The sequence below is a fragment of the Zingiber officinale genome, chromosome 9B (assembly GCF_018446385.1).
Source record: "Zingiber officinale cultivar Zhangliang chromosome 9B, Zo_v1.1, whole genome shotgun sequence".
NCBI classification, from domain to species: domain Eukaryota; kingdom Viridiplantae; phylum Streptophyta; class Magnoliopsida; order Zingiberales; family Zingiberaceae; genus Zingiber; species Zingiber officinale.
The window spans coordinates 15067020-15198681 of NC_056003.1; the positions used below are offsets into that span (position 1 = coordinate 15067020).

Below are 131662 nucleotides of genomic sequence, written 5' to 3' on the forward strand. Positions count from 1 at the left end.
TTAACCTGATATTTATATGATTACATTATGAGTACTTAGTAGTTTTGGAACTAAAAAATTATCAACTAAAACCAGTCTTGATGAGAAACTTACAATGCTCCAATTTCAGGATGGTTCTTTACCTGTTGAGTGCCACATCAATTGTTTATTTCATTCATATTCTACTAGTTCTTGTGGTGATTCTTCAGCCATTAAATGGTAAAATTCATCCTACATCCAAGTAAACATGCATATATAAACCTCTACATGACCATTTTGAACAGTAATTGGCACCCATAATGAACCATCATTTCAAAAACAGATTGTTGCTTGCTAACTAATTATCCTTGAATGATATGAAGCATGAAAGATTGGACTCCATTAACATTTCTACTTATTTGCACACATCTACCACTGAATTAATATCATGGGCATCAAAGTCTGCTAAGTATAAAATAAACATTGAATGATAGGAAAACAGGATATAACATGGTGTCAAGAAATCAAACACTTGCAATACTTAATGGAATAACATATTAATATATGATAAGAATATTGTATTATGGGCTTAATGCTTCTCTGCTGAGATGATAAAAGAATTACTTAAAATCCCAGGATATATGTAGTTGCAAAAAAGAACCTATCTGGTTGGTATTGTTGCAGTAAGAACCTAAAAGTTACAGAGCATGAGAATAATATAAGGCTGCACTTAAAAAAAATATTATATTGATTGACATAGAGATGCAAATGTTTATCAGGAAGGTAATGGTGACTAAAAGGTTTAATTAGTGATCAGAAGTCAAATAAAGAGCACAGACCTCTTTTTTTCTTCTTTAGATAGATTTAAAAAAGCATGTTTCTTACCTGTTGCACAAAGAAGACAACCTCCCAAGGACATCCATGCTTGACTCGGATTTCTCTAAAAATAAAATAGTAAATATAAACTGGGTCAAATGCTTTCAGCATGCCAAATCCATACTAACAAAGATTGAAGATGCCAATCATTGCAAGTGAGCAAAACCAAATGAATAATGCAGGACCCACTGCAAGTCCTACTTTGCTAGTGTTAAATCTCTGAATGCTAAACAGGACAATAAGAGATGCAATTGAAGTCATCATCACTTCTTCTGCCAAAAGAATTTGATTGTTTAAATAAATTTACAGAAAATTATCAATGGAAAGCCAATGAACATAAACATGAACCAAATACAAAATCATAAGCACCAGCTTGTCCTTCGAAATTAATGAGTACAGAATATCAGAAAAATTCAATGACCAAGTGATAAAAGCTTTTTGATAGCATTTTCTAGACTTGGACTAGAAATGAAAAATTGAGCTCCAAGTTGCTAGGCTACTAGTTAAGCCACATGTCTAGTAAACATGTTAATTATATGTGATATTGGGGAAATAATAAAGTGAAAAAAATTGACATGGGTTACAAGTCATCTAAATGCTAACGAAGTTATTGATCCATGGTATGACCGATTCAACCAATGTCAAGCAGAGTGTTTTTCAACTGAATTCAATCTATCAGATTGATTCCTTCCTTCTTAGTTTGATTGTCTGATTGTACTTAGTCTTCTTTACCTATACATATTCCCAAAGAAATAAATGATTGAAAGAATTACAGTTTGATACTTAAATTGGTTATTATCATTAGCTTTACTTGGAGTGCATAAACATGCAAAAGGGCCACATTGCAAGTGTGAGTACAAACTACAAGTCTACTAAGATCAAGCATGCCAGCAAACATGACTACATCGCAATGTTGAACAACAGTTAAGTCAAGCTCTGAATGGGATTGATGACTCAAAAGAGCTCAGTATAATCAACTACTGATGATTGGCATGAACATCACTAAGGTATTTCCTAATTTAAAATCAATAACCAGTAACCATGGATATCACTTTCTAGTTTCTACAGAATTCTGCTAGGATATTAAGGAACCTATAAATATTTAGCAGAATAATATATATTATAACATACAACTTCCAAAGTGTATAAGAACAGATAATCACTCCTTTTATATGAATTTTATCTTAGCATTTAGTTTTCAACATATTTCCAATGATAATTAACAAGGCTACTACTTGTCCAATGTCAATCAACTATCCCAGAAATTTCAAAAATTCTTTCTCGATGAACTTGAGAGTTGATACTTCATTGAATTGTTATTTGAAGAATAGTTTTGGATTCATTTTGTCATATATCACTGCAATATTAAGAAAGTATTTGTTTCACATTTGTCTCTATTTCTCCAAAACTACTTCAAATTTAACTTGCAAATTGAAATAGTACCTCGTAAATCTCAATTAGATTGAAAAAACCACGACATGATATAACAAACAAAGCACTGTGAACTACAAGAGAAATGACTCTCTTAATTAAAAATATACCTTAATTAACTTGTGGCAATACCAATAAGTGTGCTTTCCCTCATTGTGTTTATAGGAATACAAAGTAGAAGTAACATTCTGCAAAATGGCTAGCATTGCAAGTGTTTCAGACACCAGTAATAGTAGCAACCACAAAATAAATTCAAAGAAAGGTTAAATAAAGAAAATGGCATTTGAGAGGCCAGTGGGACATAAGCATGTTACCAGCCACAATCTCCACACACTATGTATAGTACGGATAACTAGGAATAGCATGAATAACTGGCTAAATTATTGCTGTGTATTCATACCAATCAAAGGAAATGTGGGAAATTTAAAATCAGATACTTGTAATGTAGTAATCTTCGTGTTTCACAAGTTGATTGAAAACTTTTGATATTTGTCTATGAGAAAAATAAAATCCGCTACCAATCTAAAGAGAGGTAAATACAGATATACAGACATTAGACATATGATAAAATAAACTTAGATTATCAATTCTCCTTATCATTACGTTAGAGATATTATATGTCCATGAAGTAAGGAAGAGCCCATGAGATACCACGCATGGGATGAAATACCAAACCCAACGACCGACACGATTCCAAGATTAGCTGTCTCCTTCCGGGCAGGGAGCAATTTACACGTGAGTCCGCTTAGCACTCGACTGTTGTCGTGTCAAGTTTCTATGCGAGAGAGAATTACTATGCGTAAGGCAACCAAAACACGGGATGCACACTGATGACGTAGTTTCACATTAAAATTTCTTTTTTATTCATATTATTTCAATCAGAATAAATACTATATTAACACTTCTCAAATTTTAAAATAAAGCATAATATCATTATTGTTTTACCTCATTTAAGAACAATACGACTAGTACAGGTTGTTACAGAAATTTAGTTTCAGTTGACTGACTGCTAAATCCTTAACAGGGCAATCAAGTGATGGCATCCAACTTGAACACCTAATCTCTTTAATCAAGTCTCTTTCATTTGAGTCACCACTTATCTGTGACATATGGCCAAGAATCAGTGGAAACAGAGCAATTAATTACACATTTTTGGGTGGCACGTCAAAGAAGGAATTGCCTATAGATTAAGAACAGGCTCTTGATGTTGTAGCTAGAGCCAAAAAGACAGTAGTGAAATGGCATCCCAAACTCACAACTGGTTTCTCTTTCTCCTCTGCATGATAACTCTTCAGTGCTATCAGATCTTCTCCACTGTAGCTACACCCGATGCCAAAGTGAGATTCTTTTTTTTTTTTCTTTGTTAGTTTTCACTGATCGGAGTTCACAGCTCTTGGTGGTTTTTCAGCTGTATATTGTATACATGGGGGAGAGGAAGCACGACAACCCAGAGGATGTCACCGCCTCACACCATGGCCTGCTCACTTCTCTCTTTGGAAGGTGCTAAACTCGGAGGCTCAGACAGGCCGTTTCTGCACTTTGTTCATATCCTGATCTTGCAATTGAATAATAGAAATTAAATTGAGATTATAAATTGAACTGATTGTTATCTTCTGCAACAGGAAGGAGGATGCCCTGGCTTCGTTGGTGTACAGTTACAAGCATGGTTTTGCAGCCATGATCACGGAAGAGCAAGCTGAAGAATTAGCAGGTTGAATTGACTTCTAGTTTTCTGAATCAAATTAAACAGGAGAAAATGTTTTTTTTTTTTGGTTTTTTGGTTTCTGGTGAAGTGAAATGAGGAAATTGGTAATGCAGAGTCGCCTGACGTTGTGAGTGTAGAGCTAAGTAGAAACTATGAGTTGCAAATAACACGGAGTTGGGATTTGCTGGGACTTCTATGATCATCCAACGAAACTCCTTGAGAAGAGTAACTATGGAGATGGGATCATCATAGGAATCGTTGATACAGATCTCTTCGTTTCCAATTTTTGGTAGAAAGACCAAATGCGATAATGATAGTGACGCTGGGTGAATCTTTAGAGCAGGGATCTGGCCGGAATCCAAGAGCTTCACGATGACGGCTACGGACCGATCCCGTCACGGTGGAAAGGCGTGTGCCAGGTCGGCGAGGCCTTCGGACCTTCCAACTGCAGCCGCAAGATCATCGGCGCCCGACTACACCGCTGGCATCGACGCCGACGACGTCAAGGAGGACTTCCTCTCTCCGCGCGACTTCTTCGGCCACGGCACTTACACCGCCTCCATCGCCGTCGGCTCAGTCGTGCCCGGCGCCAGCTTCCACGGCCTGGCCACAGGGGCCGCGCGCGGCGGCGCTCCCCGCACCCGCCTCGCGGTGTACAAGGTCATCTGGTCGAGCAGCGAAGGGCCCGTGGCTACCAGCGCCGGCGTGCTCGCGGCCATCGATGACGCAATCCACGATGGCGTGGACGTGCTCTCACTGTCGCTGGTGGTGCCGCACGACGACTCCTTCGGCGCGCTGCACGCGGTGGCAAAGGGGGTGACGGTGGTGTACGCGGGCGGGAATAGCGGGCCCACTCCGCAGTCCATCGTCAACACCGCGCCCTGGGTCATCACGGTGGCCGCCAGCACGATCGATCGTTCGTTTCCGACAGTGATCAGGCTCGGAAACAATCGAACTTTCATTGTACGGATTCAATTTAGACTCTTACTTAACGTAATTGCCAAAACACTAATAAATCAGGAAATCCATTGCCATGTCTACTTGCAGGGCCAGTCAATCTTCTACAACCGGACCTATCAATCACGCAACAAATTCCGGCCTCTCCACGATGGCGGAAGGTATTACATATGAACTCTAACACCATCGATCTCTGCCATTGCATTCTAATGTATGCTCTGCCTCTGCAGTTGTACACAGGAATCCCTGAATGGAACAGACATAAGCAGATCGATCGTGCTTTGCAATTCGAATAACTCAATCTCACCTGTATTTTCCTTCATCGAGGCATTGTCCAACGTCTTGAATGCCGGGGGAAAGGGGCTCATTTTTGCACAGTTCACGACTAATATCCTGGATATCACTTACCAATGCACGGGGGTCATCTGTGTTCTTGTAGACTTCGACGTCGCAAACCGGATCAGCAACTACGCAGCCGCAAAAAGGCAAGTTTTTTCAGCATCAATATCTTTGTATCCAGCTCTAACACGTCGACACTGTCGAATTAAGCAGTTCGCCTGAAGTTGCAGTGGAGCTGACACACAGTGTGGTAGGAGAAGGAGTTCTGTCTCCAAAAGTAGCATGGTTCTCTTCGAGAGGGCCAGCTGTGCCTTTCCCTGGAGTGCTCAAGGTCAGAAACAAGTTTTTAAAAACAAAGGAATTCTTGTTACAACGATCAACACCGCGGTATTGATCTTTGAAACAGCCGGATGTTGCTGCACCTGGCGTGAGCATCTTGGGAGCAGAGAGGGACAGCTACGTTTTGGGCTCAGGAACATCGGCAGCCTGTCCACACGTATCAGGAGTGGTCGCCTTGCTCAAGTCCCTCCATCCTGACTGGTCTCACGCTGCGATCAAATCAGCACTGGTCACAACAGGTAACTGATCATCAAACTCTCCTTGCAATCTTTTGTTCGGTGTGCGAACTCTGCACAAACTGTTAGCACGGTAAGTAACTTGGCTCTGTTGCTGCGCACAGCGTCGAACATCAATGCCTACGGCATGCCGATACAAGCAGAATCGACCCCACGAAAAATTGCAGACCCTTTCGACTTGGGAGGTGGTCAGATCGATCCTAACAGGGCCTCCGATCCTGGCCTGGTCTACGACATCGATCCACGGGAGTACTTCGAGTTCTTCAACTGCACTGCAGGGCGGTTTAGCGTCTGTGCTCAAGCACGGGATCAGCAGCCTGTGTACAACCTGAACCTTCCTGCCATCTCCGTCCCTGATCTGATGACCAGAAAAACAGTTTGGAGGAGGGTCACTAACGTGGGAGAGGTGGACGCCGTCTACAAAGCGCTCGTCGAATCGCCGCCGGGCGTTCGTGTGGACGTGCAGCCGCCGGTCCTCGTGTTCAACGCCACTGCCAAGGTGCACGACTTCAAGGTGTCGTTCAAGGCGGCTCACAAGCTGCAGGGAGATTACGTGTTTGGAAGCTTGACTTGGTCTGATGGTGGGGACCATGTTGTGAGGATGCCGATCGCAGCTCGCGTTGTGATTCAGGATTTCTACGCTGATGTTGAGTGAGAGAATTCAGACACGAACAGCAACAACATGATCTTTCGTCGTGCATATGTTTTGTTTTTGGCTCGATACGGAGAATAAGCATGGTTTGATTTATTGTATCGCATTATTTCGTGTTAGACCTATCTGATTCACACGTGTCACACGAAATGATAAAGAAAAAAAAATTACTTTTAGAAGAGACAAACGAGACGAACACGAAATATATATATATATATATATATATATATATAATTTAATATCGCACAGGGCGGAGAATTATTTGGGAATTCCAGCTGCGAAATTCTTGGAGACAAAACGTTGATGACTAAATTTAATATTTAATTTAATAAAATTTATATTTATTTATTTAATTTTAATATATATAGAATTAATTAACTAAATAAGATTGAATAGTTCATTAAATTAAATTAAATTAAATATATATATATATATATATATATATATATATATATATATATATATATATATAAAAGGTTTGTACTTATTCACGAATAATATTCATCAATCATATTGATTAATAGAATTTTTTTTAATATATTAAATAAATAATAAAATAAAATAAATAAATTTAAATTATTAAACTCAATAATCAATCAAACAATTAAAAATTTTAAATAATTAAATAATTTTGAATTGAAAATTCGATAACACCTAAATGAACCAATCTTAAATTAAATTTGAATAAAACTCAAGTCAAATTTAATTAAGAATTCGATAACATCTTAATGAATCAACTCACGTTAAATTTTAAAAAAACTCAAGTTCATTAAAAAAAAAAAAAAAAAAAAAAACCTTGAACAATCATTAAAAACACTTATTTCATTTTAAGCTCGACTTGTTTACTGTTAACTGCGTCGGCACCAAAATCCTGTAGCCTTAATCCATCCGTGGCCGTCCCGCCACCGCGAGGCGTCGGTGCCGGTGCTGACCAGATAACGGATCATCTGCGACGATTTGTTTAGGTGGGAACGTACCTGAGACCCCGTACTGGATCACGTAATCGGCCTTGACTTCTCGTACGGATCAAAATTCAAAACAGAAAAGTCAAACTCCACCTCTATAAATCGTCTCTTCTCAGCTTCAATTCCCCTCTCCACCTTCTCGTTCTATCACACCCGGAGAAGAAGAAAAAAGATCCAGTTTTTTTTTCCTTCTTTGAAATGGGGAATTGTATGGAGCTGCAGAAGCAGGCGGTGTGGGTGGACGAGAAGGGGTTGCAGAGGAGGAGGAAGGTGAGGTACGGTGAGAAGGAGGAGGAGGCGAGGGGAACTGGTTCGAGGACGATGGTGACGATCAAGGTCAAGACGAGCAAGAAGAAGCTGGAGAAGCTCCTGCGGCAGGTCGACGGCGATCTGGAGGGGCTCCGGCAACTGCTGACGTTGTGGGAGGGACAGCATGAGAAGGAGGAGGAGGAGAAGGTGGTGATCAGGCATTGGACGCCGGAGTTGCAGAGCATACCGGAGCTGCCTGAGTGAACTTCATATATAGATATTGATATCGATCGATCTGTTAGCACGTGAAAATATATTTATATAGAAATATAAAAATATTTTTTTAATGTTTCTTTTATATTTTTGTAGGGGGCAAAATACAATTATACAACTATATATAGCAACGGATATTCCTATGAATACTTGTGTTTTGCCTTATTGATAAAATAAAAATCCATGAAGCCCCTTATTGTCCAAAAATAAAAATATATATAAGATCGGATTTGCTAACCTAATTCAAATCAAAGAGGAGGAAGGTAGAGTAGGAACATCAAGTAGTATGATTCTATCATGAAATATCTTGTATCTCCGATATAAAGTGTCATTAAAATACATATATAATTAAAGGAGCATAAGGTTTTGTTAAGAATTAGTTGTTGTATCATATGTTTGAATCATTGTTCTTAAACTTCTTTCTTGATATCAAAACTTTTGAAATGTATTTCAAACAACAAGTTTAGCAAATCAAAAATAATGATTAGTTCATTTTTATTTTTACTAACTTAAATGAAAACTAAGATGAGAGGCCATAAATGCTGAGTCAGAGAGCCCAAACTGAGCTACCATCCAACCAATCTGCCATTAAGTAGGATATAACAGAAGACCACAATTGTATGGACTGAAGTTATACAATTCAATGCACTGTCCCACATACCATTCATTTTATATTTAATCTGTCATATATATATAATTGATCTAAACTATATTTGAATAACCAATTAGATGAGTCAACAATACTAAAGCACTATAAAGCGCATCAAATACAATTTCTAAACAAGAAATAATATATTTATCTGTATGCTAAAATTAATGTTGGATTTATCATCCATACTTAAATCCCACATACCATACCATGCCAGTTTGCAAATAGCTAGAATGATGTGTTCTTGGTGGACAATTCCAGAGAGGATTGATTTGGTAGTCAACAACAAGGTGACCACAGGAAGCCATGTTCAAGGCATATGTTCTTAAAAGAGCTGATAAAGGAAGATAAATGAACTTAAATTCCTGATTGAATGAATTGTGAACACAGCTAAGGGCTGCTATGTGCATCTCTCTATATGAGCCCTTGTTGCTGCTTATGCAACTCTTAAGCCACACTGAGATGCATCTCTTTGAGAATCCCCTTTCCTACTCACGAATTGAGAAGGAAGATCCTGAAGACGTGCGGCATCTGAAAGCTAGATTTCTGATCTACAAGATACTGAAAGAAGCTGACGAGAGGAGCCGAAGGAGACCACCATGTGCTTCCAAGCTCAGAGCTTGCAGGTTGAGGAGGTCAAAGATTGGCATCAAGCTGAAGAGGCTCAGAGTTGCTGTGTTAAGGCAGGTTATGGAACAAATTAGGCATCTAAAGCTCTTGCTGGTCACCAAATGTTGATTAGAGATGAGAGATCCTCTGCTCTAGATAAAATGTCTGTTTCTGATTTTTGATATTAAATTTCCCTTGTTTCGCTCATTCTATAAGATCAATCTCTATTGCTCCATGTAGAACATGAACTGAACTAAGCATCCAGCTACTACTCTTTTGTGATGACACAAACTGCAAAACCATGATCTGTTGCAAGAAAAATCACAGAAAGGCACAATATATAACCGTGTTATCATAGAGATAACGCAAACTAAGTCTATAAAGATTGTAACCATAACACATTTGAGGATTATCAAACAAAACGACAAGCAAAAACAAGGAAAAAAACATATACTCACATAACATATAGAAGTTGGAATTTGGTGCGCCAAAGCCTTTAAGGACAAGAAGCTAAAACCAACATGAAATTTGGAGTCTGCAAATAACATGAAAACCATCCTATGTCGTCTTCACCAGTGGCATAGAATAGAACACGATTACATAAGAGAATTGATTTTCTTCTATGATGCAGGAATTATTCTCAAGTTTGCAAACGACCCATAATGACCTAGGGAATTAGACATTAAGTTATTACAGCTTGAAAATAGTATCACAAAATATAATTGAATAGTTCCTAAATTGAAACTATTTATTTGTGTTGATCTCTGCGGGAGTTTTTGTTGTCATTTGGTCAACAGCATGCACAGTGCTCTGAAGCTCCTCCCATATAGCTTTGTATACCATTCTCTGCCTGTTCACGGATGATTGTCCTTCAAATGCTTTGGAGACTACATCGATGCTTACATGTCGGCCATCTCCATATGCATCTTTAACGATGACAGCATCCGCGTTAAGTTGCTCCTTAATCTTCTTCTCCATGGCTTGTATCATAGGGGAGTCGATTGAGCCGGAATCAGACACCTCTGTGGCCCTTACACTGCAGAAACCCCTCTTGCGGAGACTGCCATATGGTAAGTAATCACTGGATGGGGGCACAAAAGAGATCCTTCTACAAAGCTCAACTGAGGGGTTAGTCAGAAGGGATGACCTGTGCGTTGTTCCATGATAGGTGGGAATAGTTGCTGAGGGCAGTAGTGGTGTTTTTAGTGCTGAAACAGGAGGGACATGATTGAGAGTGGCAGCAGAAATGCGTCGGAGGAAGATTGAGGCAAGCGAGAATGAGGATGAGGACATTGCGACCACCATGGTTTGACCAGCTCTCTTATTTCCAATACCTCTTACCCAACCCTGCATACAACACGAGTTAAACACAACCAAGAATGGTCCAATAATAGTATAAGAATCATCAAAAAGATTAAAACAAAATTTTTTTTGACAATTTCTGACATCATTTGATACAAAACGTAATGATAACAAGGACAACTAAGGTTTGTTATCAGTTCATACTAAATAATTTCAAAATGGATCTTGATTCCCAATTGTAACCGAACAAAATAAATTTAAGGGATTATCTGGATAGCATTGAGTTTAGGATAAAATCAAGTTACAGTTTGTACTAAGACTTGAACTAAAATTATGCCTAGGTTTCATTTGGTTTTAATAATTTATTTCATGCAGAAGAACTTTTTTCTTGGAAAAAAGGATGGATAATTCAAGTAGCATACACTTCATAATACACAAGAATTTCCTTTTGCATAGCCCTAAACCATAAAAGATGTGACAACTGAAATATGTCCATATTCATTTGGCTCATAATCAACATATAGACCGTGACAATGTGCATTTGTTAATCTTCAACAATTATGTGGTGTTTTAAGATTGTCACATGCTTGAAAAATACATACTGCCACTCCAAAAGATTGGAAGACTTGCAGTCTTGCCGTTCAAAATATTGGAAGAAGCAAATCTACCATTTTGTCTTAGGACTTACCGAAGGAAGTGCCTCAGTGAAGCAAAAGAGATTAAAACATTAAAAAACTAAGTCCAGCTTGCTTGACTGGTAGCTAAACATACATAAATGATGACTAATTATACAACTCAATTACTTAAGAGTTGATAAATTGAGAGAGATCACTTACATTATCAACCAGTCTACTATTAAATTTTTATAGCTCTCAAGAGACAGATCCATTGAGATAAAAAAGGCCCTTTTATCTAAAAGCATCCAAACAAGATCCCTATGTATAACCCCACCCAATCCATTCAAAATGGCAAACTTTAAATAAGGATATATTGAAATCATGCTAATGGTTTCATCAAAATTAATATTAGAGGTTGATATCTTTAACCCAGGTCATTTCTACCCAATCCATATCAAGATAAAGTATAAAAGTTTAATATGTTAAACTTTAAACCAAGTGGACCGCCACAAAGTGAATATATTAGTGGCTAATGATGTTAATTAAGAACCATCAATACATTTCTGCTGCAAGAGAAACTACTGAGCCACCCAAAAGAGTCCTTCAATTTGAGCACATCCAAACGGTTCTATCTCACCTTATGGAAGGGATCAGCTCCCTTATAAAAGAGAGTTTTATCATCACAATGTTATCCTCATGAAAGGTTACCCAATAATAATAATAACTAAGTTTTATCCTACTAGGTGGGGTCAACTATATAAATCTTTCTATATCATTGGTTCTATCCCCTATTTATATAATCATGTGTATTTAAATAAATTTTATTTTATTTTATCGCTGTTAATCAAGTCTTTTTTGGTCTTCCGCTTTCTTGTTTAATGTGCATATTTGTCATAGTTTCACATTACCTAACTGAAATATTTATTAGTCTTCTAAGTCCATCTCTGTACCATCTTAACGTGTCTTTTGGATGTTTCTCTCAATAGATGCAACTCTGACTTTCCTTTTAATGTTCTCATTTCTTATTTGTCCATCCTCGTATGCCCGTGCATTCGCCTTAACATTCTCATCTACGCAATTCTCATCTTCTACTATGCTCGAGTCATAACCCAATATTCAACTTCATATAGCACAGCAAGTCTAATTGTTTTTTTATAGAACTTCCTTTAAGTTTTAAAGGTATTTTACGATCATAAAGAATACTCTCTTCTATTTCAACCATTTTGCTTGTATTTTATGTAAGAAAGATTACCCATCTCTCTCATGAAAGGTTACTCATCTTTAGAAAAAAAAACACTATATAAATATTAAGTAAACAACCTTGCCTCAGAATATAAGTTAATTAACTGCAGAACAATATAAGAAAACAGAGAAACACTTCTCATAATCTGTGTAGACCAAGATGCTTGAAGTTTACCAGCTATTAATTTCTGCAGTGCTCTGAGTTTATCCAACTAATTTTTGAGAGTTAGCTACTAGTTCGCTTACATACCATCTGTTGTCTTCAAAATCAAATTTTAAAAAATTTCTGTTTTCAGTTTGCAAGTTTGTAATTTTCAGAAAACAAAATCAATTTTAAGTATTTATATATTTTTTTTAACAACCCAAAATGGTTTTAAAAAAAAAAACTAAAACAAACAAGCCTCAACGCAATCGTTCCAAAACATTTCTGCAGTTGCGCAACCTAGCTTATTCCATCAAAATTACGTATATAGAGACGCCCCCATAATCACCTTTTTCTTTTCAAAAATAGGAAGAATCCTAACAACAATCCCAACTCCCAAGTTCTGCCTCCACAAGCAGTCTTTTTATGTGAGCCACAGGAAAAAAAGGCGAAAGGGAGACTCCATTTACAACAAATCAGTATCGACAATTTAACCCGAGAAAGTCTAGGTCTCGATAAAATATTTAGCAACAAATTCGCGATCGACTTACCTTTAATCCGAGGCCAAAGAGAAGATCTAGGATGCCTCAGAGTTCACAGGAAGGAACCGTTTTGAGAATCTGGAAACCCTAGATTCTCAACGGGATCGAACGGATGGAGAAGACGAATCGGAAGCACCTTGCCTTCGGCGTTCGCGTACGACGGTGTTGATTCTGTCGTCGGAAGCGGAAGGGCACAGCAAGTCATGCGGCTCATCCTATCGAAAACAAATTGACCTATATAACCTTCGCCTTTTATAAATTTACTAAACTACCACTCGTGGAGTAAAAAAAACAAAAAAAATGTTTTGTCTTCCGCTTGAACGCCTGGATTATTAAAAAACAAAAAAAATGAAAAAGGTGGATTTTGTCTTCGAATTAATCTCTGAATTATTAAAAAAAAAATTGGATTTTTTTGGCTATTGCCTAAAATCACTTCTAAATCTTATTATTTTCTTAAAGAGATGTAGATTTTTAAAATAATTTATAAAAATTATACTTTTGATATTTTATTAAATTTTAATTAGAATTTTATGGAATTATGTTTTTTAAGAATTATATAATCTTTTGACTAAAAATTATATAATTTCTAGCAATATAATTATTGTTTATTTGTTTAATTTTTTATGGAGATAATTTTATCATTATTATCATTTGTCCAATTGCCAATCAAACATTTACCCACAGACTTACCTCTCCAAGTTAAAGATGGACCCACTGGATATGATACAGCATTCGGGTAGGTAAGCGAACGAGTAATATGTGGGATCCCCAATCTCGACGATAGTTATCACGACTCGATCTCCTTTTTTTCCCCTCTTCCTCCTTCCCGATCTCGATCGCTCCTTCGATCTTCTCGTGAGGGTTTCTGTCGGACCGTAGCGGACATGGCGAGGATGATCACGCTGAGGAGCTCGGACGGCGAGGTGTTCGAGGTGGAGGAGGCGGTGGCGATGGAGTCGCAGACCATCAAGCATATGATCGAGGACGACTGCGCCGACAACGGCATCCCCCTCCCCAACGTCTCCTGCAGGATCCTCGCCAAGGTAGTTGAGTACTGCAAGAAGCACGTCGACGCCGCCGCTTCCAAGTCGTCATCCGAGGACGCCGCCGGATCTGGGATCTCCGATGAGGACCTCAAGTCCTGGGATGCCGAATTCGTCAAAGTCGACCAGGCCACCCTATTCGATCTGATATTGGTGGGATCTCTCGGCTTCTTTCATGATTCTTCGTAGAGTGAATATGTCTGACAATTCTTACGTCAAAGTTCAATTAGATAGTGACTAGGACCATAGGTCTTATTCCCAACAAATTGATCAAAATTGGTCAAGTTTGTGTTCTATATGTCTTGGGAATTCGTAAAACTCAAGGATTCCAGAATATGATGCCGAGTATGTCCATACTCTCGGTTCGAAGTATATGCAATGGAATTCCAAGTCTAATTTTCCCACTTGAATCCCAACATAGAATTCTTAGGAATTTTTTCAATATGGGGATTGATTTGCTCAGTTTAGATAAGTGAAGCATATCAATCAATGTGTCCTTCCTTTTCATTTGGTACATCTTTCTCTCAAAATTTCAGCTCATTACTAAAGGTATTTTCACAGTGTGTCGATCTCCTATGCAATCAGATGGGATATATGTCAATATTGGCTTTTGCTGATACTCAATTGGTTCCTGGTTGTCAACCTTTGCCTATCAACAATCACCCCTCATTATTAGTTTACCTAATTACTCCCGGTTCCACTGCGACCCTTCTAATCCAGATGTCTTTGCCTCAAAAGTTCAGTTGGCTGCTGAATGTATTATCATAGCATATGCATTATCATTTTCCATCTAACCATGTATTTTCTGAGACCATTTTATGCAGATGTCAGATCTGTTACAGTGGTACCAGTGATCAATGAATTTGGTGCTGTTATAAATAAAATTATTATTGTATTACCATGATTGCTTATCTAGCATCATTTGCTTCAGGTTTAAAATATTCATGTTAGTTCATTCTTTCCTACTCAGATGTTCTGTTCTTTGTTTTATCGCCATGAATATGTTAATTGGTAGACAAATATGGGCTAGTGAAGTGCAGATAAGTAAGAAGATATTATTCAGAGAATTGTGACAATTTGTTTCTCATCTTTTCCTTTCGGTCTTATATTATCTTGCTTCAACTGGCCATGCATGTCCATTGGACTATCATAACATATACATAGAAACATGACGACTTAGATTCAGATGGGACCACCATGACACTTGGGAAATGTAACCCAAGTTACTGACAGACATCTTGATCACTTGGTTATGTTGCATCTGGGTCCAACGTTGGTACTACATTGACAAATTGTGAATCTCTTTACTTAATCGATCTGCCTTATTATAAAATTTCTTTATTTTTTTATCATGTCCATTTCAAATGTTTATCATTGTATCGGAGCTATACCTCGAACTAAAATTAAAGTGTTCAAGTATGTCACCATTACGTTAGAAAATGCTTGATGTTGATTTCAGCTGTGTTTATAAAATTATTGAACAGCTAAATAAGTGCCCAGAAAGGAACTGCTTATTCTCAACGCCTAATTTACTGGACCTTTTTTAATCCCTTTCAGTTTTCAGGTTAATTGCTCTTTAAATTTGTTCTTCGTCTTGAAACTTTTATTCCATTGTTTCATCTTTGTAATTTGATGCCATTTGTACTAATAAAGCTAATAGTAGATAGCTATTGCAACCTTACTTTTACAATGTTAACAATTTGCTCTCATGAATTCAGGCAGCAAACTATCTGAACATCAAAGGGCTGCTGGATCTGACATGCCAAACCGTGGCTGACATGATCAAGGGGAAGACACCTGAAGAGATCCGCAAGACCTTCAACATCAAGAACGATTTCACGCCCGAGGAAGAGGAGGAGGTGCGGCGGGAGAACCAGTGGGCATTCGAATGAATTTTGAGAAGGTCGGTCCCGTTCGAAGCGTTTAGTTTCTGCCGTTTATCTAAGTTGGTATTTTATGAGTGTTCAATCATATTGGGGGGAGTTATCTGCTACTATCAATGTTTCTTCTGTTAACCGTGGATAATTTATAGCTTTATATTTCGTATGTCGTTTAACGATTGCACCATCTGACTTGTGAAAAAAGATGTAATTTGGTGGCATCAGTATGTGTTCGATCTTATTTCCTTTCCATAGATTCTCCTGAAATGTTTTTGCTTTCCTTTTTCAAGGCGATGCAAATTCCTGGCAAAATTAAGTCTAATAAAATTTTAAAAAGGGAAAAAAAATTATTTGATTTTAGTTTGTTTTAATAAAAATAAAATAAAGTTTAGTATTTATATATATATATATATATACACACTCAAAGTGCCCAGATTTCTATTCCAATATATATATTCGAATCGAACGTATAAATATTTTGTTTTCTCCACGTTGATACTAATTTTTTTATAAAAATAATATTCACAAACATAATTCTAATTTTCATGATTAAAAATTTAAATATTTTGTTTTCTCCACGTTAATACTGATTTTTTTATAAAAATAATATTCACAAACATAATCTCTAATTTAAAACGAGCAAAAATTTTGGGTCTGTCAGACAATCACAAAAAAAAAGTTTAGTATTTATATATATACACACTTTGTATTCCTATATATATATTCGAATCGAACGTATAAATATTTTATTTTCTCCACGTTGATACTAATTTTTTTATAAAAATAATATTCACAAACATAATTCTAATTTTCATGATTAAAAATTTAAATATTTTGTTTTCTCCACGTTGATACTGATTTTTTTATAAAAATAATATTCACAAACATAATCTCTAATTTAAAACGAGCAAAAATTTTGGGTCTGTCAGACAATCACAAAAAAAAAGTTTAGTATTTATATATATACACACTTTGTATTCCTATATATATATTCGAATCGAACGTATAAATATTTTATTTTCTCCACGTTGATACTAATTTTTTTATAAAAATAATATTCACAAACATAATTCTAATTTTCATGATTAAAAATTTAAATATTTTGTTTTCTCCACGTTGATACTGATTTTTTTTATAAAAATAATATTCACAAACATAATCTCTAATTTAAAACGAGCAAAAATTTTGGGTCTGTCAGACAATCTCAAGACCACCCCACCAGATCCAGATCTGGTGAGAACAATCCTCCACAGCAACCGGTTACATGGAAACCTTAGCTGTTCAAGTAAGGTCGTGCCTAGTGCAGCAAGTTAGCGATTAATATGGCCTCAAAAACTAATGTAAATAAGCGATGTGGGACTAAAGTTCCCTAGCAACTCCATGCATCATTCATCGTCCAATTAAAATTTGGAGTACTTTATGTTGCCCAAGAGATACTGGCAATTAATAAATAATGAGAAATTTACAGTTAGTTCAAACATTTACAAAATATCATTCTCTATTTACTATTCGAGTATTTAAACAATAAAATAAAAAACACTAAAAGGCATCTGATTAATAAACTCATGAAAGGTATTTTAAAATTTCCTGTGCTGATTTAATTCATCTGAAAACTCACAAAATATTTCATATCAGTGTTCAATAAATCAAATCCATGCTACATCTATAAAGCAACAATAGACAATTAATTACACATCTTCTTCCATCAGTGCACAGCTTCTTTATTCTTCCTGTCAGCCACCACCATGAACATATTCTGTCAAATTAGAGAGCACTAGTTGCCACAATTGAATACACATTCCGGTTCCTTGCTGCTCGCCATTCAGTGCAGGTTTCCATCAGCAGTGTTGTGCTTTGGAATTTTGATCTCCAGGAGGGTGTCATCAACAATGTGCGCCTCTGTCTTCTTCCAGTTTGCGGTGGTCGGTGGCTCGAGTCGCCGGACGAATCCATGCTCCCACCAGCAGCCTAACTTCCAGTCCCTTGCCTCGGATTCCTTGCCCCTCCATAGCCCACTGATCTCGATCACCTTCGTGCTTTGCCCACACACTTCTGCATCACATTTCCTCACGCCAACTGTAGAATGAAACTCAGTCATTGTTTGCAAGCATTGTCTATGTATAGATAAGTTGGAGTATTGATTTCGTATGACCAAAACCGTTCTAGCACGTACGCAACAGCGATACAAATCCAAAACTGAGACAATACAATTTAGTCGCACTGAGTGATACTAATTGGAATTCATATCATGGTGCATGTCTCATGTCTTAATCTTGGCTCCTTTAAATACAAATTAAATAAAACAAAACTTGAGCCGACCTTTATTCTCAAATGCTTGACCTATTCTTGGTCCTATACAATCAAATCTTTAGTATGATACCAGCACAAAGTGTATCAAGAAGACCAAGAACAAGGCCTAAGAGTTTTGCTTTCTGTAATTAAACAGAAACTCATAAGATATGCTATGTATTGATCCAAGACTTCGAATAGATTAAAGCTAATCAGCTGCTGAAAATAGATGCAAGTTTTCAACTTGTACGGACATTATTGAATGGATCAGCATCAACTGATGAAACCAAGCAGCACATGGATCAGAAAGAAACAAAGCAAGATTTCTATTTTTATATGGATAGAATCACAAGTGAGATTTGATTAAGAATCGTCTTTGCTAAACTGAACATGCTACTTCCATCCTTAATATCATTCGTAATGTGAACGAGGTATTTACTTCCATACCTATTTCATATTTGGTGGCAACTCTTTCGTTCATGATGAAACCTGATGAGATAGCAATTCTGGAGTTTGATTGCAACTTGGAAACTACCTAAATTATCATTCCCACTCAAGCTTTGCTACCCATTTCTTGTATCAAACCTAGGAATTACTATTATGCTTTCAATCTGCAGCTAGCCTTTTGTTCTTCCCACTAGGAACCCTAACGAATTTCCAGTACCTGGCAGTTCCGCTTTGAGGGCGTACTCGGAGTCGGTCTCGAACCAATCGACGCCGGTCTTGGTCTCTTGGACGCGTTCCTCAACCCTGCGAGCAGCGCGTCGGCCTCGAACTCCCACAGAGGGAAGGCGTCACCGGGGTCGAAGAACTTCCCGAACAGCAGCGGACTGAAAAGGGACCCTTCGCCGAACACCCGGCGGGCGGCGGCGCCGCCGTGGGCGACGAACGAGTCGAAGGCGTCCTCCTCTAGGGAGACTCGCCACTTCTGCGAGCTCCCGTCGCCGGTGCGGACTTCGATCGCCCTCCGGCTAGGCATCTGCGATCGGAGACGGTGATCGATTTCGAGAGAGGACGGTCGCTGGGAATTCGGCCTTTTATAAAGTTTGAGGGTGGCTTTTGGAAAAAAAAAAAAAAAAAAAGGTATGGTCTTGGCGTTGTGGGAATATTTAAAGGTGTTTACTTCCGTGGATCTTTCTATCATTGGGTGTCGCTGCCTGTAATACTCCGCTATGCTGCCTGTAATAGTTATACCAAATGCAGAGATAAATGTCAGTATCAAGCACTAATCTTTGTAGGTCATTTAGCAGATTCAGGCTCCAAGTGAATCATATCATGACAGAAATCAAATTGCAGATATGATTTATAAGTCACTGCATATTCTGGTCATTTAGCATATGATTACAAATGAACCAAGAAAAAGTTCTTTTAAGAACTGTGTTTGTATTCAGAGATCAACTCAGTGCTCTTACAGAATCTCAACACAATGTTAATTCCGAAAACAAAAACACTTCTTCGTTACATCATCGCGTTATATTTATGCCTATCACAATCCAGTAAATTATGTCACTAATATATTGTTTGATAGGTAAACCAATAACTTCAAATCACGAGTTCAAATTATCTTTGAGATTAAATTTGAAATATCACTGATTTCTGTCTGCATTTAGACACAAATGGCAGCTACAAACATGAGTGTTAGCTAATCTGCATGGATTAAGGGCACTACATCCACTATTACAAGGGGAAAAAAACTCTTGCCTTCAAAATGAAAGGATTTGGAACTCTTTTTTTCAAATAAAAAAAAGTATATATGTATCTCATCCGCTGGGCCTGCTATTTGTGATGGAGAACATGGAACCACAAGCTTGTGATCAATTCTGAAGACTTCATGAAATGCCCTCAAAGAACAAGAGGAAGCACCGTTGGTACTTCTTCACCAACCACAATGATCTGCAGTGGAAAGCAGATCATCTATGAAGATTTTGAACTATGTATGCGATCGAAGAGACAGACGTTGTTGAAGCGACCAACCAACTGCGAAAATATCCAACAATACTTGTTATCAATACTCTTGCACGCAACATGAAGCGATACGTGTTTTATTGCAGAGTTGCTAAATAATTTTCTTCGGCTCAAAAAACTTAAAAGGAAAAACAGAGGATCTTGTGTGCAATTTACCTCAAGTAGGTTATGTAAACCTGAGTTTCTTTATTCCCTAACTCAGGCTGAAGAAGAGCAGCAGCAACTAAAAGCAACTGGAAGACTGTGTTCACCTGCACAATCCACTCATTAAATGATGATGTATTTCCATGTAGAAGAAGGATGCAACAGTGTCAGAAAAGAAAGCATAGCGTTCAAAGAGATGAGCATCAAGAACACAAAACTATACCTTGCTTATTAAGAGAGGCTCTACCTTGTGCCTATGCATTTCATCAAGATTTACAAACTGAGACCAACTCTTCCACTGCAAACAGAATCATAGGAGGATTCAATCAGTTCATCAGACTCGTTCAAGATTTTCAAATTGCACACAATGTACCCTTACCTCCCATCCCAAACTTGCAGCTCTTTTATAAAATGCACCACCAATAAGACCTACATCTCTTGCAACGATCAAGGCCACAAGCATAGCTGGAATTGTAACAGACAAATTCAGGTAGTTGCCATGTTTTTGTCTGAAATACAATTTTGGAAAACAACACTAGCAATCTAAAATAAAGCACGATTTATTAATTACTTAATTAGAAAAGGTAGGAAAACAGGTATGTAGCATTGACTCAGTTTAGGTGTGAGATAATCCACTTGGAAGGTAGTTGAATGACTCACGATTTAGTAGATCCTTTTTTAACATAGCCAATCCAACACAGACAATTAAAACCTGCACTGGCAAAACCGGAGTACAATATCATATTAAGAATACACACAGCACAATTGGTTATCAACCATAAGTTTCATCCAAAAAAATTAAACCTTGTCAGCTAGTGGATCAAGGTAGGAACCAAAGACTGAATGAATACCCATCTTTCTTGCAAGGAAACCATCCAACTATAACACAAAGTAAGAACAACTGAGACCAAATGAATCAGAATTGAAAACAAAATAAATATTATGTCAATAATCAACATAATGTTCAATTGCTCACCCAATCAGTTGCTCCAGAGACAACCAATGCACCGAAAGCAGGAAGATACCACTCATTTATAATCATCCTACATCAAATACTTTGATGAGATATTCAGGAAGTATTATCTTAAGCAATTATTTCAGCAATTCATGTTAATATTTAACCAATTTAATCAATATAACAAACATTCAGAGAGGTTTAAGTGAATTTATTCTATATATTAGACACATCAAGATGAACGATAAAAGGTGACACGTGTATTTTTTTTCCACAATGGGGATACACACTATTGTAATAATGACAAGTGCAGCAAGCAATGGTACCATTCAATTTTACTTATGAAACATAAGATCATTTCACAAAAGTCAAGTAAAGAAACACTTTTTTCTTCATGGAATGGAACAGATCCAATTGCACGCATATATCAGTAAGCTTTTCCATAAGACCATAACCTAGCATTCTTTTTATCACACATAATTGATTTTTCAGTTTCATGTTTCAGGAACCATGTGAAGGTTGGGTACTTAACTAAAGATTGGATAGCTAGTATTTCCAGTGAATAAAAGGGAGATTCTCCTTTTTTCAGTTTTTTGATAAATGGCTCAGTGATTAACAACACTTCAAGAACCATCCAGGGAAGTTGCTAATGAAATTAAATACTAATGTTAAATGTCACTTCTCTAACAAAACAATGAACTAAGGAAATATAAATATCCGCAGCTACTTCCACAAAATTTCTCTTGAATGACAGCATACCCTTAAGTCCAAAGACAAACAAATCCAAGCACAGAGTATGAATCGAAGTATTTTTCTTCTGTATAGTACTAACTGCGAGAGATTAACTTCCTGAAATAACCTACATACAAACCAACTTACCATCCGATTATAGGACCCGACACCATCCTGCTGATCGAGACCAAATTAGGCAAATTTAAGAGCTTCTCATCAATCCTTTCAGAGCCGACCTCCTTGGATTCCTCTCTCCATTGAATTTCATTCCTTACAATTCCCCTCTCGACCTCTCCCATCGATATCAATCTTAACTCGACCGGAAAGCTCCGAACTTGAAGCAGATCCTTCGGAAAGATCGCATCTTTACCGCGCAGATACAAAGGAGTTGCCGACTGCAAGAGCTTCCATGGGGGCGAAGAGAGGAAAAGGGGGCCGGAGAAGGGGGTCCATCGAAAGGGAGGGCACAAGATCGGAGCAGGCGAACGGTTGAGCGGGAGAACGAAGGCGAAAGGATTGGAGGCGACGGTGGAGTGAGATAGAGGGAGAGGGGAGAAGGAAACGAGGGGAGAAAGAGAAGATGGAGTGCGGCATGAAAGGTGAGATCGAGAGCCATGGTTCCGGAGAAGGGATCGAATTAGGGTTCTGAAGATTGCCATGGGAGAGCATCGAAGGAGAAGCTCGGTCGCTGAGGGTTTTGCCGTTGACTCGCTGACCCAAACGGCCAAAAGTATCGTATATTAATTTTGGTGAAAAATATTTTTCAAGTTTGGTAAGCCTAAACAATCTATCTATCATGTGTCTTAATTCATCCAATTCTCTCAATTCAACTTAACTCAATCGTCTTGCTCGACAAGTTTAACCAGCTCAAATGATCTACTCACTCATATCAGCCCCCTTGTTATTGTGCCGAATGCCGATGGTCAATGACGGCTTGGGCTAAAAAGAATTTAACGAAAAATTAAAAATTAAAAATAGAATCCAGCGGAATTTAATTTGAAATTTTAAGACCGATATAATAAATAATACATACAAAAAAATTAAAAATGATCTTCGGACAGCCCGGGCTAAAGCCTAGGTACACACTTATTTATAGTTTTGTCCATGCCGGTGACGATCAAGGGATTCTTTTCAACATCATCTATCTAAACTATCTAAACTTTCGGCTCGACTAATGCTAAAGTAGATTTATGAAAATTTTTTACTGATTATTACGATAAATCAAGAAAGTATATGTAAAGAATCATTCTAACTGCCAATATTTTTAAGTCCACTATTTATTAAAAAAAATCTTTCATACTATATCGTAATTAAACCTTGAACTCTAAAAGTTTAATTTATTATTAGAGGGTCTAACTACGACACCTGTGAATACATGGCAAATGGGAAAGGGTTCGTTAGAAGAGTCGAAGACCATTCCTTTAGTATCATAAGTGTTCTTTGGACTTTCCCAATGTTTAATCTTGGCAAAGATTTAGATATTTTATAGAGAACCAGTAATTAACAAGAACTTGTAGATTTGACACCTAATGATATTCCTCTAAATGTCGCGAAGAAATGAAAATGGTAGATAGCCAAGGGTCTTAAGTATTTGCACGAGGTAGCGATCATAGTATTCGACTTGAATATTCAATTAAATAATATATATAGAGAGAATATTAATTATAATATATTTTTATTAAATGATAATAATCGAATAAAAAGAAAATTATAAATATAAAAGATATTAACGATCATCTTGACTTGCTCTGGATCTTCCTAGAAGTATTTATATTCGGTCATCTTGACCTGTTCCGGGTCCTCGCGAGCATTCGGTCACCCTGACCTACTCCGGACCTCCCTATAAGTATCTGGTCACCTTGACCAGCTTCAAGGTTATTCCGTAAGCATCTGGTCAACCCGACCTATCTCGGGCCCACCCTTAACTTCATTCAAGGCTACCTCACATTGGGTCTGATCTGGATCATAACTCTGATACTATTTGTTGTGTCATAACGATGTTTACATATTTCCACAATGACATCATATTATCCACTTTAAGCTTAAACCCTTATGACTTTGCTCTTGGGTTATGTTCAAAAGGTCTTATACTAATAGAGATATCATACCTCCTTTTAAACCCAAGATTTTACCAGGGCCAACCCTAGATTTCAAAACGTCAGGTGTAAAAAAAAACTCTTTGTGTTTATATAAAAATAAAGTCAATACTATAAAAATAATTTTTTTAACGTAATAAGAATTTTACCATAATAAAAAAATCAAACAAACTAATTGAGTAATTTAAAATCATTTTTCAATTAATCATGTACCAAGCTAACTTAACATAGATTAAATAGAAAACTCTATCTAAATTAAAGTCTCGAAAGTCTAAGCACTTATGTTAGTGGGCATTGATGGTGATACAACAATGCAATGAGGAAGACATTGGAAAAAAAAATAGAGAGAGAAAAGATATGATCGAATACTTTTTCATGAATATTTTTCTATTTTATTATTGACATTTTTTTAAAAAAAATCTATAATAATTAATTATAAATCTTTTTAAATCAATTTTTTATTCAATAGATATTAATTTTTTTTTTTACTAATAGAAGTGATGGGTCCTGTCTCCTGTGCATCGGCCCCATCTTACCACCCTAGGGCCGGTTATGATTTTATTTAATTTTTTTAATATGAGATTTTTGATTAAATCGTAATATATATTCATCGGATATTCTATATTCAATGGATATAAAAATGAAGAATATAAAATCTGACACAAATCCGATATATTCTCATCCTTATACCACACATTAATGAGTCATCGAGATCTCAAGGCGTTGAATGCGTCTGATTTTGGTGTTACAAAAGGCCGGTCTGACAAGAAACGGGAGCAAGGACGGAGCCCGTATATGTTTACTCGGGCGGTAACTGGGGGCCCAACGGGAGGTTATTTTAATTTTAATTGTCCATAAATTTTGAACTCCCAAATTAAAAAGAAAAGGCTTTTAATCCTAGATCCATTCTGATGCCATTTTTTGCCTGTGCATATTACAATCGCCATTGGACAAGAGTCATGCCTCCGCTAGGGTGAGGTTGTGTTCTTAGAGCTCATCACCAGAAGAAAAGTCATTAATATCACCCATAATTTGTAGGATCATTATCTGGATCGATTCGGAGTTACAAGATCGGATCAGTAGGTTTCGATAGTAGAATCCTACAATTCTATTAAATTTTTTTAAAAATTTAAAATTAAATATTATTACAATTGGACGTGAATAATAATTAAAAATGACATTTATATATAAAAAAATTAATAATTTTACATATACCACAGTTGACATTCACATCACATATTATGTCAACATCACATATTATATTATTATCGGTACAAATTTAAATTAACTAATAATATAGTACAATAACATGTAATAATATTTATATTTTTATATAGGATCTGAATGCTAACGATTTTACTTTGACTTTCCTGTAAAAGATTATTTCAAGCCATCCCAGAGTAATTTGGCACTTTTGAATAGTAAGATTCTATAATCCTACAAATCAGATCATAATTTTATAAGATAATATCATGAAAAATTTTCTACTAATTATTAAGATAAATCAGAAAGTACACGACGGTCAACCTAAAAATTCGACATCTTTTAATTGCATTCCTAATTTAGATGAAATTTTTTTACAAATACGTCATATCTGAGAGTTCGAACTATAGATATCTGAGTAATAATTTGAATATTTTATCACGGTACTATAAGTAACTGAGATTATTATTTTTTCAATATATGATCGAATTTACCTAATACACTGGTTAATTCATCTAATTCACTTTATTATATTGTATGAATTTTTAACTTTTCAGGATTGAGATGCGATATATATATATATATATATATATATATATTTTAACTTTTTAAGTTGGACTGATAGGATTAACTCATATGAGATATTATTATTTGAAAAACAAATAGATCATGTTAACATATGTCAATAATATCCATATGGGGCTATTAGTGTAGCCCTATATAAATTTCTTATCTGATTTTAAGATAGATAAAATTTTTTTTATAAATATATCATAGTTGAGAATTAAATCATGAATATCTAAATGAATTGACATCCTTCCACGACATATTCCTACGACAAAGATTGCTTACTTTGATTTGCCCCGTTAAGTAGAGCAAATTAGATCATCCTCCAATCACAAAAAAATATATGTCAACCCATTTAAACTTGTGAAATTGCATATTCATTTTTACAAAATCTAAAATCACATATATCCACAAACACAAAGATAAAGAGCTTTAAAGGACAAGCTTTTAAGCATAAAGATCAATTAATTCCCTCAAGACTTCTCAACCAAAATCGTCAACACTTTACAACTCATCTTCAAATTATCCGGACTTTATCCACAAACATATCCAGATATATCCATCAGAAACAACATTAATGAAAACCACAAGCCAAAAAGAAGAAGCATTCAATGAAATCTCATTCAACTTCTACCTTTTGTTTCACCCAACCTCATTCAACTTTTCATGATCTTGATATCAATCTGCGGCCTTCGCTTTCAGCATTCAATACGCGAGGAAAGTCAGGAAAAGCCTCTGATCTTGCCCACAAACATGGAAATGGCAATGAGAACAAATGGAAGTGGAAGCCATTGAGGATCAAGCCACAATAACTTCACAGTTTGCATGCGTTCCTCTTTGCTGCTGAGGAAAGTTGCTTTCCAGTTAGCAACATGTCATTTTCAGAAGAAAAAAAGAACATATCATTTTCAGATACTTCATTTGAAAAGGTTTTAAGGACAGGCTCTGTGCTTCGACTCACTTGTTATATTAGAGCCTCATAATTGTGATCATTTAGCAGCAAGCAGAAACAGGATTAACAGACGGAATCTTCAGTATTAAGGGATTAATAGAGGGTGGCCATGTTGTGCAGAGCATGTGGCAATAAATACTCAATTGAAATTAGATCAAAATAATTGATCTGGTCTGAAAACTGTAGAGATGGCGCGCTGAGCACGGTGGATCGGTGGTTGACTGAGAGAAGACTTCCTTACTCCACGGAGAGGTTCCCTTTTGATCCTGCGCACACAAAGACGAGCCAACAAAGCGTCAGTGCCTAAAAACCAGGGGAGAATCCCTGACAAAGGCTCTCCGACGCTCAAGTACTCAGTACCAGTCCGGACGGGGTGGATGAAAAACAACAGTAAAGAATGTGCGTGAGAGAATAAACTTCAGCTGTTCAGAGAACATATCTTGCGCACAGAGAGGACGTTATATACCACCTCTCATAACTTCCGTAATCATGAGGTGACTAGTGATGTTAGAGTTTGTTGGGATATTGGAGAGTGTATAACCTAGATAATGTGCCATAATTGTCCAAGAAATCTTCCATTTACCCATATATATAACTCTTTTGTCATTTATAGCTTATGTCATTGTTGAGGTCATTAAAAGAATATGCTGTTATAAGTGGTCAGCTGACGAGAGACATAATAATTCTTGAAGAAGGTTCCAGCAGAATATTGGTGGTTGTTATTCTGACAAGTTGTTAAGATTCTCTGCTCATATTATTGACTGGCTATATCTTGGTCAGCCTATAAGGTCGGTCGTCTCTATTAAGCTGCTCAGTTATGTCTGTATAGTCTGCTCAGTTATGTATTTTGTTGCGTATATCTCGGTCGTCCTATAAAATCAGTCGCCTTTATATCTATCCTTATATCACTACTCAATTACATTCTGTATAATATTGGGGACTCGTTCAGAAAATAATATGATGCCTTAAGTGCCCTAGGGCCCGGTCAACCTTTTGGTTGGCTGGGCATGCAGAGAGATTTATGAGAATTGGGGAAGCTGTCCCTATTTATGATTGGTCAATTATGATATGGGTCGGACATCTTTTCAGTCGGGCATGCTATCTTTTTAGTTCAAGAGTAAAGCATTAAACCCCTTATGTTCGATCGGTGTAAGGGTCGGTCAGCTTTCTCTCGCCTGGCTTGCAACCAGGTCGGGCTGGACCTGAAAAGCCTTAGCGTTGGGCACACAATCAAGCCAGGTGGGGGAATGCTCTCTTCCCTTGACTTTGATCGCCACATCGCCTTGATCTTGACTACCACATCATCTTCTGGGTTCGCTTGTTACAACCCGTTTCAGTAATGTTATTCAAAGCCAAACCTAATCTGAATATGATACAATAACTAATATAATTTATATGAACCTAATATGCATATGATCCTGTCTGAAAGCTAGAGAGTTGACGCGTTGGGCAAGTGGTTGCAAGGTTGACTGAACGAAGACTTTAGATTGAAGCAGGGACTGTGAACGAGGTCGAAAATCCTTCCTTCACACACTCGAGAGAGTAGACAAATGTCAGTGCCAAAAATTAGGGAAGAGGTCCTTGCCGAAGGCCCTCCGATGCTCAAGTTAGTGTAATGCCCCGAGCGGAAAATTAAACAGTAGATGCGTAACAGAGTGTGTAGTAAAAATATATTTTCCAACGTACCTTGCCATCGAAGAGGGCCCCCTTTATATATTACCTTTAATAACCTCCATAATCATTAGGTGACAGAGAATGTCGAGTGTTAGAAGCTATCAAGTAAGGGAATATGTATTCTGGGAGGCATATTGTCATTGTCCAAGGAATCTTTCATTACCCGTGTGCACTCTTTTTGTAATTTACGTCATTAATGAGGCAATTGAAGAAATATATTGTCATAAAGTGTCAGCTAATGAAAAACGTAGAGTCACCTTTGAGGAATATTCTATTGAATGCTCATGTAATAACAAAAGAATATTCTTTGACAAGCGATGATTATTCTCTAACAGACCGTTGAAATTCTTTGGCAATGTGGTCCCCTGAAGATATCATGACCAGATATTTATCCGACCGAGTATAGGGCATTCAACCCTTAAGACGACCGCTCGGATATACGTTGTGTAATGCTAAAGATCTGATTATGAAGTAATGGGAAGTCGAGTCCCCTAAGTCCGGACGGTTCTTAAGATCGACCGGTCATATACATGGATACTTATTTCTTAAGAATGGGGAGCTGAGCCCCGAGAGGTCCGACTGGAACTTTCCGTCGATTGTCCTTGTACTGGGAGGTTTGTCCCTGAAGTGATATCTAAACTCTGGAAATTCGGTCGGGTTTCTTCTGAGATTTGCTTTGTATGTTTACGGAGCGAAGATAAGGATACTGAGCTTATAACTCTAGTCAGTTGTATATCAGGCTGTCCACATACAGAAGGACGGGAGAATGAACAGTGAAGGTTCATATGTTTAACCGATTATCAGATCAACCCACTGTATACTAGGGACCCAGAGCATGACTAGGTCCTCGGGTCCTGTTCGAATATTATTCCCGAGTGGCCTTGTGGTCAGTCGAGACTCTCTTGAATGGAGGGGTGATGGCTGATCGGGTATATATTGGGTGTCTTACTATAGGCGGGAAGCACCAGACTCCTTTGGTCTGACCGACCTCTTGGCCGACTGTCCTTGTACGGAGGCCTTAGCACGGGGCGAGGAACCAAGCTTTGTTGTGAGTGACCCCTGATTGTCACGTTCTCTTGACTTTGAATGTCACGTCATACCTAGGTCCGTTCGTAACAACCCGTATCAACATACACGGTTTTTGGATGTCAGTTGCCATCCCTACCTACCTAGTGTGTTAGTATGGATGCTTTGAACTCTGAAGTAAACAGGTGCTAACTTTATTAAACTAGGAAAACACCAACAAACCTTACTCAGGATAGAATCGAAATGCACGTCATGAATTGACAAGCAATTCAATTCAGGAGAGTCTTGCAAGGTTAAAATTACCTTCATGTAGCAAACCCCCTCCAAGAAAACAGTCTCAAAGTAATGTTTGCAAGGAAGGTTTTGAATGAAACTTTGAAGTTGTACAAGAACTAACATCATTCAACTAGAAAAGAGCTAACAGACCTCACTCTATATAGAATCCAAATTAACGTCATGCATTGACAAGCTAGCCAATTCAGGTCAATCTTGCAATGTTAAAATTACCTTTATTTTCAAAATCCTCTAAGAAAGCATTGTTCTAAGAGCAGTGTTAGTTGGGATAGTTTAGGGTCTTTAGACTCTTATCATAACTAGCATTCTTCAACAAGAAAGCGCTAAGAATTCCTGTCATGAATTTGACATGCAAACCAATTCAATTGAGTCTTGCCATGTTAAACTTCCCACCCCACTGAATAGGAAGCAAATAGCTGTCCTCCGGCAAACAGAGGTCACAAATTGGCATCAGTTGTCCATTATACATTCGAAATGCAAAAATAACTTATCACTTGATGCTTAAGATCAACTAAGAATGTTGAGAGATCGAATGACATACAAACAACTCGAAGAATGCAGTAAAAACCAAAGCTTTATTGAGTTTCATAGTTCTTCCATCATTAAAAACTATATAACTTCTAACAATAAGAAACCTTAAATGATATTACAGACTGATTTTTAAAAATTATACTAATAAACCATTACAAGCATTATCCTGTGAAGCTGATGCTTATAACTCGGGTCATGCTTTAGCGTGGAGATCAGCCGATCCAACATGATCGCCACGGACATGGATGTCCTCATCAGCAATGAACTTGCCCCAGAACCAGTGGGCCTTCCACACCGAGATCATCTCTTCGATGGGGACATTCTTGGTCTCGGGAAGGAAGAGGGCGATGAAGATGGTCATGATAAGCACCCATCCAGCAAAGAAGTAGAAGAGGCCAAACTTCATGTGGCAGAGCATTGTGAGAAATACTTGAGCTATGATGAAGGTGAAGAACATGTTGACGGAAACATTGATACTCTGCCCGGCCGACCTGATCTCCAGAGGAAATATCTCACTGGGTACCAACCAACCAAGGGGACCCCATGACCATGCAAATCCAGCAACATAGACACATATAAAGAACAACACTACATAACCATAGCCCTTTGGAATCTGCCCCTGGCCACTGGTACCAAATTTGATCGCAATCAAGGTTCCCACAATTGCCTGCATCAAAGAGTTTAAGGACAACCAATGATTCCATTATTGCTGTTTGGTATTACTTTAAAACAACCATATATTAAGCGATTGAAGTTAAGTTCGTAGGTAGGGATCGATGTCATGGATAAATTTGACAAAGATAAAAATCTTACCTGAGTGGATGGATCAAGATTCAAGTTGAAATACAATGGAAGTGTGAACAACTAAAGAAACAAAGATGGTTATACCTGAGAAATAAGCATCTGAGTTCCGCCTTGCAAGAACAGCTTCCTTCTGCCGAGCTTGTCAACGGTGAAGATGGAGACAAAGGTGGCGACGACGTTGACCACGCCAGTGATAACAGCGGACATGAGGGAAGCATCGTCTCCGAATCCAATGGTCTTAAAGAGCACAGGAGCGTAGAACATGATAACGTTGATACCAGTGAGCTGCTGGAAAAACGGGATGAGGATGGTCATGGTAAGCTGCGGGCGGTACTTGCGCTTGAGAATGTTCTTCCAGGGGTGCTTCACCATCTTCGACTCCTCGCTGGCGGTAACCAGATCACTGAACTCCTCGTAAACATCGTCAGTGCCACGAACGCGACGGAGCATCTCCTTGGCGGCCTCAGGGTGACCACGCTCGATGAGGGAGTTGGGGGTGTCGGGGAGGAAGAGAGACCCGATCGTGATGATAGATGCAGGGACGGCGGCAAGGGCGAGGCTGACACGCCATCCCCAGCCGCCCTCAATCTTAGCGGTGCCGTAATTGATGACGTTGGCGGCAAAGATGCCGATCGTGATCATGAGCTGGAATCCGATGTTGAGCATTCCACGGAGGCGCGCCGGTGCCATCTCCGAAAGGTACAGTGGAACAGACTGCCATTTACACAAAGAAAACATAAAAGATGATCGCAATTTATTATAGCAACCAAGAATCAAAAGAATATAAAAGGCAACTTTTTTCATAATCTTTGTCATGAAGAAAATTAAATTACTAAATAGAAATTGGATGGATAATATTCCTGATACGGCATGAAAAGTAACAAAAAAAAAATTGCAATGTTTAGGAAATTTATTTGTTATTCCAAAAACAATTTAATCGATTGCAACCTGATTGGCGAAGCCGATACCGATGCCGAGGAAGATTCGGCCGAAGATGAGCATTGAAACGTTTATGGCAGCGCCATTGAGGGCAGAGCCGATGAGGAAAATAAGCCCTCCGCCGAGCATCGACCATTTTCGACCGAATACCCTAGTCACCACCGAGGCGAAGAAGGAGGACACCAGCGCCGCCAGGTACAGCGACGACGTGAAGATGGTCAGCAACGGGCTATCGAACGTGCAGTACTGGTTCGTGCTCTTGTTCGCCTTCTCCTTGCTGAGCACTTCCGGGAAGAACTTCGTCAGAAACGAGTCCATCGACGTCACTCCGCCTACATCCAAAAACCAAATCCCTCAATCAGATCCAGACAAAAAAAAACTCAATAGGCAACAAAATCACACAAATCGAAGGATTCACGTCACCAGAGATGCCGATGTCGTATCCGAAGATGAGACCTCCAGTAGCGGCGACGACGCAGGTCAATAGAACGAAAAGCGTGAGCTTCCCAGGGTATTCCTTCCCTTCCCCGCCAGCAACGACCGCCCCGCCCGCCATTGTTACCTCAGATCGAACTCCACCAACTAACCTAATCCCTAAAACCCTGAAACAGAGAGAACGCAGAGAAAGCGATGAGGAAGCGAGGAAGAAGAGAGCGATGAGCAATGCAAGAGCGAGGAGACAACGCAGACAGAGGAGCTCTTTATATAGCAAAAGGGCGGAAAACACGATACGGGTTTCTACCTGATATATCGGCTTTCAAGCGTTTCGGGTTTCGGCGCTACCGCGAACCGACACATACCGCGGGATCTATATTAAGAATGAAATCAAATTTACGATTCCATGCATGTTTCTCAGAGATTAATTTCCAAAACTGCAAGTTAAAAAAGTCAATTAATCCAAAATAATAATTATTCTTCTTCAAATCAAAGATACTTTACTATTTAAAACCGACAATTAAGGTCCAATCGGACCCTTAAGTCGGGACATGGTTTGACTAATTATCTAAATTTCAAACAACGGCTCTTTTGGAAATTTATTTCACGCACTAAGCTTCAATTATTTATCAGATAAGGTAATTCTCTTTATATTAGCGTTGAAATTGAAAAAAATTTATAGATTCTAAAATTGTTTTTAGTGCTTTGTAATTTTGGAAATTAAATAATTGGGTGGGGGAATAGTGGATAAGGATAAATTTATGAGGTGGGCTTTTATATATAAGGAAATAAATTTGAATCCTAAAATAATTCCTAACTTTATCCTTGGTCAATAAAAGCATAGAGCTTTCCAAAAAACGTCCCTAATTTTCATCTTTAATAGGAGATTAAAATGGGTAATTAATAACTTATTGCTATTTATTCTTCTCTATTCTAAAAGGCACACATATTTCCATTTTTTTAATATATATAGGGGACAAGTATATGAACGGATAAGACTTACTTAAAAAGTATGAGTCTTTATCTCCCTCTTTGCAAGCTCAGGCTCAAGCAAAGTTGTGAGCAAGTAGATAGATTTAGTGGTCGATCGGCAAGCAAGTAGGGCGAAAGAGGCTCGAGATGCTTGTGAGCAAAGAAGACGAAGAGTGGGACAATGATAGTTTTTTTTTTTTTTTTTTTTTTTTTCATTTTTTTTAATTTCTTGCCTCTCCTTTTTATGGGAGAGTAAACAATGTGTTCAAATGAATAAAGTTTGTTCAAATTATAAATTCAGAAAATTCTCATAGAAATGCAATTTGAGGTCAAATTTGCAGTTTTCATCCAAATCAATTTGCCCAGATAGATAAGCCTTTGATCACTCCCCTCAGCTTTATTTAGCTAGATTAACCCTTACTTCTACTAATTGAACTGACTAAATCAATTAAATCCACTTGGCCTTCTCAGCCTAAAGTAAGCTGTAAGATGGCCAGTTATGGCGGAGCAAGTTGATCCGTGATCCATTAAAAATCATCATCTAGCAGGGTAGGATGAACTACCAATCATTCTAATAGACCGGGAAATCTTTAACTCAGCATAATCCAAGATGGAGTGTGAATTAAACGACTAGCTAATAAAAAGAAAAAAAATTCAATAGTTAATTTAATTTAATCATTTCATAAATAAATAATTCTAAAAAAAATCTTCAATAAAATTTTTAATTCTTAATTTCAGACTTATATATATTAGCCTGAATAATTGACCTAAAAAAATTCACAAATTTCAATATATAATCTACAGTTAAATTTTGATTTTTTTTTTTTTCAACAGACGGACCAATCTGAGCCCGCTAGGGCCCGTTCGCTTAGACCTGAATCGGTATACATTGATAATTGATTTGTTTAGGTCCGTATTTAAATAAATTAATAAAATTTTAATTTAACTTATTTAAATTATTCCACCCAATCAAATCTCTGATATCCCTTCGGCCCAACTCAGCATTTGTCTCGATTTATTTACTTAGTCCGGTCGATCAAACTAAATCACCTAATCCAATCAATCTGCTCAGCTCGGCTAACTCAACCATACTCCATTGGACTGACTAACCTTTCTAATGTGACTCCTAACTTGACTAAATTGGTTAAATAGTTTGGTCTAATTAGGCCCTAACTCATGGTTCGATTAATGGGTAACCTCAATTGCCCTCACACAATACTACAATGATAGGACGTCAATAGTAGAATGATAGGACGCCTTCTCATCTGAAGAGGGGGTTAATTTGAGTAGTGTGAGACAAAATTACTATCATAGGGTAATGATTTAGAATTAAAAAAAAAAAAAAAAAAATCCTCTCCGCACTAGATAACTATAACTTCTTAATTTATCTCTTCATAAATGGTTATGAGATCGAGTGTATAAGACTGTTGGGATGACAAATTACATCTTTTTGCTACCAATGATAGGGGGCCTTCTCAATTTTTCAAATATCTCATAATCAGTGATAGTTTCAACAAATTTAATGGATATAATTTTTTTTAATAAATCGTCAACTTAAGAACGTTGAACTGGATCGTTCGTTATGAATTTTTTTTTAATTTTATTTTGATGAAATGAAAATATTTTACTGGACTGAACTAGTCATCTCAGAATTAATTGACATAAATTAAATATTTAATATCAACTAAAAACACGAAAACTCAATCTGATAGGCCCGACTAACCAAATAAATTGAGCCGTCTTCCTAAATATCTGACAAAAGATGATTTTATTCGTCCCAAATAATCTTATGTCATCCGCTTATGAAGTTATGGGCCGAGCTATACCCGTGGGGAACAAAGTGAAGGGAGAAAATAACTCACTCTATGCAAATTAAATTTTCTCAAAAATTTATATTAAAAAAAAAAGAAACTTCGTGTTGAAACAAACAATCTGTTGACGTTGAATTTCGTTCCGAAGAATATTTATAGCTTCAAGCAATAAGGTAGCGCTGAATATTTACTATAATACTTTCTATAAATAACCCTCACCATGTTTTTATCATCATATCCATATCAACAAAAAAGATATATTTTATTTTTTATTTTGTTCAAATATTAGAATTTCTAAATTCTTATTATTTTACTGCATGGTTATTAATATCATTGAGTTGTCTAATAAAATAATAATGCAGTAAATAATTTATATAATCATCGGTCTACTTTTCATAAAAAAAAGGAACATTGCATATTATTTAATTGGGGTAAGGTGAAAATTTTAAAAACGCTAGGAGTAATTTGGAGGCGGAATTATGTGCAATTTAAGAATTATAAGGGTACTCATGTTAAATACAAGGATGCTATAGCCTATATGAAAAATAAAAGGATGTAATTTTTAGTTTAATTAATTCTAATTCTAATTAAGCCTGATAATTTTCAGTAATTAAAGAGTTAGACATTGTTTACTACAAAGGATGAAAAAATCTTTAAAATGTTAAGAATATTTTTAAAAAGATGGAAAATACAGGGGGTGAAAGGCAATTTTCTCCAACCAAACTAGGTTTATTTACAGCCTCCGCTCACCGAATTCACGTAGTATTTTACGTTACATGTCTCAATCCACATCTCCCTCTTCCTGCGCCTCCTCGATCGCTCCCGCGTCTACCCTTCGATCGAAGTCGCCCACTCTCTCCTTCGCCGCTCTACTGGCTTCCGATTCGAGGAGTCGTGGCTCCGGATTGCGAGCTCAAGAGTAGGGTTTGGGATTTTCAATCTACATGCCCATTTCCTCGTCTCCATGTCTGCGCCTGTTTCTAATTCGGCGTCCGCGGCGGCGCCACCAGCGACCAAGATCTGCTTCAACTCCCAGTGCAAGGAAATCGTAGCGGATCACCAGCCGCCGAGGAAGAAGGGGTGGCGCCTCCGCTCCGGAGAGATCGCGGAGCTTTGCGGCCGCTGCTCGTACTGCCCTTCCCTTCTCTCTTGCTTGGTTCCCCAATCCTTAAGCTTCCTTGCACTAGTTTACCCCATTTTTTTATTAAAAAAAGTATTGTCTCCGTGTTAGCATAAATGGGTCGTTTTTTCATTCGAATTTGGGCGTTGAGGTGATCGGATTTGGTTTTACAGCGAGCGATTGAGGCAGCTTCTGTTGTTCTCTCTAACGAATCTTCTATCCTTCCGTTCGGTCTATGTGATTCACGCTTGCTGAATGTGAGTTCTACTACTGCGACCGTGCGAATTACATGTTTGACTTTATTTTTTTAAATGCTTTTTTTTATGTTTAATACCGCATGAATTATCGTGGATAAAGATCTAAACGGATGCCTTTTTCTTCTTGGGATGAGTCATACATGATGTATATATATATATAGAAAAGAGTTCAATGTTTCTAATTTACTCTCCGATTAATTCGCCCCCGTATATTGAATCATATCTATTTGCTACTGTAGAAGTGCATTTGAGCAAGGTACTTTCTGCGAGACGTTTCATTCTGGTGTTACTGGTTGGAGAAACTGTGAGACATGCCGCAAGGTTAGAGAGGAACTCTGTTTTGATTCTAACTAGTTTTATTACCATGCTACTCATCTGTTCACATGAATGCAAAATCGCCCTTTGTGGCTGTGTTGTATACCTTATTAATTGTCCTATTTGCAGCGGTTGCATTGCGGGTGTATAGTGTCAGCTCAAACTTATATTTATCTTGACGCTGGAGGAGTTGAGTGCATTGCATGCGCCAGTAAATCTCTTCCAAAGGTGAGCGGCAGAACTCACCCTCACTCTGTCAATGTCATGCAATACTTTCTCAGTTTGACCATCCTATTCTTCGACTAACAGCAGTATTAAATTAGTTGAGTGCATGACAGCATATCGTGGATTTAAACCTTCTTAGTCTTTATCTACAAATTATATTGTTTGGAACTTTTGTTGGTATAATTTTTTATTAGACATTATAATGGTATAGGAGCATGTAACGAAATTGAGAATTAGTGCGATTAACTGGGACACTCTGTAATGGTGTAATTGCTTCTGTCTGTTTTCACTTTAAAAGTGTAAGCCTTGAGATATATTTGTTAATTTGGTTAAATTGGTGTCATGTGATTCTATTCTATGTGCAGGTTAGGATTTCATTCAGTTGTATTTAACTGAACCAAATTTGAGCTATTAACACTGTACTTTTATTTATTTATATTATGCTGATGTTTGTTCTAATTCCCTACCATGATAGCTGCAAATATCGGTATCCATTAACAATTGTTTTAGATACATCACACTTTTGTCCACCTATTTGACTCCTTGATTTTCTTGCTACTAATATGTTTCTAGACACCAAATCAAATGTCTTCTCCTTCTATGCTTATGCAACATGTATCTGAAAGGAGAGATTCATCTGCTAAACCCTGGAAATCGGTTACCACTCCATTTTCTGGGCAATGGCGTCAAGCTCCACATATGTGGAATATGACAAATATGCAGTCTGATTTGCAACAAAGACTATCATATGAGTTTGACAGGCCTTGTAGCATTGAAAGGTTGACACCAGGGAGGCGACACTATATATCAGCACATGAAAAAAACTTTGAGCCTGAGAGAGTAATTTCTGGCAGCGTTAACAACATTTCACAAGATAGATACGCTCATGGGAACACAGGTTTGTACTCATTTCCTTCTTACAGCAAATACTAGAGTAAGCAATCTTAATATTTGTCAAACTCATGTCTTCTTGTAGGAGAAAATGATCCAAATTCTACAAGGAAACTGGTATCTATGGACCCTTCAACCAGTTCTGGATTTAAAATTGAAACAAAACCAAACCCATCTTCCAATTTGCATCCACTACCAATCAATTTGCAAACATCACCTGTCGCAAAAGAAGACTCATCTCTTGTTGTTGGACTACCTGTTCCCTTTTCATCATCACATGGAGCAAAAGGTCCAATTACTCTTCCAGCAAATCAGCCACTAACTCAAGTAACTTCTCCATTATCAAGCCAGCTGTGCCCTCCGCATATCACTGAAGCTGGATTGCAAGTTCAAATGCGCAATGGAAGAACTAAAGGTGATGCCTTTCCACGAACACAATTACTTCCTCGATATTGGCCTACGATAACAGATCAAGATCTACAACAAATATCTGGAAGGTATCCTTCCATTTCTTTTATTCTTTGTTTGAAAGTTTTGGTTGCATTGTTCTTCTTACCTCGATTTTCCCATTTATGACGTTCCTCCCTTCCCATAACTTTTACTGGAAGTATTACTTGACTATTGCAAGTTCACAAACCACCATCACTCCCTTGTTTGAGAAGATGCTAACTGCTAGTGATGTTGCCCGGATTGGACGGCTTGTGTTACCCAAGAAATGTGCAGAGGTGACTCCTTCAGCTTTTAAATATTTAGTTTAGAAACTTCTGCAACACTATCCCTAAATTTTATGAATTAAGTATTCCTCCTTGTACTTCTAAAGTTAATATTTGGCAAGAATGATTGATTTTTAAATGAAGGGTGAGATTGATTAAATCTGATAAGGATAGAGGAATGTGATTCTCACCAAGTGATTAAATTATCTATCCATATTGTTCACATGTTATCCACCTATTAATTGTCTTGGGATTGGATTATGTATATCCGAGTTACTGATCCATCAAATAGTTTGATTTACAAATTGTGCTCCATTGCTCTTTTGAAGTTAAGTGATTATACATTTTGAGGAACTTTTGGATGATAGTAATTCTATGCCGGCTTCAACTTTGCATGGATTATACTGCATCTCTAGTCAACTCGTTGAGACTTACTACCTTGGTACTTGCAACTTAAATGCATTTGTAAAAAATGTTTCTTGTATGTCAACTATTTCATTCACATGAAGATTCTCATTTAGAGTACTATTTATATGTCTATCGTTCTGTGAGAGTCTTCTTATGGGTGATGTTTTTGCACAGGTATACTTCCCTACAATTTCTCAGCCTGAAGGACTTCCATTAAAAGTTCAGGATACAAGTGGAAGGAATTGGACATTCCAATTTCGATTTTGGCCTAACAACAACAGCAGGATGTATGTATTGGAAGGGGTTACTCCGTGTATTCAGGCAATGCAACTGCAAGCAGGTGACACAGGTATTGTTCAAGCTAAATTGCATGTTGACCAATCTTTTCTTTGCAAAACTTGCTAATAGATGTTTCCAAAAACTCTTCTCGATAATCAGTGTCATTCTTTAAAATCAATGGATATACATATTTCTTTATTTGTCCTTTCCATTTGCCACGGGAATTTAATTCATTAGTTTAATTAACAGCTTTTACCACTAGTCATAAACAATTCTGACAGAGATATCAAGTAACAATTTGGAAGTTGTTTCTCTAAATGGTTTTAGTTTTTAGTTATATTGTTATTTTGCACTTCTAATATGAAGGCTGTGCTGGTTATACATACAAGTGTAATTTTACAATTACATGTAGGGACATCTTTTCTGTGCGTTTGAAACTAAATGTGTTTCTGCAGTTACATTTAGTAGGATAGATCCAGAAGGAAAGCTTGTCATGGGATTTAGAAAGGCTTCTAGCAACTCTAATGAACAGGTTGGTTAGTCAAATATTGTCATTTCTTAAACATATTTGCTTGGCAAGGATTATCTAGGTTACAAAATGGAGAAATCCTGTGTTCTTGATGTATAAATATGTATAGAAATTACCGATGTCTTCTATGCTCATAGAACCTTTCATTTAAATGTTTTGTCAATGCCTCAATTTGAATGATTTACATCTTGAAATCTTAATTCAGACTTTGTAAACTGCAGGATCCTAAAACACACAATTCTGGCAATGATTTGTCATCACCACCAGAAGGTAATGAGAAAAATGTTGTTTTCCCTCTAGATGTTTTTCAAATATAAAGTATCATATGATTGTTCGATTTGGTCAATGCAACAGATCAGTCTACCTGGCCTATACAAAAGGATGTGTCTATTTCCAGGTCACTTCCTGTTCCTAGCAAAAGGAAAGCCAAAACACTTGGCTCAAAGAATAAACGCCTTAGAATCGAAAATGAGGAATCCATGGATTTGAAACTAACATGGGAAGAGGCTCAAAAATTGCTCCATCCACCTCCAAATTCTTCTCCTAGCATTGTTGTTATTGAAGGCCATGAGTTCGAGGAATATGAGGTGAACAACTTAACGTATCCACCATGTTATAATTGCAATGCTGATATTTAACTTTTAAATCCTGTCATGAGGTTCACCATATTAGATTTTGAGGTTTTTATTCCCTGTCCCATTCTTTGGCTTCCTTGTTCATTTTACACGTTTAGTCATTTGTAACAATTTTTCCGTATGTCCACATTTATAATAGTCATGTAGTGAGTATCCATTGGGTGCATCTTTACCTGCTTAAGTGAGCCATTATCCAATCAGTGAAGTTTGTGTTCTTTAGCACTGTTTTGACGTGGCTCAAGTGCTACAGAATACAGATAGTTTTAGTTAGATCACATGGATATTTCTCTTTTCCTAATTAATTCACCTTCTATCCAGTAAAACATAACTAACCTAGTCCAATCATTAAGTGCCTGGCTCTGTCAGTTATGTCAGACATCTAACAGTCCGAGAAACAATATTATTAGATACATAAATGACCAATAAATGACCAATAAGTAATAAAACAGTAGAGCATTTATCAAAATACAATTAAACTAACCTAGTTTTCCCTCTTTCAGTTTCATCATTCACTCCTCCATTATACTAACTATGAGACTGAATTTAGCTTTTAATTTGCTATTTCAAAGGGGCTACTTTAATTACTCTCTTTCAGTGTTCGTTCTGATGCTTTTATTCATGACCTATTATATTATTTTCTGAAGCATTTTTGTTCCTTTTTATATGTTGTATCCTTTCCTTGATTTGATGGTATGAACATGTACTTAGACGATCAATAAATGCTCCAGTTAGGCGATGTGAAACTATGATAAATATGCACATCAAACAAGGAAGAGGAAGAAAAAAAAAAACTTAGTTAAGAACAATAACACTAGATAAAATTTATTTAAGTATAGATGATGATATAGTAGGGGATAGAGCCTAATGACATAGAAGAATCTATATAGCCGAGCACACATAGTGGGATAAGATTTGGTTGTTATATCTTTTCCTTGTTTTGAGTTTTGGTATTTCATCACATTATATACTGTTGGCAATGTGAAATTATGATAAATACACATATCAAACCATGAAAAGGAAGAGCAACAATAAAACAAGATAAAATTTATTTAAGTACAGATGATGATATAGTAGGGGATAGAACCCAATGACATAAAAAGATTCATCTAGCTGACCCCACCTAGTGGGATAAGGTTTGGTTGGTGTTGTTATATCCTTTCCTTGTTTTGAGTTTTGGTATATCATCACCTATTCAGTATGCAATTCCATCTTCATGCTTTGCAGATGTACTAATTCTTGTGCAGGGCAAAATAAAAACTCAATTCTTTGGCAATTATAGCAATTATTTTTTGGTTTAAACTCATTGTGCAATTTCTGCTATAGCTTGATTACATTTACACTGATTTAATCTTAATACAGTACATTAACTAATTTATTAGCTCAACCTTCCATCGCATTTCTTTTCGAAGATAGTTCTGACAAATGTAAAGCATTTTGTTTTTCCCCTCTTTTTAAGACCGCACTCCGCTTTTGTCGTGCTGAACTTAGACCTTCTTTAAACTTTTTGTCCTTGTTTACTATTTTGCATGAAACTATTTTTTTTTTGTCTTGGACAGGAAGCACCTATACTCGGGAAGATGCCATACTTGACCTCAAATCAAGCTGGGTATTCTTTCTAGCACATTTTCCTCATTTTATACATAATGGTCATAAGTGGCTTTTAACATACCCTCAAACTGAGTGAATATGTTATAAGTTCAAAGTTTGTTGAAAAATAGTCTATATAAGAACTGAAACCCACTTGATGAATTGCTAATTGATTATTTGGATTAACAAAAGCCATGCAAATATGTTTGTCCCAAGCTTTTAAGAAATTGCCAACTCATGGGAAGCGGCGACCTAGTAGTTTAGTTCTCCGATTGAGTATTTGAATTGACAAAAGATCTGTAAACAAACTTGTTCAACAGTGGCTGATACTAGCACTTTGTTCAAACCTAATCTGCTATTGCCAGAACAAATAGCAGATATTATATGGATCGGTTTGAAATTTGTCATTAGAATTCATGTTCCAGAATTTGTCTAAGCATAATTAATTAGCAACGTACTTTTGTTGATTCACCAGAAGGTTATGCACGTCAACTATTGTTCAATCCTCTTTAATTCATAACTTATATCTTCCAATGTGTGCAGGTCAGCTTGCATTGCTGCTCAAGAATCAGGTGCGTCAAAATAATAATATCTTTTTCGACAGGAAGGTTGCACCTTCCAATTTGTCATCGTTAGATTTTTCATGCACATTAAAGAATATATTCTACTAATTATTGTTAAGGTGTGTTTTGGTGCTGAGGTATGTAAGGCTAATTCTGTTTAACATTTCTATAAGATAGTTCAATGTGTAGCAGGTGGTTCCAAGAGGGGCAAGGCAAAGGCACAGAAGGACAATGTCGAAGTGTCTGATCGTCTTGCTGCACTTGCGAGTCTTGCTATTGGCGAAAACCTTCCAGCATCCCAACCAACGACTAAGCATCCTCGGCACAAGCCTGGCTGTTCATGCATTGTTTGTATACAGCCTCCTAGCGGTAAGGGCCCCAAGCACAAGCCAGAGTGCAATTGCAACGTCTGCCTCACCGTGAGACGCAGGTTCAAAACGCTGCGCGAGAAGCGTCAGTCTGAAAAGGAACTTGAGATTTCAGAGAAGCAACCACCATCAACCATCCCACCATCCAATGTTTTACCAGAAGCAAGGACTAATGATCCACGATCAACTGGTGCAAACCCAAGTGATGAGATTCCCTCTCTGAAAGGAACCACAAATGTCGATACAGAAACATCCGCATCGCCACCTCTCAAGATCGCCCAGATTGACTTGAACATCCAGCCGGAGCGGGAGGAAGAACCATCAACACTACAGCAAACTGTGACACTGGTACCCTACTGAGACTTACGGGAAGTAACATGGTGGTGAGACGATGCCAAACCAAAGTGAGATTGCCATAGCCAAGTAGGCAATTTCATGGTCAACATCAACCTCTCACAGTTTGCTTGCTGGTTTGCAAACTGATGTGCAGTGCTCAGGCAAGTTACATTAACGTATACATCAACCTCCTTTATTTAGTCTTTTTTCTTACATAACTAATTGGAAGGAGCTTCATACTGTTTTGTCCCGTGTAATCGTTAGCGAGTGTGGGAAGGTCCTTTCGTTTTAGTTTTTTTTCCGCGGTTGGATGTTTTGGAGGAAAAATTTCGTTAACTCCCTAGTCATTTCACAGTCGGCTATAAGATAATTTCGTGACTTCTTTCGCATATGCAAAGAGTGATGAAGTCAGCGTAATCTATGATGCGACACTTTCATTTTAGTTTTTCCAGCCTTTTTCTTGTTATTTGGTTGTGATTTCTACTGCAGAAGGAAATGAGATGAGGCCCATATAAGAAGAATAAAAGTTTTCTTATTATTTTTTTCAAAAAAAAAATCATATTAAATTCTTTAGAACATCAAAAGAAAGCATCCAAGCAAGTTAAAAAAAAAAACTTGTCTATATAATTTTATATATTCACAATATAATTCGATTAGTTGTATTATTCACAAATAAAATAATCAAGCACAGCCGCGATTGATCATGTCAACGTACTGCTGCATCGATCGCTGGTGCTGAAGCCGCATCTCGTCGTTGAACTTCTTGATGAACGCCTCCACCCGCCGGTTGAGCTCCTCCTTCTCCAGCCACGAATCCCTCCGCAGCTCGGTCGCCGCCTGCAGAGATTTTATCTCCGACGACGCCTTCTCGGTCGTCGCCGCCTGCACGTTGTCGTCGTCGCGGGCGGTCCTCCGTGATCCGCCGCGGCCCTCCATGATCGCCAGCCAAATCGACTCCAGAGAGTCCGCCGGCGGCAGCCTCGGCTTCCGTCTCTTCCTCCGCGCCGCCTTATCTGTACACTAGATAATTACGTACGATTGTGCCGCTGATGGGTGTTGGAAAAGAAAAATAATAAATAATGAATTACAAATGTTGGATTTGGATTTGCCGTTCCTCAGGTAGCCGAACGGGATCACAACCGGCAACTCCTCCGGCGATCCCATCGGCAACCTCTCCTCCTCCACCGAGTCCGCGTCCTTCCCCGCCCACGCGACCTCCTTCATCTCCTCCCCGCTCCACTCCACCGCCGCCCACCACGCATGCTCTGTCCCAGAATCCGATTTAAGGCTTGGGTCCGTCTCCACCAGTTCCGCCTCCTCCGAAAGCTCCTCCGGCGATCCCGTCGGCAGCTCCGTCAACCCGCTCAATCTCTCCGCCTCCCACGCGACCTCCTTCATCTCCTCCCCGCTCCACTCCGCCGCCCCCCGCGCGTGCTCTGTCCCAAAATCCGCCGCAGGATCCGACGGCAGCCGCATGAACAAGTCCAACGCCGCGATGGACAGGATGATGGCGTTGAGAAGGACGTAGATGTAGGGCGGCGTGAACCAGCCGGCCAGCCGTTCACCCACCTCGGTCGCCATCAGTCGTCGTCGTATGGAAGACAGTCCTCCATCTCCAAGTTGCACCGCTGCCGTCGCCACCACGGCGGCTGAGGCGGCCAGCGCCACCTTGAGACGCAGCATATCCACTCTCTAATCAATATCTAGATTATTTAATTCTTAATTACGACTCCTCCTCTTACTCTACTCTATTTAATTTATAGGTGGCAACACACGAGAATTGAAGAAGATTAAATAATGGATAGTAATCTCAGATTGATTTGAATCCATTAAGATTTACCATATCTGATATTATAATCACACGAATCACTAGCAAAATATAATATTTCCAAATTATTGTTATTATTATTATGTTCTTTCTTTCTTCATCCTTCCTCACTCTGTTTCTATCAGGAACTTGGCCATGCAGCGTAGGTGACGCCATGATCACCGTTGGCCACCTTTCGTCGCCGCCGTCGTTATCTGATGGATATTAATATTTATCTTCGTCGTTGCCGACTAACACTCTTTGTTTTTATACTTGCTTTCTACAATTAATTGAAGTAATTAATCGCAACTAATAAAAATAGGTCAAAAATAAACTATACAACAGAATAATTATATTTTGTTGATTTACAATTTCTTTTTTTCTTTTTCGATATTAGGTCCCTGGTTCGCCTACTAAAATATTTGTCAGTAATTTATCGATTTATAATTCATTTAGTTTCATGTTGCATTATTTATAATTTTAGTAAATTATACGCTAAATTAGTCCCATCCAAAATAAGGAAATTAGATTTTAAGGTATGAATAGTAATTTAACTTATTTAAATTTATTATCCTTTTATTCTCATGCTACATTTTAAATTTTAGGAAATAAATTTAAAAACAACCCAAATTATTAGAATTATCAAAATAAATTTTTAATTAAAAAAAAATCAAACTTACACTAATATATTTCTCATTCTCAAAATACGATAAAAGTATTTTATATTAAAAAAATAAAATACCATACATAATTAGTATTTTATATTAAAAAATCTTTATCAATTTGATTTAAAAAATAAACTTAATCAAAATCACTTTAACATATCAAAATCACATTAACACTATTATAGCAACTATTTTTTTAAAAAAATAATCGTTGAAATGATTTTGATCAAGTGATAAAAGAAATTTATAAAAAGCTTTATATATAATTTTTTTAACTAAATAAAAATAATTATTTTAACACACCGCATATTATAAAATAATGTTGGAATAAAAATAATTTCAGAATGAGAAACATGCTGAAATGCTATTTTATATTATTAAAAACGAGGTGTATGGTTCATAATGTAATTGTGATTAGTCATAATTTGGTAAAAACGAGGTGTATGGTTCATAATGTAATTGTGATTAGTCGTAATTTGGTTATGATTCCTTCTTAGGATCATTTCTCATTTAGGTTATAATTTAGATTAGGATGGACGGTTAGAGATCGCTCGAAGGTCACTCCCGCTCGATGCCTTGCAGCCCGACCATCCGCCCATCACGGACAACCTTCGGACAACTTTAAGCTATCAATATCAATTCAAATTATAATCTGAATAGAAAAATAAATCTAAAATAAAATTATAATTAATTATGACGGAATCATTATCACAATCCAACTACAATAATATGAATCATCCTCTCTCTAGTCCAAAAATCCTCTCTCAAGATTTTATCATGTGGCTTTCGAAATTTATAATTTCAAAAATATTTAAAACCACGTAGGCCTCCTCTTTTTCCGACACGGCATTCATCAACTAAACCACGAACGTTTGACGTGTGAAGACTAAACAAGAAGAAGAATAAAAGTCAATGCAGTAAACGCGTTGAATACGTTACAGATTTGCATGGCTTGGCGGTCATAAATTCGACGTCAACTATATTTAGATTACATGCAGGAACCGACCGACCGACCCTAATTTAATTTTGCATTTCTTTATTTGTTCATTTGTAGTAGACACAACAAGACAAAATTAGCATTAAATTTCCTCTAATAATAGTTCAAAAGGAATAAAATAGCCATCCCTGCAAACCAAACGCACCATTATTCCTCTATAACTAATTAAGTCTCTCAATCTACATGTGAATTAAGCTGCTAAAAGAACAAAATTTTTATAGACCACACAATAAAAACTTCTATTTACAGGATTTGAAGTAAACAGACATTGATGTTCATTTGTGATCTTTGTTACTTACCCACTGATCTACAATTGTTTTCGATACAATCTATATGAGGATCTGAAAGATTCATTGTCATGGATACTATTTTGACTGTTAGTTGTCGTCCTCCGGTTTGGATGGGAATCGCGAGAGCACTGCATCAAAAAAAACAGAAAAAAAAATTGTTGGATGTTGTAAATAATAAGATTATGATGCGTAAAGAAAGAACTTTGTCAAACTAGAGGAAGCGATTCGTTAACTTGATACGCTCAATTGAATGGTCAAATGATCTAGTTGGAAGGACTTTAATTAGTCTCTAGCAGGAAGGATGCAAGATCTAACATACAGTTTATTTTTATGCAATGGTAAAAATTTTCCCGTATGACCTCGATATCATGGATTTGACACCAAACTTGTAGGTAAACTAATATCAATAACATGTGACAAAAAACTTCCAGGTAAACCAATACGTCTATGAAAACAATTCATGAACTAACGCATATAAGATTGTTTCAGTGAGATACTGCATTGACAATTACTTTGAATGTAAGAGAGAAACAAAACAGGAAAGGGACATCTCAAGTTTAAGCATCTCGTCTTTATCTTGTAAAATGTATCTCGTAAATCTCTCCGGAAATAATAAATACAAAATGTCTAAAATCCTTACAGAAATATCAAGCCAAGTGACTTTGATAACTATAAAAAAAACATGAAACATTTCATTCAAATTATAAGATATTTGGTACTCAAGCTTGCTGCAATCAAAGCGATAGAAGTGCAAAATATCAGTTTGGAGCAGGTCTCATGCATGTTACACGAAACCTTAAAACATATCCAAACATGAAAAAAAAAATCTATTGCGAAGTTAGTGCTTTCACTTAGCGACCATGTTCTCAAAACCTTAGGAATGTGAGAAAGAATTCAGCCATTATAAACTAATAGACTTCTTACCATTTTAATCTTGTTTGAGAAACACATCAGTCAATGTCTTTAACATCTGCTTCTATGTCAACAACCACGGTAGAAGAGGTCTTACCTGCAGTTGTTAAAAATTCTAATGGTAATATTACAATTTCAGCAAATGTTCTTTGAACAAAGGAACTCTACAAAACAGCTCACTAGCCAAAGCGATATAAACATCAGAAAGTAATCCGACATAATAAACAGTCGGTACAAAACAAACTGCAGCTATGAAACATTAACTACCTTTCTCCTTTCGGGGTGAGAATCCATTGAAGGCTTGTCTATAACCTGTCGAACGGTCAGACGTGAATCCTGAAGGCTCTCTTATAAATATGTCACCCTGAACTGCAATCACAGATATCAGAGAAAAAGCTTGTCTTAGCTTTCCTAAATCATGCACAAAGATACTTCAATGGACGACCAGTAGACAAAACTCACTTTATTCATCTAAAGAAACCATAAAATTAACAATCAATGGCTAATTCATATTTTCATCCAGGAAAAACTTTCACAAGGATTCTGACTATACTCCCTACAAGTGCTTCCAATTATTAATTTTAAAAGCCATAATTTCTAAATCTTGCAATTCTACCCAATTATTCAGGTTATGAGGATATTTTTAAATCCTGCAATTGTCACCAATTATTAATGTTACAAGATAATTGACTGTAATTGTTTCTGTAATAACTGATGCAATTGGGTAGTATACAAATGTGGGTGACTGATGGATGGCTAGCATATGACCTAAACAGCTACACCATATTTGAAACTAGAAGTTCATGTATGGTACTTAAGTTACATAATCTATAAGTGACTCTCCTCGGTCATGAGCAACATATGAACCCAGCTGGCAGAAAAATCATAGCTGAGTAGAGCCGATAAAACACATGTCATAAGGTCAAAAAATAAACATCACATTAGTAGATAGGAAGAAAACTAACAAGAAAATATATGATTTGCAATTTAAAAGGCATTCTAAAGGGATGTCTTTTCTAGTTACGTGCAAAAACTAGATTTGTTGAATAACTAGCTCAAGGCAGAAAAGAGAAAACAGAATCTATGTCATGATAGAAAAATCAATCACACGAATAAGGCTTTAAAATCAAGATAGTAAAGTACCAGAGAATGGTTGACTACAAAATGGGCACAGTTGTGGGCCATCTTTAGTAGCCGACCTAGAAGAAAACACATTGTACTTAATTTAGCCACTATGTCAGATTAATGACAAAGTAGAGAACCATGGGTCCATCGGCATGCTTACTTCAGAATCTGAAATTCATTTCCACAGTTGGGACACTGCATGTGGAAGTGGAAAGATGTAAATCAACTTCCGGACAGACTTCAAAAAATTGAACTATGGAGTGTTTAAAAAAAGTCAAAGCTTAAAAGCTTAAACTCTACAAAGGGAAAAAGATAGAAGTCCTACATGTTGACACCTTAATAAATCACTAATAGTTTCAGTGTTCAAGCTATTCAAAACAACTTTACAAGTAATTGAATGCATACACATATTATGAATATATATGACAATTTAGTGACCGAATGACATTTTTTTATTTATCTAATATATCAGGCAGGTAACAGAGTGGAGAGTTTTACAAAGACTTTTAGTTAACTGAATATACTCACATTGCTCTGAACTATGTTGCGTCCAGCGAACCAGAGGAAAGCGGCCAAACCTATGATAGGTAACAAAACTGCAAGAAGCTGTTGGCATGAACCAATTCAGTCATACATTCAGAAACTTGAAATCAGATATAAAAGATTCACCAGATAAAATGAAGAGACAAGTAAAATGTCATAGGTCTTCATTGAAATTAGTCTTCCTGGTAAGCTTTATAAAGCATGTTTTTAACCGGTCCAATATACAAATAAAAGGGGGGGAGGGGAAATGATTGAATGCCCTGCTAAACATCTCTAGGTAGAAGGTAGGTTTGCTAGAGTATCAAATAACAAGCAACTTCATTTAGGTATCATATCCCAGCAGTTAGTTTGATAAAAAGTCATGTCTCGCTATCTTATCCAAAATTTTCAATAAATCTGTGTCCGAGAAGACTCAAAGTTCCCCAGCTTTTACAAGCATGTACAAGAAACACATCATCTCAGAACATAATAACAAACTTAGATTAAGGTACCACTTTTTAAATCCAGGAATCTCTGGATCACATTTTATTATCAATTATCCAAAAATCTGAGTCACTGGTTACAACACTGGTTAGAAATAAAGTTCATCTATTCTTACTCATTTTTCATCAAGGAAACTTCTTAACTTGACAATCACATTACCTATCAAACTATGTTCACCAAAAGAAACCCAAAAATGAGAACTAAAGATTTTCCACACTGAATGTAGATAAGATGATAGTTGTTGTACTTAATTGGAGGTCAACTTTTTGCTGAGAATAAACGAGAGGAGTATCTAATGCTAGAGTAAGTTGATTGCCAGTATCTTACTTATTTCCTATCTCCTAATACAAAATTTTCCTATCTCAATCTACAGTTGCTTGCATAGAGATCAATGGAAGAATAAAATTCATGTAATCGACACTTAACTCACTCCATAGTCAAGATGAATAGTTCTTTTTTCTGGATGATAAAATCAGTCATGAATATAGTAGATACAGAGTGCCAAATTGGATTAAATATCAATACAACTACATGATAGGGAAACTAATAGAACAAGAACCAGATGAAACCCTAGTCACCCAGAAAAGGAGAAGGTACTTACCCAGATGGAAACGATAGCATCCAAGATCCAACCAAGCCGCCCAGTCACGGTAAGGTATGTCAGCCCAATAGCCAAAACCAGATTGCCCAACACCCTTGTGGTGGAGCTCCTGTCCCATCCACCGCCGCCGCCGCCGCCGTCGTTGAAACCGAAACCCTGGTTAGCTCTAAAGAAGCGCCCTTTACTCACCAAGCTCAAATCTTTCAAGTACCCTCCAGAAAATGGAAACTCCTGCCGCTTATGCTTCACGAAGCGCGCATTCCTACGCAGATAAATACTCTTCTGCTTCCGCAGCGAGCAAACGACAGGGCGCTGGAGAAACCTTGGTGAAAACCGGCATCTTTGGAAGCGAAGACCGTGAGCGGAGCTCCTGGAAATTGGGGGAGAAAGGGGGGAGCCTAGAAGAAAGGCCATGGTTGACAGATCATTCGTAAGCAAGTGGGGAGGAAGAAGGATCGAAGGTAAATGGATAGGATCGGACTAATCTTGTTCGGTCTCTGTCGACGAGGCTCACCAGAGAACTGGATTACAACCAAATCGGACGGTTGAAAAGCGACCTTCTTCAAAGATAAAGCTGAGGAGATAGAAACGGTTTTCAAATTCCAGCGAATAATTTTTTGTTTATGAAGAAAATTATGAAAAAATCTTGAAAAATTAAAATCTTTTTGATCGCCATTAACTAGGCGACTAAACCATGAATCAATCCCTATTTTCTTTTTCTCAAATTAAAGCAGTTCGTGATTGATTCTTCAATTCCCACAGAAAACAGAGCACGAATCATTCAATCGTATGCCACCGGGGCAAAGATGCAGCGACTGCAATCGGCGGCCACCAGCGACGAAGTCCGGTACTCGTCCTCGCCGCCCACCATCGGCATCGGCACTCCCACTTTCGCCGTGCTCCTGAAGTCCGGCCGGTACGTCCGCCCCAGCACCCCTTCGACCTCCGGTGACAGCCCGTAGAAACTAAACTGCACCTCGAGGTGCGCGAAGCAGTCGCCGGAGGGTATCCCGTACCCGTGCACCTTATCGTCCTCCGCGGTAACCGGAACAACGTTCACCATCACCTCCGCCACCTCGCCGACCGCCACCGCGACGCTGTTCCGGCTCCCGGTCCTCTCCACCGTTAGCGTCCCGTCGGGCGACCTCCACGTGGAGAGGTGGCCTACGGGGAGGTGGAAGGGCTCGCCGTCGAGGGCGAAGGCGAGGTGGTCAACGTCATCGGTCCAGTGAGCGGCTGGCGTGGCTGAGATGGTGAGTGCGTGACGGCCGTGCAGGAGGCCGAGGGCGTGGATCCAGGTGAAATCGCGGGGGCGGCCGGCAGGACGGAGGCCGACGAAGCGAGCGTTGATGTGGAGGTGGATTTCGGAGACGAGGGCGAAGTTGTGATCTTTCTCGCCGTGGAAGAAGAAGACGGCGCCGTCACGGCCGACGAAGCGAGGGTCGTAGCAACCGGAGCCAACGCCGTTGCAGTTCGGCTTGCGCCCTGAAAATTATTATTTAACTATTAATTCGCTCTTTTTTTTTAAAAAATAAATAGGGAAAAAATTGCCCTTCATTTCAAAATAACCTCAATTTTTTTATAAAAAAAATCAAGATGCCTACTCAATTGTTCTTATAATTTTCACGTGAATTTACAAAAAAACAAAATCATTTAGAATTCCTCACCAACCTCGGCAAGTAGTTTCGCATTTGGGAGAATTGCAGTCCAAGAAACAAGCTCTAGCTCTGGGATCCTCTGGCCTCACTTCCGGGCACTCCCTCGGACAAGAGATCAGCCGGAGGAAGCAAGGACTCGCTCTGTTTCTGCACGTTAATCGACTGATCTCTCCCGAAACCTCAGCAACTTCCGCGCCATAAACATTATTCAAAATTAAACATAGCAGCAGCAATGACGACAACAACAACTCCTTGCATGACCCAGTTTTGTTCATCATCATCATCTTCTCACACTTGTGTGTTCGATACAAGATATATATACATATAAATATACATCACTTTGCTGGAGTCCCAAGTCTCTATATCCATTCAAGTAAACGAGAATGATTTTAATACAAACTCACAAATCTAGTTTCAGACTTCCAGGAACGTGGGCAGCTTTTTTTTTTTTTATAGTTTTGGGTGCTGAAAAGTCAACGTGAGGATGAGAACCTGATCGGTGGTATCAGTTTCAGTAACATGGAGAGAACTTTGTTTCTTTCACTATGACAATGTCAAAAGTCAACTGTCAAATTAAAGATCATTGGGAAACAAAAAAAGTCAGGTTTTACAATTAGAAGCACTTGCAAATGGAAGTTCTGTGAAGGAACCTCTATAGAATTCTATACGAAGAGAATTCCCTTTTTAATTGTCGAATATTCAGATATAGCATGTAGTCGCAATCGACTTCAAATAGTTAGGACAAACACAACTTGCGAATGAAATCTGACTTTCAATGCCAATTTGCCAATCGAATAAAAAAAACAAGCACATGGATGCAATTAAATCTCTGTCATTGATGTTTCATAAGCTAAATAATCTCATCATATTGAAAATATATTACAAATTGAAACAAAGGAAAAGATGGAATGGGAAACAAATGATAAAGATCTCTCAAGCTTAATTTGAAAATTGTGCAGCAGCAAGCAAACACAAAAAAATGATACTAACTTTTCATCTTCCTCTAGGGTTTACAAGCTGAGAGAATACTGCACTTGTGGTAGCATCTTCAGGGATGTCAACGGTGCTGGCATTTACTCCCTCAGCCATGCTCAAGCTACTAGGATCAAGCGGTTCCATGTGTGGTAGGAGGATACCAGAAATGCTCCTTATGCTGTTATCATCGGGGTCGGCAAGTGAGGAAGTCTCCTCGAGCTGGAGAGCATACTCGAGGTTCCATAAGACATCACCCATTGACGGCCTGTCGACTCCCTGATCTGCCAAGCATTTTTCAGCTGCGTCGCCGTATTTCTTGAGTGAAGCTGGATTGATTTTCCCTGCCAATGCTGGATCTAGAATCTTTTCAAGCATGCCTTTCTTCTGCCATGCCATTGCCCACTCCGCGATGTTCACTTGTTCCCTCGGCAGAATGGGGTTGAGTGCTGGCCTCGCGCAGAGAACTTCCATCAGCACGACCCCGAAGGAGTACACATCTGACTTCTCAGTGAGCTGCTGCCTCCGGAAGTATTCAGGATCGAGGTAACCAAAGCTCCCTTTCACTGCAGTGCTAACATGGGTCTGATCAATCGCAGGACCAGCCTTTGAGAGGCCGAAATCTGCCACCTTCGCGACAAAATTCTCATCCAAAAGGATGTTTGTTGTCTTCACGTCACGGTGGATGATGCTCTGAGCTGCACCAGTGTGAAGGTAATGCAACCCTCGTGCAGCACCAATGCAGATCTCAAGCCGTTGTCTCCACGAGAGGGACGGAAGGTTAGTGCCGTAAAGATGACTCCTTAAAGGCCCATTTGCCATGTATTCGTAGACCAGTATCATTTCGGAGCGCTCATCACAATAGCCAATGAGCGAGACAAGGTGGCGATGGCGGAGCTTGGACAGCATCTCAATCTCAGTCTGGAACTCAGCTATACCTTGCTCAGACCTAGGATTTCCTCGCTTGACAGCTACCCTAGTACCATCTTCCAACGTCCCCTTGTAGACTTTTCCGAACCCACCCACTCCAAGAAGCAAGCTCTCATCAAACCTGTTGGTGGCATCAAAGATCTCCTGGAACATGAAAACCCGGCCAAGGTTTGTAGAAGCCAAAGATATACAACTTGCTGTTCCGCTCTTATGAGAAGTTGTGGAGACTTTACTGATGGAGTGGGAATTCATCCCATAAAAGGGAAGTGGTAGCCATGGTTGATTATTGGAGCTAGCTTTTCTTCTTCGAATGACGAAACAGAAGTAGCACAAAATTGTAGCAGAGATGCCAATCAACGAGCCCAACACGACTCCAATTACCAAACCCAACTTATTCTTCGATGACAATGAATCAGGTAGAAGATCTTTAACGGCACTGGTTCCATCCAAGCTTTTAGCATCGTTGCTAATCTTCATGAACTCCAAACCATTAAGAATAGCATTACTGAAATCAGCCATTGTATCCGGACCCACACTGACGGTCATCGTGTTCGAACCATTTGAGCTTGCAACAAAATCCTTGTAGTATGGCACAGACAAGTCACTTTTCAGTGACGATAAATCAAGGCTGGCAATGGCAATGTCGGAATTGACATACACATTGAACACTAGTGTGTTCAGAGCCTTGCTAACAATATCACAGAAATGGAGACGGATCAAGTATTGGAAGCTCGGATCAACTGAGAAGACCCAGGTGATGTTGAAATTCAAATCTGTGACATTCGGATCCCCCATTGCTTCTGCAGTGGCATAAACCCACCTCGGAGCTGTCTCAATTGTGACTCCATCAGGGTAATTTATACTGTCGAGTTCGGCAGACACCTTCACTGCAGAGCTGTTCACATGGAGGTATTTGGCATCATTTTCCCAAGTCCTCCCAAGGGAGTCATTCAATGGAGTGAGCAGAGGGCCGCCCATGTTCAACCGATACATGGTTTCAAGGCCAAGAGCAGAGATGCCACTGAAAGGAGCATTAGGCACTGCAAGGGCCTGGTCATAGATCAGGCCATCAGGAGCAGAGACGACTTCGATCCCATTCACGAATGAGATGGAGCCGTTGGCGGGGATGAAAGTGAGGGCCAACGAATCAGAGGTCACATTCACCAAGTACTCCTTGAACATGTAGGTGCGGTTGGAGTTCTTGAAGGTGAAGTTGTTCATGAGGACAAACTCATCTGTCACCACTGTCAAAGGAGCAGAGACCAAGTCATGGCCGGAATTCGGAATCGGATAGAAGTAAAGGCGGATCCAGTGGCGGCCCTCCTGCCGGATATCGAAATTGTAGTGCGCCGGCTGGGTGAAGAAGCGAAGAGATTGGTAAATCGGGGAAGGGAGAGCAGAATTGGAGGAGGAGGAGGAGAAGACGCCGTCGGCGGAGGTTCCTAAGGAAAAGGATGATTCTTGTGAATCGGGAAGGAAAACTTGGCCTTGGAATGACACATTCTGAGAAGCTCCACAAGCAAGGAGATAGTTATCAATCGGAGCAAACGCCGCAAAGGAAGCATCAAGAATAAAAAAGGCAGGGATCGCAAGGAGCAAACAGATCAACCTCATACTTGTAAGAACCCTAATTTCCCTGCTCCTAGAACAAAATGCGATTACGCATGCTACAAAACCCCGCCAGAAAAGTAAATCAACAGTAGTTCACTCCACAGATCTCTACTCTATTCCTGAAAACTAACATCAAGCAAGCAAAACGAGCGCCTAGTGAGTAAAAACTGACGTCGAGCTTCCAAAAAAAACTTCATATTCGTAGATCGCTCTGGGGAAGACGAAGAACTGACCTGGAGCTCAATGCGGAAAAATCTCCTCCTCCCTCTCCCTCCAAGGTCGTAACTTCTAGCTGCGGAGTGATCCGGGAACTGTTCCGGAGCGAAAATGCGGCGAAGAACGGCAGTCTAAGGGGAGAGAGGAGGATCGAGGGAGGGTTTTCTCTTGCTGTCTGCTGCCCTTTTTGTTTTCGGTATCAGATCAGTGGGGAGGCCTTTTGATCTACCCAAAAACAGCGCCTTTCCAGGCTGGGGAAGTAATCGGATGAGGCTGTCGCCACCTACTCCGAGGACCCACTTCGATCATCGATCATCTCTCTCGCTCGCTCGCTGTTCTCCACTTGATTTTGAGGCGAATAAAAAAAGCAATTTTGCAGCAGGCTAAGCGACAGAGAGAGCACGGCGTAAGACATTTAAAGGAAGCAGATGAAGCAATGAACAACTTGGACAATAATAGCAATGATATTACGAGGTTAGTTAGTTTATAGTGGACTGTATATCCGTCAAAAATAATAATAATAGCAATAACAGAAACTAGTAAGTAAACATCATCAAATCTTTACACTACTACTTGCTACCCTTAGCATTTCTTCTGCATTCGTCATCAAGGGAATCTCGCTCATTTCAACGGCGCATTGACGATTTGCATGACGATCAAAGTTAAAATAGACGAGGACACATGAAACAGTGTAGTAAAGAGATATATCGTAACCTTATGTTTGGATTGGGTGACCCAAAGTTTATTAAGGGAGAGAAAGAGAAAGAAAGAGAGAAAAAATAAAATATTTATATTCTATTTATTTGAAAAGACAGGAAGATTTATTAACATAATATATGTAATTGTGTTTGGAAAGTGAAGGTAATGATATACTTATGTGTTTAAGAACTTAATATATCTTGTATATATTTATTGATTAAAATTTACGTATTTAAGCAAGTGTATCTTATTTGTTAAAGTCGACATCAACATCAGCGTCAGCATTGAAATTGACATTGACGTTGAAATTGACATCGACGTTGAAGTCGGTATCGAAGTCAACATTGACGTTTACGTAAAAGTTGACATCGAAGTCGATGTCGACATCAGTGTCAACGGAGTGCGAGCGTCGGGCGGTGCAAATTAGACGATCCGAGTATTTTTTGTCACGATACAAAGAATATCTAAAATAATGATTTTCCTAAATGGAGTATAAAAAATTCTTCCATTTAATAGGTAAAAAATTAAAATTTATCCTTTCTTATTTTTATTTTCCATAGCTCACTTCCATTTAGACGGCATTTCAAATTTTCCTTTCCTTTCCTTTCTTTTCATCCTTTTTTCCCGCTTCTCAAACAGTGCGTAAGTGTTCTCAAACCAACAATGACTTGAGCTCATTTAGCTCAATCGGATGGTTCGTTTTACCTTTGGCTTGAGTACCCAACCAAAAGAAATGCAAAAGAAATCCATACATTCAGGCGACCATCACCCCACCACCATGGCACCATATATATTATTGGGCAAAATCTTGGGCAATGTGAATGAAATCCCAGCTGTTGTGGTCTGTCTCAGTAGAGCATGTGGTTGGTTGCCTCTCTGCTATGTTTTCTTCGCTTTTTCCCACCACGAAGAGGCGAAATTTATGGGGGGATTGCTTCATAATTAAGTAGTAAGCTATCGCCATCTTGCTTTATGTCTATGATATCTTCTTTCTCTATCTTTGCCTAAGAAATGGAGGAGAGAAGCAAAGGCAGAGGAAGTGAAAAAAAAAAAACAGAGCTATTTGCATATTTACACGGTTAAAATCAAGTAACATATTTTAGGAGAAAAAACTTTTATTTTTAACTATAAATTATATCAAAAATACCCTCAGATAAGAAAAAACATGAAAATAGAGAAAAAATATAAAAAAATGTAAAAAAATAAAAAAATATTTTAAAAATTTTAAATTTTTTTTTTAAAAAATATAAAAAATTTTAAAATATAAATTTAAAAAATATAAATTTAAAAAATATAAATTTTAAAAAAATTTTAAATTTTTTTTAAAAATTTGAAATTTTTTTAAAAAATAAAAAAACAAAAAAATTAAAAAAAAATTAAAATAAAATAAATTAATTAAAATTAAAAAAATGTAAAAAATAAAAAAAATTTCCTCATAATTTTAGTTATGTGATTATTTGATAATCACATAACTAAGATTATACATGATAATTTGAATCAAACGCATCTTTACATATACGAAAACAGAATGCACTTTTATTATTCCAATAACGAAAGGGCAACTTTTTGAAAAGATTTTTTCTTTTTTCCAATGAATGAATTCGACGGGGACCAACCACCGTCGTCGTGATTTGACGTTTTACATGATTTAATGAATTACAACTTGAATTCCGTTGTGCATGATTTGATGTGTGTGCATGTGAGGATCTGGCCCCTCTGCCTCTTGGCTTTTTCTTCTTCAGTTCTTCTCCTCTCACGCCACAGCTTATATTCAACCACACATATAAAAATAATAAATTAAATTAGATCAATTTTAAATTTTAAAATTATGATAAATTTAAAGAAGGATTACTGGAATTTAGATGGGCGACTTGAAAATTTTGTCTCGGTTTCTTCTAAACTATAATGTACTTGTTTAGATGGGAAACCTACTTTTCAGGCAAATGTTGTGACAGCCTTCGTTGTGACAAGGACTCGGATTTAATTTTGATTGAAATTAGAGAGTTCAAGTCAACATCTAGAATGTAAATGAGAAAGACAGCTTCCAGCCATAACTTAATTTTTTAATCTATTTATCTTTTTCCGTATCCCTAAGATATCTAATGATCAACATGAAATATTATTATCATGAGATATGAGTCCTTTATGTGTTAGTGATTATTATAAAGACTAATAGTCATCCATGATTTATCTCTTCCGTATTGACCTCGGGACGGATTGACAGAGACGTTGAGACAAACATATTCACTTTTTGCCACCATGATATTAAGGACTGAATAAAATATTTCCTTGAAATTTTTTTTTTGTATCTTATTATAAAACTAATAATATTGAACCATTTAAAATGAACTATATTATTTTTTACTCTAATAGATCCATTGAGTAGAACGATAGCATGATAGAGTTTAAAGTCGTATAGAAATAGTTAGTGTTGAATGACTTCACGAGTAGTATCTATCTCTATAAATGGTTTCCTTTTCCATCTCGATCTCCTTAACTACTTAGATATTCTCGCATTACATCGAATATAAGAATATTTTCTATTTAAAACACAAACAAGAAGATTAAACTTCTCTCAACAATATGCGAGAATATTATTAAAGAAAAATATCAAAAGAATAATTCATTCTTTGAGAAACTATTATGATATACTTTTCCTTAATGAATAAAATGTCAAGCTAAAAAAGGGGTGACAATGCAATTCGGATAAGGGATAGAGTTCATAAAGATGACTCTAAATACATCCTCGGATATGGGAACTACAAGAACACCTCAAAATACAATGAATGAACAAAGAAGATAAGAATGCAAGCTATCGCTTGATCATTGCTGTAATCTCAGTTCATCTAACAATTAACGCATGTTGACCGGGGTTTCATATGCTTGACGACATTGCAGCTCTCATAGCACCGTGTGTCGCCTCGCGCTTCATTTCTACAGCTTTTCCGCTCCCCCGGAAGTATGCATACACTTCCTGCAGGAAACGTGCGAAAACACCATTTGGATTAGTCACACTGCAGCAGGAATCATGCCTCGTTTGCCATGCTTGGGCGGAAACAGGTACAGAAGAAAACTTGTATACTTGGAAAGAAAGAAGTGGAAGGAGAAAGGAGTACAATTCCACCTAATTCTTCTAAATTGGAAAGAGATTAAGTTTAGGCATCTATTGAATATCCAAGTAAGCAAGATAACATTTTCAATTCCTTTTCTACTTCATTTCCCTCCTAATTTCTCCTCTCCAAGTAAACACAAAACAAAAAGTATATTCCAGATACTGGGCAAAAACATGATGTTTGTATTTTGTAGAGAGAAAGGCTTGCTGAATCAATGTAACTTTGAAATTTATAATATTAAATTGGAGAGTAAATTGACGAAAATGGAAATTTCAAGGGTATGAAAGTGACCTGTATAACCCAGACACTGAGCAGTGATTCAACAGTGAACAATCCAAAGCCGATAAAATAGAAGATCTACAAGAAAAAGAATCTACACTGAGGAAAGCAAATTGGCAAAGGGAAAAGAGAGACATTTTAATGCTAATCTGGAACTTACCCCAGCAACAGCATGTACACTAGCAATATCTATAGCTGGAAGAAAGCCACTGTTATAGGAAAACTGATGTTAGCGAATCATTGAAACTAAACTTGAAAACAAATATTTGGAGGCTTTAGCTGTGGTGACAAAACAAGAACAAAAGAAGATGCAGTAGTATCCTTCAGATGTTCTGATTTTGTAATAGGAATTTAGGTTAAGGTGCAAAACCACATTAGATTTTATAGTAAGGTGAGTATTCTAAAAGAAATTTGGCAATAAGGAACTGTTAGATTTGATGTAATCTCGGATTAATCAGAAATATGGTTCACAATTTCAAACCACATTAAGAATCTTTCAATATATAATAAACATAGAATCTTACGCCAATGATTTCCCATGGAAAATAATTGGAGGAGCCACAGCTGAATATATAACAAAGCCAAGGTGAAGCTGTACACACTAAGAATCAGCGAGGCTTCTGATGTTTCTTTATCAAAAAAATCACCAAGAAATCTGAAACCCATGACATACCAAGTAAAACAGGAAAAACCATCCGTAGTTCAAAGCACTATCAGTCCTGCAAAATCAGGATGCAAGATCATATGACTACATAAAGTTAATGTTTACAAAATCCTAGTTGCAATGCATGGCTTCAAAATGATGTACAGGCTCTAATACCTCATGGCGCGATAAAGAGGCCGATACCACAGGACATATGCACCTGGAACCCCAGAGATGAAGTAAATGATGGAAAGGAGCCAGATCTTGACACCTGAAAAACAAAGAGCGATCTTTATTGAGATATAACAAATGCTCACTAAAATCTTTAATATAGTAAAAACAGTGATTCACATGATGAGTATCAGAGCTGAAGGCGAAATGACTGATGTTCTATGTTAAGACAAAATACACTAAATACTATATTAAATATGAAACACGAAAAGACAATGGATGACAAACTCTAACTCTTATCTGGATACCTTCTCCCACTATCCATGCTGCTGTTACTGCTATGATATTCCAAAAAAGACATCCAGCTAAACCTGCAGTTAGAAATTGATCAAGATATGAATCAAGGATTAAGAAAAGAAGGTCGAAGACCTAAACATAAATGTCAGAGATGCTTTTCCCCACACTCCATTGAACTATAACACAGATGCATTACTAGTTAGCGAATTTTACAACTTTCTTTATAGAATCATCAGAACAAAGAATCAAGAAATGTACATTCAACCACAGGAAAAGTCAATTTTCATACTATTGCTCTGTCATCACCTCTATGTCGTTCAAATATGCATTCATAAGTCATCCATAACAAGGTGATATTACACTGACACATGCATGCAAATCAGTGACCATATATTTGATTCTCATAATTGCTGCAAATGCATTATAGGGCTGAGCCAGTTAACCTTGAAATACAACATGCACTCAGTCAAAGGAAATTACGTGATATGTAAATATTAACTATAACAATCCTCAGAAAACCTGTAATTGTAATATGTCATTCATGAAAATGAAGGAACAATAAGTGACAGCAAAAACAGCACACCTAATAATGATGCAAATGCAAAATATTGCATTCTTTGCAAGTGGGCTGGTATTTCATTTGCAACATCATGGTGAATGATAGGGAAAAAAGATGGCCAATTTTTCTCCTCAATGATAATACCCGCTGCAAAGCACAAAAATTAGAATCAGTGTATGAGCAATATATAAACATTTACCAGATAGAAAAGACATATTACCCCGGGCTGCGGCATCTTCCCTCCTTTTGAGTTCCTAGATGCAGGGGCATATCATGGTTAAAGTGTGATATATAATCAGGTGAAAATAAGGGAGTATTAAATAGCAAAGGTCATATACAGTCTATAGAGACAACAACAACAACACAAGACTGGGTTGGTCGCAACTTATAGACACATTATTTGTACATTCATTTTTTGCTATAATGTAAGAAACACTAAATTTATCAAGTTATGTGCATGCACAGTTTAATGATTCAAGACAGTGAAATACATCAACTCTAGATAACTTAGGCATGAAATACAATAAACGTCTCAGACACCTTCTTTCAAAGAAGCAACAAACACCTGTGCTAGATTCAACAAGAGCAAGCAGATCATTTTTGTAGAATGACTACTAGAGCCCTTCTGACCAAAGCCGAACCTGGGGTGGTCAAGGTGGGGCCGTCGCACAGGGCCCCACCTCTGGTGGGGCTCTATTTTTTTTAGTATTTTTTTAAAAAAAAATTAGTAAAGGCTAAATCTCCTTGTCCCCCAAACTTTTTTCAACCGTCCGTTTATTATTTCATTAAACCATATTTGCTCGTCGTTTTTTTGTTCGTGTCAGGAAGAGGGATGGCGACACTTTCTTCTTCACCGAACGATGAACTCATCAACGGCGCTTTCACCCGACTTTTTCACCGAACAAGAAAGTTGAGGTAATCTTCTTATCCAGACTTCTTCTCCGGCCGCACGTGAGCGGGCCATTTGGCTAGATTTATCTAGGTTTGTCACGTAGTCAGCTTACAATTGAAGTCTTTTTTGTTATTATTTTGTGGTAGGAATTGGGGAGTCTGATTATGTGGTCGTTCCATTTGCTGTCTTTGCTGTAGGAACAAATATCTAAACGAACGGAGAGGTTGCCATTAAACTTGCAAGTGTAGTGTTTTAACAAGGATAATTTACCTTCTTCAACAATCAATGAAAGTGCGAAAATTATTTTTTGGAGTGTTTATAGCATCAATTTTATTATTATTTTTATGAATACAAAGGGTCCATTTTTTTTTTTTTTTTGCACCAGACCCTTCAAAGTCTAGGGCCGGCCCCCTACTTCTAGCAAATGCCAATTTGGCAGCTGGAACTTCAGTTAACATTAAATACCTAATGATAGGTCGAGTTCCATTGTAAAAGGGTTGTATGTGAAGGCATGCTTGGCCTGTTGTCTCTTCATACATTAATTGAGATTAGTGTACAGAAATCAGGTTATTTTCTTCTCCCTTGTTATACTTTGTTAGCTACTTCTCTTTAAAGTGAAAAATATATATATCTAATGAGCATATTCTCACAAAATAGATGCTTCCATCTTTTGTTGGAACAACTTATTCAGTATGCCTTCGTTGAGATAAGAGGCACTGCAAGAGTCAAACAAGAAGTGAAAAAAAGTCCATCAAAGGCAATACTCGAATTTGGTCAGTCAGTGTGGTCAGAACTTTTGAAACCAACACCATTCTACACAAGAGCTCTCCTCTGGCTCACCACAATGTTTACTTTCCAAGACGATTGATGAGCCATCTGATGAGCCAAAACACCTTGTTGTAGACCTACTAACTGTATATATCAACCCATGTACAAATAGGCATTCCCATATCTTACTATAAAATTTAATACATGAGGTGTGCTTTGAACAGTTTTCCTTTCTTTTCCCCTCAAAAAAAAGTAAACTAACAAAACATCAGTCACAAAGGTTTACCATCATATACCAAGTCCCTTGCCATGAAAACAACTAACCTACTTATTCACACAACATTATGAGAGGCTAATAGTTTCAATAGTGCATCTAAGATTTGACTTTGAGTAGTTAAGTCAAGGGTATACCTTTTCCCTCTTATTTAATTCTGCTTCCCTAGCTTGAAGCTCCTTCTCCCTTCTCTTCAGATCCTACATGAAGGAACATAATTGAACATGGAGAATACTTCACAAATTCACTTAATGAACATGACAAAAATACAACAGATCAGTATATTCTAGCAAGCATCCAAATGATTCAATATATGCAACCTTAAGAAGCATTGGAGCACTGCTTTCCCCCCTACCAAGAATATTTGAGAGTTGGATCACAATCAGGTGTTTATAACGATTTCAACATGCAACCAGCTAATCTTGCTAAGTACAAAAAAAGGATGAAGGTGACTAAAAGCATTCAGTTATAATTTACTAATATAGTAATTTTGATCAGATTTTAGTTTGGCATGTGCCAAAAAAAAATATCATGTAAAGAAAAAGCAGTAAGATTCATGCTGAATTCCAATAAACACAGTATAGAATTGTCTACTTGGCGAAGTATGTGAAATTCCGTTTTTAAGCACTGCTATAAGTATGAAAAGAAAGGTCATTTGAACCTAAACGATAAGCACTGGAGTTCCACTTTCTATAGGAGAGACAAAATGCATAGTATCAATCAAATTTTAGTTCCTTCTAATTTTCCATTTTAGAAGGGCAGTCCCTCTAAGACATAAGGCTGTATTGGCTGATGGATAGTACACAGACTCAGCAGTCAGCAGTTTATAGGAGATATTCATGCAATAACATTGTTCTTTTTCTCCTCTTGATATATAATCACTCTTGCTTAACCATCACCCCTTGATATGCAGCAAAGCTATAAATTTGGAGCTATTTCAGTTGAGGGATTCAAGACTTCTCAGCAAGTTGCCTGCTTTCTTCTGCTTGTTACTACTCTTCACTAGCAGCACAGTTAGATTGCTTCACCTATCCCAATAGATCAAATTCTCAGGGAATTTTAACTTAAATGCATGCAGCATTGTTCAGGTGTACAACATATGTGACTGGTTTAATCATCAGACCTGATTAAATAAAAAATAGAATTTTCAACTCCATTCAAAATTATTAAGAGTATACTAATATACCTTCTCTGTGTCAAGAGGAATATCAATTGTTGCACGAAAATCAGCAACCCCTGAAGCAAGAGGTGAAAGTCTAGAATTTGATGAAGGAAGAGCACCTCCGTTGTTCTGGAATATTTTTATATCAGTAAAACTTAACCATTAGAATGGACCCAAGTATATCTTTATTGAAGGAAACATGAAGAGCCTAGATGTATCATCTTCCAGTTCAAATAGATCAAATATTAAGCAAAAAACTTACTGTCATGTAAAATGGCCCTCCTCCATAACTTGACCCAGCTGCTCTTCCACGGACACCAGAATCCTGCAACAGAAGGTTTTACATAGATTGAATATATTTGAAAAAACAGTAATAAGGCTCCAATTATATCTGTGAATCCTTTAGACTTAGTACACAACCTTATTTTTAGTGCGCATATTTTGGAAGTTTTAACTCCCTTAGACTTAGTACACAAAGAAGAGACTCTAATAGAGTAACAAGGGTCACACTCTAGCCTTTGGATATTTCACTAATAATACACATGCAGTATTTTCTAAAATCAGTACTAAAGAAGTAAGTTTCAGAGGTTGAAGATTCCTTATGTGCACTGAGATTAAAGTTAGAATTAATATCGAAACTGTGCCTTGAACCTACAACTACTAAACAACACCCAATTGCAACTAATGCCCTCAAACTGTGCCTTGAACCTACAACTACTACACAACACCCAATTGCAACTGATGCCTTAAAACTGTGCCTTGAACCTACAATTACTACACAACACACAATTGCAACTGATGCCTTAAAATACAATGCTTCGACTGGAATATGTTTCTTTTACAATCAAAGACAATTTTCCTTATTCGGAATCATCAATGATCCTCCGAAATCGATGAAGGCGGTGAACTAGACATGTGGCTCTGCTGTTAACTTGATGAAGACTCCGTGTTATCCTACAACACAAAGAGCGTTAGTGCCGGACCAGGAAGGGGTCCCCAGAGTTAGCCCTCCGACGCTCAAGTCAATGCTCGGTTTTGGAGAAGAAAGTAGCAACTGTAGCAAATAGCGCGTGTAAATAAGAAGCATCGTATACCTCCGCTCGTAAATGGAGACTCCCTTTTTATAGTGTTACTGTTGCGTTATGCACGCATCTCAAAGCATTAGCACGCTTCCCAAAGTTTTCCTAAGAAAGGACAAGGCATAACTAACACCTTTCCTTAAACGGGCCTACAGATCATTGTGGCTTGACAGGCTAGAAGCATCTAAAGGACGATTTGCCGGCAGGATATTTTGTCCTTTCCGGCACAAACTTCCAAAAAAGTACGATGTGACATATATCTAGATTCTGCTATAGGCCGACCGAGGGCACTCGGCCAAGAGCTTGCCAGCTCAACCTTCCAGAATGCAACTACCGACTTGTTCTTCACTTACCCTTCATATTGTCAGAAAGGTGCATTGTGTCTGATTGGCCCTGTGCCCGATTAGACCTTAGGTCCGATTGGCCTTGTGCCCGATCGGACCTTAGGTCCTCTTGGCCCTGTGCCCGATCGGACCTTAGGTCCAATCGGCTAGGACAGTGGGCCGGATGAATTAGCACTTAACTCAAAATTCCATCTGCGAGTTGTGAAGGACGACCGTTCGGATGGTCCAGCCGACCCTTCACGTCCGACTGGCGTTGCGAGGCCCGCTCGGTCAACCTTGCCCGATCAGCAGTCTCCAGGTCCGTTCGACTCTGCGGCTTTGACCATTTGACTTTAAGCTCCATGTTAGCCGACCTTCGCTGTTTTGACCTGAAAAAGGGGCCCATCTTTATCACCGTATCAATCAAAATAAAATTCAGTGGCTAAGCCACTATTCTTCAAAGAATTGACTAAGGTCCATAGGAAACAATGGAATGTGAGTCAGTAACCAAGTTGCGAATGCTTAGGCAAGAAACTCAATGATGAGGATGTTCATTAGGTATCTCTCAGTTATTCAAATATGAGATAGCAAACGGAAGAGCGTCCCTCAAAAGAAGCAATCTTAATTGCTCCAGGTTGGAAGCGTTACCATGGACTATATTAAATGGACACATGTGATGGCAGACAGAGAAAGAAAAAAACCCTCAGACGCTGTCCTCCTCGCACTGGTAACCTTCCTGATGGGCCCCTATCAGGATGTCCGTGTATGATCTAATAAATGAGTGTTTAAAATGAACACTTAACGTCAATTACAGGATGTTTTGAGATCTTACTCATAAAATCGACATGTCTGTTCTGAAAATTTCAATCAAGCCGTCAACAGCACATATCAGAAAAAGCAACACCAGAGATAAAGGGAGGGGAAAAACAAGACTTTGATAATCTATAATGAAGAATGCGAAAGCAACCCTAGAAATCCAGACCTCCGGAGTCCCGTAGTTCTTCCGCAATATTCAGTCTTGCGTGTAGATGTTGGCAAAGAAACGCAATGTTAATCAGGCATTTACGAATCCAACGGAAGTAAATGTGTGTGTTGTGCGCGCGCGTGCGTGTGTGTGAGAGAGAGAGCATAGTGGATTTAAGGAAGAACGAGAGGTTGGTTGAATTCAACACACCGCAAAAGGATTGACGTCCTCCTCCTCGTCGAAGGGATTTCTCTCGTATCGCCCCGCCATGAATGAGATCGAGGTCTCAGTAATCGCCTTCCTCCTCCTTCCTCGGACGACGAATCACTCGAAGCAACAAAAACGGACGCGAAACGAAGAACTTCTAAATATTTTCTCACAAAACCCCTCCGACTTCTGGAATTGGCGTAAAACGTCCGTCCGTTATGATGGTAAAATTATTACAAATTGATCATACTTTTTAATTTTGTTTCAACCGATGTCGTTTATATTCAAACACTTTTTTTTTTCAACAAATATAGTTTTACAAAGGTGTTTGATGAAACAATGTCGAAAGTTAAATCGATTATTTTAAATATGATTTGCTCAAAACAATTATATCAAAAGCGTAGAAGATGATAAGCTAGGAATGTTGTTTGAAGATTAACGAGGTGAATATTCTATATAATTTTGTAACATAAACAATGTTAGTGTCGAGGCAAAGAGAGGGTCTCGACATTGGTCTTTCAACACTCAAGTCAGTAACTCGTGTGAAAAGAAGAAGAAGAACAGTGAAAATGTTGTAGCCAAGGCGTGTTCAATAGTGAAGCATCGTATACATTTGCATGTAAATGGAGACTCTCTTTTATAGTCTCTGGGACGTTTGTGCATACATCTCAAAGCGGATGCTCGCTTTCCAAAGTGTCCTATAAAAAGACAAGTCGAAAAGTGTCTCTTATACCTTTCCCTAAATGAGCATGTAAATCCCTAATCTAACAAGCTGGAAGCTTTTGAAATACGATTTACTTGTTGTATTTGCTTTGTTGTCAATGGCGCAAACTTCCAAAAGTGTACAGAGAGATATGGAGGTTAGCCCTATAATGGGCTGACCGGACGCTACTTGGCCTGGCCGCCCGCGTTTGGTCCTGCCGCCCGGCACCAGTGACTTATCATTTGCTCGGCCATCCTACTGTCGAGGAACTAACTTTTGTCTGACCAACTGTAGTGTCCGATCGATCGTAATTGGAAGTTGCTGCTTGTTTCTTAACTCTCGTTTTGATAGCTCTCAGATTAAGGCCGTTCGATGTTATTGCTCGGCCGACTTGGGAGCTCCGACCAGCCCGCACATTCGTCCGCCTAGGGTCTTTGACCATTTGACTTTGATCTCTACGTCAGTAAATTTTCTCTATTTTGACTCACCTCTGGTGGGCCCCTCTTCATCACGTATTATATATATATATATATATAGAGATAATTTGAACAATTTTATATTAAAAATTATTACTACAGACGAAGTCAACTCCATCACTTGTGACACAAGTCAGACGACAAGCGATACGATCGTAATCTAATCTAAACTCTAATATTCCAACCCCACATTATTGAGTTATAAATCACTAAATAAACATGTATAAGATTGTTTGACACCCTAATTCATACTTAATTAGTCGATTAAAACAAATTAGTTAAGCCAACAACAATAAATCATGAGAACGATCTCAGATGGATTCCATGCAGGTAATCCAAATCTCAGAAGCATATTCCATGCACATTCCATTCTTCCTTCCTTTTTTATACTCGTCCATTGCTCACTCTTAAGTTCGGAGATCACAGACACTTAACCACCGTCACTACTGTTGTAGCCATTGTCGGAAACCGCCACAAGGAGATGGATGAGGTTGAATTGGAGAAGAAGGAGAAGAAGACAGTGCAGTCGAAACCGGTGTCGTTCGGAAGGCTTCTGAGCTACGCAGACACGGTGGATTGGGTTTTGATGGGTCTAGGGACGGTGGGCTCGGTGGTGCACGGCATGGCACAACCAATTGGGTACCTCTTGCTGGGCAAAGCGTTGGAGGCTTTCGGGAGCAACATCGGTGACCAAGAAGCCACGGTCAGAGCTCTAGAGAAGGTAATTTAGTTAGTCATATGACGAGGAGCGTTGTTATATATCATTAACTACCTTCGATTGAAGGAAACTCTTTTCAGCTGCTTCATTTGGTTTGTGTAGGTGATTCCATTTGTATGGTATATGGCAATCGCTACGCTTCCTGCAGGGTTACTTGGTACGTTAAACATATTGTATATGACAAGTGATACAGTATCTTTATAGCGAGAAAGTAAACACTAATTATTTATTCAAAATTATAGAAATATCATGTTGGATGTACACAAGCGAGAGACAATTAGCACGGATGAGATTAGCTTTCATCGATTCGATTCTTCACCAAGACATCGAAGCTTTCGATACCGAGCTCACCACAGCAAAGGTCATAGCATGTGTCACAAGCCACATGAGCATCATACAAGACGCCATAGGCGAGAAGGTAAATTATTTTCTAAATATTCAAATAACATAATTGGAAGACAACCTTTCATTTCACCACTTCATTTTTTGAAAATTATAGTTTCCAAATTGCCAAAATATCAAACTCTTTATTCTTTTAACCACTATCATTAACATAATTATCACGTCATTGTTTTGTTAATTGAATTAACAGTGTTAATGGTTAAGCGATAAAATTTAAAATCCCTAACAGTTGGATGTATGCTAATGATTTTGAAATTATAAAGAAAATACTTGTGATGGTGAAATGAATTCTTTTCTCTAGTTGTCGATGAATTCGGAATGAGTTGACGTTGTAGTTATTTGTTGTTCCAGTTGGGTCATTTCATCTCCTGTTTCTCCACTTATTTCGCTGGAGTTGTAATCGCCCTCGCATGCTGCTGGGAAGTAGCATTGCTGTCGTTGATGGTGGTGCCGATGATTCTCGCTATCGGAGCTACTTACACTAAAAAGATGAACAGCTTATCATCCTTGAGAACAATGTATTTGTCAGAAGCAACATCTATAGTAGAACAGGTATTTTGTAAATTTAAATAAATTGCATCAAATACTTGAAAGATTGGAGGGTAGAAAAGAACGATACACGGTCACCTCAAATGTGAAAATTAATTTACAGACTTTATCGCATATCGGAACGGTCTTTTCGTTCGTGGGAGAGAGCTCGTCGATAAAATCCTTCACTGAGAACATCAGGCAGCAGTACATTATAAGCAAAAAGGAGGCAGGAATTAAGGGACTGAGTTTGGGATTGTTTCAAACTGTTACCTTCTGCTCATGGGCGTTGGTTGTTTGGATTGGAGCAGTCGTTGTTGTTGCGCGAAGAGCGAATGGAGGCGAGACATTGGCCGCGATTATGAGCATTCTGTTTGGAGCAATGTAAGAGATAAACCAATTAATTGATAATTGTTATGTTAGTCATTCTGAAACTAATTTTAACTTTTTTTTGTTCTTGTTGAAATACTTACAGATCCATAACTCATGCTGCACCAGACTTCCAGATCTTTAATGCTGCTAGAGCTACAGGAACTGAGATATTCCAGGTGATCGAAAGGAAGCCAAGAATAAGCAGTGAGAAAAAAGGAGTAACATTGGAAAAAATTGTTGGAGTGATAGAGCTAGATCGAGTGTCATTTGCTTACCCTTCGCGGCCCGATAAGCTGATCCTTAAAGACTTCTCACTGTGCATGGCAGCAGGGAAAGTGTATGCATTGGTAGGCAGCAGCGGGTGTGGGAAAAGCACCATCCTGTCTCTTGTTCAAAGGTTTTATGAACCATTGGCAGGTCTGTTCTTTTTCACAAATGAATTGAAATTAATGAACTATGACATTTGCGGTTTCTGATAGGAAATAAAGTTGCAGGTCGGGTTTTGATCCATGGCCATGATGTCAAGGAGCTGGATCTCAGGTTCCTTAGAAGAAATGTAGCAGCAGTGCCACAAGAACCAGCACTATTTTCAGGCACCATAGATGATAATTTGAGGGTTGGGAATGCAGAAGCAACTGACGAAGAGATCATCAAAGCAGCATCAGCAGCCAATGCAGACTCATTCATTGCCCAACTTCCTGAAAAATACTCAACTTGGGTGAGAGTTATATTAATTTTCTTTCATCTTGTTTAAGATTAAGAGCTGATAAATGTTTGCTCAGGTTGGAGAGAGGGGAGTACAACTCTCAGGTGGACAGAAACAAAGAATAGCAATAGCAAGAGCCATTCTGAAAAACTCTCCAATTCTTCTCCTAGATGAAGCTACAAGTGCACTTGATTCGGAATCAGAGAAGCTGGTTCAAGATGCACTGGGGAGAGTCATGCAAGGAAAAACTGTGATTAAGATAGCACACAGAACATCCACAATAACCAGTTCAGATACAATTGTTGTGGTTGAGAATGGAAAAGTAGCACAAAGTGGAAGCCACAACGAGCTGCTGCAAAGCAGCAATTTCTACAGCAACTTGTTCGCTATGCATAGCATGAAGCCAGAATTAGAAGACACAATCTCAAGGTAGGGAAAAATTGTCTATCCAAACAAACAAAAAACCCTCTATTGTGCTTGTTGCTTTCATTTTCTTTAAGCTAACTATGGGGGAAAACATCAAAATATACATGGTGAATCTGAAACAAGTAGTCTTATTATGATTTCATTCTTTTAGGATCTCGTGACTAAGATGAAATTTAAAACTTGACATAAGAATACTTGTCTTTGATACTTCGTGATTTCAATGATTTTGGTAAAAATGTGGTAGTAGTATTTATATTTTGATTTACTTTTTTTGCCAACAGGGGAACTACTAACACTAACGAGAAACCAGATATCACTCAATACAGATCATCTTCTCAACAGCATGAAGTGAATGAGATGTTAAAGAGCCAGCCAATCAATGCTAATCCAACCAACGGAACGAAAACTACAAAAAGCAGATCTGCTAGTTTCTCAAGAATATGGTATGGGTTGAACAAATTTGAGTTTGCAAAGGTAGCTTTGGGATCATTTGGAGCAGCATTCTCTGGAATATCTAAACCATTGTTTGGGTTTTACATTATGACAATTGGAGTGGCATACTACAAGGAAGATGCAAAGTCGCAAGTAGGCAAATATTCTATTATATTCACTGTTGTTGGCTTCCTCACGTTAATCACTCACATATTGCAACACTATCACTATGGTTTGGTTGGTGAAAAAGCAATGGGAAATCTCAGAGTAGCACTGTTTTCAGGTAAGAAATTTAGTTGAATATATCAGAACGTTTTACATCTGTCCTATTCATGATCTTCTTTTGGTCACATTAGAAGTCAAAATTTTGATTGGTCGATACATAATCATAAACTAGTTGAAAATAACTGAAATAATTTGATATCGCTTGTATGGTCGAACCTGACTGTGTTTAATTATATGCTATATTGCAAAAGAATACACAACAAAGATTGACAGATTTTCTATCAAAAGTATTTAAAAGAAATATGTATTTTTTGTCCAAGCATTAGTCAAACAAATTAACAAGGTACTCTTTTCCTTGAGAATTCTTAGGAACTATATTTTCTGAGTACTCTTTGGAGATTCTGTATCCAAAAGCAAAACAAACAGTTTGATTTAGTTGTGCTACAATATCTGTACTTGTAAACGTGTCCCTATCCTCTCAAACTTTAGGTTTAAGAAACTAAAATGCATTTCCAGAAATGACATGAATCCTATACAGTACATGTAGTTGGTGGCATCATGTTTAGAACTTCTAGCACTTTTTACATTTTAAGAATCTAGATCACAAAGGAAATACAATATTCCATCAAAAATAGAAAAGAAAAGATAATCGAATAAGACTCACCTATATCAGAAGTTCCTCCTTCTCAAACAAGGTTCCTTTATATTTTTGCAGCTGTACTCCGAAATGAAGTAGCTTGGTTTGAGAAACCTGAGAACAGTGTAGGATTCCTTGCAATGCATATTGTTAGTGACACTTCCATGATCAAGACCATCATATCTGACAGAATGTCTGTGATTGTGCAATGCATCTCCTCAATCCTAATAGCAACAGTAGTGAGCATGAAAGTGAACTGGAGGATGGGGCTAGTAGCCTGGGCTCTAATGCCCTGCCACTTCATCGGTGGTCTGATACAAGCCAAATCTGCCAAAGGCTTCTCTGGTGACTCTGCCATGGCTCACCGACAACTTGTCGCTCTTGCATCAGAATCTGTGAGCCATATAAGAACTGTAGCTTCTTTTGTTTACGAAGAGCAACTGCTTAAGAAAGCACAATTTTCATTAGAGGAGCCAAGGAGGCTTAGCAGGGTACAGAGCATCAAGTATGGAGTGTTTCAAGGTGTCTCACTTTGTTTATGGAACATTGCTCATGCAGTTGCCTTGTGGTACACCACAATCCTGGTCGATAAGCATCAATCCAGCTTTGAGGATGGAATAAGATCATACCAAATCTTCTCACTCACAGTTCCATCTATCACTGAGCTATGGACACTGATACCGACAGTTATTTCTGCAATTACCATACTCAAACCTGCATTTGAAATCCTAGATAGGAAAACAGAAATTCCACCAGATGTGCCAGAGACCATAAGCTCTGAGGGAATCACAGGCAGAATAGACTTTGAAAGCATCAGCTTTAGATACCCGTCAAGACCTGAAGTGGTGGTACTAGATAATTTCAACTTAAGTATCGAAACTGGAGCATATGTGGCACTTGTTGGGCCTAGTGGAGCCGGGAAGTCCTCAGTTTTGGCGCTGATCTTGAGGTTCTATGATCCTTTCAAAGGAAGAGTTTTGGTTGACAGTAAAGACATAAAAGAGTATAACTTGCACTGGTTGAGACGCCAAATAGGATTGGTTCAACAAGAGCCACTTCTCTTCAGCTCGTCAATCAGAGACAACATCTTCTATGGAAGTGAAGGTGCTTCAGAGACTGAGGTTGTGGAGGCTGCAATGGAGGCCAACATCCACGACTTCATCTGCAGTTTGCCAAATGGGTATGACACACTGGTGGGGGAGAAAGGATGTCAAATCTCTGGTGGACAAAAGCAGAGACTTGCCATTGCAAGAACACTGCTGAAGAGGCCAGTGATTTTGCTGTTGGATGAAGCTACCAGTGCACTAGATTCTGAAACTGAGAGAATCATCATGCAGGCTCTTGGATCCAGCAAGTGGAGGAGAGACAAGGAGGCATCAAGAAGAATCACAAGGATAACAGTTGCACATAGGTTGTCTACTGTGGTCAATTCAGATACAATTGTGGTGATGGAAAACGGTAGAGTGGTTCAGATGGGGGATCATTCAACTTTAGTTGCAGATGATAATGGTGTTTACTCAAAGCTTTTCCAGCTTCAGAGCCATGATACATAATTGATGAAGTTCTATAGCAATTAAGTTTTAAGTTGATGGTAAAATAAAACCTTATATCATGCAAATTATTAGCTGATAAATGATATCAGACATGGAAAAGAAGGGATTAGTGAACCTTAACTCTGTCTTCCTTATGGGTTTCTAGCTTCAGAGCTAGGAAAGGCAAGCTCTTTTTTGGACTCATTTCCATGTTGGTTCTGTAGAGACTTTTTTGTCTCCTTCCAGAGAGGTTGCTTTTTTATATAGTATATTATATTTCAGTCTTTCCAGGTAGCAATGTTAACTGTTGTGCATTGATCAAGCATGGTTACAAACATTCATTTTATACAACTCGACGGTTGGGGGAAAAAATAACATTCTGCAGAGGCACTGACTTGACAAAAAACAAGAAGAAAAGAAGATGATAAAATGAAAATGTATGCATGGGAGCCATACATATTGAACAACGATCCCTAAGAAGAGTTAACTGAGAAAGAAAATACTATCTTTATAGCCACTACAAAATCAGGAAGAAACAAACTCAACCTCAACCATCCCATTTGCAACATCTGAAGCAAAGTTTAAGAAAAATGATCATTATACATTTTACTATCTTCAATCCATCAATTCTAAACAAGTAGTTGAAAAACTGATTGCGATTGGACTAATCACAACACAGACGAATTAATATGACATACCTACACTCTTCAAGCTTGTAAACATAAGATGGGGAATTTCTGGTAGCATACCATATGGCTGTTCGAAGAAGTATAATCTGGTAAGGACTTGTATCGGCAGGACTCGGCTTGTTGGTAATAGTCTTGAATTTGAAACTTGAAGCAGGCCACAACAAGGTAATGAGATTACAATTAATATTTGCAAGGTCATTGTGACTGTCAATCTAGTTTTCTTTGAAGCAGCTTCAAATACATACTCAACTATGCAATCTTGGCTATGCATTGATTATCTTAAATGAATGCTTGCGTTGAGATCCATTTATCTTTGCAGCTAATTTTGTCCATCTGTACTGGATATATAAGCATCATCATGCTGATAACGTGTGTATGCCATGATGTGAAAATATTTTACCAAAATGAAGCACTTGAATAATGGAAGTATTTCTATCATGGTCAGCAAAACCATTTCCAGTAGTATTGAGAAAAATAGGCGCGTCTTCTATGCTAGCAAGCCAATCCAGCGATCTCTTAGGGTCTCAAAGGCATCTGAACTGGGAAGAACTGTTAGTATAATCTTCCCTTCCACAAGAATTTCAGATAAGAGACCCAACCTTGTCAGGGTCTCCACAGCCTTGTCAATAGGCATTTCAATCTGCATAAAGTAAATATATATTTTTAAAGTTATGCACATCTCAAAAATATTAATAATTTATCCTATACCTTTTCTCTGAATCTATCATAAATAAATTTTTCACAGGACTCTCTGATCTTTTTACGACAAGATACCTGCATCATGAATCATAAATTCAGTTAGAGATTTCTAAGATCCTTAAACTTTTAAGATTCAAGAACTAAATTAAGAAAATGTCAACACCACTTTTTCAGACAACGATAAGTAAAAGATACAAACAAATAAATAATAGGTACAGATAAAATAAACAACTGACTATAGTTTTTTCATACCAAGAAGAAATCAGTGGCAAAGTTTCTAAACAATCACTACAGAGGATACAATCTAGTAATAAGAAAAATTATATGCTATCTATTCAATTTTTGCACCTTCTAGTGCATATTAAATGCAAAGATGTTTGAACTAAGGCATCACTTCCTTAGTAATGAAGATTAAGATTAGTAGTTCATTTTTTTATAGTTTAAATACAAATCAAGAAATGGTACTAATCTTCCTTTACAGCTATCCTTTTAGGTTTTAACCATTAAAAAATGGACATAAGTGAAAGAAAATTTAAATAAAAGAAATGCAAAGCCCTTGGTAACAGCTCAAGATTTTTGGTGAATACTACTTTAGTCAACGTACCTGTTCAGGATGGAGTAGAATTGAATAAACCAGAATTGCTTCCTTGAACTGCATGATATACTAAATTATAAAGGCAAGACATGAGAAGAATACTCCAAGCGAGAACTTTTTCCTTACTTGTTGTTGTTCAGAAGCATCAAGAAGAAAGTGAACTGAACCAAATCCACTTGCTAAAGTTTTCTCATAAAGAGTTCTATTAACCAGCAGCTGAGACAAATATATGCATTCAGTTCTTCTGGAAGATATCTTTGTCAAGTAAACAAAACAGGAAAGGTAATCATGATTTTTCCTGATTTTGAAAATTGTATTTTATAGAAATAATATAAAAAAGTAATAATTATATATTATGAAACTATTGGAATTACAACCTCATTTTTGAGTTAATGAATACTAAAACCGAATTGTCTAGTAATTTTCAAAAGGTTATCTCACCTCTTACCAATTGCCAAATTAATTTATAAGAAAAATTTAACATTAAAGAGAAAAATTAGGGTGAGAGGAAAAAGAGGCCAAGAATAACATGGAATACATGACAAAGAATTGGGGATCTAGTATACTTTGAAATGTTGAATAACATGTCGAACACAATCATTTATCACATGAGCAGCAGAGAGAGCATAATTTCACCCTAGCAGAAGAGCCTTCAAGAAGATGACTCTAGGAACAATGTCAGAAAATAGGGATAAATTAGTCAGGACAATATTCCATGATCCATGTTTGCTTTTCTTAAACATAAAAAACCCAGCCAAACTCTAATATTGGAACTATAGTTCATAATCAAGTCTTTCAAAAGAAAGACAGAGAAAAAATATATATAGTGATGAAATGCAGAAATGTTTCTGCATGTCCTATTTCAAAATGCAGATGATTTCCTACAACTTCTTTATTGTCATCTTTGTGAATTAGGGGTTTTGACTAGTTACTTGCAACTCCTTCTATGTGATATTGCTGATAATGGCTAAAGTAGATATAGAATGATTCGTCTTTCATTGGGTTGCCATTGTTGAATTCTGCACAACTCATGGTTCCAAACCAATTGAAGTAGAAGAAAGTATCCTTTCTTGGTTTTCTCATTTTTGGAATCTTCAACTACTCCCTCTATCCATTTCAGACACGATCTTTGGCTCACATACTTCTTTTAAGTCTCTTATATTTGTTGAGAGCAGAGATAAAAATAGCAAGTATACATGATGAACTGCAACTACATTTCATATTCTGATACCGGAAGTTGGGGAGCATGTCTAAAAGACCTTTCTCTGAGTAACACTGAATAATTATCTAATTTTGACAAAAAAAAGTAATATATATATATATATATATATAGGGGATTTTTACCTGCACACCCTTAGCCTGAACACTCATGGGCGATTGAGTGTGAGTCTGGGCGCCCAGAAGCCCATCCAGGGGCCCCGATCGGCGAAAGTGAATCAGGGCGCCTATACGGGCCTTCGGACACTTGGACTCACACTCAATTGCCCATGAGTGTGCAGGGTGTGTGTGTGTGAACAAAGCACAAAAGAAAACACAACAGCACAAATTCATATTTGATTGTAATATACATTTAAAAAAGGTAAATTAAAATAATATTTACTACAGCATTATCTAATATAGGAAGTGAACTTACCTGATACCGGTCCGTGGTCTGTTTGTAACCTAGCACTACTCGAGTTATATAGATTATAAGTGCAGTGATGGCAATGACATCAAGGAAAACAGCAGACCTGTTTTTACAAAAACAAAAACTGAATGCAAGTGATGGTAATACCAATAGTAGTAGACTTTGTGTAGAAGGTAGTGCATTCAGTAATCAGCAGCATGTAGAGACTAAGTTAAACAATTGTTTGTTAACTGAAATTATTTCATCCATCCATCTGGGATATTATATTAGTACTACCAGCCTTCGAGATGCAAGGTGCCACAAGTTCCAATACATAATCTGCAAGTGGGAATTTTCTTTCTATTGCAGATTTTTGAATCTAAACTAGCTATTACATAAATTGCACAGAGAAAAAAAAGGTGTGAGCTCAAGTGTCATTTTGATTTCTGATCATCATATATCTCGTTAAAGTTACATTGCCATAGTGGAGAATCATGCATGTAAATTAAATCATATAAGTAAACAGGAACTATTAAGCCGCTAGAGGATATGGAGAAAATAATAAAGTGATTTAGGTAATACTAAAGATTCCTTGAATTCATTAATTCTGTCTTTGATTGTTCCATTTCTTCTTTTAGCATTTATTGTAGTATAGGAATGTCCAAAGATTCAGATATTCTCTACTCTGCTTGCTCATGATTGAGATTTAATATTGGTAATTCAACCCCAACTGTTAGATACATCCCTCACAAGATGTTTGCCCACTTATTGCTGAATTCTCACCAATGTCCTTAATGAGGTGCTGTAAAAAGTCACCCTACAACCAGAATTCTGGAGTATAGCAGCAAGGGATAAATCAAGTTGACACCTATAACCCAAGTGTCATAGCCTAAATCCTTCGTATTTGAAATGCATGTAAATTTTAGTTGTTTGGTTATAACTTATATCTATTGGTTTGCCAATTTGAAAAACAAGTGTACCCCAGTGATTGGCTCACTGAAATTCTCTGAACCAAACAAATGTCCAGAATGGGAAGTGGTAGATGATATCTAGCATCTCAATACTGCTAGAGGCCTAAAAAAAATTTTATTCTGTTTCCAAATTGACGATGCAACACCATATCATGTGGATATCATATCCCTAGTAAGGAAACTAAAACACAGGTTTACTTTTTCAAGTGTAAACAGAGGTAGAAAGCTATCACATACGTACGGAGAAGAGGCAATGTTCTCAAATTTGTAGTTAATGAAGTATGCCAGCAACCCAACTAAGCTTGCAACATCCAAGCGAACCTGAGTAGAAAATGAAATATTGTTCATGATACAACATAGTTAGAAAGATGTCAATTGATAGAAATATTGACAAATCTAGTTACATTTCCCTTTTTTGGCCAATTATGCTTCAATAAATACAGCGTGGAGCCTTTATCTTAAGCTGGCATGGATAGTAGAAGAAAATGGATTAACCCATTCATTCAAACAAGAGGTTTTGGGAAAACGCTAACTGTTACAACTGATAGCTGCTAGTTAATCTTGAATATGATTGGTAATTTCATATAGTACTAATGTTAATATATTGTTATAATAAAATCATTTGATCCAGTGGTCCTAACGCTAATAAATAAATTGTCAATACTGTCCTCTATCATTTAGCTAAAAAATACAATACATACAAAAATTTCAAGTTGCTGTGGAGTAGGTAATTATGATACTGATAGGATTCAACATCAAGGACAACCATGGTTATGTGTGTAATATATTCATGAATGAATTTTTGATAATAAGTGGTTAAATGTGTATACATACTGTATCCAGGATACGGAAGGACAACTTCTTGTGGGGAAAAATAACCTACAGTCACAGTAGTTAGATTATATATAAGCCTGTCTCCCATAGAACCTGCAAATAGAAGCATATGTGCAAGATGCATATCCTAAAAAAAAATGTATAACACTAAGTCCCAATCATAACATGTTTACCGAAAGATCAGGAATTGGTATCTTCTCATATATCTTTAATTGAACAGGATTTATTTCTGCTAGATCTTCATTTTCATTTCGACTTCCTTTGTCAGCATAAAGAAGAACCAGTTCTTGAAATGCAGGTTCCTGATGAGAATTAGAAAATTTGAAGCATTACATAAAACAAAGGTCTACTAGGCATTAGAATTTTCTAGGAAAATAACACTATTCTGTACATATCCACAACCCAAAATACATTAACCTTTCTGATGCCATTTTTAACTACAGATCCTAATAGGTTCAGTAGAGCATTTTCTTCTTATTGACCTAGAGATCCTAATAAGGGAATTGATGCAGGAAAATACTAGCTTTAGAAGCAGCATTTACTCAAATGGTTATGCTAGCAGGAGAAGTATGTATAAGTGAGATGATGCAGGTTTTTGTTTATTCATCAATTTGTCAAACAAGCAAGTTAGACAAGTAAACTATGTAATAGAAACGTGTTTAAAAATAAAGTGCATTTGGTTTAATAGTATAGAATATATACCTGAAGAGTTGATTTTGAGAATAGGATGTAAGCTGCAGTTTGTAAAACTTTCCAACTATTATAACTACACGATTCCCATGTAGCAGGTTCCCATAAATTGCTAAGAGTTATCCTTGGAAGGAAGTTTGGCCTGAAAAGGTATATATATATATAGTTATCATAAATTAATTGTATAGACTTCTAAAGGACACAAAAGCAGCAAGATGAATAACAAAAAAGTTAACGTGTATAATAAGAAATTAGTTTGAATGGAAAATATAAAACTAGTAAAACACAGTCATACAAGCATTTGCATCATACATAAGAGTAATACATAACGATAACAGAAATTTTATGTTGACCAATAGCACAAAGACACATAGCAATTCAAATGAGTCAGACCAATAAGGAATAAGACAATGATAGATATACTCAGTCAGACCTAAGAATTTTTCTTAGTGGGCGAATACAATATTTTGGAAATTCATTCAAATCAGTTATTAAAATCAAAATTTATATTTGACATGCTCAAAGATAAGTTCCAGACTTATTAAAATACAAGATATTATTGAAATTATTTTAATTAGTCTAGAGAGACAAATCACTGTCCCCAATTGATTGGCCAAATCCACTAATTTTATGAATCTTTTTACATTTTCCTTTTGTATTCTCTATTTGTCAGGTTAAACTAATTGGACTAATGGAAACACCGAATTGGTGCCCAGGCAAGTTTATGATTAATATAACTCAAAAACATCAGGTATTATGGTATATTGTAATGAGAACAAAACTTAGACAACTATAAAATGTTAAATCGGATGATTGTATCAAAAATTGTATTTGACTAACAAAAAAGTCACTCAAAAACCTACAACTGCATTGCAAATAAGAAAAATATTGCATTATTACCAGTTTTTTCTTTGACTTCGTTTAGAATTGTTATGAAATGCTCATTTTCTTTAGTTGCTATAACTGGTAAATTATATGTGCAATGGTTCAAAATATATTTTTTATTAGTTTCATAATGCATGCTTACCGTATCCTATTTTGTTAGTCCCTTTATTCTGCAAATAACATCGTCAAAGAGAAAACTGAGAAGGATGAAGATACATCAAATATGACAATCACTATACTGTAGAAGAAGATTGCGTGTTTTGACAGTAACAAGAATATTTTCAAAATGATTGCTTCCAGACTTTGAATGTTCTCAAGAGAAATGATTATATTAGAAATAATTACAGATGAAACTCTCGATCATTCTCAAACCAGTAGTAGAAGTAAACTACAATTATAAATATTTTACTATGTGATAAAGAAACAAGAATTTGAAGGAATTATCAGCACAAGCATGGAAGCACGTCTAATTAATGTATATGAAATAAAGAGGCATATTAATCACATTCCTTACTGTTTAGAATGTATCAAGTCAGAGAATGCATCATTTTTGACAATATATATTTTTATTTCACTTACTTTAGGTACTCCAGCCATTAAGGGAAATATGATTATGTTTGCATCCATCAAAGTCAAACATGCAAGTCCAGGTCAGCAAAATAGACTAGCATGGAGCATGGACCATCAGAGTTGAAAATCTAACAGCACTAACCTCAAATAGATATCTGGATATACTTCATTCTCAAACTCAATTGATACTTCTGGTGGTGAAGAAATTACTCCAATCCAAGCAAGTAACCTTCTTATAAGTCTTCCACGAGGTCCAATGGGTGATAAGAGCCCTTCGTAAAGAGAGACTGCCTTTTGTGCGGCAAGCCAAACAGGAAGACCACTGTCTTCTATCTGGTCAATTTTTGCTTGGTCTCTCGATGTGCTTTCTCCAAACGACAATGTGCTTTCAAGAGCATAGTTCTCCCTCAACCAACTCTTCGCTTTCTCCATCCATATTTGAACACTTTGTGCCTCATGAGAATCTTTCAAAGCCTGTTGTAAACTATAAAAGATATGAACAGGAAGCTTCAAATTACAAAGAGCAATACTTGCATGAGAATAAACTAGACTATTTAAATTAAACATGGAGAGAAAACATAAACACAACAATTACCAATATTTTCAGCAAATCTGAAGACCAGAAGCTTCCTAAATTTGCAGTAGAAAATTACTTTATAATTTTATTCTGATCTTTCCTTTGAAAAACAAAAGCAAGTAGCTAGGTACCTACCATAGATTAAAATATCTTTCTATATCGCTCAACAGGGGCAAAACTTCTCATTTTTCCAACCGACACATAGAACCACCCCAAACAACTGGAACATCACATCAAATGCAACTGAAGTATTCATAGAAGGTTGGCAAAGCTTCCTCGAGGAAGTGAAATTTCCATGAGGCGAGGTAAGATGGTCAATCAAGATGAAGTATTCTAAATGTGAGTCAATGACAACGCCATCTGTTTAGTATCAGAGCATAACATCCCATGCAGCAAAGCTTCTGCAGAGGTTGCAAGGTCTTTCAAAGGTCAAGAAAGCTTTGACAAAAGTAGTGAGGTATTTTGGGTGGTTGTGAGGTGTTTTAGAGGTTTGTGAAACTTCGGTGGACATTGTGAGGTGTTTTGGAGGTCTGCAAAGCTTCGATAGAGGTTGAAAGGTGTTTCAGAGGTCAACAAAGCTTCCATGGAGGTCACAAAGTATTTTGGGATCAAAACATCATAGGCAAGAAGATCACACCTAATGAAGTTGCTTCATCCATCTAAGAGTCACGAATGACCTATCGTATGACCTATCGTCAATGAAACAAAGCTTCAGCAATTTACATTGCAAATCCTCCCGTTTATTCCAATTTTCCCCTTTCCTTTTTCTAAGGTTTCGCGCACCCACTAGCATCCAGCACGCCTAGTATGTCCCAATCAAGATTTCAAATGTTGATAACTACCATATCTTCTACCTACCTATAAATACATATAAAAAATTTTAAAATTTTATATAAATATCTTGAGGCTTTCTAAGCCAAAGGCAAAATCACTCTTAATATAAGATTAACCAACCAAGCAAGGAAGTAAGCAAGACCATTGGTGTAACACTTTAATACATGTAGCGCTAATAATAATTCAAACTAGAGTACTAGGATTCATTAGTATCCTTACCCCATTCCCATTACATAAGCTTACATGCCATCAGTGTAATTAAATTTGAGTCTATACCTGATTTAGCATTTTTACTAGAAATTAAAGTTGCATGTAAGTGGACTGAGAAGAATAGGTGAAACCACTGATAATAGGAATTTCTGCCTCAATAGGAAGAAATCAAACCCACAGCTGGAAGGGTATATTGTCCATTCACTTTAGTTTAAGATGGTTTCATATTATGTCTTTCAATTAGGAGTAACACAAACCGTGATACCCGCATGAGGCAGGATAAATAGATTATCCACTTAGAAAATATAAATAATTTTTTATTTATATCAAACAGAATTTTGTTAATATACATTTATTCCTCACACTTGGTTGTTTCAAAATATCCCTACTATCTTAACTTGTTTTCACTTGTTTTATTATTAACTACACTTTAATTGCTCACTTCAAGATGGTAGCCTACCATGTAGAATAGGATCAAGGAAAAATAACTAAAACTAGGCTTAAGTCTGTTCTCCAAAAGAAACATAATCACTCAATGTCATGTAGAGTTGGACTTAGATATGGTAAAGATGCAAGCGGAAGTGACCACCACAATATCAAGCTCGCACTAACAGTGTCAAAGTTTGCGAGCGTGGATGAGAAAAAATAAAAGAGAACAATAAGTGGAAAGAATAAAGGGAAAATAATAGATTTTGAAACAAAAAAAAAAATTAAACCATAGACCAACTAAGATCTCATCAGATTCCCACATAATTTGTGTATTTTTTGGTATTTTAAAATTGCATCTTAGAACAAATTCCAAAAATTAGGGTGCGTTTGGTACGTGTGTTTTCCATTTCCATTTTCTAGAAAACGCACGTTTTCTAGAAAACAAAAAACGACTTTTTGTCATTTTATGTTTTTCTAGAAAACGCTAGTTATTTTTTTAGAAAACAAGCACGAAAAATGCAAATCAAACACCATTTTTCAGAAAACGCGCGTTTTCCAGAAAATGAAAATGAAAAACGCACGTACCAAACGCACCCTTAGATTCCAAAAATCAGTATCACCAAATGCTGGTTTCCACGTCCATCATCTGAAGTGGATATCTGCTTTTTCATTATTTGACTCAGTATAATGGAAGTTATTGTCATCAAACTTGCATATTTAAATGATAGGTGCAAGTTTCTATGGCATCCCTATTGCATGATTTGATAGAATTTAGGATGTTGAGGAACTTCATTGAATATTTATAGTAAAAATTTAAAATAAATGCTCAAGTCCTGGATAAATAAAAGGCATTTTAGTAGCTGTGGAAGGACCTTCCACGACCAACTTGTAATATAATAGATAATAATAATATTACAGAGAAAGTCATAAGTCAGGTTATAACTTTGCAAAAAGCTAATTGAAGTTACCCTAAGACGTGTAAAAACATTTTTCAAAGCAACTTAATTTTTTGTAGGACCGAGCATAAATATTGAACTTTTGTTCACAAAAGTGATATCTACCAATGGTTATGTAAAAGTCATGCGATCAAAAGGACTGAGCATAATTATCATCATTATTCACATACTAAGATTGGGAGGAAAACAAGTTCTCTGAAAAAGGAAATTGAAAATATATATATAGGATTGAGCAGTCCTTGAATGAATTGCAAGCATTAATGTCAAAGCGAAACAAACATCAAAGACTCATTATGACTAGTCAAATCAATAATAAACTAGAACAACAAAGAACAAATAGAGAACCAAAAATTAACTAACCTCATTAATCCATCTTCCAATTTTCTTCATTGGTTTTGATAGACTAGAGAAAATTGAATCCAAGAGCTTTGATTGCAAATAATCCAATTTTTCAACTATAAGTAATCCCTGCTGCCTCTCAGTTGTATATCCACGCCTAAAGAGAGTGAAGCACAAGGATAATGGAAAGATGGAACTAATTCAAAGGCACCATGTCACTCACCAAGCATCATAATTCTGGCAAGCCAACTAAAATTTCAATGAATTTTTTCAACTAATCCAACAAATAGTAAAGATGATCCTATGATGGAAAAGATATCAAATTTGATATCTATTAAAAAAATACAATTTAGCCAACCCCATCTAGTGGGATAAGGCTTAGTTGTTGTTTCTATTGTAGTATTAAAAATACAATTAATTTAGTCTTAACAATACACTAAACAGCTGCTTGTTAGGATATAAATAATATAAACACTAGAGATACACCCATAGCTTGATTATCATGGTCCAGAGGACTACAATAACACACCATGTATCATGATTATTCTTGGTCTAGTAGATAGCTTTTGTCCCTCCATTTTCCATTGAATTCTATATAAGATCATATCATTAGCAGTCTGTAGGCCATTTAGATGTACCGCTAAAGAGGAGTAAAGACAAATTTTATATGGCTAAGAATAGGATTAACCGATTAAGAACCTCACTTGAATATTATAGCATTTGAATCAAATGTTTTCTTCCAGTCAACAAATATTGGAAGCCTCAAAAGATAGTCAGTGTTTAATGCATCAGCCAATAGTAAATCTTCTATTGATAATTCTTCAAATTGAGCATCTCGAAGAAGTTTCATAAAAGAGCGCTGAAATTTTTTTGCAATGGTAGCCCTGCATTTCATAACAAATTGTAAAGTAATTAGGAGCAGAAGATCCACCTAAACAGCTATGAGCATATAGAATTTTGATACGTTCCTGTGACTGCCTCAAGAAAATATTGAATGTAAAGTCTGGTTCTTCGAAACTCTAGATACAGGTATGGTTTAAGCAATATAAACATAAGTTATAAAGAATTCTACTAGAACATGCATAGTTGAAACTGTCATGTGTGCAATCAAACAGGAAAGTATACTAATCAAACAACAGCAATGGGTGATTGAGAATATGCACTATAACCTCTTATGTGACTTTCAAATTACTCCTCCCAATATGTACTTCGAACTTCTTCCAATTTTTTTTTAAAAAAAACACACTTTCCAGAATCTGAGAACATCCTTATTTCAATCACGTTGTATACTGTAGATGTAAGACAAAACAATGTAACTGAACTTGATTCGAGAAGAAGGAAAACTAACCTTGACTCAGGGAAAGAGACCACAGCAGACTGTCCAAATAGTTTCCGTAAGTCCAAACTGTCACTAAGATATAACCATTTGTCGACTTCGTCATTTCTGGAACCATTTGCTCCCTTATGACCAGAAAACTCAGAAGGAGCATTTTTCTTTCTAGATACATCCTCTGCTTTGATTGAAGAGCAAGAACCCTCATATGCATGCTTATCTTGTGAAGAAGCACCCGAGTAACAAGCCCTCATCTCCTCAAGCATAGCTTTATGTTCAGCATGAAGGATAGAGTCCAAGCACCTGAAGATGGGAACAAATAAGATAATATATAAATGGGCAATGATATTGAAAATTAATAAGGAAACAAAGGAATTCGACAAATCTAAGCAAGACTTGAAGTTTGAAAGTTATAAATTTAATCTGCAAGACTATTACAAGTTTTATGAACGAAAATGCATCGTGAAATGTATGAACGCTATGTGTTTTTTCTAAAAGGAGAATCAAGCATGAAAAAATGACTGGTAAAGCACATAAAACAAGTTCTTATAAGATCATTTTAGGACTAACCTTGTTTGTTCTACTATAGTCAGCACTAGATCTTCCAAAATTATAAACTTAAACTCAAATAAGTATCACCAATTAAATTCTAAATCTACTTCCAAGTACTGAGAATGGCAGTGCTGCAAGTAATATTAAGTATAACCGCCTGCTGAATAGCCAATTAATGACTAGAGCCAACTTATACAATTGATAAACTTCTATAATCTGTTATAGGATCATAAGTAGCGACGAAACCATCCCCGGGGCCATGGTGCCGCGGTAGAGCATCCAAGTTGTCACCCATGCACCTGCGGTTTGAACCCTAGCTACAGCATATTTGCAAGAATTTTTCCTCCAAATTGGGGTGTAATCAAAGGATGTTGGACTTCTGGGATAGCCGCTGCGTGCGCTTCCTGATTTATCAGGATGGCTGGTGGCCGGTGAGAAACTTTCGTGGGACCGGACCCAGGCTAACTGGGATTATCATTTTTTTTCTTTTTTTATAAGTAGCAACGAAACCAAGATGCCTGTCGCAAGAAAACTTACATGGCCAAGCGCTTGAACTCCTCAATTTCCTTCTTCGTCCGGAACATGGAGAGAATAGCATTAAGGAGATCGACCTTGTTGACGGAGATGTACTTCTGCCGGGGCACGTGGATCCCGGAGATCCTCTTCTCTTCCTTCGAAGGCGGCGTGCCGACATCCTGCTCCGAAATGGTCTCCTCCTCGGAGCACTCTTTCGTCGCCGCGGACACTGCATCCAGTTCGCATCGCAGATGCTCTAACTTTGGAGAAATGGCCGCGACGGTCACAGAACGAGCGCCAGGGAAGGAGGAAATGGAGGACAGAGTGGGGGAGAGGTGGCGGCGCTTGAAGCGCCCGGCGAAGCAGCTAGCCGTGGAGCTCAAGCAGGCCATGGCCAAGGAGATCGGAGAAGGAGATGGGAAGCAACTGGTGGCTTTCGCCGCGGTGGGATTCGGAAGAAGAAGGCGGAAACCTGCGGTAGGAGGACGGAGTTGATCCCCCAAGGCCCAATCCGATCGACGTCCACACGATTTGGCTCGTGCCTTCGTTCACGTCAACCCGAGATTCAAAAGAGTCACGCGGACAGTAAGATGTCCACAGCTTCCAAGTTTTATATTGTTTGAATTTATCTAATAAGGTTGCTTTTTTTTCCCAATGAATTTGATTAAATTTAATTTATTTAAATGTTATTAAGTTTCGAAGTTTTTTCATTGCTTAACATTTATATTTTTAAGTTTATTTAGTTGATTAGTGAGTTTGATATTGTAAATTAATTTATTTATTAGACAAACAGTCAAAAGGATGTTTTTTTTAAATCATCAAAATGATACCCATTTTAAATTTTTTTTTTATTAAGAGGGTGCCACATATACAATTATCTTTCACTATATAGTAATAATTTATTCTTATTACTATATTTCTTATATTTTTTCCATCTTAATTGGTGCATTATAGTAGTTATAAATCCATAAAAGATATAATGCACCCAAACAATTTAGGACTTAAAAAGTACAATATTGGAGAGTTATGTCATTTTTTATTTTACAAATTTAAAATGATATTTATTAACAAATATAGTTGGTAAATTTTATTCATAAAATTATTCATAAATATTGCCCATAAATCATTCATCATCTTTGTTCATTAAAGTTAACCAACTATGAATAGATATAAATTCAAATTTATTAATGTAATTTAAAATTATTTATTTAATTGATATTAATATTGAATAAACATAAATAAATTTTTATGAAACTTGATACTAAATTTACTCAAAAATGTTAGAGCATCCACAATAAGATTTCTTTATATTGACATGTCAAAAAAAAAAAGTTGAGAGATATGTTTGTAAAATCCTAGATCGTAGGATTGCACAATCTTATAATCTAGAATATCGAATCAATCCTAGATTGTGAAGGATTATTTTTTTTTAGTTGAATTCGAGATGGAATCATAGCAGGATCTATAGGATCAGAGCAGGATCAAAGCAAGATCAGAGCAGGATCAAAGTAGAATCGGTAGAATGTTTAAGTGGTCATAACTTTTAACTTGGATTGAACAACGTGACCTATAATATATCAAATCGAAACTTGTTCAAAGATCTAGAGTTAATTATATAGTGAAATTCATAGCCTTCAAGTTTCTAAACAAAAAAAAAAATCGTTTAAAATTTTTTTCCCGGAAGATTTGTAATTTTTTTTTATTATCTTTTGGACTATTTTATAATTTAGATTATTTTTGTCAATTAAGATTCTGAGACTATTTAAATATTTATTTAGTTGTTTTAAGTTAGTTTTTATCACTAATATCTTGTTATTTTTTTTCTTCCAAAATGATGAATTTTTGGATATCTATTACTAAATATTATGAGAAATCAATAGGTATTTAGAAGATTATTTCCGTTATTCGTATTTGAATCAAAGGTTTCAATAGTTTTTGCTACATCACTACTTTGTTGGCCTTTAAACTAAGTCATCTTATGAACCAAGGAAACATTTCATGTTGACGCAATTATTATTATTGTGTTAATATAAATTTTATACTTTTTTTTATTTTTGTTATGAAAACATAAATATTGTTGAGTGTTATTGTGTTAAAATTGTAGAATGATAGTTAAATTGATATTTATTTAAAGTTGTACAAGTAATAATATCACCTGTGGTGTTCAAAATTTTATATGTAAATGATATTTTTAAAATATTTTTAAATTATCAATTATTAATTATTAATCATGTACTAAAAAATATAAGGGTTTTTAGTAGACAGTACAGTTCGAATCTCTTATCATGAAAAGCTTTTATCCCCATATCACATTGCCTAGACACCAAAAAATTGAATAGTAAAAACACGTGATGCTAACCGAAAACAAAACCTGTGCTTTGCCCTCCCAAAAGCCCGTGCTTTACCCTAAAATATTTCTTCCCAAAATCAATGACTCCCTGTGTCAATGATCGCTAGCAGCTCCAACTCTATCCCGTCCCTTCATCGATGACAGTAACTTTAGCTTCGTCCTCTCCCTTCGTCAAAGATCGCTAGCACCACCAGCTTCGTCATCTCCATCATGGTCCTTTGCTATCATCACTGCAGCTTCGACGACCGTCGTCACATCTCCGAGATCCACCATTGTCACAGCTCCGTCGTAACAACCAGTAAGTATGAGATTGTTTTGGGGTAACATTTTAGGATTTTTATTTAGGATGAGTTAGAACTTAGAAGGATTAATAGAATGAGATTAATCCTATCCGAAAACTGTGAAGAAGGCTAGCTGGGGATGTAACTCCTCGGTTGACCGCGCGAAGACTCTACTCCAATCTGCAACATAAGAAACGTGAGTGTCAGGCTAAGAAAGGGGTCCCCGACGTTGGCTCTCTAATGCTCAAGTTAATCACCAGAACAGTAGAAAGACGATGGAGCAATCTAGTAGCAATGAGAGCACAAGTACAAATAATAGATATCACATACCTCCTCGGTGCATGGGCCCCCTTTATATAGTACTACAGTAGGCGACGTGCACACTTCTCAAGATACAGTCATGTTTTCTCATCCGTCCTATAAAAAGATCTGTCAGAAAAATGTCTCTGACACCATACCTTAGCAAGGCATGCAAATCCCAGATATGGGAGGGGTCTCATTGCTTGGCCGAATGGGAAAGTCGCTCGGCCAGGACTCCTCGCCCGGTCGATCTCAGCTGTTTTTCTCTATAGTACCTTGGTTCGGCAGATTGTTTCTTGCCCGACCAGACATGCGCTCCAGTCAACATAACATTCACTTGGTCATTTGTGAGCATCTGATGTTCTCTTCGTAGTGACCCTAGCCGGACAAGTGATCCACTCATATAAGCCTCCTAGCCGATCGACAGTTTAGTGGGCCCGTTGGTTCTCTGGCGTTGACCGCCTTGACTTTGACCTCCATGTCGGTTGTTGGTCCCACCTTTTGACTTATACTTGATAGACACCTTTTACCACCGCATCATAAGTCTTCCCCTCAAGTCTAGTCAAAAGAGGTTGTAAGTCCGACTGACTAAACGAGCAGTGTCTTCATTGACCTTTCTCTTGATCAGACATTCTCTGTTCTAGAACTCCCGATTGCTCACATCACCATAGTCATCATTCTACTTTATCTTGCTGACTTGAGTTTAGAACTCCCGCTCAGTTGTCTTCCACTAACCCGAGTTGAGAGCCGCCACTTGGCTATCAATTACTGACCTAGGTTTAAGCTGCCACTCGGCTATGGTGGATATTGAAGCTGCTTTCTCCCATGGGTTTAGAGCCGACGTTCGGTTATTTTTTAGTCAGCGATCTTTGCCGATCGGGATGGTTGGCGACGACACTTAGCTATTTTTCCACTTCTCACCGCTTCCTTGGATGAGTGTCTTTTAATGGTTGCTGACATTCCCTCAATTTTTGGAAGACCGTGCAAATCTCTGGTCATTATTACCGAGCATGTTACCCATGCCTTTTAATTAAGTCTCATTAATGCTTCCCTATCGCCAGCCACCACGTGTCTCGCTCTTTGTCACTGCACGCTTGATGTGAAAGGCGAATATCCGTGATTGATGTGACAAGCACCGTTTTGAACCCCACGATCAGATCTTGGCTTCATTTTCTATAACCCTTGATTGGATGGCTCAAAGTGACCATCCACAGGGTTTATAAGCCCTTATTCATCGTCATTTTCCTTCCTCTTCACCCTTTCTCTCTTGCACACATTCGCTGTCGATTCTCTTCTTCCTCGTCATCACCGGCGATATTTCTCAGTAAGCTTTTTCTTTCTTTCTCTCGTCGAGTTCTCAATCTTTTTCCTTCTTGGTTTTCTATGGCCTCATCTCCTCAGCCTCATGAGTCCATCCCCGGGCTTTGGTACACTTCTACCGGGTCCAAGTTCAGCAGCAACAAAATTGATCAGATGAAACTTACCTATCATTTCTCCACTAATTATCAAATCATCATTCCCTCTGCTAATGATCAACCCTATTTACTTCTTGATAGCTTTTTGTCCTTCTTTAAGGACTAATTTTACGTCGGTCTCCGTTTTCTGATTCACCCTTTATTTTCCACAGTGTGTAAATATTTTCACATTTCCTTGCACCAACTAGTGCCCAACTCTTTTAGGTTGCTGTGCGGGGTGGTCACACTATTCCGTCCGTATGGCATACCTTTAGTACCTCAGGACTACGGTAACACTAACACAAGAAGACTTGGAGTAACTGATACAAGCTCAAGCAACGAAGATGACGGAGTAGCAACAGATAGCGGCCGACCGTTGAACAGATGACCCTGCTGTGTTGGGTAATGATCAGTACGCTGAACCTAGAGCCCGAGTGGAAGATCAAGCCGGCTGGAAGCAAAGCAACCGGCTGGAAGCAAAGCAACCGGCTGACCGACGTCTCCCAAGATGTGCCAAACAGGCCCATCCCTTACCACCGTGCATTGTTCCGCCATCGTCAAAAGAATAAGGCCGACCGGAGCGAACACCCAGCTCCTTGTCAGATGACGCGCCCGTCTGGGATGAGTGAAAAGGTAAAGAACCTCAGCTAGATACCTCTCCTGAACGGATTAACCGACAGTTCTCCCAGAAGATCCTCGACGACCAGTTGCCACGCCATTATAGGCCTTTGACAATCGGGGAATACACGGAGGCAACCGATCTTGAAGATCATCTAATCAAATTTAATAATGTGGCAACGCTCCACCAGTACACTGACGGAGTCAAGTGTCATGTATTCCTCACCATGCTCTCTAGATCAACGTAAAGGTGGTCCAAGAGGCTACCGATCGGATCCATCTGAAGCTTCAAAGATTTTTGATTGGCGTTCTTTCAACACTTTGCTAGTAGTTGCTGCCATTAGAAGACAAATGTCAACCTATTTACGGTTAAGCAAGGGCCCAAGGAAGCACTACGGGCTTATATCAAGAGATTCAACCAAGTGGTAATGGAAGTTCCATCAGCCACACTGGAGATCTTGATAAGATCCTTCTTCTAAGGACTTATAGAGGGCGAGTTCTTTCGATTGCTAATCCGGAGGCCTCCTAGAGACTTCGATCACCTGCTCAGATAAACTACCGAGTATATCAATATTGAAGAAGCCCAGATGACTTGGAGGAAGGAAGTGATCCTTAAGCCAAATCGCTATCCCGGAGCGCCAAACAACCCATGCATATCAACCACCAAAGGGGCCCCGAGCGGGAACAATGCAGCAACACCAAGAGCCCTGGACCTATGTTGTCCAATATGTGGAGGCCGAGCACGGGAGGCCCACCGAGTCGTGGTTGTGGGCCCCGCTCTTCTGCTCATATCACCAGACAGCAACATACAAAATAAGAGATTGCTACAGTTACAAATCAAAACCCCGCCGACCTACTTCATCAAGATTCCGCCTCCAATCCCCCTGGCCTGATAGCCACCATCACCAACGAGCGGGAGGGCGGTGTGAAGAGAGGAGGTCGACAACCGAAGAGAACTAATAGCAGCATCACCGTGAAGACTATTAAAGGCTAGCCCGAGCGTCTGCCAAGTGGGAGCGGCCATCGCACGAGGGGAAGAAAATTGTAACAATGCCGCTAGAGATGACATTGGGATGATCGCGGGAGGCCCAACCGACGATGACTCTAATCGGGCTCAGAAATCACATGCCCGACATTTAGAAATTCACGCTGTCGGATGCAGTAAAGCAGCAACAAAACGACCCGAGATTAGTTTCGGTCCTCGAAACTTAGAGGGAGTGGAGGTTTCTCACGACGATGCCCTGATCATCAAAGCAATAATTGCTAACTACAATATTCACCGTACTTTTGTAGATATAGGTAGCTCGGTGAATATTATCTTCAAAAAAATGTTTGATCAACTGCAAATTAACCGGAGTGAATTGCAACCCATGATGACTCCCTTATACAGATTGACAACAAAGTATTTCTAATCAGCCAGGTTTGGCTGGCCATATCCCTCGGCGATGAGCCACTCATGAGGACAAGGATGACAAATTTGATCATGGTGGATACCTCGTCCGCCTACAATGTCATACTCAGTCAATCGGTGCTAAATGAATTCCAGGTGGTCATCTCCACATTTTGTCATAAGATCAAATTTCCCATCGAGAACTTGGTCGGTGAAGTAAAGGGTAATCAGTTGGCCGCTCAGTGATGCTATATCGAGATGGTCAAGACTGAGTCAAGAGCCCCTCGGAAGGCCCAGCAGCTAGAGGTAAACACAATCTTAGAGGAGCCTCCGGCGCTGGTCTATGAAGAAAAGGAGAAGGTTCAAGTTCATCCTAGCCAGTCGGAGGCTACTACTTTCATAGCCGCCGACTTGACTACAGAAAAGAAGAAGGAGCTAGTTACCTATCTTAGGAAAAATCACGACATGTTCTCATGGGCGACACACGAGCGCTCAGGTATTTCACCATCCATAGCGTACCACGAGCTTCACGTCCGATCGAACGCTAGGTTAGTTAAACAAAAGAAGAGAGACTTCAGCTCGGAGTAAAATCAGATCATCTGAGTGGAAGTAGAAAAGCTGCTGGAGGCTGGACACATATGCGAGGTACAATTCTTGAGCTGGCTAGCTAATGTGGTGCTAGTCTACAAGCTGAGCAATAAATGGCGGGTCTGCATCGACTTCTGAGATTTGAACAAAGCCTGCCCAAAGGATTATTGCTGATGTGCATTGATCAGATGGTGGACTTGACGGTGGGTTACGAGCTGATTTGCATGCTGGATGCGTACCAAGACTACCACCAAGTACCGCTCACCAAAGAAGATCAAGAGAAGGTTAGCTTCATAACTGCTGATGGTACCTTTTGCTACAATATAATGTCGTTCGAACTGAAGAACGCTAGAGTCACTTACCAATGGATGATAAATAAGGTGTTCCGAAGGCAGATCGATCGAAATATAGAGATATTGAGGAGGCTTTCCCAATGCTGAGAAGGTATGGAATCAAACTCAATCCAAATAAGTGCATGTTCAGAGCAAAGAGTGGACACTTCCTTAGTTATATAGTGACCGAGCCGGGAATCAAAGCAAATCCAAGAAAAGTAAAAGCCCTCCAAGACATGTCACCTCCACGCAACTTGAAGGAAGCTCAATGGCTAACCAGGCGGATCACGACATTATCTAGGTTTATCTCCAAGTCTTTCGATCGAAGCCACCCGTTCTTCAAGGTTTTGCGCTGGGCTATAAAATTTCAATGGGATGCCGAGTGCGATAAGGCGCTAGAAGAGCTGAAGAATTATCTATCTTCTTTATCTGTATTAGTGAAGCTCATCGCTAATTTTGTGATAGAGGTACAGAACGCCGAGCCAAAAGCAACTTGGAAGATCTATGTGGATGGGTCGTCCACTCGACAAGGAAGCGACGTGGGCATACTTCTGATATCGCCACGCGAGGATCGAATGCAGCTATTTATTCGACTAGATTATCGAGCCATGAATAATGAGGCAGAGTATGAGACGCTAATAGCCGGTCTGCAAGCAGCAAGGTATGTGGGAGCTACACGAGTCCTTATCCACTCAGACTCTCAATTGGTGGCACAACAACTCTCAGAGACTTTTGAAATAAATAATGCAAGACTCAGGTTATATGGGGAGGCGTTCGAAAAGTTGAAGGTTGGATTTCAAGAGGCTATTATTCAAAAGATCTCTCGAGCAGAAAATCAGTATATGGACGAACTGACAAAGCTAATAAGTTCCTTAACTCCAGTGGTATAATTAGATAGGCCAAGAGCAGGTGATGTTAGTAGCTCAGATCGACAGGCCAATCGGAGGAGCATCTAGTGACCGGAGAACGCCTCTGATCAAGTTTCTCCATCCGATAATATGCCAGTCGATCGGGAGCATGCTAGGTTACTAAAAAAGAGAGCTAGATAGTTCACATTAATCGGGGACCACCTATACAAGAGAGCCTACTCAATACCTTTGCTCAAGTGCGTCGAATTAGAGGACATTCAATATATCTTACAAGAAGTTCACTAAGGCTCCTGCAGCAATCATCCAGGCGGTTGATCGTTGGCCAGAAAAATCCTATTGGCAGGGTATTTCTGACCTACTCTATAAGCCGATGTCGTGTGAATAGTAGCAACTTACCTATCCTGCCAAAAATATCAAAACATATCACACGGGCCCACGAAAGAGATGAAGACATCCGTTGTATCTTACCTGTTCGACCAATGAGGCATGGACATTGTAATGCCATTCCTAATGGAGACCGGACAAAGGAAATTCTTCCTTATAGCGGTAGACTACTTCTCCAAGTGAATTGAAGCCGAGCCGCTAGCTAAGATAACTGAACAGATGTGTTGGACACCGTTGGTGGCCGGCTGTCAGAGGGGTTGAATAGCCCTACAAAATAAAAATACTCTTCTCAAACTTTTTAAGATAACACTTGCATAAATAATTAAAGACTGAACTTAAAAGAAAAGAGACACCAGAGTTTACTTAGTTACAACCGGGGAGGTTGTTAATCCAAGGAAGATGATCGCACTAAATTCTCCTTCAGGCGGAGAAGCCTCTTTTACAGCAATGTACGCACAGAAAGAAGGAAGCTAAACAAAACAGGAAAGCGCACAAGTATTGTTACAATTTTTTGAAAGAATTGAAAAGCTTCTAGACCAAGGCTGTATTTATAACCTTGGTCGGGGCGTCTGGAAGCGTTCTAGGCGCCTGGAGGGGGATAAAGTTTTATCCCCTTTACAACGGATTTCGGTCAAACGCGATCCGGTCAAAATCGGGTTCCGGGCCCTCTGCTCCGGTGCTGCTCATCTCGGTCTGGGTCTTCCGCTCCGGCTCCGCTCGCTTAGGTGATTTCGGCCAACCGAAATAAGGCTCACCCAAACCCAATTTCAGCCTTCTCGAGCAACCTTCCGCTCCAGTTTCTCGTCCCTCGGAAACGTCGCGCGCTTCCTTCTCGTCCGCCCGTGTACTCTTCCGCAGCACCTCGTCCCTCAGATGCACCGAGCCCGTCGGCTCTCTCCCGTGTCGTCCTTCTCGCTAGCTGCGTCTTTTGCTCAACTTCTTATGTTCCTAAGCTCCTGCACACTTAGACACAAGATTAAAACACCACATGACCTAACCTAACTTAGTTAATCACATCAAAACAACCTTGGGGTTCCGACAATCTTTCCCTTGTTGATGTGAGCAACCCAAATTAAGGTACGGTAAAGAGACATAAAGTTAAAATAATAAATTCTGTAATAAAGTGCAAAAAAATTGAATCTACCCCCCTAGACTTAAACTTTAAACTTTTTCTTCTCTCCCTTTGATTACATAAAAATGGGGTACCAAGAAAAATCTAAGGGTAAAAGAAATTTTTGAAATAACTTCTATCGAATTTTGAAAACTTTAAAAATTTTGATAGTACTGAAAAAAATTTCTAAGTAAAAAAAAATTCAAGCAACAAAATATTTTTGACTAACTTTTTTTAAAAAAATAATTTTGCTAAGTTTTTGCAAGAAAAAATATTTTTAAAAAATCTAAGTTAGACATTTCTAAATAAGAAAAATATTTGAATTTTTTTTTCTAAAGCATTAATTGATCCTAATTTAATGCTTTATCAGTTAGTCAATTAAATATTTTATTTCAATATTTTGGTTTCCAGGCTGTGGCGAGGCACTAGACCTTCTTGGTTATTGGATCATCAACTACTTCTAGATAAAGCCTCATAAAGAAATTAAACATTTAAAAAACTCTCTGAAAGCCCTAAAATTTTCAATTAGGACAAGACTTTGGAACCCACTAAAGATTCCTTTCGACTAGGTTAACTAGTAATTTCTTTGGAATGTATTTCTCAGAAATTTTCCTAATTTTTCCTTTGTGATATCTAAAATACCAATTTAGATTATTGAATTTTCTAACACTTGTATTAGATAAGCATGCAAATTTTTTTAAGTTATTTATTTCTTTTTGCAAATTATCATTTTCTAATTTTACTTTGTCAAACTCTTCTAACGGGCAAAATTTAGCTAGAATTAATTTTTAATTTTTAATCTCTTTTTCTAATTTACAGCAATCTTTAGTTAATATTTTAACAAACTTAAATAATTTATCGGGAGGAAGAGATCGTACCTGACTTACCTTATCGATCTCGTTATCCGTGGCTCCCCCTGAACTGCTGCTTTCTTCCGATGTAGCTCCCCCTTCATCGATGCTCATTTCTGACGAGCTTGAATCGTAGTCCTCGTCTTGATGACTTGCCATTAATGCAAGTCTGGATAAGGTTGATAGAATGTATACTAAAAGCCTAGCCTTTTGTAAATATTTTATTGTGAAATAAAGAATCACATTGGTCAAATGTCTACATTTATATGCTAAGTGTAGTTGTTCAATTAATTTATATTATAGATAACATGGTGTGTGGTGTCATACACAGAAGATCATGTTATCAATTCCTTATAAATTATAAATAATAGCTCACGACTAAAATGGAAAAGAACAAACCATTGGAATAGTCGTAGTGTAATTTGGTATTAGTTTATCTTAACTATAAAATTACACTAGTACACTCTGAGTGTATTGAGCAGGACCATTTAAGGTAAGTTCTTTTTATACTGACTGAATAAAAGAACAAGACCTTTGTTATTATGGAAGCGTATGTTCTTAATTTTGATATAATAACAAACACATATATCTAGTATTTATTTCTTTGACTTATTAATGAGTGAGATTTAGTTCGATAAATCAAGAGGCCCGATAAGTTGAGAAATGATATTTTTTATAGTGTGTGTTGTTGATTATAGAAGGAAACTGTGTCCTAATAATCTAGGTTGATAATATCCCCAAGAGGAGCTCATAAGGATTGTCATGTAAACTCTGCATGTGGACTTAGTCTGACATGACGATAAGGTTGAGTGGTACTACTCTTGGAGCTAGATACTAATTAAGTGAGTTGTCAGTAACTCATTTAATTAGTGGACATTCTGTATCTTAAACACAGGGAGACTAACACACTCATGATAAGAAGGAGCCCAAAATGTAATTTGGGATTGGTGCGGTAGTTCAATAATAATTCTTTAGTGGTATGAATTATTATTGATGAAATTAAGTTGGGTGTTCGGGGCGAACACGGTAAGCTTAATTTCATCGGGAGACCAAAACTAATTCCTCCTCTCGGTCCCTATCGTAGCTTCTTATTTATAAAGTGTTATACCCACCTTCCTACCCAACCTTAGGTGGTCGGCCAAGCAAACTTGGAGTCCAAGCTTGGGGCGGCCAAGCTAAAGGTTGAGCCAAGTAAAGGTGGCTGGCCCTAGCTTGGAGCCCAAGCTTGGTGTGGCCGACCATATAAAATAAAAGGATTTTATTTTTTTAAATCTTTTCTTATGTGGATATCATGGTTTTAAAAGAGAGTTAAAAATTTAAATATTTCCTTTTATAACTTTCTACAAAAGATTAAATGAAATGTTTGATATCTTTCCTTATTTGTAGTTAAAAGGAAGATTTTGATTTTTGACAAAACTTTCCTTTTTTGTAACCATCTTCATGATTTAAAAGAGAGTTTTAAAATTAAATCTTTCCTATTATAGTTTCTACAAAAGATTAAGAAAAGATTTGATATCTTTCCTTATTTGTAGATTGAGAGGAAGATTTTAATTTTAAAGAAAACTTTTCTTTTTGGAAATCATCCACATGTTTTAATAGAGAGATTTTAATTTATAAAATTTCATTTTATAACCAACCATGAAGAGAAAAATTATTAGAGAAATTTTTATTTTAAAAATTTCCGGAAACAAATAAGAAAGTTTTAATTTTGTGTTTAAAATTTGCCTTATTTGGAGCACATGAGGTGGCTGGCCATGTAAAGGGTTAAAAGGAATTTTTAATTAAATTTTCCTTATTAACAAATGGCAAGGAGAATAAAGGAATTTTAATTATAATTAAATTTCCTTATATGCCAAGACCAAGGAATATAAAAGAGGGGGTAGAGGTACCTCACCACAACATATCTTCTAGTATTCCCCTCCTCTTTTCCTTGGTGTGGCCGGCCCTATTCTTCTCCTCTTCTCTTTTTCTTTAGTGGCCGGTGCATCCCTCTCTTGGAGTTCTTGTTGGTGGCCGATTCTTGCTAGGAGAAGAAGGAGAGAAAGGAGGTTTTGCTCTTGCGTCCCTTGGAGCTTGAAGGTTGGTGGCCGAAACTTACAAGAAGGAAGGAGTCTCGGTGGTTCTCATCTCGATAGATCATTGCCCACACAACGTCCGAGATAAGAAGAGGAATACGATAGAAGATCTAGAGGTTGTTACTTACAAAGAAAGGTATAACTAGTAATTCTATTCCGCATCATACTAGTTTTTCCTTTGTAAGAATTTTGAAATACCAAACACAAAAGGCATATGATTCTAGGCTTCGAATTTGTGATTCGAGTTTTGTGTTCTTTCCTTTTTCAACCTTGTGATTCGATTGTTCTTTTTGGTTAAACCTAGGGTTAATATAAGGAGATTGAATATTGAATTTCTTTAAAAGGCTTTGTCAAGGAAGTGGTGGATGATCCCATAACCAAGAAGGCCTAGTGTCTCGCCATGTTTAACCTGGAAGCCAATTTTAGAAATAAATATTTAATCAACTTTGTAACATGGGTGGACTTAGATTAATAATGTTAAGCATCGTTTGTGACCCAAGTTTAAACCTCTAAGAATAGATAAGTTAAATTTGGAATCAATAATGCTAAGTTCCGCTTGCGATTCCTAATTTAATTTCTAAAGAACACAATAGGTTGTTAGAAATGGTTCAGGACTTGTACAAAATTTTTGTACAGGGGAACCCGTACGATATTCCGAGTATCAACCAACAAAGGTCTCGATTTCTGATTCGGACGACGTATCGTCCCACGTCGCTTTTAGTGTCTTGAACTTTTTGTTTGGACAAGAATCTTTCCTTTGTCCTTGTCCTTGTCCTTGTTCCTTAGCTTGGGGCAGTTATCTTTGACGTGCCCTTCTTTGTTGCAGTGGTAGCATCTGATCATCATTTTCTTTCTACCCTGCGGATGGTTAGTTTTACTTGAATTAAACAACTTTTTAAAGCGCCTTACCATCATTACCATTTCCTCGGTGTCGAGAGAAGATTCTGACTCATTTTCGTCTCTCGTTGCCTTGAGGGCAATGTTGTGCTTCGACTCCTTTGTACCTGCATATCTCGATTCATGCACTTCAAACGTAGAAAATAATTCTTCTAAGGTAATAGTTTCTAAGTCCTTAGAGATATAAAAAGCATCTACAAGTGAAGCCCATTTCGTATTCCTAGGGGATGCATTTAACACGTACCTTAGCGAATCTCGGTTACTTACCTTTTCTCCAAGATTCAATAGTCCGATGATGAACTCCTTAATTCTCGAGTTAAGATGCGTAATTGTCTCGTCTTCTTCAAGCCGTAGGTCAGCTGATTATGAAGTAAGTCCCGTCTCGCAAGTTTGGCTTCGGACACCCATTCGTGTAGCTCAAGAAACTTCTCCCAAAGCTCCTTTGCTGAATCGTAGTTGCTGATCCGGTTGACTTCTTGTGGCGGAAGGACGCTCAGCAGATGAAACTCTGCTTTGCCGTTTCCCACGTAGTCGGTCTGCTCCTTTTTTGTCCACTATTATTTTCCTTACCTTCCAGTGCTATAAAACCGAATTCCATTATTATAAGTAAATCGAAATCAATTTTTTTAAAAATACCTGCATTCGCTTTTTCCAGCTAGCGAACTCCCCCTCGAACTTTGGCGGGTATATGCTTGGTCTGGCCATCGTCTTTGCTTCGATTAGTGATTAGTCCTCTTGAAGCGTCCTGGCTCTGATACCACTTGTTGGACACCGTTGGTGGCCGGTTGTCGGAGGGGTTGAATAGCCCTACAAAATAAAAATACCCTCTCGAACTTTTTAAGATAACACTTGCATAAATAATTAAAGACTGAACTTAAAAGAAAAGAGACACCGGAGTTTACTTGGTTACAACCGGGGAGGTTGTTAATCCAAGGAAGATGATCACACTAAATTCTCATTCAGGCGGAGAAGCTTCTTTTACAGCAATGTAAGCACAGAAAGAAGGAAGCTAAACAAACAGGAAAGCGCACAAGTATTGTTACAATTTTTTGAATGAATTGAAAAGCTTTTAGACCAAGGCTATATTTATAGCCTTGGTCGGGACGCCTGGAAGCGTTCCAGGTGCCTAAAGGGCGATAAAGTTTTATCCCCTTCGTAATGGATCACGGTCAAATGTGATCCGGTCAAAATCGGGTTCCGGGCCCTCAGACCACTAAAGTCAACATAGTTGACTTTCGGTCTAGGCCCTTTGCTCCGGTGCTGCTCGTCTCGGTTCGGGCCTTCCGCTCAGGCTCCACTCACTTGGGTGATTTTGGCCAATCGAAATAAGGCACATCCGAACCCAATTTCGGCTTTCTCGAGCAACCTTCCGCTCCGGCTTATCGTCCCTCGGAAATGCCGCACACTTCCTTCTCGTCCGCTCGCGTACTCTTCCGTAGTACCTCGTCCCTTGGACGCACCAAGCCCGTTGGCTCTCTCCTGTGCCGTCCTTCTCGCTAGTTACGTCTTTTGTTCGACTTCTTGTGTTCCTAAGCTCCTGCACACTTAGACACAAGGTTAAAACACCACAAGACCTAACCTAACTTGGTTGATCACATCAAAATAACCTTGGGGTTCCAACAAGATGGTCATAAAATTTTTATGGCAGAATATCATTTGTTGGTTCAACGTCCCTCATAGACTTGTCTCCGACAATGGAAGGCAGTTGCAAGGAAGGAGACTCAGAGAATGGTGTGCTAGCTATGGTATTACACAGGCCTTCACCTCGGTAGTGTATTCCCAAAGCAATGGTCAGGTGAAGGTCACCAATAGAGAAAATCCTCCGAGAACTCAAGACTCAGCTCGACCATACCAGTGGGAGTTGGCAGGACAAATTGTTGAGCGTGCTATGAGCCTACAACACCATGCCCCGAGAGGCCACCGACATCACCTTGTTTCACTTAGTATATGGAGTAGTTGTAGTGCCAGTCAAGATGGAGTTGAGTTCAATCGGGTGCAGTTCTACGATGAGAATAATCCTGAATGGCGTCGCATGGAGCTAGATTTAATAGATGAAATTAGGGACAAAGCAGCCACGTGAATGATGGCTTACCGGTAAAGGATGAAGCAGAACTACAACAGACGAGTGATTCTCAGATCATTCTTGGTCGGGGACTTTATCTGGAAAAGAGTCAAACCGGTCAGTGACATAAGCAAACTGGAGGACCCTACAAAGTGATTCAGAAGTTCAGCTCGGGATCTTATTATCTACAAGATGAAATGGGAAGGAACTTAGAACGACCCTGGAGCGTGAACAATCTATAGCCCTATCGGGCTGGGTAGTAAGTTCATGAATAAACTTATGTAACTTGCAAAATGTCCATTTTATGAATGCAGGAAGTTTTGAATGGAAATAATTTAAGTGTCAAGGACTCATGAGTCGTTCAGCCATGTTATAAGCGAGCGATGCTCTCGCGCCAAGAGTCAAAGACTCTTAATCCGATCGAGCGAGTTATAAGCGAGCGTTGCTCTCGCGCCTGAAGATAACTAGCTATGGGATCCAGACTGAATGAGTGAAAGACTCTCTACCTGATCAGGCGAGTTATAAGCAAGCATTGCTCTTGTGCTTGAAGATAACTAGCCATGAGGTCCAGACCGGGTGCGTCAAAGACTCTTGACCTGATCGAGCGAGTTATAAGCGAGTATTGCTCTTGCGTCTGAAGATACATAGCCACGGTGTCCAGACCTGGTGCATCAAAGACTCTCGATCCGATTGAGCGAGTTATAAGTGAGCATTGCTCTCGCGCCTAAAGATAATTAGCCACGGGGTCCAGACCGAGCGCGTCAAAAACTCTCGACCTGATCGAGTGAGTTATAAGCGAACATTACTCTTGCACCTGAAGATAAATAGTCATGGGGTCTAAACTGGGCTTGTCAAAGACTCTTGCCCCGATCAGGCGAGTTATAAGCGAGCGTTGCTCTCATACCTGAAGATAAACACTAGATCGGGCGCGTCAAAGACTCTCAATCCGATCAGATGAGTTATAAGTGAGTGTTGCTCTCACGCCTAAAGATAAATAGCCACGGGATCCAGACCGGGTGTGCCAAAGACTCTTGACCCAATCGGGCGTGTTATAAGTTAGCATTGCTCTTACACCTAAAGATAATCAGCCATAGGATCTAGACCAGGTGTGGAAGAGACTCACGAGCCATTCGGCCGTGTGATTAATGAGCGAGTCTCTCATGCCAAGTGTCGGAGACTCTTGACCCGAGCAGTGAGTTAAGCAAATCTCCATAGCCAAAAACTATATAGCGCTAAATAGGAGCGCGTGGATTCATACTTAGAATTTTTACAGACTACCCTAATGATGGTCTACAAGGTTAAAGAATGGTAAATTGGATATCCATAAACCATCGAGCGAAGGCGCACTGAATGATACCTAGAAATTTTAAACAAGACCCTACGGCGAAAACTTTAAAGCACCGAATGGGCATGCATTTATTCATACTTATAAATTTTTACAAAGTGTCGGAGGGAGTATAGAAAGCTGATGAAGAACTTAAAAAAGAAACTACGCTAAGTAATCAATGAAGTCATTCGAGAGTGACTCGGTAATCTTATCCCTGTTTATAATTTTGCTCATTAGATTGGGTGAGAGATAGCCGTCGTCCTTGAGTTGCTAGAGGGTCCCATTGATGCTATAATTAAAAAGGTGAATGGTCTGGTCGGTAAACATGTCGTTGAAAGTATTAGAGTGAAGGTAGTCTACTCTGAATGATTCCAACCGGCCAGGTTTCTCCTCTTTGAACCTATGGAAAGACGCCTTGGATGCCTCTAATTTAGCCTTTAGGGTGGCCAGCTCGACATCTTTCTCCTTGAGCTGGAGTTTGCTCGCTGTTTGTTCCACAGTTCGACTATCCCGTTCGGCTGCCAGAGTCACTTCTGCCTCTTTAAGATTCTGGGCCAAGGCCCAAGCCTCCTTGTTTTGATGTTGAGGTCCTCAATGGCTCGAAGTTTCTTAGCATTGGTAAAATTTATTTTTGACTCGAAGTTGTGGGCATGCTTGGTCAACCGGTCAAGTTGAAGGGTCTGACTCATGGTTTTTGTTTTTCTCAATAGTTAGCGCTCATTTGAAGCCCAATAGCTACTCAGAACTCCAGTCCAGGTCTTCCTTCAGTCGGGCCACCTCCGTAGTCAGTTGATCAATGCGGGCTTGGGAGGTTTCTGATCACCCGACCTGAGAGTATAGTTGCTGAACCTCATGCTCCAAAAACGTTAGCCTCTAGCACATGGCTAGATTCTTAACCCAGTACTACAGGACGGAAAAGCTAATCAGTGCAAATCGGGAAATGGAAAGGAAAAACATGGTTAAAAATATACCCTGGTGGATTTCTGAGTGAAGCCGTCTGCGAGCTCCCCAGGCGGAATAGTCATCGCCCGGGCCCTAGAATCTACTTAGACCTGCACTAGTGACCCTTGGATCTTAATCTGGTGCTTGGGAAAGCGTGGCTCGGCTTTATCAGGGTGACACCACTCGTTTGTCAGCAAGTGGATAACGACCGTTATGTGTCTACGGTCGCTCAGATATTATGGCTTATATGTGGCTGGACCCTTAGACTTGGACATCGGGGAGGAGCACATTATGGACACCTGGGCAGTGGAGGTGACCAGTTGGGGTGGTATGTAAGCAACTGACTGTGCGTATTGTTAGAACCTTGACGTCCGCTAGAGGGGGTGAATAGCCGATCATCCAAATCGTCGCTTCCTACAATGGTTAGTACACACAACAGAATATAAAAATAAATACTAATAAAAGAAATCTAAACTTAGAGGCAATAACCAAGATAATCAAATCTCTAACACGTTTATATAATGTGGTTCAGAGATCACTTACTCCTACTTCACAGCTGTCTGTAAGGTGGACGATCCCAATCCATCGATGGATGATTCCTAGGAGAACTTTTGGTAGCTTGCATACCTCCTTGTGGGTGGAGAAACCTCACTACAACTCGCACAAGATCACACTAGATCACTTGAGCACTTGGAGACTCTAATTAGGGTTAACCATCATTAATTTCATCAACAATGCCCAAGCACTCCGAGCTCTATTAAATAGAGCTCGGGAGGAAAATACCAAGCTATTTTTCCGCCACCAGTCGACTAGTACAACCACCAGTCGACTAGTCCTAAGTGAAATTCGATTGTTATAAGCCAACGATCGACTACCAGTCAACTAATGAAAACACCAGTCAACTGCTACAGTAACGCTACAATATCCTAAATTTTTACACTAAGTATAGTCTCTTATGCACTCGTCCTTGCCTGCACAACCTAGACCTAGCCTTCTAGCCTCCTCTATTAGTCTCGCGTCCCTCGGATGACTCCCCATCCTTCATGCTTTGTCTTCTGGAGCTTCTATCAGCCTTGTCATTATTATCGGGCCTTCCTTTGTCAAGAGACCGCACTATTGGTTGCTACCCGGAATATCATACTGGTTCCCCAAGTCCTGAACCTTTCCTAACAACCTATTATGTTCTTTAGAAGTTAAATTTAGAATTGCAAATAGAACTTAGCATTATTGATTCCAAATTCAACTTATCTATTCTTAGAGGGTTAGACTTGGATCGCAAACGATGCTTAACATTATTAATCCAAATTCATCTATGTTATAAATTTGATTAAATATTTATTTCAGAGATCGACTTCCAGGTTAAACATGGCGAGACACTAGTCCTTCTAGGGTATGGAATCATCCACCACTTCCTAGACAAAGTCTTTCAATGAAATTCAATATTTAATCTCCTTATAGTAACCCTAGGTTTAACCATTAAGAACAATCGAATCACAATATCGAAAAACAAAAGAAACACAAAATCGAAATATAAATTCGATAGCGTAGAATCATTAGCCTCTTGTGTTTGGTATTTCAAGATCTAAACAAAAGAATAAACTAGTTATGATGCGGAAACTAATGACTAGTTATACCTTTTGTAGCTTATAAACCTCACGATCTTCTATCATATTCCTCTTCTTATCTCGGACGTCGTGTGTGCGATGATCTACCGAGACGAGAATCCACTCAAGCCTCCTTCTCCTTGCAAGTTTCAGCCACCAACAATCTCCTTGAGATGAAGAACTTCGGCCACCAACCAAGCTCCAAGGGATGCTAAGAAACAAAGCCTCCTTTATCTATTTCTTCTCTAAGCTAAATCCAGCCACCAACCAAGCTCCAAGGGATTGATGTCGCCGGCTACCAAAGAAGAAGAAAAGGAGGAGAGGAAGGATGAGGGTCGGTCACCACCAAGGAATAGAGAAGAGGAATAATAGATGTGTTGTGAGGTGAGGCACCTCTACCCTCTCTTTTATATTCCTTGGTCTTGGCAAATAAGGAAAGTTTTAAACATAATTAAAACTTCCTTATTTTTCTTGTCAATAAAAGGAAAATTTAATTAAAAATTTCCTTTTATTCTTTTAATGGCCGACCCCTACATATCCTCCAAATAAGGAAAGTTTTAAACACAAAATTAAAACTTCCTAATTTGTTTTCGAAAAATTTTAAAATAAAAATTTCTCTTTTTAAATTCCCTTCATGGTTGGTTATAAAAGGAAACTTTTATAAATTAAAATCTCTCTATTAAAACATGTGGATGATTTCAAAAAAGAAAGTTTTCTCCAAAATTAAAATCTTCCTTTTAACTACAAATAAGAAAAGATATCAAACCTTTCTCTTAATCCTTTATAGAAACTATAAAAGGAAAATTTTAATTTTAAAACTCTCTTTTAAATCATGGTTTCCACATAGAAAAGATTTTAAAAAATTAAAATCCCTTTTATTTTAATTGTGGTCGGCCACCTTAGCTTGGATTCCAAGCTAGGGCTGACTACCACTTGATCCCATCTAACCTTGGTTTGGCCGACCCTAGCTTGGGCTCCAAGCTAGGCTTGGACGACCACCTTAAGGTGGATAAGAAGTTGGGTTTAGGTGAGTATAAGACTTTATAAATAAGAGGCTATGACAGGGACCGAGAGGAGGAATTGGTTTTGGTCTCCCAATGAACTTGAGCTTCCCGTGTTAGCCCCGAACACCCAACTCGAGTTCATCAATAATAACTCATACTACTAAAGAGTTATTATTGAACTACCGCACCAATCCCATATTACTATATGAGCTCCTTCTTATCATGAGTGTGTTAATCTCCCTGTGTTTAAGATATCGAATATCCACTAATTAAATGAGTTACTGACAACTCACTTAATTAATATCTAGCTCCAAGAGTAGTACCACTCAACCTTATCATCATGTCAGACTAAGTCCACCTACAGGGTTTTCATGACAATCCTTATGAGCTCCTCTTGGGGACATCATCAACCTAGATTCCTAGGATACAGTTTCCTTCTATAATCAACAACACACATTATAAATAATATTATTTCCTAACTTATCGGGCCTATTGATTTATCGAACTAAATCTCACACACTGATAAATTAAAGAAATAAATATTAAATATATACGTTTGTTATTATATCAAGATTAAGAGCACACACTTCTATAATAACAAAGGTCTTGTTCTTTTATACAGTCAGTATAAAAAGAACTTACCTTAAATGGTCCTGCTCAATACACTTAGAGTGTACTAGTGTAATTTTATAGTTAAGATAAACTAATACCAAATTATACTATGACTATTCCAATGGTTTGTTCCTTTCCATTTTAGTCGTGAGTTACTGTTTATAATTTATAAGGAATTGATAACATGATCTTTTGTGTATGACACCACACACCATGTTATCTACAATATAAATTAATTGAACAACTGTATTTAGCATATAAATGTAGACATTTGACCAATGTGATTCTTTATTTCACAATAAAATGTTTACAAAGACTAGACTTTTAGTATACACTCTAACACGCACCTCCAGGACTTCATCCATTGTTAAGTCACGCTTGGACTTACATTGCCAAGATGACATGTTTAGACTTACATCGCCAAGACTCATCTTGGACTTTTCTCCTTTTCCAAGATCACACTTGGACTCTTCTTGTTGTACTTGTATCCTACACACTCACAATACATATCAAATATGACAATAAACCTAACTTAAACCTTTGCCCAAATATCAAAACCTAGAGTACCCAGATTGCTCCAACATGTATATCATCTCGGTCGGTAGCACAGATAATGAAGGCATCCGATCGGATGATGGAGAAGTTGGTGTGGCTGTCTCCTTCTCCAAGATAGTGGAAGATGAGGTTTCTCCCCACTTGGAATGCGGGTGAGAGGCGGTAGGTGCAGAGTGGAGGTGGTTGAGCGGGAAGAAGCTTCCCCTCTGTGCCTTTTGCAATGTTGGATTAATGGCTCATCTGATGTGGCCGACTCCAAAGGCATCATAATCAACGCCATGGATTGTCGCTTGGGAGGCAGTGATGTGCGTAGATTATATACACTTTTATGCATATTTTGACACATATCTACTTGTATTTTATGAGCATAATATTTATTTATTGCACTCTATTTCATTATAATATTATATTTCCACTCTTTTGTCGGATATATGCTTTTTATGTATTTTTTATTGACAGGACATTATTTGAAGAAAAAATAGAGCAAAAACACACATATGAGCAACTCTGGAAGAAATCAAGCTCAGGCTATGTGAACACACGGTCGTGTGGCCATCCCAAAGTGAAGAAAGGCATGGCCGTGCCAAATGGCATGACCGTACCACATTCCAGAGGTAGAGCAGACATCGGCCGCGTGGATTCCACACGACCGTACATATTCCAGAGGCAGAGTAGACCTCGACCATGTAGATCCACATGGTCATGTGGAATTTCTAGAGCAAGAGCCGACTGTGGTCGTGTGAATCCACACGACCATGCCTATCCAGCCAAGACCATGCATGCCATGGCTGTGTGGAGGAGAAGCCGAGGTTGTGTCATGCCAAAACAGAGTCATGCTGAATTCTGGGTAAATTGCAGATGAATCGTAAAATAGCTATAACTTTACGTTCTATTTGAGTTATGGGTTGTTCTTTATACCAAAACATATCTAACTTCAAGATATACAACTTTTATTTAGGTTAAATAGAGAGAAAGTAGAGTCCAGCCATGCTAAAAGGCACTTCCATGCCTCCCAACCGTGACTTCATCGGAACCTCCACCCAGACAGCAGACCAAATTTTGAACTACTATAAATTTCTGCTCGGTTGGAGTTAGGGATTGATCCAAATATCATATTGTAGATAATTTTAAGAGATAAAATTTTGGTTTGGGGTGAATTACAAGAAAACTAGGTTTAATAGATGAAAAACTTGGTTTACCGGACCCCTGTAATCCTGATTTTCAGTTTGAAGGAGGTATAAAAGGGTCAAGAACCTCATTCTTTGACTCATCTTGTGATTGAGGACTTCCTCCTTCTCCTTGGGAAAGGGTTCTCTCCTTATAGGGAAGCCCTAAAGCTCTTCTTCTTTAAGTTCCATCCATCTCCGGAGCAAGGGAACGCTTCCAAGGACGCTACGCTTCAAAGATATGCATCTCTTCTCTCTATCTCCATGTATTGAGTTGTAGTTTGCTTCTTTCTTCATCTTTAGATTGTAATCCCTTGTAATGGAGTAAATTCTCTAGATTTAGGATGTACGAAGTAGTGTGATGTGCTCTGATGTATGAACTATGTATTTAGATATTTTCCTATGCAATGATGTGTTTACTATTTGTTTTATGTGTTATACCTTTATATGTTTAACGAAATATGTGAATGGTGTAAACATATAGACATGAGAGGTTTGTCTCTATGTTAAGGTTGCTACTAGACTGGATAATCGGGGATCTTTAGTGACAGATAATACCCATTCAACTGGACATATATGCCTTTAGTGACAGAGGACATTGATACTTACCACTTTCTAGAGTCAAAAGATCTTCATATAGGGACTAATCCTTGTTAGGACATTCCAATTGGAGTGGATACTCCAGTGCTTCTGTTAGTGACTATGTAATATAGGAATATATGACCAGGGGGGGTCCTAGTAACAGAGATTCCCTCTTAACTAGACTTCCTAGGTTGCCTCTTTTCTTAATGGCGTTAGAACTTAGATAGAGTCTTCGGTGCAACCTACGCGGGGGTTGTGCTAGGCTTTGGTTAGAATCTCTACACAAGCGTAAGCATGGAGTTAGGTAGATGAATAATGCATAAAGACATTAACTAGCATCATAACGAAACCGAAATCCTAACATCTATCCATCCCCAAATCCAACTTCACCTTCTTCTTTCTTCTCTCTCTTTATCTCAACCTTCTCTCTCTCTCTTTAATCACTCTCGTTAGTTGACAAGCACCAAAGGCAACTTTCGACCATCTAGATAACTTACTTTGTGACATCTCTAGTGCTTAATCAACAGTCCTTGTGGGTTCGATAATCTTTTATATTAATGACGACGTAACCGCGCACTTGTGGTTTGTAACAGGCAGCTCGCCTGTTGTGGCTGTGACATCACTAGTCCCCACTCGGCTGCCTCCTGCCTCGCTAGTTGCCACGCGGCTTCCTCCTGCCTCACCGATCGGATCATCGGAATACTCGACCGGCAATAAGCCGCGACTCTCTAACTCAACAATGCCTCTAGCGTTGATCTTCGCGTCGGTGAGTCTGCTCTTGCCGCTTAGCAGTGCCCTCAACATGATTTATATTGCAAAAAAGAAAGAGAAATGAGTTAGATTCAAAGGCGAGCAATAACAAAAGGACATAGCTAGGGGGATGAGTAGCTATGTGCGGATTGGGCTTTGCCCGAACACATATAAAACTCCCTCTAACAGCAATCGATGTATGTGGTACTTTTGACTGGTGAGACTCAAGGATGCCTGGAGATAGTCCAGCTTGTTGTGGTATCTGCCGAGCGGGGGAGGTTTCGCCAATTCTATCTGCCAGCCAGTCAGATAATTAGGCAGGCCAGGAAGATGGACAAAGAAATAATGCTCCGTCCAGTGCTTATTGGAGGAAGACATTTTATCAAAATAGACCGTGCCCACTCGGGCGTGAAACAAAAAGGATAATAGAAATAGTGGAACATGTGGGGTACTAAGGGAATCCCGTATAGATAGAATTGCACGACCACCCCACACAACAACCTAAAAGAATTGAGCACTAGTTGGTGCAAAGAGATGTAAAAATATTTGCAAACTTTCGAGAAAAAGGGGTGGGCGGGAAAGTGGAGGCCGACATAAAATTGGTCCTTAAAGAAAGGGAGAAAGTCGTCATGTGATAAGTGAGGACGATCATAAATGGAAGGGATGTCAGTTTAATAATCAGAGGGAAAGCGATAGGTGAGCTTTATTTGGTCGACTTTGTCGCTGTTGAATTTAGAGACGGTGCACGTGTACTAGAGCCCAAGGACAGCTGAGGGAGGATGAGGGGATTCAGCCATGAGGAAGAAAGAGGGAAGAAAAACCTAGAAATCAAAGAAAAAGAGGAGGAGAGGCTTATTGCACAGAAAATCACCGGCGAAGGAAAGGAGATGGTGAGCGCGAGGAAGATGATGAGGGAAAGAGAAAATGATGGGGGCTTAATGTTAGGACCCTTGGCGACCGGCTTGAGGGAGTGAATTGCCTGTTAAAAAAATAAGACAAAAACCTTTCTCATTCTTTCAACTCTAATTAAAAGCAACAATAATAATAAATTAAAGAAACAACTAGAAAGAAGATGCACAAGATTTATTTGGTTACAACTTAGATGGTTGTTAATCCAAGGCAAGTAAAAGCGCTAAACAAATCTCCTTTGTTGAAGGCGGAGAAACCTATTATACTCGTTGAAAGCTCAAACAGTTGCTAGAAGATAATTACAAGAGTTTATTGATTATTTCTTAGGTCTAGAGGTCTTTTTATAGCTCCTAGAAAAACTTATATGTGGCTGGAAGGCGCCTTCAATAGGGTGGAAGGCGCCTCTAGCGAGGCATAAGTGGATAAATGTTTATCCATTGCCAATGGATAAAACCAGCTTGGTCGAAGGCTCCTTCCAAAAGGCTGGAAGGTGCCAAAGGCGCCTTCCACAGTGAGGTGCGGAGGCGCCTTGGAGGCGCCTTCAATCCCTTTGAAGGTGCCTCCAGCAGTATTTCCAGCCTCCTTTCGATCTTTTGCTGTCGATCGCCTGGGTGATCTGGCCATCCGTAATAGGGTTCACCCGGACCTATTTTCCGACCTTCTCCTTGAGCAGGAAATAATTACAAGAGTTTATTGATTATTTCCTAGGTTCAGGGGTCTGTTTATAGCTCCTGGAAAAACTTATACGTGGCTAGAAGGCACCTCTAGCGAGGCATAAGTGGATAAATGTTTATCCACTGCCAATGGATAAAACCAGCCTGGTCGAAGGCTCCTTCCAAAAGGCTCGAAGGCACCTTCATACTGTTCATCGAAGGCGCCTTCCACAGTGAGGCGCGGAGGCGCCTCAGAGGCGCCTTCAATTCCCTTTGAAGGTGTCTCCAGCAGTATTTCCAGCCTCCTTTCGCTCTTTTGCTGCTCCGATCATCTGGGTGATCGTGGCCATTCGGAATAGGGCTCACCTATTTTTTGACCTTCTTCTCGAGCAGGCTTCTGCTCTGGCTTCTCGTCCCTCGGAATGTCACGCATGCCCTTCTCGTCCATAGGTATACTCTTCAGCATCACCTCGTCCCTCGGATGCACCGAGCCCGTCGGCTCCCTTCTCGTGCCATCCTTCTCGCTAGCTGTTCTTCCGCTCGACTTCTTGTGTTCCTAAGCTCCTACACACTTAGACACAACGATCAAAATATAACAGGACCTAACTTAACTTGGTTGATCACATCAAAACTATCACGGGGTCCAACAATCTTCGCTTTTTTGATGTGCATCAACCCAAGTTCAAGTTAGGGTAAAAACAAACAAATTACAATAAGTGCTAATAAAATTGTAAGAATAACATTGTAAATGTTTAATTTTAATGTTGCAAGTGAGTTAGCAAACTTAAAAAAAATCCTAACTCCCCCTAAACTTGTACCTAATCCTCCCCATTTGATCACATCAAAAAAATAGGGAAAAATATAAGAAGTTAGAAATTTTGAAATTAATTATTAGGGGTACGTAAAAATTGTAAACAGATTTTTTTAATATATCACATACTTTGTATTTGACAAGAAAAAAAATCGACTAATTTTTTTTAAAAAAATTAACTTGTTAAAAGATTATAATAGTAAATCATTTTAACACTTAGTTAATTAAATATTTATTTTGATAATTGGCTTCCAAGCTATGACGATGCACTAGGTCTTCTTAGATATTAGAGCAACACCCACTTTCTTAAATAAAGTCTTTTAAAGGAATTAATATTCAATTTAACTCTTTTATAATTAAAAGAATTTTAGTCTAGGTATGATCTTGGAACCCAATATAAGTTCCTACCTACTGGATTAATCAGAAATTTTGGAGGTACATAATTTTTAGGAATATTCCTAATTTATCTCTGGTGATGTCTATTATACCAGTTCAAGTTATTATATCTCCTAATATTTTAATTTTTTAAGCATGTATGATTTTTCAAGTATTCTATTTTTATTTTTAATTTATCGTTTTCTACTTTTAAATTATCAAACAAATCTAATGGGCATGCTTTTGCTAATTGTCTTTTTAAATTATTATTTTCTATTTCTAGTTTTACTAAATCCTTAGAAAGTACTTTAATGAACTGAAAAGATTGTTCAGGTGAAAGAGCGCATACCTCACTTACCTTAAGTTCTGATACTCCTCCTTCATCGCAGCTTTCCTCTGATGATCCTCCCCTTTCATCAATGCTCATCTCTGAGTTGATTTCATCTTCCTTTTGATGGTCTGCTATCAGGGCTAATCCGGCGTAGGCTTTGATTTCGGAGTCGGAGGATGATGATTCATCTCATGTGGCTTTTAGATTATGTTTGGGCCGAGCTGGCTTCTTATTCTTTTCCTTGTCTTTGTTCTTCAGTTTTGGGTAGTCATCCTTGATGTGTCTTCTTCATTGCAGTTGTAGCATCAGACCATCCTTTTGTTTCGATAATGCTTTCTTGTCTACGATTTAAATTTATTAGATTTAATAAATTTATTAAATTTTCTTACTAGTAGTGCCGCTTTATTAAATTGTTGTTTAACTTTTCAATTTCTTTAGAATCTGCACATCGAGTTTCATGAAATTCAAAAGTAGAAAATAAATTCTCTAGTATACTTACCTCGAAATCCTTAGAGATGTATTATGTATCTACTAAGGATGACCATTCTAGAGTTCTTGGGAAGGTGTTGAGCGCATATCAGATTGAATCTTGGTTCGTTACTGATTCTCCAAGATTGTTGAGCTGAGTGATGAGTTCTTTGATTCGTGGCGCTACCTTTTCTCCATTGCTCATCGGCAGGTTTGTTAGTTGGGTTCGGAGGATATCTCATCTTGCTAACTTTGCTTTCGAAGTGCCTTCATAGAGTTCTAAGAACTTCTCCCAGAGCTCTTTGGCGGAGTCGCAGCTACCGATTCGATTGACTTCCTGGGGTGGAAGGACGCTGAGCAGATGGAATTCTACTTTACCATTCACCACGAAATCAGCTTGCTCCTTCTTCGTCCATTGATATTCTTCTTTGTCTTTCAGAATTACAAAATCACATTTCATAATTAACATAATCTCAAAATCTATTTTGAAGAATACCACCATCCGACGTTTCCATTGCACGAAGTCTCCCTAGAATTTTGGTAGGTGGATGCTTGCATCGGCCATCGTCTCGTTGCTTCAGTCGGCGACTAGTCCTTCTAAGGTGATCTGACTCTGATACCACTTGTTAGGACCCTTGGCGTCCGGCTTGAGGGAGTGAATTGCCTGTTAAGACAAATAAGATAAAAACATTTCCCGTTCTTTCAACTCTAATTAAAAGCAGCAATAATAATAAATTAAAGAAACAACTAGAAAGAAGAGGCACGAGATTTATTTGGTTACAATTTAGATGGTTGTTAATCCAAGGCAAGTAAAAGAGCTAAACAAATCTCATTCTTTGAAGGCGGAGAAGCCTTTTACACTCGTTGAAAGCTCAGACAGTTGCTAGAAAATAATTACAAGAGTTTATTGATTATTTCCTAAGTCCAGGGGTCTTTTTATAGCCATTGGAAAAACTTATCCGTGGCTGGAAGGCACCTTCAATAGGCTGGAAGGCGCCTCCAGCGAGGCATAAGTGGATAAATGTTTATCCATTGCCAACGGCTAAAACCAGCCTGGTCGAAGGCACCTTCCATAAGGCTGGAAGGCGCCTTCGTACTGTTTATCGAAGGCGCCTTCCACAGTGAGGCGCGGAGGCACCTTCAATTCCCTTTAAAGGCGCTTCCAGCAGTATTTCCAACCTCATTTCGCTCTTTTACTACTTCGATCGCCTGGGTGATCGCGACCATCGGGAATAACACTCACCTAGACTCATTTTCTGACCTTCTCCTTGAGCAGGCTTCCACTCTGGCTTTTCGACCCTCGGAACGCCTCGAACGTTCTTCTCATCCACCGGTGTACTCTTCCACAACACCTAGTCCCTCAGATGCACCGAGTTCATCAGCTCCCTTCCCATGCCATTCTTCTTGTTAGCTATGTCTTCTGCTCGATTTCTTGTGCTCCTAAACTCCTGCATAGTTAGACACAAGGATCAAAACATAAAAGGACCTAACTTAACTTGATTAATAACATTAAAACTACCACGGGGTCCAACAATCTCTCCCTTTTTTATATGCATCAACCTAAGTTCAAGTTAGGGTAAAAACAAACAAATTACAATAAGTGCTAATGAAATTACAAGAATAACATTGTAAATGTTTAATTTTAATGTTGCAAGTGAGTTAGCAAATTTTTAAAAAAAAATCCTAACTCCCCCTAAACTTGTACCTAATCCCCCCTTTGATCACATAAAAAAATAGGAAAAAATATAAGAAGTTAGAAATTTTGAAATTAATTATTAGGGGTATGTGAAAATTGTAAACAGATTTTTTAATAGGTCACATACTTTTTATTTAACAAGGAAAAAAAATTAACTATTTTTTTTTTAAAATTAACTTGTTAAAAGATTATAATAGTAAATCATTTTAACACTTAGTTAATTAAATATTTATTTCGATAATTGACTTCCAGGCTGTGGCGAGGCACCAGACCTTCTTGAATATTAGAGCAACAATCACTTTTTTAGACAAAACCTTTTAAAGAAATTAATATTCAATTTAACTCTTTTATAATTAAAAGAATTTTAGTTTAGGTATAATCTTGGAACCCAATATAGGTTCCTACCTACTAGATTAATCAGAAATTTTGGAGGTATATAATTTTTAGGAATATTCCTAATTTGTCTCTGGTGATGTCTAATATACCAATTCAAGTTATTATATCTCCTAATATTTTATTTTTTTAAGCATTCACGATTTTCAAGTATTCTATTTCTATTTTCAATTTATCATTTTTTACTTTTAAATTATCAAACAGATCTAATGGGCATTCTTTTGCTAATTGTCTTTTCAAATCATTATTTTCTTTTTCTAATTTTACTAAATCCTTAGAAGTATTTTAATAAACTGAAAAGATTGTTCGGGTAAAATAGCGCATACCTCACTTATCTTAAGTTATGATACTCCCCCTTCATCATAGCTTTCCTCTGATGATCCTCCCCCTTCGTCGATGCTCATCTCTAAGCTAGTTTCGTCTTCCTTTTGATGGTCTGCTATTAGGGCTAGTCTGGCATAGGCTTCGATTTCGGAGTTAGAGGGTGATAATTCATCCCATGTGGCTTTTAGATTATGTTTGGGCCGAGCTGGCTTCTTATTCTTTTCCTTATCTTTGTTCTTCAATTTTGGGCAGTCATCCTTGATGTGTCCTTCTTCGTTACAGTTGTAGCATCGGATCGTCCTTTTGTTTTGATAATGCTTTCTGGTTTGTGATTTAAATTTATTAAATTTTCTTACTAGTAGTGCTGCTTCATCTTCGTCGATCGATGCTTCAGAGTCAAGACCTTCCTTCTTGGCTCTCAAGGCAAGATTGTTGTTTGACTTTTCGATTTCTTTAGAATCTACACATTGAGTTTCGTGAAGTTCAAAAGTGGAAACAAATTCTCTAGTGTACTTACCTCGAAATCCTTAGAGATGTAGTATGCATCTATTAAGGATGACCATTCTGGAGTTCTTGGGAAGACGTTGAGCGCATGTTGGATTGAATCTCAGTTCGTTACTGATTCTTCGAGATTGTTGAGCTGAGTGATGAGTTCTTTGATTCATGTTTGGAGTTGTGCTACATTTTCTCCATTGTTCATCCGCAGGTTTGTTAGCTGGGTTCGGAGGATGTCTCGCCTTGCTAACTTTACTTCTGAAGTGTCTTCATAGAGTTCTAGGAACTTCTCCCAGAGCTCTTTGACGGAGTTATAACTACCGATTCAATTGACTTCCTGGGGTGGAAGGACGCTGAGCAGATGAAATTCTGCTTTACCATTCGTCACGAAATCGGCTTGCTCCTTCTTCATCCACTGGTATTCTTCTTTATCTTTCGTAACTACAAAACCATATTTCATAATTAACAAAATCTCAAAATCTGTTTTAAAGAATGCCACCATCCGACATTTCCATTGCGCGAAGTCTCCCTCGAATTTTGGTGGGTGGATGCTTGCACCGGCTATCGTCTAGTTGCTTCAGTCGGCGGTTAGTCCTTCTAAAGCAGTCTAGCTCTGATACCACTTTTTAGGACCCTTAACGGTCGGCTTAAGGGAGTGAATTGCCTATTAAGACAAATAAGATAAAAACATTTCCCGTTCTTTCAACTCTAATTAAAAGCAACAATAATAATAAATTAAAGAAACAACTAGAAAGAAGAGGCACGAGATTTACTTGATTACAATCTAGATGGTTGTTAATCCAAGGCAAGTAAAAGAGCTAAACAAATCTCATTCTTTAACGGCGGAGAAGCCTCTTACACTCGTTGAAAGCTCTGACAGATGCTAGAAAATAATTACAAGAGTTTATTTATTATTTCCTAGGTCCAAGGGACTTTTTATAGCCCTTGGAAAAACTTATCCGTGGCTGGAAGACGTCTTCAATAGGGTGGAAGGTGCCTCTAGCGAGGCATAAGTGGATAAATGTTTATCTACTGCCAACGGGTAAAACTAGCCTAGTCGAAGACGCCTTCATACTATTCATCGAAGGCGCCTTCCAGCCATGGAAGGTGCCTTCCATAGTGAGGCGCGTAGGCGCCTTCAATTCCCTTTGAAGGCGTCTCCAGCAGTATTTCCAACCTCCTTTCGCTCTTCTGCTACTCCGATTGCCAGGGTGATCGCGACCATCTGGAATAGCGCTCACCAAGACCCATTTTCTAACTGTCTCCTAGAGCAGGCTTTCACTTCGGCTTCTCGACCCTCGGAACGTCTACCACGTCCTTCTCGTCCACCGGTGTACTCTTCCGTAGCACCTCGTCCCTCGGATGCACCGAGCTCGTCAGCTCTCTTCCCGTGCCATCCTTCTCGCTAGCTGTGTCTTCTGCTCGATTTCTTGTGTTCCTAAGCTCCTGCACACTTAGACACAAGGATCAAAACATAATAAGATCTAACTTAACTTGGTTGACCATATCAAAACTACCACGGGGTCCAACACTTAAAAACCTAGATAGCGGCTGCTCTGAGTCGTTCGATCAAGAACTTTAGAAAATGGAAGTTCATCGTGGCTGTTGAATTCAAAAAGGTAGCAATCACATCAATCCCAAATAGTCGTCTGCCACATCACGCATGCGGTGACATGCAGAAGTGACACGTGACATTCTGTTACAGGTGGCGTTAATGATGAGGTAGAAAGCATTATTACAGGGCATGACTAAGCGTGCTCTGCATTAATGGATGAAGATTTGAACGATTCTTGAAAAATTATGGTGACATCAACGACAATTAGGAAGCACTGCAATCGGAAAGCAGAGCTTAGCAAAGAGTCAAAAAATTGGTTAAGTATCGCACACGACAGAGTCGAACGATGACTATAAAACCGAATGTCTTAGCCATCAGCAGTCGAACGACAGTTATAAAACTGAATGTCTACGCTATCAATAGCTGAAAGACGGTTATAAAATCGCATGCCTTCGCCATCAATAACCGAACAACAGCTATAAAACCGAATGTCTTCGCCATCAACAATCGAACGACGGCTATAAAATCGAATGTCTTTACCATTAGCAGTCAAATGACGGCTATAAAATCGTATGAGAATGTCAGAAAAGTCTATGGGAGGCCTTGAGTGGCCGAGCACCTAATCGGGGAGAGAGGCGCAGGAACATACTAATGGTCCAATCAGTCCGACTTGCAGTCTCCTTTAACTAAACTTGAAGGGGAGGCTTATGATCCGATAATGATGGGGTCCCACCAAAGATAGGTAAAAAAAAAGAAGATCGACTGACGTGGATATAGTATTCGAAAATCTAATGATTAATTAAGAGGGTTCATTCAATTTAATTGAGAATTTATAAATATAGATAGTCTAAAATTAATTAAGTTAGCCTACAATAATAGAAAATAGTAGGTATATATATATATATATTTATATTTATATATAACGATAATATATAATGTTTAACATGTAAAATAAATAGTATATATAATAACTAAGTAACTATAATACATGAACTATATATATATATATATTAATGCAATGTCAAATTGGTGACTTAGTATCGTAAAAATTAAGAAACTATAATAGTGTAAAATACGAAGTGTAATAACTGTAATAGAACTAATTATGCTAAAACAGTAATATTTAATTGCACTAATAAACGACGAGCATGCAATAAACTTTAATAACAGCAAAGGGTTAAGAAATTGTGTATCTCCGGTCGAAGCGTCGGATGTGCCGACTGTCTTTAGAGAATTGATTGCCGCCCACGGTGCAAAGGCTCTCCGGCAAAATCCTCCCAAGATCCGACAACCGCTCGCGTCGCTCGTAGGTGCACTCCAAAACGAGCACCGCACTCGGACTCAACCTCAAATCGCAAACCAAGCCTCAGAACTCGGAACAAGGGGAGAGAAGAAGAAGCAGAAGGCAGAAGAAAATGCTTTGCTTCGGTGTGTTTTCAGAAGGAACGGAGGAAGTGTATTTATACACTTCGAAACAGTGCAGAGGAAGGGACGCACTTCCTCTTCTCACGTGCAGATGAGTTGTATCGCATCCTCATACGACGCGGAGCGCGCGCGGATGCGTTGTATCGACGCGGAGCGCTGCTTCGCTTCCTCACACGGACCAGAAACGAGACCAAACCAGAAACCAAACTGGTTTGGTTCAGACTGAACCAAACGCAAGGCCCACGGGCTGGGGATTTGCACCCCCACTGCGCGCGTTAATCGCGCACGTGACGCCCGGTTTATGGATTTCCGGCTCGAACCCCCCAAATCCACTCGATTTGGGCTTGGCCAGCGCATGCGTGTAGGTCTTCTTATTATTGCTAAGCAAGGATGGAAGGGCTTCATATATAAGCCCTTCCAAGCTTCTCCACTTAGCAATGTGGGACTAAAAAATACTACAAAAATTGCTTTGAATTTAAAACAAAACTCAACAATCCCCCATAAATTCAAAGCAATTTTTTTTTAGTCAAAAACAAAGATATGTTCTGAGGCTTGGTTGCAATGAGCTTTCAGTGAAAATACCTTCCGGTTTGAATTTTCACCTAAGTACACCAATCTTATTCACATAGGTTTGAAGAGAACAGAGTCTTGATCTTAAACCTTTTATATGTGAAGATCAATTGGTAACAACTCATCACTGGCGACGGTTGAATCCTTCTGGGTTGGTGTATTACGGCCATGCCACCGAATCTTGTTTCATAAGTGCTAAGGAGAATTGCCTAGACCCCCCACACTGCGGCCTCACAGTTACACTTACATAGGTGAGTTCTCCAAGGATGTACTGCAAGCATCCTGCCATTAAGACCTTGAACTCATTAAGAGCTCTTAAGCTCATCCTTAATAGCAGTCAAGCATCTATCCAGGGAAGAGACTATGAGATTATATCTCAATTAATTTGATGCTTACGTTTCACCCTTATAGCTTGTTTGTACCACATTGAACCTACTTTTTGGGATCTCCAATCAGATAGGTTGGGTTGCCGCTATAGATGAAACCAGGACAGGCCTCAGTCCCATTCCCTTTCTGGATCTCTTGATTTTCTCATAATCAAGTCCTTTAGTGAGTGGGTCAGCAATATTGTCTTTTGAACTTACAAAGTCCAATGACACCACTCCAAGAGACACTAGCTCACGAATAGACTTTAATCTTATTCGTACATGTCTCTTCTGTTTCTGGTTATACTTGGAGCTTCTAATCTGAGCTATTGTTGTTTGATTGTCACAGTGTACTGAAATAGAAGGTATTGGCTTCATCATCAAGGGAATTTCAGAAAGAAGACCCTTAAGCCAATCAGCTTCAGTTACTGTGGTATCCAAAGCACACAATTCTGCCTCAGATGTAGACCGGGTTATAATCGTCTGTTTAACAGACCTCCAAGCAACTGCACCGCCTCCAAGTGTAAAGACATAACCAGTAACGTCTTTACACTCAGCAGTGTCAGCTATCCAACTGGCATCACTATATCCCTCCAGGACTGCAGGGAATCTCCCATACCACAAGCCCAAGGATATAGTGTCTTTCAGATATCTGAGTACTCTATCTAATGCATCCCAATGCGTTCTATCCGGACAGCTGGTAAACCTGCTCAATTTCGATATAGCAAAAGAAATAACAGGTCTAGAACAATTAGCTAAATACATTAAACTACCTATTATTTGTGAGTATCTTAATTGAGACACTGCCACACCACTATTATTCTTGTGGAGAGTTTTTGAAGGGTCATATGGTGTGACAACAGATTTAACTTGGTTATAGCCATATTTCTCTAATACTCTCTCAACATAGAGTGATTGAGAAATTGCTATTCCATCAGTTGATCGAGTCAACTTCAGCCCTAAAATCATATCAGCACAACCCATATCCTTCATATCAAACTTACCACTTAAGAGGGCCTTAGTCTCATTAATAATTGAAAGATTAGTTCCAAATAGTAGAATATCATCTACATATAAACATAGGATAATACAATTATCACCTTTCATTTTAGCATACACACATTTATCAGTCATTTACTTCAAAGCCAAACGATAGCATAGCTCTATCAAATTTTTCGTACCACTGCTTTGGGGCTTGCTTCAAACCATAAAGAGATTTGACTAACCTACAGACTTTATTCTCATTTCCAGAGACTACATATCCCTCAGGCTGATCCATATATATCTCTTCTTCTAGATCTCCATTTAGGAATGCCGTTTTGACATCCATTTGATGGACCTCAAGATGATATATGGATGCTAATGCAATTAACACTCGGATTGTAGTAATTCTGGTAACAAGAGAATAAGTATCAAAATAGTCAATCCCTTCTTTTTGTTTGAATCCCTTAGCAACTAGGCGGGCTTTGAATTTATCTACTGACCCATCAAGCTTTAGTTTTCTCTTAAACACCCATTTACATCCTATAGTGGTACACCCAGGAGGTAAATCTACCAACTCCCAAGTGGCATTAGAGATAATAGAGTCCATTTCACTTTTAATGGCCTCTTTCCAGTGCTTAGCTTCAGGAGAAGCCATAGCATCTCTATATGTCACAGGGTCACCTTCTATATTATAGGTGATAAAGTCCTGGCCTAAATCCGTAGACACATGTTGCCTCTTGCTCCTTCTTGGTTCACTCACTAGATTCATGTAGTCTAGAGTGACTCGAGGAAGGTGTACCCACTACGGATAATGGGACCTCTACAGAAGAAGGCTCATTTCTAGTAGGAATACTAGATTGAGGTGTTCTCGTCTTCATAGGAAATATATCCTCAAAAAATGTAGCATCGCGAAGTTCTACAATAGTATTTGCATCTATTCCAGGAATTTCTGATTTAATAATCAGGAACCTATATGCAATACTATTTTGAGCATAACCCAAGAAGATACCATCTACAGTCTTTGGACCAAGTTTTTTCCTTCTGTGTTCAGGTACTAGTACCTTTGCCAGGCACCCCCACACTTTAAGGTATTTCAAACTTGTCCTTCGACCTTTCCAAAGCTCATATGAGGTTTTATCCCTTGACTTCATTGGGACTCTATTTAGCACATGACATGCAGTGTATAGAGCCTCCCCCCACATAAAGTTGGGTAACCCAGAACTACCTAACATGGAATTAATCATATCTTCAAGGGTTCGATTTTTTCGTTCTGCTATATCGTTGGATTGAGGACTATATGGAGCAGTTACCTCATGGATTATACCTGTATCTTGACAAAATTTTTGAAACAGGTTCGAGGTAAATTCTCCACCCCTATCAGACCTTAACCTCTTAATAGTTTTATCGGTTTGATTCTCAGCTTCAGATTTAAAAATAATAAATTTATCTAAAGCTTCATCCTTGGTTTTTAGCAAATAAACATAACAATAACGAGAGTGGTCATCAATGAAGGTAATGAAATACCTTTTATGGTCTCTCGTTATTAAACTCACAACAGTCAGTATGAATCAATTCTAAAATATCAGAATTTCTATCAACTGATTTGAAGGGTTTACGGGGTTATTTATATTGCACACAAATTTCACATTTTTTCTTATCATTTATAGCATGCTTAGGGATCATGTCAAGATTCATCATCCTTTTTACGGTATTAAAATTGACATGTCCTAATCTGTCATGCCACATATCATAAGACTCAATGTTATATGAACAACCAATATTAGAAGTTTTATTTAAAGTAGCATTTTCTACATTGAGTTTAAATAAACCTTCATTAAGGTAACCTTTTCCAATAAAGGTTCCTAAATGTAATATTACAACTTTATTACATTTGAAGTTCAACTCATAACCAGCACGAACTAACTTTGATCCGCTAATCAAATTCCGACGGACCGCTGGAACATGATGCACCTCATGCAGTGATAGGACTTTTCCAGAGGTGAACCTCAGGTCAACTTGTCCTATCCCAAACACCCTGGCTGCAGAATGGTTCCCCATGGTCACGGAAGTGCCTTCAATTACCTGATAAGTAAGGAAGGCAGAGCGATCAGCACAACAGTGTACATTAGCACCTGTATCAACTAACCATTCATTGGGTTGATAGATCAAGTTTAGTTCAGTTTTGAAGGTAACAAACCTATCGCTGGTGTCGTCATTAGCAGTCACGACATTTACTTGTGCCTTGGTGTTGGACGTATTGCTTTGGTTCTTGTCCTTTCGCTTAGGGCAGAATTTGGCATAATGTCCAACCTGTCCACATGCCCAGCAAGGCTTAGGTTTAGTTCCAGTTTTCTTTTGAACCTTTGGGTTGGGTTTCATCTTGTTCTTCATTTTCTGATTTTTGAATTTCTTTTTGTCAGATGAGACTACTACATTTGCCTTTGGAATAAAATCCATAGGCATTCTTGTATCATCATTTTTATGTTGCTTCCGATGTTCTTCTTCGATATTTAAGGCAATCATCAAATCTTCGAGAGAGATTTTACCTCTCCGATGTTTAAGAGTCATGCCAAAATCTTCCTAACTCGGAGGTAATTTTTCGATGATAGACAAGACCTGAAATTTTTCAGGTAATGACATATCTCCTTCAGCAAGACCATGAATTTGAACTTGGAATTCATGTGTCTGCTCAACCACAGATTTACCTTCAACCATTTTGAAGTTCAGGAATTTTGCCACAGTATACTTTTCTAAACCAGAATCTCCGGAGTTGTATTTTTTTATCCAAAGATTTCCACAGCTCTTTAGCTGAAGAGGTTGAGCAGTATACATCAAATAGTGCGTCTGAGAGGGCAGACAGGATTCTCCCATGGCAGAGATAATCCCTTTGCTTAAACCTCTCTAAGGTAGCACTACGGGCAGGTTCCTCTTCATTAGGTGAAGGAGGGTCTGTTTCTATAACGGAGAATAGCCCTAGCGTAGTAAGCCAAAATTTCATTCGTTGTTGCCAACGTCTGAAGTTTTGCCCGTAAAATTTTTCGGGTCGGGCACTAGCCTCATCAGACCCCGTTACCCTATCGTTCATCATGTTTATTGATGCTACAATCAATTCTCTAAAATTGTAATAACTGTAATAGAACTAATTATGCTAAAACAGTAATATTTAATTGCACTAATAAACGGCGAGCATGCAATAAACTTTAATAACAGCAAAGGATTAAGAAATTGTGTATCTCCGGTCGAAGCGTCGGACGTGCCGACTGTCTTTAGAGAATTGATTGCCGCCCACGGTGCAAAGGCTCTCCGGCAAAATCCTCCCAAGATCCGACAACCGCTCGCGTCGCTCGTAGGTGCACTCCAAAACGAGCACCGCACTCGGACTCAACCTCAAATCACAAACCAAGCCTCAGAACTCGGAACAAGGGGAGAGAAGAAGAAGCAGAAGGCAGAAGAAAATGCTTTGCTTCGGTGTGTTTTCAGAAGGAACGGAGGAAGTGTATTTATACACTTCGAAACAGTGCAGAGGAAGGGACGCACTTCCTCTTCTCACGCGTAGATGAGTTGTATCGCATCCTCATACGACGCGGAGCGCGCGCGGATGCGTTGTATCGACGCGGAGCGCTGCTTCGCTTCCTCACGCGGACCAGAAACGAGACCAAACCAGAAACCAAACTGGTTTGGTTCAGACTGAACCAAACCAGCAAAAACAGACCGGACCGCCCGTGAGCGCAAGGCCCACGGGCTGGGGATTTGCACCCCCCCTGCGCGCGTTAATCGCGCACGTGACGTCCGGTTTATGGATTTCCGGCTCGAACCCCCCAAATCCACTCGATTTGGGCTTGGCCCGCGCATGCGTGTAGGTCTTCTTATTATTGCTAAGCAAGGATGGAATGACTTCATATATAAGCCCTTCCAAGCTTCTCCACTTAGCAATGTGGGACTAAAAAACACTACAAAAATTGCTTTGAATTTAAAACAAAACTCAACACGAAGTTTATATATATATATATAATTCGTATTTTACACTATTAGAGGAATTCTTTTTAGTTGATAAAAATTGAGATGTTCTTTTAAATTAGTTATGTGGTTTTGCAGGATTCAGCTTGCCCTACGAAGCTCCTCCTCCCCATTGCTCTTCCACTAGTTTTAGAGCTCCAAGGAAGACCAAGAAGGGATGGTTAGTAGCTAAAGATTTAAGACACGTTCTCTACTTGGGTTATGTTTTTGTTAGTTGTATGTCCTTGTGTGGTTTCAAATCCTATAGCTTGTTGTTCTTGATTGTTTTGTGAGTATGATGCTCTAGTTAGGTCCTCTTCTTATGCTCCAACTTGATTGGATAGATGTGGAATTTTGGATAATGTAAGTAGTGGTTTTAAAACCCCTTGTTTAGCTTATGAACATTGAGTTTTAATTTGGATTTTATGTGCACCATCCTCATAGTTGAATCTAATTTTGTGGATAATCATCTTAGCTGCAAATTCTATTTTTATGAAAGACATGTATCTTAGTTTAACCACTGATTTTAGGGGTTCCTTATCTTGAGGATAACTCTATAAATGCTTTATGATCTTCCATGTGATTACCTTTAGGGATTAGAGAACTTGGTGTGCTCAATTTATGTTATAGAATTCTTAAGTTTCGAATTATTTTAGAGGAGTTTTATTCACTGAGTTTAGAGGTTAATTATCTTGATGAATCTCTACAATAGCTTCATGTTTTCTACGTGTTTATTCCTTGAAGTTTGAGAACCTTGCATGCTCAACTTGTAGTATATGAATTCTAAGATTCAGATTCTTTAAGAGGGATTTAATATTTTATTTTAGGAGTAACTCATTTGAATGATGCACTACCTTTTTGCTCCATGATTACTAATTATTTTCCCTTAGAAGTTAGAAAATATGTATGCTCGAATTCCAGAGTAGAAGGTCCAAGCTTCGGATGTTATAGATTTCTATTCTCTATTGTGTTTTAAAAGGCTGATACCATGTTAGCTCCTATGAATTTTGGAAGGTCCAGATTTTTAAGATCCTTATGCTCTATTGTGTTTTAAGAAGATGATACCATGTTAGCTCCTATAATTTGTAAGGTTTGGATTTTTATAGATTCCTATGCTCCTTTGTTCATTTAGAATATGATGTCATGTTAGCTCCTAGAACTTGCAAGTTTTGGAATTCGCCTTGTATGCTTGTATTTACTTTTGCTTCACATCATGATAGTTTAGTAGGCTATAGGTATGATATGAATTTGCATGCTTATGTTTAGGATTTATGATTATGCCATATTTAAGTTGCTATCATGCTCATGCTATGTGGATGCACAAGCCTATGTTTAAGCTTATGTTTTGCTTTGGCATGTTTATATTATGATTTGGCATGCTTATGTTATGGTTTGCGATTATGTTCATATTTAAGTAGTGATCAAACTTATGTTAAGTGCATGATTATACTTATGTTCATGTTTATGTAATTATGTGGTCGAGTGTGATCGGTATCCTTAGCCTAGGAGCTTACCAAATCTACGTTGTCGAGTGTGACCGGTGTCCTTAGCTCGGGAGCTCACCAAATCTACGTGGTCGAGTGTGACCGGTGTCCTTAGCTCGAGAGCTCACCAAATATACTTGGTCAAGTGTGACCGATATCCATAACCCGGGAGCTCATCAAATCTATATGGTCGAGTGTGACCTATTCCTTAGCTTGGGAGTTCACCAAATCTGCGTGGTCGAGTGTGACCGGTGTCCTTAGCCCGGGAGCTTACTAAATCTATGTGGTTGAGTATGACCGGCGTCCTTAGCCTAGGAGCTCACCAAATCTACATGGTTCAGTGTGACCGGTGTCCTTAGTCCAGAAGCTCACCAAAACTATGTGGTTGAGTGTGACCGGTGACCATAGCCTGTGAGCTCACCAAACCTTAGGTAGTTGAGTGTGACCGGTGACCTTAGCTTAATTACACGTTGATACTCATGATTAAGTCTATACTTAGGTGTATGTATATGCCATGTAAGTATGCTTATGCCTATGTATATGTACATGCTCATGATTATGCCTGTTTCATGCTTAGTTTATTTATATGCTCATGCTTATATTTATGCTCGTATGCTATGTCGATGCCTATGATCATGCCCACAAAATGTCAGTAGGTAAGTCCTAAGTTACCTAGCCTGGATATCCCTTAGTACACTAGATTATGGGTGCTAACTATTTCATAACACAGTTTTGAATATGTTGAGTCTCTAGACTCACAGATTACGACCTCTTTCTTTTTCAGAAAATGAGGTGAATGAGGCAGGAGACAATGACCAGTGAGCCAGCTCGGGACATTGGTGGCACAACCCGAAGACCCTTTTTAGTTTATCTTTTGGCATAGTCATAGTTTATTGTTTGTAAATAAATTCAGGAACTCATGTTAAGAATTCAGTATTTTATTTTATGTCGATGGTGTTGGTTTAAGTTTATATATATATATATATATATATATGAAATAAAAAAAAACTAGGGATGTTTCAGTGGAAGACAAAGTCAAGCGGGGTAGCCAAGTCAATCATCGGGTATGGGCAAGCAGACCGGGTACTACCGAGCGGATGGTACTAGCTCAGGAGATAAGTATGTCGGGCTCTCTCCGGCTGGATAAAATTGCCCTTCGACAACAAAGAGAGCTAAACAGCTGGCAGTCTCGTAGATCAGGTTTCACACCCGGTCAGAGGGGGATAACCGAAAGGGTCAGGAAGCAAGGAAAGAGACGGGCTGGTAGGCCCTAAGGATACTGTCGAGCGGAGGTAGCCCAGCCGAGCAGACTTCGGCTAGCTGCACATGACCCCACCAAATATCTTATCATATCCTTTTGGGAGTTTGTGCTGCTGATAGTAAGGCATGTCCAGTAGACAATCGTACTTTAGAAGCTTTCAGACTATCACATCATAGAACTGTATGATTGCTTAAGGATGAGTATTAGAAACACTTTTTAACTTTCTTTTTCCTAGGCCAACTAGGAAAACGTGTTTACGCTTTGGGATGCATGCACGAACACTACAATGATGTTATAAAGGGGTTCCCATCTACAGGGAGAGGTATGCACAACTTCTCTTTCTACATTTCTTAGCTACAGTTCTCTATTTCTTGAGATCACCGGAGATTAACTTGAGCGTCGGAGGGCTAACGTCGGGAACCCCTTCCTGATTCGGCACTGACACTTCTGTATTGTAGTGTTATGTGGAGCATTCGTCGCGTCAATTTTGAAGTCATATCCCTAGCTTGTCATCTTCATCGTTTTTGGACAGGATCAACAATGAATTAGATTGTAGTCGAATTCCATAGCTTTCATCCCAATTTTGATTCCATCTTTATCATAATCCCTATCGAATATTCAACTTTCATTCTCATATTCATATTTATTAGAGAATCAGATATCCTGATTAGGAGTAATAAAAGTTTGATTAAATTAAATCTAACAGATTGAATTTAAAATTTTAGTATAGTTATTTCAAAATTTTATTTTATTTTTTTTTTAAATTGAATATTATGAATAATTCATTTCTATTTTAAAAATTTTATTTTGATTAAATTGAATAAATCAAAATTTAATAACATAGTAATACTTATTTTTTGAAAAATCAACACCTAAATATAAAATCAATTGTGACAACGTTGATTTTGAAAAAATCACACCAAAGCTCCATTATGGTACTATTTTTAAAATCATTGTGGTGTTATTCTTTTTTAAATAAAAAAATCAGCCCAACAATTGATTCTTAAAAAATCATCATAGCTTTGGTGTCATATATTGAAAATTAATGTGGTGGTGTTCTTTTAAAAATTAGCACCACCGCAACCATGACGATGGACTATTTGAATTAATTCAAGTATTTGAATCGGGGAGAATTTTATTAGATCTATTTATATATTTGA

At 38.2% G+C, this 131662-nt stretch overlaps 13 protein-coding genes and 1 pseudogene across 19 annotated transcripts; 4 read left to right on the plus strand and 10 right to left on the minus strand.

Annotated features, from left to right (window-relative positions):
- Nucleotides 1-3454: 3454 nt before the first annotated feature.
- LOC122024974 (subtilisin-like protease SBT3.13) lies at nucleotides 3455-6612 on the plus strand. 2 transcript variants are annotated; one of them, XM_042583720.1, is made up of 9 exons: nucleotides 3455-3602; nucleotides 3674-3765; nucleotides 3888-3976; nucleotides 4314-4933; nucleotides 5018-5088; nucleotides 5158-5412; nucleotides 5480-5597; nucleotides 5673-5844; nucleotides 5946-6612. In XM_042583720.1, the coding sequence occupies exons 1-9, from the start codon at nucleotides 3504-3506 to the stop codon at nucleotides 6494-6496; spliced, it is 2067 nt and encodes a 688-aa protein (XP_042439654.1). In that variant the 5' UTR covers nucleotides 3455-3503; the 3' UTR covers nucleotides 6497-6612. The 2 variants fall into 2 exon arrangements, with proteins under 2 accessions (XP_042439654.1, XP_042439655.1); XM_042583721.1 differs by lacking the exons at nucleotides 3455-3602; nucleotides 3674-3765 and having other exon boundaries at nucleotides 4084-4933.
- Nucleotides 6613-9780: 3168 nt separating this feature from the next.
- On the minus strand, nucleotides 9781-13303 carry LOC122025135 (protein BOLA4, chloroplastic/mitochondrial-like). 2 transcript variants are annotated; one of them, XM_042583899.1, is made up of 3 exons: nucleotides 13093-13303; nucleotides 10386-10585; nucleotides 9781-10298 (listed from the first exon to the last, which is right to left on the minus strand). In XM_042583899.1, exons 2-3 carry the CDS (start codon nucleotides 10541-10543, stop codon nucleotides 9983-9985), a joined length of 474 nt encoding a protein of 157 aa, XP_042439833.1. In that variant the 5' UTR covers nucleotides 10544-10585; nucleotides 13093-13303; the 3' UTR covers nucleotides 9781-9982. The 2 variants fall into 2 exon arrangements, with proteins under 2 accessions (XP_042439833.1, XP_042439832.1); XM_042583898.1 differs by having other exon boundaries at nucleotides 9781-10585.
- Nucleotides 13304-13865: 562 nt separating this feature from the next.
- On the plus strand, nucleotides 13866-16256 carry LOC122023724 (SKP1-like protein 1B). The gene is made up of 2 exons (XM_042582008.1): nucleotides 13866-14279; nucleotides 15845-16256. Exons 1-2 carry the CDS (start codon nucleotides 13968-13970, stop codon nucleotides 16016-16018), a joined length of 486 nt encoding a protein of 161 aa, XP_042437942.1. The 5' UTR covers nucleotides 13866-13967; the 3' UTR covers nucleotides 16019-16256.
- Nucleotides 16257-17579: 1323 nt separating this feature from the next.
- Nucleotides 17580-19589, minus strand: LOC122024539 (annotated as a pseudogene).
- Nucleotides 19590-19855: 266 nt separating this feature from the next.
- On the minus strand, nucleotides 19856-22835 carry LOC122024537 (CDP-diacylglycerol--glycerol-3-phosphate 3-phosphatidyltransferase 1, chloroplastic-like). Its single transcript, XM_042583191.1, has 8 exons — nucleotides 22239-22835; nucleotides 21381-21447; nucleotides 21209-21283; nucleotides 21065-21116; nucleotides 20784-20869; nucleotides 20628-20702; nucleotides 20417-20511; nucleotides 19856-20272 (listed from the first exon to the last, which is right to left on the minus strand). Exons 1-8 carry the CDS (start codon nucleotides 22748-22750, stop codon nucleotides 20206-20208), a joined length of 1029 nt encoding a protein of 342 aa, XP_042439125.1. The 5' UTR covers nucleotides 22751-22835; the 3' UTR covers nucleotides 19856-20205.
- Nucleotides 22836-30459: 7624 nt separating this feature from the next.
- On the minus strand, nucleotides 30460-32833 carry LOC122022284 (sugar transport protein MST3-like). Its single transcript, XM_042580243.1, has 4 exons — nucleotides 32601-32833; nucleotides 32187-32509; nucleotides 31323-31952; nucleotides 30460-31101 (listed from the first exon to the last, which is right to left on the minus strand). Exons 1-4 carry the CDS (start codon nucleotides 32731-32733, stop codon nucleotides 30628-30630), a joined length of 1560 nt encoding a protein of 519 aa, XP_042436177.1. The 5' UTR covers nucleotides 32734-32833; the 3' UTR covers nucleotides 30460-30627.
- A 3327-nt stretch (nucleotides 32834-36160) lies between these two features.
- LOC122023478 (B3 domain-containing protein Os07g0563300-like) lies at nucleotides 36161-44082 on the plus strand. Its single transcript, XM_042581600.1, has 13 exons — nucleotides 36161-36523; nucleotides 37012-37093; nucleotides 37217-37315; nucleotides 37886-38210; nucleotides 38289-38700; nucleotides 38832-38928; nucleotides 39499-39673; nucleotides 40059-40135; nucleotides 40354-40402; nucleotides 40487-40719; nucleotides 42324-42373; nucleotides 42898-42926; nucleotides 43107-44082. Exons 1-13 carry the CDS (start codon nucleotides 36360-36362, stop codon nucleotides 43643-43645), a joined length of 2331 nt encoding a protein of 776 aa, XP_042437534.1. The 5' UTR covers nucleotides 36161-36359; the 3' UTR covers nucleotides 43646-44082.
- A 163-nt stretch (nucleotides 44083-44245) lies between these two features.
- On the minus strand, nucleotides 44246-44799 carry LOC122022615. Its single transcript, XM_042580648.1, has one exon. It carries the CDS (start codon nucleotides 44555-44557, stop codon nucleotides 44303-44305), a length of 255 nt encoding a protein of 84 aa, XP_042436582.1. The 5' UTR covers nucleotides 44558-44799; the 3' UTR covers nucleotides 44246-44302.
- A 2481-nt stretch (nucleotides 44800-47280) lies between these two features.
- Nucleotides 47281-51572, minus strand: LOC122025513. The gene is made up of 7 exons (XM_042584325.1): nucleotides 51045-51572; nucleotides 49946-50023; nucleotides 49578-49612; nucleotides 49436-49491; nucleotides 48560-48661; nucleotides 48305-48389; nucleotides 47281-47508 (listed from the first exon to the last, which is right to left on the minus strand). The coding sequence occupies exons 1-6, from the start codon at nucleotides 51456-51458 to the stop codon at nucleotides 48331-48333; spliced, it is 744 nt and encodes a 247-aa protein (XP_042440259.1). The 5' UTR covers nucleotides 51459-51572; the 3' UTR covers nucleotides 47281-47508; nucleotides 48305-48330.
- A 44-nt stretch (nucleotides 51573-51616) lies between these two features.
- LOC122022838 lies at nucleotides 51617-52986 on the minus strand. The gene is made up of 2 exons (XM_042580952.1): nucleotides 52716-52986; nucleotides 51617-52529 (listed from the first exon to the last, which is right to left on the minus strand). Exons 1-2 carry the CDS (start codon nucleotides 52984-52986, stop codon nucleotides 51826-51828), a joined length of 975 nt encoding a protein of 324 aa, XP_042436886.1. The 3' UTR covers nucleotides 51617-51825.
- A 511-nt stretch (nucleotides 52987-53497) lies between these two features.
- LOC122024287 (receptor-like protein kinase THESEUS 1) lies at nucleotides 53498-56874 on the minus strand. 2 transcript variants are annotated; one of them, XM_042582878.1, is made up of 2 exons: nucleotides 56449-56874; nucleotides 53498-56341 (listed from the first exon to the last, which is right to left on the minus strand). In XM_042582878.1, exon 2 carries the CDS (start codon nucleotides 56216-56218, stop codon nucleotides 53696-53698), a length of 2523 nt encoding a protein of 840 aa, XP_042438812.1. In that variant the 5' UTR covers nucleotides 56219-56341; nucleotides 56449-56874; the 3' UTR covers nucleotides 53498-53695. The 2 variants fall into 2 exon arrangements, with proteins under 2 accessions (XP_042438812.1, XP_042438814.1); XM_042582880.1 differs by having other exon boundaries at nucleotides 53498-56334; nucleotides 56449-56827.
- A 2885-nt stretch (nucleotides 56875-59759) lies between these two features.
- Nucleotides 59760-68003, minus strand: LOC122022273 (secretory carrier-associated membrane protein 1-like). Its single transcript, XM_042580232.1, has 13 exons — nucleotides 67865-68003; nucleotides 65551-65613; nucleotides 65313-65417; nucleotides 64264-64326; nucleotides 62413-62446; nucleotides 62217-62339; nucleotides 61645-61707; nucleotides 61343-61436; nucleotides 61196-61241; nucleotides 61047-61114; nucleotides 60683-60731; nucleotides 60535-60600; nucleotides 59760-60104 (listed from the first exon to the last, which is right to left on the minus strand). The coding sequence occupies exons 1-13, from the start codon at nucleotides 67922-67924 to the stop codon at nucleotides 60006-60008; spliced, it is 933 nt and encodes a 310-aa protein (XP_042436166.1). The 5' UTR covers nucleotides 67925-68003; the 3' UTR covers nucleotides 59760-60005.
- A 2140-nt stretch (nucleotides 68004-70143) lies between these two features.
- On the plus strand, nucleotides 70144-75039 carry LOC122022839 (ABC transporter B family member 14-like). Its single transcript, XM_042580953.1, has 8 exons — nucleotides 70144-70176; nucleotides 70512-70712; nucleotides 70813-71072; nucleotides 71164-71477; nucleotides 71540-71778; nucleotides 71843-72195; nucleotides 72474-72907; nucleotides 73508-75039. The coding sequence occupies exons 1-8, from the start codon at nucleotides 70144-70146 to the stop codon at nucleotides 75037-75039; spliced, it is 3366 nt and encodes a 1121-aa protein (XP_042436887.1).
- LOC122022299 lies at nucleotides 70258-88892 on the minus strand. 4 transcript variants are annotated; one of them, XR_006122930.1, is made up of 20 exons: nucleotides 88325-88892; nucleotides 87251-87538; nucleotides 86607-86786; nucleotides 85924-86059; nucleotides 82700-83031; nucleotides 81115-81244; nucleotides 80586-80714; nucleotides 80413-80457; nucleotides 79820-79899; nucleotides 78635-78731; nucleotides 77128-77217; nucleotides 77011-77070; nucleotides 76416-76481; nucleotides 74018-76347; nucleotides 73514-73926; nucleotides 71336-71989; nucleotides 71162-71222; nucleotides 70962-71058; nucleotides 70788-70876; nucleotides 70258-70641 (listed from the first exon to the last, which is right to left on the minus strand). XR_006122930.1 is itself a non-coding variant. In XM_042580257.1 (14 exons), exons 1-14 carry the CDS (start codon nucleotides 88693-88695, stop codon nucleotides 76195-76197), a joined length of 2145 nt encoding a protein of 714 aa, XP_042436191.1. In that variant the 5' UTR covers nucleotides 88696-88892; the 3' UTR covers nucleotides 75560-76194. The 4 variants fall into 4 exon arrangements, 2 of the variants coding, with proteins under 2 accessions (XP_042436191.1, XP_042436192.1); XR_006122931.1 differs by lacking the exons at nucleotides 70258-70641; nucleotides 70788-70876; nucleotides 70962-71058; ... (1 more) ...; nucleotides 71336-71989; nucleotides 73514-73926 and having other exon boundaries at nucleotides 75560-75851; nucleotides 75953-76347; XM_042580257.1 differs by lacking the exons at nucleotides 70258-70641; nucleotides 70788-70876; nucleotides 70962-71058; ... (1 more) ...; nucleotides 71336-71989; nucleotides 73514-73926 and having other exon boundaries at nucleotides 75560-76347; nucleotides 77011-77058.
- Between the last annotated feature and the right edge of the window lie 42770 nt (nucleotides 88893-131662).

Bases quoted from the DNA above. Each gene is read 5' to 3' on its own strand.
- LOC122024974 (XM_042583720.1), top strand. From the start codon at position 3,504: ATGGCATCCCAAACTCACAACTGGTTTCTCTTTCTCCTCTGCATGATA. The intron at 5,598-5,672 runs GTCAGAAACAAG...TCTTTGAAACAG, and splicing joins CTTTCCCTGGAGTGCTCAAG to CCGGATGTTGCTGCACCTGG. The intron at 5,845-5,945 runs GTAACTGATCAT...TGCTGCGCACAG, and splicing joins ATCAGCACTGGTCACAACAG to CGTCGAACATCAATGCCTAC.
- LOC122025135 (XM_042583898.1), bottom strand. From the start codon at position 10,543: ATGGTGGTCGCAATGTCCTCATCCTCATTCTCGCTTGCCTCAATCTTC.
- LOC122023724 (XM_042582008.1), top strand. From the start codon at position 13,968: ATGGCGAGGATGATCACGCTGAGGAGCTCGGACGGCGAGGTGTTCGAG. The intron at 14,280-15,844 runs GTGGGATCTCTC...TCATGAATTCAG, and splicing joins CCCTATTCGATCTGATATTG to GCAGCAAACTATCTGAACAT.
- LOC122024537 (XM_042583191.1), bottom strand. From the start codon at position 22,750: ATGGCAATCTTCAGAACCCTAATTCGATCCCTTCTCCGGAACCATGGC. The intron at 20,870-21,064 runs GTGAGTCATTCA...TTACAATTCCAG, and splicing joins AAAAAAGGATCTACTAAATC to CTATGCTTGTGGCCTTGATC. The intron at 20,512-20,627 runs GTATAGTTTTGT...TGGATTGTGCAG, and splicing joins AGCCTCTCTTAATAAGCAAG to GTGAACACAGTCTTCCAGTT.
- LOC122022284 (XM_042580243.1), bottom strand. From the start codon at position 32,733: ATGGCGGGCGGGGCGGTCGTTGCTGGCGGGGAAGGGAAGGAATACCCT. The intron at 32,510-32,600 runs GTGACGTGAATC...TTTTGGATGTAG, and splicing joins ATACGACATCGGCATCTCTG to GCGGAGTGACGTCGATGGAC. The intron at 31,102-31,322 runs GTATAACCATCT...TCTTTGATGCAG, and splicing joins CTCAGATGCTTATTTCTCAG to GCAATTGTGGGAACCTTGAT.
- LOC122023478 (XM_042581600.1), top strand. From the start codon at position 36,360: ATGTCTGCGCCTGTTTCTAATTCGGCGTCCGCGGCGGCGCCACCAGCG. The intron at 39,674-40,058 runs GTATTGTTCAAG...GTGTTTCTGCAG, and splicing joins ACTGCAAGCAGGTGACACAG to TTACATTTAGTAGGATAGAT. The intron at 42,374-42,897 runs GTATTCTTTCTA...CAATGTGTGCAG, and splicing joins TTGACCTCAAATCAAGCTGG to GTCAGCTTGCATTGCTGCTC.
- LOC122022615 (XM_042580648.1), bottom strand. From the start codon at position 44,557: ATGGAGGGCCGCGGCGGATCACGGAGGACCGCCCGCGACGACGACAAC.
- LOC122025513 (XM_042584325.1), bottom strand. From the start codon at position 51,458: ATGGCCTTTCTTCTAGGCTCCCCCCTTTCTCCCCCAATTTCCAGGAGC. The intron at 49,613-49,945 runs GTGAGTATATTC...TTCCACATGCAG, and splicing joins GCAACATAGTTCAGAGCAAT to TGTCCCAACTGTGGAAATGA. The intron at 49,492-49,577 runs GTAAGCATGCCG...GTTTTCTTCTAG, and splicing joins AATGAATTTCAGATTCTGAA to GTCGGCTACTAAAGATGGCC.
- LOC122022838 (XM_042580952.1), bottom strand. From the start codon at position 52,986: ATGATGATGATGAACAAAACTGGGTCATGCAAGGAGTTGTTGTTGTCG. The intron at 52,530-52,715 runs GTTGGTGAGGAA...AATAATTTTCAG, and splicing joins ATGCGAAACTACTTGCCGAG to GGCGCAAGCCGAACTGCAAC.
- LOC122024287 (XM_042582878.1), bottom strand. From the start codon at position 56,218: ATGAGGTTGATCTGTTTGCTCCTTGCGATCCCTGCCTTTTTTATTCTT.
- LOC122022273 (XM_042580232.1), bottom strand. From the start codon at position 67,924: ATGGCGGGGCGATACGAGAGAAATCCCTTCGACGAGGAGGAGGACGTC. The intron at 65,418-65,550 runs GTAAGTTTTTTG...AAAATATTCCAG, and splicing joins GAGGGCCATTTTACATGACA to AACAACGGAGGTGCTCTTCC. The intron at 60,601-60,682 runs GTAAGTTCCAGA...TTTTTCTTGTAG, and splicing joins GTGTACATGCTGTTGCTGGG to ATCTTCTATTTTATCGGCTT.
- LOC122022839 (XM_042580953.1), top strand. From the start codon at position 70,144: ATGAGCATCATACAAGACGCCATAGGCGAGAAG. The intron at 71,073-71,163 runs GTAAGAGATAAA...AAATACTTACAG, and splicing joins AGCATTCTGTTTGGAGCAAT to ATCCATAACTCATGCTGCAC. The intron at 72,908-73,507 runs GTAAGAAATTTA...TAATCGAATAAG, and splicing joins CAGAGTAGCACTGTTTTCAG to ACTCACCTATATCAGAAGTT.
- LOC122022299 (XM_042580257.1), bottom strand. From the start codon at position 88,695: ATGGCCTGCTTGAGCTCCACGGCTAGCTGCTTCGCCGGGCGCTTCAAG. The intron at 83,032-85,923 runs GTTAGTTAATTT...AGTTTACAACAG, and splicing joins TTGGAAGATGGATTAATGAG to GCTTTGAAAGATTCTCATGA. The intron at 77,059-77,127 runs GTAAGGAAAAAG...TATATCATGCAG, and splicing joins ATGCTTCTGAACAACAACAA to TTCAAGGAAGCAATTCTGGT.